The sequence below is a fragment of the Callorhinus ursinus genome, unplaced genomic scaffold (assembly GCF_003265705.2).
Source record: "Callorhinus ursinus isolate GAN/ISIS: 27379988/994484 unplaced genomic scaffold, GSC_fseal_2.0 scaffold90, whole genome shotgun sequence".
Lineage (NCBI taxonomy): Eukaryota > Metazoa > Chordata > Mammalia > Carnivora > Otariidae > Callorhinus > Callorhinus ursinus.
The window spans coordinates 1,578,278-1,699,458 of NW_027397152.1; the positions used below are offsets into that span (position 1 = coordinate 1,578,278).

General features: G+C 47.9%; 9 protein-coding genes, 1 long non-coding RNA gene and 1 pseudogene across 34 annotated transcripts; 4 read left to right on the plus strand and 7 right to left on the minus strand.

The window, feature by feature from the left end:
* The first annotated feature begins 2,351 nt into the window (after positions 1 to 2,351).
* Positions 2,352 to 15,876, plus strand: SEMA6C (semaphorin 6C). 8 transcript variants are annotated; one of them, XM_073888401.1, is made up of 19 exons: positions 2,352 to 2,579; positions 4,630 to 4,679; positions 6,378 to 6,546; positions 7,819 to 7,933; positions 8,232 to 8,295; positions 8,451 to 8,507; positions 8,827 to 8,928; positions 9,159 to 9,249; positions 9,434 to 9,553; positions 9,723 to 9,811; positions 10,168 to 10,385; positions 10,663 to 10,794; positions 11,077 to 11,229; positions 11,468 to 11,641; positions 11,929 to 12,075; positions 12,362 to 12,439; positions 12,572 to 12,627; positions 12,799 to 12,843; positions 13,723 to 15,874. In XM_073888401.1, exons 3-19 carry the CDS (start codon positions 6,432 to 6,434, stop codon positions 14,742 to 14,744), a joined length of 2,778 nt encoding a protein of 925 aa, XP_073744502.1. In that variant the 5' UTR covers positions 2,352 to 2,579; positions 4,630 to 4,679; positions 6,378 to 6,431; the 3' UTR covers positions 14,745 to 15,874. The 8 variants fall into 8 exon arrangements, with proteins under 8 accessions (XP_073744502.1, XP_073744501.1, XP_073744505.1 ...); XM_073888400.1 differs by having other exon boundaries at positions 2,352 to 2,575; XM_073888404.1 differs by having other exon boundaries at positions 2,352 to 2,575; positions 13,804 to 15,874.
* A 5,133-nt stretch (positions 15,877 to 21,009) lies between these two features.
* GABPB2 (GA binding protein transcription factor subunit beta 2) lies at positions 21,010 to 52,142 on the minus strand. 7 transcript variants are annotated; one of them, XR_012376907.1, is made up of 10 exons: positions 51,988 to 52,142; positions 46,855 to 46,962; positions 45,682 to 45,849; positions 44,949 to 45,143; positions 41,185 to 41,323; positions 34,854 to 34,970; positions 32,678 to 32,863; positions 26,429 to 26,556; positions 25,733 to 26,280; positions 21,010 to 23,310 (listed from the first exon to the last, which is right to left on the minus strand). XR_012376907.1 is itself a non-coding variant. In XM_025858319.2 (10 exons), the coding sequence occupies exons 3-10, from the start codon at positions 46,960 to 46,962 to the stop codon at positions 25,981 to 25,983; spliced, it is 1,341 nt and encodes a 446-aa protein (XP_025714104.1). In that variant the 5' UTR covers positions 48,015 to 48,056; positions 51,988 to 52,133; the 3' UTR covers positions 21,010 to 25,980. The 7 variants fall into 7 exon arrangements, 6 of the variants coding, with proteins under 6 accessions (XP_025714104.1, XP_025714103.1, XP_073744598.1 ...); XM_025858319.2 differs by adding an exon at positions 48,015 to 48,056 and having other exon boundaries at positions 21,010 to 26,280; positions 51,988 to 52,133; XM_025858318.2 differs by having other exon boundaries at positions 21,010 to 26,280.
* On the minus strand, positions 22,454 to 22,538 carry LOC112813378 (U2 spliceosomal RNA; annotated as a pseudogene).
* Positions 52,143 to 52,200: 58 nt separating the features above from the next.
* LOC141371731 (uncharacterized) lies at positions 52,201 to 57,028 on the plus strand. Its single transcript, XR_012376908.1, has 3 exons — positions 52,201 to 52,642; positions 55,990 to 56,024; positions 56,721 to 57,028. It is a non-coding gene; the product is annotated as an uncharacterized lncRNA (long non-coding RNA).
* On the minus strand, positions 53,353 to 59,772 carry MLLT11 (MLLT11 transcription factor 7 cofactor). Its single transcript, XM_025858428.2, has 2 exons — positions 59,277 to 59,772; positions 53,353 to 54,660 (listed from the first exon to the last, which is right to left on the minus strand). The coding sequence occupies exon 2, from the start codon at positions 54,652 to 54,654 to the stop codon at positions 54,385 to 54,387; it is 270 nt and encodes an 89-aa protein (XP_025714213.1). The 5' UTR covers positions 54,655 to 54,660; positions 59,277 to 59,772; the 3' UTR covers positions 53,353 to 54,384.
* A 442-nt stretch (positions 59,773 to 60,214) lies between these two features.
* CDC42SE1 (CDC42 small effector 1) lies at positions 60,215 to 68,061 on the plus strand. The gene is made up of 5 exons (XM_025858429.2): positions 60,215 to 60,375; positions 63,502 to 63,816; positions 64,367 to 64,477; positions 65,184 to 65,272; positions 65,768 to 68,061. Exons 2-4 carry the CDS (start codon positions 63,763 to 63,765, stop codon positions 65,256 to 65,258), a joined length of 240 nt encoding a protein of 79 aa, XP_025714214.1. The 5' UTR covers positions 60,215 to 60,375; positions 63,502 to 63,762; the 3' UTR covers positions 65,259 to 65,272; positions 65,768 to 68,061.
* Positions 68,062 to 68,064: 3 nt separating this feature from the next.
* On the minus strand, positions 68,065 to 70,689 carry CUNH1orf56 (chromosome unknown C1orf56 homolog). Its single transcript, XM_025858427.2, has 2 exons — positions 69,433 to 70,689; positions 68,065 to 68,633 (listed from the first exon to the last, which is right to left on the minus strand). The coding sequence occupies exons 1-2, from the start codon at positions 70,471 to 70,473 to the stop codon at positions 68,613 to 68,615; spliced, it is 1,062 nt and encodes a 353-aa protein (XP_025714212.1). The 5' UTR covers positions 70,474 to 70,689; the 3' UTR covers positions 68,065 to 68,612.
* A 117-nt stretch (positions 70,690 to 70,806) lies between these two features.
* Positions 70,807 to 78,645, minus strand: BNIPL (BCL2 interacting protein like). 3 transcript variants are annotated; one of them, XM_025858425.2, is made up of 11 exons: positions 77,777 to 78,645; positions 77,546 to 77,625; positions 77,235 to 77,330; positions 76,749 to 76,813; positions 76,320 to 76,544; positions 73,912 to 74,094; positions 73,624 to 73,726; positions 73,120 to 73,251; positions 72,218 to 72,304; positions 71,944 to 72,042; positions 70,807 to 71,454 (listed from the first exon to the last, which is right to left on the minus strand). In XM_025858425.2, the coding sequence occupies exons 2-11, from the start codon at positions 77,590 to 77,592 to the stop codon at positions 71,418 to 71,420; spliced, it is 1,074 nt and encodes a 357-aa protein (XP_025714210.1). In that variant the 5' UTR covers positions 77,593 to 77,625; positions 77,777 to 78,645; the 3' UTR covers positions 70,807 to 71,417. The 3 variants fall into 3 exon arrangements, with proteins under 3 accessions (XP_025714210.1, XP_025714211.1, XP_073744600.1); XM_025858426.2 differs by lacking the exon at positions 77,546 to 77,625 and having other exon boundaries at positions 78,101 to 78,645; XM_073888499.1 differs by lacking the exons at positions 77,235 to 77,330; positions 77,546 to 77,625 and having other exon boundaries at positions 78,101 to 78,645.
* A 128-nt stretch (positions 78,646 to 78,773) lies between these two features.
* PRUNE1 (prune exopolyphosphatase 1) lies at positions 78,774 to 99,040 on the minus strand. 6 transcript variants are annotated; one of them, XM_073888491.1, is made up of 8 exons: positions 98,936 to 99,040; positions 90,501 to 90,593; positions 89,549 to 89,751; positions 87,994 to 88,178; positions 86,746 to 86,904; positions 85,350 to 85,444; positions 83,070 to 83,228; positions 78,774 to 80,682 (listed from the first exon to the last, which is right to left on the minus strand). In XM_073888491.1, the coding sequence occupies exons 2-8, from the start codon at positions 90,537 to 90,539 to the stop codon at positions 80,254 to 80,256; spliced, it is 1,269 nt and encodes a 422-aa protein (XP_073744592.1). In that variant the 5' UTR covers positions 90,540 to 90,593; positions 98,936 to 99,040; the 3' UTR covers positions 78,774 to 80,253. The 6 variants fall into 6 exon arrangements, with proteins under 6 accessions (XP_073744592.1, XP_073744594.1, XP_025714204.1 ...); XM_073888493.1 differs by lacking the exon at positions 98,936 to 99,040 and adding an exon at positions 98,143 to 98,330; XM_025858419.2 differs by lacking the exon at positions 98,936 to 99,040 and adding an exon at positions 97,509 to 97,720.
* MINDY1 (MINDY lysine 48 deubiquitinase 1) lies at positions 98,961 to 108,540 on the plus strand. 5 transcript variants are annotated; one of them, XR_012376906.1, is made up of 10 exons: positions 98,963 to 99,532; positions 103,090 to 103,908; positions 104,312 to 104,369; positions 104,779 to 104,843; positions 105,264 to 105,422; positions 105,751 to 105,853; positions 106,207 to 106,349; positions 107,117 to 107,267; positions 107,622 to 107,765; positions 107,999 to 108,540. XR_012376906.1 is itself a non-coding variant. In XM_025858383.2 (10 exons), exons 2-10 carry the CDS (start codon positions 103,456 to 103,458, stop codon positions 108,077 to 108,079), a joined length of 1,398 nt encoding a protein of 465 aa, XP_025714168.1. In that variant the 5' UTR covers positions 98,964 to 99,532; positions 103,090 to 103,455; the 3' UTR covers positions 108,080 to 108,540. The 5 variants fall into 5 exon arrangements, 4 of the variants coding, with proteins under 4 accessions (XP_073744590.1, XP_073744591.1, XP_025714168.1 ...); XM_025858383.2 differs by having other exon boundaries at positions 98,964 to 99,532; positions 107,117 to 107,308; XM_025858384.2 differs by having other exon boundaries at positions 98,964 to 99,532; positions 103,341 to 103,908; positions 107,117 to 107,308.
* An 835-nt stretch (positions 108,541 to 109,375) lies between these two features.
* Positions 109,376 to 118,225, minus strand: ANXA9 (annexin A9). Its single transcript, XM_025858388.2, has 14 exons — positions 118,119 to 118,225; positions 117,702 to 117,801; positions 117,108 to 117,193; positions 116,829 to 116,925; positions 115,983 to 116,077; positions 115,666 to 115,779; positions 115,366 to 115,456; positions 113,917 to 113,996; positions 113,706 to 113,765; positions 113,084 to 113,168; positions 112,841 to 112,936; positions 112,698 to 112,756; positions 109,708 to 109,830; positions 109,376 to 109,502 (listed from the first exon to the last, which is right to left on the minus strand). Exons 3-14 carry the CDS (start codon positions 117,180 to 117,182, stop codon positions 109,440 to 109,442), a joined length of 1,038 nt encoding a protein of 345 aa, XP_025714173.1. The 5' UTR covers positions 117,183 to 117,193; positions 117,702 to 117,801; positions 118,119 to 118,225; the 3' UTR covers positions 109,376 to 109,439.
* Positions 118,226 to 121,181: the final 2,956 nt, after the last annotated feature.

The window sequence follows — 121,181 nt, forward strand, 5'->3', positions numbered from 1 at the left end:
ACTTGTGTAGACTGTGTGCCTGGTGACTTGCTGGCTGGCTGGAGTTGTGGCTGTCATGGGCTAGTGGTCTCGGGGCTCTCCTTCCTGGGGCTGCCTTGGTGGGATGGTAGATGGTCATTTTTTTAAAGACTGGGACCACATCCCACAGTGGATTGTACCTGAAGTAAATGCTTATGATACTTATTGGATAGAACTGAGATTTTAGGGGGGCCCTAAAATTTTAAATAAATTGGGGCGCCGGGGTGGCTCAGTTGTTAAAGCATCTGCCTTCGGCTCAGGTCATGATCCCAGGGTCCTGGGATCGAGCCCCACATCAGACTCCCTGCTCAGCGGGGAGCCTGCTTCTCCCTCTCCCACTCCCCCTGCTTGTGTTCCCTCTCTTGCTGTCGCTTTCTCTGTCAAATAAATAAATAAAATCTTTAAAAATTTTTTTTAAATAAATTATACCTCAATCTCCATTCACTAATCTGTTTAATGAGCACATATTTGATTACCTAAGTCCTTTGCTAACAGCTGGGGAGATTTCTTTCAACCTCTGAGTGCCTTTATATTTTGAGGTGCCTTTCTCCCCAAAACCTCTTTACAGCCTTTAAAACACCGAACTGCCTTGGACCCAAGACCCCCTGTAATTAGCCTTGTGTAAGTATTGTTCTGTTGTTTCTGATTAGTCTCATTGGTTCACCTGGCCTTCCGTGTGTGTGTGTGTGTGTGTGTGTGTGTGTGTGTGTGTGTGTGTGTGTGTGTGTGTGTTTATATTTCTTGCTTACTCTTTGTGAGGCTTAGCCCAGTCAGTGATGCTACCCATCCTGATCTCAGTTCAGTAAAGGCTGGCCATAAGTAGCAAACCCCTGCCTCTCCTTTCCTCCAGTCCAGGGACTAGTATGTGGGAGTAGGGGAAAGGAGGTGCCCACTCGGATAAAACTATCCAAGAATGCCAGTGTCTCCCAGGCCACCCACTATTCTGGGAATTTTGAGAACGTCTTTTGTCCTAGCCCCCACGCAGGGAAAAAAATCTCAGCAGGCAATACCAAGGTGGGAGCGAAGCAGTGCTGTCTGAAGTAGTCTCATTCTTCCTTCTTGCTGACCTTCCCAGAATCAAAGGGTCTTTATGGAGGGTGGAGATGGAGAAGGAGCAGTTTTGCTGTCTGAAGGAATGTCCAGGGCCTCTGAAGAAAGAGGGAATGGGGCGCCTGGGTGGCTCAGTCATTAAGTGTCTGCCTTCGGCTCAGGTCATGATCCCAGGGTCCTGGGATCCAGCCCCGCATCGGGCTCCCTGCCCCGCGGGAAGCCTGCTTCTCCCTCCCCGATTCCCCCTGCTTGTGTTCCCTCTCTCGCTGTGTCTCTCTCTGTCAAATAAATAAATAAAATCTTAAAAAAAAAAAAGAAAGAAAGAAAGAAAGAAAGATGGAACAACACTAATCCTGTGTCTTGGGGCCAGTAAGGCTATGTGGGGTTGGGACAGCTGGTCACGTTCCCTCTTTGGAGTCTCCATGTTGCTCCTCTTTCTGTGTGATTCTCTGAGGCAGTTTGTCCCAATCTCCTCGTCTCTCTTCTGGCTTGAGCCCCACTCACCTGTCCTCTTCCATCAACCAACAGCCTGACTGCCAGCCACCCTGGCTTCCTGGCTCCCTAGTTCCTGGCCTAGTGGCCCATGCCCATCCTGCTCTGACAGTAGAGGTGGGAGGGGAGGAGATGATGGGGACAAGAAAAACCTCCTGGTGACATCTTCCTATCCTTTCCCAGGCCTCAAGCCCTCAAGTGCATGCTAGGCCTCCCTTATTGGGGTCATGATGAACATGGGGAGGAGGCACGTGGGAGAAATAAGGAGGTTGAGGTAAAACCAGTAGAGAGGAGGGACAGAGGGTTGGGGCAGAGTAGAGGTTGAGGGGGGAGACTCTGGAAGCGGAAGCAGGATAGCCAAAGCCCCTGGGGAGAACGGAGGAAGGGAGCGTCGCGCGGCTCTGACAGCCCAGCCCAACCGAGGTCCCCGGGTTTCCCGTCTGTCTCTCCTTCCAGCTTCTCTTCCTTCCTCTCGTGTGAGATTTCTCCCCAGGGCCTCTCCATTTTAAAGCGTGTGATCCCCTATGTCCGAGTCTCGGCGACTGTCCGAGGGTCTCTCCATCTCGCGCCTGGCTTTGGTCTCGGGCTCAGCCTCCCGGCCGGGCCCTCTCGGTGGGCGGTGCTCCCGACGCTCCGCCCCCAAGAAGGACTATTGGTGAAGAGGTGCCGAGAAGGCGGTGTCCAGCCAGCTTCCGAGAGCCGGATTGGTCGCGGCGACCCAGAGGCGGGCCGGAGGCGGGGCCAGCCGGGAGGCGGGCGGGGCGGCTGGGGCCCGGCCCAGAGCCCCGGGCGGTCGCATTGTTTTCCTGCGCGGAGCCGCGGCGGGAGTGGGGGCTGCGACTGGGACCCAGGGCTCGCCCGGCCTGACTGCACCTCGGAGGTCAGATCCAAGCTCCATCCCATTCGGACGCTCGTCACGTCTCGCAACAGCCCCAATCACGGACTGCGAACTCGGCGCGGTGCGGGGCCGCTGCCCGCCCGCTGCGATCTCGGTCCCGCCGACCCGGATCTCGGAGCAAGTACCCCGGAGCGGGGATGGGGTTGCAGGGAGGCTAGGAGGAGCGGGAGCGCCGCAGGCGGGGGACAACCTTCCGAAGTGCGAGAGGGACCCGGGGAGGGTGCCAAGCGCGCTGTGTGCCTGCCTAACGGAGAGGGTCAGCGGAGTTGGGGTGCACGGAGGGAGGAGGGGACCGTGGCCGAACCCCGTCAATGCACTGTTGGGCGCAGCGTCCGGGCGCCTCTTCTCACCGGGTTTCTCCGAGTCGCGTCCTCTGGGTTGGGGAGCACGAAAGGCGATTATTTGAGGCGCGCACCGTACAGAGGTTGGAAAACCTGGTCCCCTGACTCCCCAGCAGGGAAACTAAGGCTGTGAGACCCGCGGAGAACTGGACCCTCTCGATGTCCCTGCAGGGATGGGAAGGGGGACGCGTCGTTCCGGACTTTGGTGTGACGGCTGCACCTCTGTACTTGTGCAAACCGGAGTCTGAGCACCTCTCAGGGGGTTGGCTTGGGCAGAGAGTCGGGGAAGCGGGGCCCCAGAGAAACAACAGCCCCGTGCCCTTCTCCTTCCTTCACCCCACTCGCCCCGGGGCTTTGTTAGACCGGGGTCTCCGAAGGGCGAGAGCCTGGCTGGCGACTGCACCTTGAGCCCGCGGACCCCGCTCAGCACCGGCCCCAGGCCTGCCCTCGTCGGTTCCCAGCCTCTGGCCCTGCGTCTCTGGCCTCGGAGACCCGCCTCCGCTCCCCAACCCCCGCTCCCATCCCCACTCTGTCTGCGCCTGCAGGCCCCTCCAGCCCCTCCTCCCGCTAACGTGGCTCTGGGACCCGGTCCCGGCCCAGACTCTGCTACCCGCCCCTCTCGGAGCCCCAGATCCAGTGAAGGGGAGACACGTCGAGCCCCTGGCCCTGGGCCCACCTTATGCCAGGGTCTAGATACCTGGATTATCCTCGTTGGGGGCTGGGTGGGAGGGAGGGTAGGTTAGGAGCCAGGGGCTGAGGGTTGGGGAAATGCCTTGGAGAAGGGAATGCGCCTTCAGCCTGTTCCTCGAGGATTCTCGGCGCGCCCCTCACCCCCTCTACCTCACCCCTGCTCCCCCAGAGGAAGGTGGACTGGGGCAGCCAACCAGCCTGAGAGCTTCCTGCTATTGTCCCCAGCCCAGTCTCCCCTTCTCCATCCCTTCCCCAGCCCCCCCTAGACTCTGGTTATGACTCTGGCTATGACCTGGCCACTCCCCAGAGGTGGCTGCAAGGGCCAGGAGGAGAAGGGCTATTTCCTCTCCCAGCAAAGGGAGGACCTCGGAGGGGGAGATAGGGACGACCAGGCCTCCCCCATTTGCTTCAGATGGGGGGAATTATGCAGCTGGGATTGGTCCCAGCAGAGTAAGCCTTTCCCCAGGCCCTGGGGTGGGATGGGGACTGCTTAGATGCTGCTGCTCCAAAAACAGATACGGGAAGCTCTCTTAAAGATATATCATACTTAAGTCTAGGGGGCCAATGCAAAGGCCAACCAAGTGTTTTCAGAGGCTGGACTAATCCAGTCTAAGTTGGGGGGTGGCCACGGTGCAGAGACATTGGGTCAGAGGGAGGCAGGACCTGCTCTCTCAGGGAAGAAGGAAGGGGCTGGGGGTGCTTGCTATCAGAGCATTTTGCCTAGAAATGAAGAGCATGTAAATGAGATGCAAATTAGCCTCTATTGTCCCCAGCTAGGGTGCTTTTGCTAAGAAGCCTGCTGGATTCTGAGGGTTTTAATGTGGGAGTGGTCATCATGCCCCCACAAACTCTCCCAGTCAACCTTTTCCCCAAGACTGGTCCTGCAGTTCCAGGAGTTTCTGGCTAGGGGCCAGCCCCAGCCCCTGCCCTCACATCTTTAGGCACGAAGCAGCCAGCACCTTTGTAATCAAGCTCAATGTCAACCCCCCCCTGCCACACACACACACACACACCCCTCTTCCAGGGCAGCATGTCCCCTTCCTTAGCCTCAGTAGACTTCTGAATTTTCACATTTACTTTTAAGGGATGTGGTAAGGAGGTGTAACGAAGCCTCTTCCCTCCTGTCCCTTCTTCCATCAGGTCCGAGGTCTCCTATCCCCCTCAAACCCCCACAGGAGTCACCACCCCAGGTAAGGAAAGGGCAGCAGCTCCTGAGGGCAGGAGATGGAAGCTGGCATGGCCTAGAGCAGGAAGAGGGTCTGGCTGTTCTCCCCACTTGCCAGGGACCAAAGTTGTTTCCTGGGTGAAGATACCAGTTGCCCAGGGCAACTTGGAGGGGGAGGATAGGAGACCCGCTGTGTCCCTTTCTCTTCCCTTGGGAGCAACAGCATCCGGAAACGGGGGGGGGGGGGGGGGGGGGGGGGGGGCGGTGTTAGGGAGGCTTGGCCTTTCAGCACCAGGGGGTCGTTAGTTAGCTGACTGCTCTGCCCCTGGGGAGGGGGTCATCATTAGGTGTTCCTACCCCCTCCCCTCCTCCAGCCCTCTTGGGACCCCATCTGACGTCAGCCTCCCCACCAGTGACGCTGGATTGGGGGTGGGGTACACTTGGGTCCTGGCTCCAAGAGTGGAATTGGGGAGATGGAATGGGCTGGGCCTGGAAGCCCAGGGTCACTTCTTTAGGGGACGTGGTGGGAAGAGCACGGAAGGATTGGTGAAGAATAGTTGTCTGTTCACAGAAAAGAAGGATTCTCACCCTTCCTGTCCTGATTTCGGGAGCTCTTCAGCCCCTCACCTCAATTTGAGGGCTAGGAGGGCAGGAAGCTGGTGTCCACCTCCCACTGGGGTTCCGCCCAGGGTCAGCTGGGGGTGGGTGGTGGTGCTGATTGGTGGGAAGGAAGGCTGTCTCATGTCCCTTCCACCATATCCATCTTTTCCTGGACTTTGGGCTACCGTTGCCTGCCTGTCGTTGAATTATTTATATTTCCATTTTGAGGCAGCCCATAGAGGGAAGGCAGGGAAAGAAGGATATACGTGTTCAGCCATTTCTCCTCACCAGTATAGCCAGTTCCATCCCTGGCTCCTCATAGGGGTGGTTCTGCTCTTCCTCATTAAGTACATGCACAGGTTCTTCGGAGCCAGGAAGGGAACAGGGGGCTAGAGAGGCTGGGAGGGGGCACAGTGGTCCGGCAGACAGCTGCAGCCAGAGCTAAATTTAGCCTCTGATCTGGCTTTGATGCAGATTCATTTTTGGCTAAGGCAGCCCCCCCCCCCAACTCCCCTCCCTACCCAGCTTCTCCCTAGCAATGGCAAGGTCCCTTGAAGCATGAACTTAGACCAGGACAATGACCCCTAGGCTTCCTCCCCCGACTCTGGGCTTCCTCACCCCTAGAGAGGGTGATGCTTCCTCGCAGCTGCCTCTGCCCGGGCACAGCGCCTGCACGGCTCCCAGGGTGCCGCGGGGGTCTGTGCGGGAGGGGGAGGCAGACATGGTGCCCTCTTCCTCCTCCCGGTGCCAAGGGGTCACTATTTATAATTTTAAGGCTTCAGTGTCTAATTATAACTGAGAAGGGGTTAGCAAGAGGGGGCCAGGCAGTGTCAGCTACCGAATGTCCCAGGCCCAGTCAGGAGAGAAGAGAAGAGGCCGAGTGAGAAGGCTTGGCAGGGGAGCGGGTGTGCCCTGTCCTTACCTGGGGTCAGCCAGTTTGGGCCAGCTGGAGGGAGAAAGGCCCTGAGCGACAGAGACAGCTGGGGGCACTGAGGCAGTGCCAGAGAAAGCGTTGTTTCCCCCAGCCCACAGGGTCTTCTGGGGATAGATCAGGGGAGCAGACTGCCGGCGCTGAGGGTGCAGGATTGGGTTCCGTCCCCCACTTTTCTCTGTCTCCTTTCAGGGCCGGCATATGGGTGAGGGGGCACCCCCTGGGGCCTGAGCTGCCCCGCACAGAATGCCCCGTGCCTCCCACTTCACGCCCTTGCTGCTCCTGCTGTTGCTGTCACTCCCCCACACACGGGCTGCCTTTCCCCAGGACCCCCTCCCTCTGCTGACCTCTGACCTGCAAGGTGAGTGCCCCCCCCTTGTGTAGGCTCAGCATTCAAGACCCCAGCATAGGAGGGCGGGAGGCGAGGTGCCGGTGGGCCTCCCTGCTGGGCCCGCTTCCTTCACTCTGAGGCAGCCTTGTCGTGCCCTGGTTGGAACACAGACCCGGCCAGACCACACCTTAGCCGGGATGAATCCCTGCCAAGCTGCTCGGGAGCTGCAGGACCTCGGTTGAGTCCTTTGACCTTTCTTTGCCTCAGTCTCCTCATCTGCAAAATGAGGATAACAAATAGTATTCTACCTCATTAGAGTTATGTAGGGATCAAGTGAGGTCACCCACGGGAAGTGCCGAGAACACTGTCTGGCCCACGGTCACTGTTTTCTGTGTGTTTGCTGTTATTATTAGCTACACAACGAAGGATCAGGCCGGTTCGGTAGTGCCCCACACCTCTTACCTCCCTCTCCACCATTTGCACCACAATTAAGCCAAGGCCCCACTGTGAGGGAAACCATAAACCCACTTTTTTTCTGAGAAGAAAAAAACATCTGTTTGCGGGTTCCTGTTATTAAGGTAGGATTTAGAGTATTCTAAAGGATGAAAGAATCACACTTGGGTCACTGAGAGTAAGTGTTGGGGGATAAGAACCGCACTTACGTGTGCCAGACGCCGGCCCAAGCACCGTCCGAATGTTAGAACATCTGTCCCTGAACCCTGAGCTCCCTCGGAGCGCTGGCGATTGTGGCTGCCACGGTCAGGCCAGTGGACGCTGGAGTTGGTCAGAGGAGGCGGGAAGTGGGGAGGGCTGAGGTGGCCTCTGAAGAACCTCGAGGGCTGGGAGCACAGGACAGCGTAGGACATGGGAACTAAAGGGGAGCACCTGCCCCACCGCGCTTCCGAGAAGGGGACTGAGTTCAGCTCTGGAGTCAGACAGACCTGGATCTGAAGCCCGGTGCCGGCCACTTCCAAGCTAAATGAGCTATGCAAATTCTTTAATGGCTTGAAGCCACAGGCTCCCCATCTGTAAAATGGGGCCACTAGTAGTACTTCCCTCATAGGGCTGTATTAAACGAGGCAATGCTTCTCAAGTGCGAACACAGTGGTTGGCAGAAGTTAAGTGCTCTGAGTTAGCAAACATTATTTTACTAGTAGTTGTATTAACAGCTTAACTAATACCTCACAACTCATCTCGCTCATCCACGACGTCCGTGGCGGGGCTTCATCTGGTTGGAAAGGGTATTGAGGGAGTGTGTGGTGTTTGGCTGGCCCTCAGCACCCACCTCTCTGTGTCTTCTAGGTACTTCCCCATTATCCTGGTTCCGGGGCCTGGAGGATGATGCTGTGGTTGCAGAACTTGGGCTGGACTTTCAGAGATTCCTGACCTTGAACCGGACCTTGCTAGTGGCTGCCCGGTAAACTGACCGTGGCACAGTTGTGGGGCTGACATGCATGCTCCTGGGCAGACATGGGACCTGCATGGCCACTGCAGCATCTTGCAGGGGACACATGCAGGTGTACAAGCCATGGGACATGGACATGCTTGGACCCAGAGCACAAATGCCAAGGCATGGAGTAAGGGGGAGGGTAGAGGGCAGGAGGTCTGTACTGCTTGTCTCTGAGCTGCTGAGCCTGAGCAGGGTGGGCGCTAAGGAGCTCAGGTGGGGTGCCTTGGCTTGCTTGGCTCTGATCCCTCCTTACCTGTCCCTTCAGGGATCACGTTTTCTCCTTTGATCTTCAAGCCCAGGAAGAAGGGGAGGGGCTGGTGCCCAACAAGGTGAGGGGCGTGTAGGAGGAGGTGCAGGCACGGAGATGAGGCTGGGAAAGGTCTGGTGGGGGTCAAGTGGGTGGGAAGAGGAATCCAAAAGGAGCCATAATGTGAGGGGGCATCCAGGTTGCCTATGATGTTCCCTCCTCTACTTCTCCCTTCAGTATCTAACATGGCGGAGTCAAGACATGGAGAACTGTGCTGTGCGGGGGAAGCTGACGGTGAGGAGTGGGATGAGAATTTCGAGGGGAGAATTTCCCGCCTCCAGGCTCTGTCCAAGCAGTCCTCCACTGTGCCCACTTTCCCACCCACTTCCATCTCAGGCCAGGAAAGGGGATGAATAATTTTCACTTGCCTTCACGGAAAAGTGAGACTCCCAACAGGCCAAAGAATTTGCCCAAGGTTGCAGGGCAGTGAACAGCTTACTTGGGACTTCACCCCACACTTCTCTGACTGGCTCCAGGGAGGGAGCCTTACTCCCCGTGCCCCGTCCCACTCGTAGGGACTCCTGTCGCTGACCTAGAATTTTGGATTCTCTAGGACGAGTGCCACAACTACATTCGTGTTCTCGTTCCCTGGGACTCCCAGACACTCCTCGCCTGTGGAACGAACTCATTCAGCCCCGTGTGCCGCAGCTACGGGGTACGCAGGCAGAGGCGGGTGGCGGCGGGGTCAGGATGGGAGTGGGAAGAGAACCCAAGATGGGCAACCAGTTTGGTGGGGACGGGCCGGCTGGGGTGGAGGAAGGGGAATGCCGAGTGCAAGGGTCCAGAAGGGGTGGAGGAAGGAGGCAAGGAGACATGAGGGAGTGGGCTATGGAGCCAGACTCCAAGACTCCAAGGACTCCAAGACCCTGCTCCCTCTGCCTCCAGGTAACGTCGCTGCAGCAAGAGGGTGAAGAGCTGAGTGGGCAGGCCCGATGCCCCTTTGATGCCGCCCAGTCCAATGTGGCTGTCTTTGCAGGTGTGTGAGGAGCAGGCCTGTGGCAGAAGGGGGCTCGCACCTTAGCCTTTGGTCTTTGCCCATGCTCCTGAGCAGAGGGTTGAGGTAGGGGGTGGGGCCAGGCTGAGGGAGGCAGGGGCTAGGAGGCCCAAGAAGAGCCAGATCCTTGGGCCCTCCCCTGACCCCACCCTACCCACCCCTCCAGAGGGCAGCCTTTACTCAGCCACAGCCGCGGATTTCCAGGCCAGTGATGCTGTGGTCTACAGAAGCCTTGGGCCTCAGCCCCCACTCCGCTCCGCCAAGTACGACTCCAAGTGGCTCAGAGGTCAGGGCGGGCCTGGGGGAGGGACGCTGCTCTTGGGGAGGAGGTGCAGGGGGAGGACTGTAGCAGGGAGCGGGCAGATGGCGGTGGTACTGTGCATGTATGCAAAGGCAAGAGGCTGGGTGGGGCCGGGAGTTTCTGAGCATACCATTTACTGTCTCTCCCCTTTCAGAGCCACACTTTGTCCACGCCTTGGAGCATGGAGACCATGTCTACTTCTTCTTCCGAGAGGTCTCTGTGGAGGATGCCCGGCTGGGAAGGGTAAGGAGGTGGGCACCAGGGGTGGGTAGCTAGAAGGTTCTGCCTGATCCTGAGGAGCCAGTCAGAGTCAGGGAAGAGCTCCTGGCCCTAATGTCCACCACACAATCCCCCGGACTCTGAACCCCAACTTGGGAGTAGCCCCCAACCCTCTGCCCCCACATCCATCCTGCTGTGTCCCTCATCCTTGACCCAGTATGATCTACCACACTATACCCTTCCTTTGCTGTGGCCCTGGCATTTGGCCGTTAGAGCTCCAGCACTCCAGACCCCCCCCACCTCCCCTCCCTCATCCTCCACTTGCCCTGAGGGCCTCACTGTTCTCCGCACCTCCCCCGCCCCCCCTTCTCCTCCCCCAGGTACAGTTCTCCCGAGTGGCCCGTGTGTGTAAGCGTGACATGGGTGGCTCGCCTCGGGCCTTGGACCGCCACTGGACATCCTTCCTGAAGCTGAGGCTCAACTGCTCTGTCCCTGGGGACTCTACCTTCTATTTTGACGTTTTACAGGCCTTAACTGGGCCTGTGGACTTGTATGGCCGCTCTGCTCTCTTTGGGGTCTTCACCACCCAGACCAATAGGTTAGTACTAGACTAACCAGTGTGGTCCAATCTGTCCCTTATCCCACCAGCGTCCAAGCTCCCCTCTCAAAGCCCCTATAGTGAGGGGAAACTCCCTTCAAAGCCAGTTTGCTGTTCTGCTCTTCTTTTTTCTCCCAGCATGGCCCCCAGGAGCTGCCTCGCCCTCTCAGGCCCCACCCCCTAATATGGTCCTTAAGGGTAGCTGCCATGTCTCACCTGGGAGGAGCTGTGCTATCCCTTCCAACACCTAGCCCACATCTTTCTCTGGCTCCTTCAGCATCCCTGGCTCTGCGGTCTGTGCCTTCTACCTGGATGATATCGAGCGTGGGTTTGAGGGCAAGTTCAAGGAGCAGAGGAGTCTGGATGGGGCCTGGACACCTGTGTCTGAGGACAGGGTTCCATCCCCCAGGTACCCGGGATGGGAGTGGTTTTTGGGGGGGGGCAGAAGCAAGCGGTGTGTTCCCATATGGGATGAAGAAGAGAGGGTCTATGGGATTACGGGGAGGGGGCTCAGTGGGATGGCATGGGACTGGTGAGCTGTAGAGAAGGGGGAAGTGGTAGTGTGAACATCTGTGTGAAGGGAGACGGCAAGGGTTACCAATTGTGTTTGAGAGCAGTTAGTGGGGGGCACGGAGCCTAACTAAGCCCTGGCTCCCTGTCCTAACGCTGTCCCTTCCCACGCACCTACCAGGCCAGGATCCTGTGCAGGAGTAGGTGTGGCTGCCTTGTTCCCCTCTTCTCGAGACCTCCCCGATGACGTCCTGACCTTCATCAAGGCTCACCCACTGCTGGACCCCGCTGTGCCACCTGCCACCCATCAACCTCTGCTTACCCTCACCAGCAGGTATGCTGCTAAAAAGACTACTGCCCAAGCCCCACGCCCCAGCCACTCTCCTTCTCTGACCTCACAAGGTAAATCATATTGGGAGGAAGGACCCATGAACGTGGAGGGAGAGAGGTAAGAAGGAAAGTCTGGGCTGGGGGAAGGACCCAGGAGAGTGGGAGCCAGGACACATGGGCTGTCCTTGAGACACTCCAGCTTCCACCAGTCAGGTGGCCCTGACTGAGGCGTATTCCTCCAGGGCGCTACTGACCCAGTTAGCTGTGGATGGTAGGGCTGGTCCCTACAGTAACACCACAGTCCTGTTCCTGGGCTCCAACGATGGGACCGTGCTGAAGGTGCTGCCCCCAGGGGGGCCATCTGGCAGACGTGAACCCATTCTGTTGGAAGAAATCAATGCCTACAGCCCCTCCAGGTGAGGCCTTGGTCTGGGAGTCACCAAGCCCCCCAACCACCTGCAGAGCAGGAATGGGAAGTGAGGTGGTAGGTGGCGATGTGAGGATGGGGTGGGAACTCCACTGGCTTCTGATGGCCAAAGCTGTAGGATAGAGGGGTTTGGCAAGAAACTAGACTAGTATGCTAGGGCAGCCCTATGAGTGGTAGTTAGTGCCTGTGTGCCTCCCCACCTTCTGTTCTTTAGCTGACCCAGGGAGAAAGGAGCCTCCCCTGCCCCATCCCTGAGTCCTTCTGGCCTCACCCTAGGTGCCGTGGGAAGCGGGCCGCCCAGACAGCACGGCGGGTCATAGGGCTGGAGCTGGACACTGAAGGTCACAGGCTCTTTGTGGCTTTTTCTGGCTGCATCATCTACCTCCCTCTCAGCCGGTGTGCCCGGCACGGGGCCTGTCGGAGGTGAGAGGGGCCGAGGGCAGACCTGCCTGGGCCAGCAGGAGGAGCGCAAGAACACAGGCGTGGGGGGGTGGGCGGGAGCGGCGGCCGGGAAATGCAGGGGCTGGCTGGAAGGGAGGGCTGCCCGGAGCACTCTGCAGGTGGGCAGTGACCAGGGCCTAGAATAGGAATTGGGATAGCACAGGATGGGACTATTGGGCTAGGGGCCTCCTGTGGGCTAGGGTGAGAGTTGGAAGGGCAGGGCCATGGGATGTGATGAGAGAGCCTCACATGACTCCGTTTTCCGCAGGAGCTGTCTGGCTTCTCAGGACCCATACTGTGGATGGCATAGCTCCAGAGGCTGTGTGGATATCAGGAGACCTGGTGGGTAAGTGAGGGGCCCCCAGATCTCCTGAGGAGAAAGCTCTGTCCGCACCGCCAGGAGAGGAAGCTGAGGGCCAGGGTGGGGGCTGGGGGCAAGATGTATGACTGCACTAAGCCACCTCCGCCCCTGTCCTAGGACTGATGTGGATCCAGCTGGGAACCAGGAATCCATGGAGCACAGTGACTGCCAAGGTAAGCGGAGGGGCGGGGGCAGCCGTGGCCACAGCTGCACACACCTCTGACGGCCATCAGCTACCATCCCAGGTGGAGGTGTCCGTACTTCTGTGGCACAGTCGCCCCCTTTGGTTCTTCATGAAGCTCCCCCCTGCCTCCATCGTCACCCTCTGTCTCCCTTCTTCATAGATGGAGCTACGGGGAGTCAGTCTGGCACAGGGGATTCTGCTTATGGTGAGTCTGCCTATCCCAACGCCACCTTCCCTTGCTCGGCCCACGCTCACCCAAGTCTGTGCCCCACGGCAACAGCAGACACTGCACACACCGAGTCTCAGAAGAGGGTTAGCATCCTCCAGATACCCCGCATATAGCTAGTGCTTGGCACACAGTAGGGTGCTTAATAAATAGTTTTTGAAAAAAAAATACATGAAAGAATGTCCTGCATGGTGAGCCTTCCCCCACCCCCCCAGAGGAAAGCAGAGGCTGGAGTTCTGGACCTTTGGGTTCCAAAGTGGGGGTGGGGGTGGGGGTGGGGGTGGGGAGGGCCCACGGAGGGCCCACCCAACCGGTGTCAGAGGTGGAAGACAGGAGCCTCACTGGCTCTGACCTGGTCTCTGTCACCAGTGCTTCTGGGTCCTGGCCCTTCCCCTGAGACCCCCAGCCCCCCCAGTGATGCCCACCCCCGGCCCCAGTCTTCCACTCTTGGAGCTCACACTCAGGGTAAGGGGACTGGCTGGGAGGGATAGGAGTGAAGTGTGGGACTGCTGAGTCTTGAAGAATTCTAAGCCCCTCACTGACGTGTTTGGTGCTCACTAATGCCTGTTTGGAGCCTCCCCTCCCCAGAGCTGGGCATCTCGGACCCGCCGCCTTCTGCACTGGCAGAGTTTGGCACTCGCTCTTGGCATGGCTACAGGGGCCAGAGCTGGGATGGGGACTGTGTGTGAGGTCTAGTGTGCTGTGCTGGGTTGACTGTGTGTGTTGAGGGCAGGGGAGGTCATTCTGAGGACGGTCAGCCTGTGCTGGGGTGAAGCTGAGCAGCAGAGAGGAGAAACTCGAACTTGCCCTCCCATGCCCACCTACCTTGGCTGAGCCTCCCTCCTCCCTCTCGGCCAGCAGGCGTGCGCCAGGACCTCCCCCCAGCCTCAGCCTCCCTCTCCGTCCCCATCCCGCTCCTCCTGGCCTGTGCTGCTGCAGCCTTCGCCCTGGGCGCCTCAGTCTCTGGCCTCCTGGTCTCCTGCGCTTGTCGCCGAGCCCACAGACGTCGGAGCAAGGACGTCGAGACGCCGGGGCTCCCGCGCCCTCTCTCCCTTCGCAGCTTGGCCCGGCTGCACGGTGCGGGCCCAGAGCTGCCGCCGTGCAAGGATGGAGACGGGGCGCAGCCGCCCCAGCTCTACACCACCTTCCTGCCTCCCCCCGAGGGCGTAGCCCCGCCGGAGCTGGCCTGCCTGCCCACGCCGGAGTCCACGCCCGAGCTGCCGGTCAAGCACCTACGCCACGCCGGGGGCCCCTGGGAGTGGAACCAGAACGGGAACAACGCCAAGGAGGGCCCGGGCCGCGCGCGGGGCGGAAATGCAGCGGGCGGCCCCGCGCCGCGCGTGCTGGTGAGGCCGCCGCCGCCGGGCTGTCCGGGGCAGGCCGTGGAAGTCACCACCCTGGAGGAACTGCTGCGCTACCTGCACGGCCCGCAGCCGCCCAGGAAGGGGGCCGAGCCCCCGGCCATGGCGGCGTTTACCTCGCGGGCGCTCCCGCCAGAGCCGGTCTCCAGCCTCCTCCCCCGGGAGTGTGGTCCGCCGCTGAGGCTGGACGTGCCCCCCGAGGGGAAGTGCGCGGCGCCCTCCACCCGGCCCGCGCTCTCCGCCCCTGCTCCCCGGCTAGGGGTCGGGAGCAGCCGGAGGATGCCCTTCCCCACGCACCGTGCACCCCCCGCCCTGCTCACTCGGGTCCCCTCGGGGGGCCCTTCCAGGTACTGCGGGGGTCCCGGGAGACATCTCCTGTACCTGGGCCGGCCGGAGGGGTATCGGGGCCGCGCTCTGAAGAGGGTGGACGTCGAGAAGCCCCAGCTGCCCCCGAAGCCTCCTCTCGTCTCACCTTCCTCCCAGCCGGCTCTCCCCAACGGCAGCCATTTTAACTTTTAAAGGGAGCTGCGCCACGTCCTTCAATGGCGCCCATGAGGCCCGTGCCCTCAAAGGCCAAGAGCATGGACGCATCTCCAAGGATAGATCCCCTCCCTCTCTCCGTGTTCCACACCTCCAGCCTTCCTGGACTCTGAGAGTCTCCCGGGGTCCCAGCCCGCCTCGGGTTTATTTATTGACTGTCTTTTCCCCCTGTCCTCGAGAGAGGAGTGGGAGGTGAGAAGCTCGCCCCCTCAGTGAGCCAGCTTTTCGGGGGGGGGAACTGGCGCACTCCCACTCCCCCCTCCCTCAGCCAAGCTGCCTTAACTCGCCCCTCCGGGCTTCCTCCATAGACTGGGCCGCGGGCGGGCCGCAGGGCGGACGGACAGACCGACGGGGCTGGGGCCGCGCGCGCGTTGTGTACAGAGTCCCCGGGCCTCCCGGGACGTGCCTCCTCCTACTGTGTAGGAGCCTCCGCTTCCCAATACAGCTGTGTCCCCGAGCCGAGCCTGACTTTCCTAGCGGAGGGGGCGGGGCGGGAACCGGTCCGCTCGCTAGGCGCCTCTGCCTCCGAATCTCTGCCTTGGTCTTGGCCTTCCACTCTCTCCCGAGTAATTGGGATGGCTGCGGTCCCACCGGGGTTAATCAGGAAAGGTTTCCTGAAGGAGGCAAGCGAAGAAATGGGTGTGTGGAGATGAACCAGGACCCAGGAGACCCACGGCAGAACTAAGGTGGGGTGGGGAGGGCACCAGAGCTCGTTTCTGGATCGAGGATGTTTTCATAGCCTGTTCCGTGGGGGTGGGGGGAGGTTATTTTTTGAGAAATAAAATGAAGCTGCAGCGCAAGTGATTTAAGTTTCACAACAAGAAATCTTGTCCTAAAGAATTTGGAGAGTGTGGGTCGCACGATGGGTAGGCTGCAAAGAACAGCAAAGGATTCAGCCCTGTTGGTGGTAGGGGCTACCCTTGGCAGTTCCCTGAGGAGCAGTTAGTTCCCTTTCTCAGAGCGGGAGGGGGTGTAGGAGCGCGTGTTTCCTCGCACGCATGCGTAACCTCTTGTCTCGGAGTCTCGGGCGGCGCTCCAGCCCGGCGCTCCGAGGATCAGCTAGCGGGTGCCTGTTCCGTCGTTCCTCTGGCCGGAGCTGGCTGAAGATACCTGTCTGTTATCCCGGGGACCACTGGGAGGGGCGGACAGGACCGTCTGCCCCGCCCACTACCTCGAGTTTAAGGACACTTAAAACCTCGCGCGGGCGGTGGCTGCTTTTGGGATTTACAAGTCCGGGTCTTTACCGGCGCGTGGCCGGAGTATCCGCTCGGTTGGAGCCCTAGGCCGCCGTCCCACTGGCGCCGCCTGGAGGCCGGCCCAAGCCCTGCAGCTAAGGAAGCCTTGGCAGTCCCTTTCCCGGTTCGCCCCCGGCCTGCCTTGAGCAGGAAACCGCTGAGAACAATTTGGTGAAGAACCGAGATTGTGTCTAGCTCCGCCCTTATTACTTGTAATCCTGCCAAGTCAGAACTTTGCCCTAAGTCTCAATTTCCTCATCTGAAAAAGGGTTGTTTGAGAGGCTCAAGTAATTATATGTAAAAATGCTTTTAAAGGAGAAAGCATGGTTACCTTGTGAGATGTCGATTCCTCCAAAACCATGCTTAGGTGTCCTAACTTTGCGATCTACCAAGCAATGTTTCCTTTTGTATCCTTAAAATCTTCATTTATAGATTTTACCCTCAAGGTTTTTTTTAAAGTCGCTCTCTGAACTTTCCTCACACCTTGTTCTGCCAAATTTGTTCCCCAGTCTACCCTCTGCTTGGAGCTTGTTTCCCCAGGTTGGAGAGGTCCTTTAGGTCTTAGTTTCCCCCTCTTCAGATGTCTTACTTAAACCAAGATGCTTTAAAACCATTGCTAGTTTTCTAGATAGTGAATGAGAGCAAGGAAGGAATGGAGCAACTTTCTAATCACCTGACTTCATTATCCTCTTCAAACCAAGATGTTAAAGCCAGGACAAAGAAAAATGTTAGGGCTGCAGCCTTTCTCAGCCTTCTGAGGGATAAGTCTCACAAATACTTCCGTTCTTGCTGTGAAGGTGGTCACGACAAAGGGGTAAATGATGTTTAGGTTTAAATACAGACTCAAAAGAAGTTAATGTTGTGACTCTGTGCAGACAACAGCAATTTACAGGTTAAAGTCCTGGTTTCATTTTAATCAAGAAGGGTGTTCATTTACAAAGTATGGCGACTTCTCTAGCCAAGGGAGCCTAAGCTGGACTCTCAGAACCTTCTCAGGTCTAGTGAAAGCAGCTACGTTGCAGTGAGAGCAACAGTCCTTGGACTCTGGCACTTAATAGTTCTGTGCGTGACTAACCTCTCTGTGCCTCGATTTCTTTTGTAAAGCATGTGAAGGAGATATATGCCAATAGGAGGTTATAAAGCACCATATAAATATAAAGGTTTAAATTAAGTGCTTTGGGGGAAAAGGTTATTTGCCCAAAATAAAGTAGACTACTACGAAGTATGCAATTAAATGATAACTCATGAAATACTTTATCCTGATAGAGAGTAGTGAATAATAAACTAAGGGAATGAATTCAAAGAAATTACTGTCCCTGACAACAGAGGGATAAACATGACCCCTTAATTTAAGGATACTTAAATACTTAAGGATACTGTTGATACTTTTTTAGAATTAGGATATTAGTTCAAACTTTGTCTTTAGAAAAACCAGCATGTGCCAACAAAAGGATAAAGTCCTCACCCTGAGGGATTTCTAAGCTGATTTCTCAGAGGCATCCTGGGAGGTTATGGAGAAACCACCGCCCCAGTAGGCAGAGTCCATCACCTTGTGTAAGACTTTGGGGATCTGAAACACAGAAGGTTCCACAGTCACAAAGCTTGAAAAGCTGTTCAGCGTCTTGGGTTCTTTAGGAGCTAAGTCACAGGAGCCTGAGCTATTATTGTCTCTCAGATTTACGTCTCCTTGATGCCATCACCCCACACTTGGGAACCATACAGGTATGAGTCACTTTCTGCTACTTAATCCAGTAGTTGACCTTCAGATATGTTGACTTCTAAGAATTTAAGGTTACATATATGAGTAACGTTGAAGTACATGGATAAAATATGAAGCCTATGAATCCAAAAGATTGCCTATGCCTACCTTTACCACATGTATTAGGGGCCCAATAGGAAATAGACAACATGCTCAAAATAATGAAGGGCTGACTTTAAAAAAAGTCTGGGCAAAGGATAGGTCAGTAACTGGAGGCGAGTAAGAGCCTTAAGCCTGAAAAGACAAAGGGAGATAATGGGTTATTTGGAACTGGAAGGCGAGGCTGCATTGAGAGGAGCAGTGACCTTTAATCAAAGGATACAGCTAGGCCCTGGGGACTCCAGGGAATGGAACCTGGGAAATCCATATACTGATTTCAGTTTTTTCGGATCTCCCTCCAGTCTCCTGCCAGAGCCCCCTATTGGCTGAAGCAAAGTGGAAGCCAAAGTGCAGGGAGCCCATTGACGAAATTCATGCAGGTTAGCTCCCAGGATAGAGAAAAAGATTTAGAGGGAGGAGAATATCTGGAAGGGAAGACAAACTATCCAGCATACCTAGAGCTGAAGACTGCATCCATTCTCTGCGAGAGGTTATCTTTGACTCTTCTTCCTCAATATTGCTGGCCAGTAACTTTGTGGAGATGCCTGCTGAGTTAGTTTTGGAGCAAAACTGAGGAGTTTGCAAAAAAGCTGCTTGAAGTTATGTTGCCCCAGTTTCTTAACTACCTGCCCAAAGTCAAGTAAGATCATATTCTGATTAAAAGACAAACTACAGCAGAAAGAACACCAAAAACTGTGTAGAAACTGTAGTTTTAGAAAGAACAAATTTTTTTTTTTTTTAAGCTGAGGGACTCTGGGCAGTCACAACCTGTTGTGTGTGTGTGTGTGTGTGTGTATGTGTGTGAGTGAGTGTGTGTTTAATCTATAGTCTGAAGATAATACGGACCTTGCAAGATAGGTATGGTTGTGTGTATGTAAAATGCTGAGCTCAATGCCAGACATATAACAAAACTTTAATGCATAGAAGGGCACCTGGCTGGCTCAGTCAGTAGAGCATGTGACTCTTGATCTTGGGTCATGAGTTCAAATCCCACATTAGGTGAAGAGCTTACTTAAAAAAAAAAACAAGGGACGCCTGGGTGGCTCAGTTGGTTGAACATCTGCCTTCGGCTCAGGTCATGATCTCAGGGTCCTGGGATCGAGCCCCACGTCAGGCTCTCCGCTCAGCAGGGAGTCTGCTTCTCCCTCTACCCCTCCCCCCTGCTCGTGCTCTCTCAAAAAATATTAAAAAAAAAAAAACCTTTAGGCATAGAAGCTACTGTTATTATTTATAATATTGGCTCCTCAAATATCACTTTCCTTTACAGTAAGAACTTCCTTAAACTTTAGGACTGGTTATGGAAGCAGAGTGCAGCCTCACACCTTGCTCAGGGGTCCTTTACCGTCTTTTTCTTTTCTTTTTTTAAAAGATTTTATTTATTTGTTTGACAGAGAAAGACACAGCGAGAGAGGGAACACAAACAGGGGGAGTGGGAGAGGGAGAAGCAGGCTTCCCGCTGAGCAGGGAGCCCAATGCAGGGCTTGATCCCAGGACCCTGGGATCATGACCTGAGCTGAAGGCAGACGCTTTATTGACTGAGCCACCCAGGCGCCCCTACAGTCTTTCTCTTAAGAAAACATTTTTTTTAAAAACATTTTATTTGAGAGAGAGTGAAAGTGAGCGAGATCACAGAGGGAGACGGAGAAGCAGACTCACTGCTGAGCAGAGAGCCCAACATGGGGCTCAATCCCAGGACCCTGGGATCATGACCTGAGCCGAAGGCAGACACTTACCCAATTAAGCCACCCAGGTGCCCCCGAAAAACATTTTTATAACACATACATTTAAATTGTCTACTGGGCATTACTATTAATTTCCCAGTTACCCAGTTCCATTTTTTTTTAAGGTATCCCCTATAGTCTTAACAAACTTACTCTATTACCTATCAGATACCTTGCACAAACCCTACATAGGTGTGTGGTTATCACTAAGTTGCTCCCACTTCAACCTTCTCTTGTATTTTCTACCTACTTATCTCCTTGAAGTAAAGGGCTCATTTTCACAGAGGAAATCTTAGGAAAGTTGCCCTCATTCATGTTTCTTTCCCATCCTTTAAGAATATTACCCTTCAGAGAACTCTGGGTTCCTATCTCCCCAATTCCCTTCCAACTTTCCCACATTCCTGATGATTTCTCTTACTAGGATTTTAATTCAGTAAGACTTTTAGTTTTGTTTCTCAAGCCTCCTCAAGCCCCTGCTCTTATTTCTGTTTTCTTTGCCTGCTCTTTTCCTCTCAGCAGAACAGAGACTGTATACGCACTTATGAGGTACTCTGCCAGATGTACCTTATTAATATGTATAATGGATTTTTTGACTATATGTATTTACCAAAAAGCAATTATCTATATGTAGCCTAGTACATGGTAAATGTTCAATTTCCTAAATACTGACTTGGAGAGTCTAGTTGTTGAACACAGATTCTTATATGTCTTTGACTTTGGTATTCCCCTCCTTTACTGAAGAAAGGCATCCTTATTGCCAATGGAGCAGCTTTTGAGAACACTATACCCTCGATGAGGACCCCATCTAGTCAGCCAGATGAGGTTCTTCAGCCCTGGATATCAGTGGGGTTTGTGCTACAACCACACTGCTACCCGCATTTACTTAATAAATATATGCTGAATTGGACGGCGCTAGCAGCAAGCACCTTATTAACTAAGAATAGCTGAGGAGCCAGCAGAGCAAATCTACTTCCGAGCCTCCCTGACCCGATGGCCCACCCCCTCCCTGCCAAACCTATCTTAGCATCGGTTTTACTCCCACACAAGGCACAGAGTCATTTCCTTCAGCTGCTGGGCTCTTCTCCTGGTTGTCTGCTTTTGGGAAGGGAGTGGGGTCTGGCAGAAGGGAGGCAGATGTAGATCTAACAAACCGGTCTAAAGCTCTCTCCATTCTCACTTCAGCCCTTCCGGCCACTCGCTCCGCCTACTTCAGGTGACCAGGAGGGGCTCGGGCCAGAAAAACGCAGAGGGCGTGAAAAGGTTAGAAGAGACCACAGTGGGGAAGAAGACCCTCACACAACACACCTTCCCCTGCTCCACCCTCATCAGCTCAGCGAGACAGAGAAAACCTCCTATGAGATTTATCTGTGATCAGGGACTAGGTACAATTTTTGCCCAGGAGATGGAAAAAACTTTCAATGACACTCTGAAATGGTAAGACTTTGACATTTTATTAAGAAACATCTTTATTTTAAATGATAGTACAAAAATTATATATATAATATAGATCTGTATAAGTGTATATACACACAAATGATCACCCCCCCACACACACCCTTCCTCATCAAAATCAAACCCTATTAAAATCCTAAATAAAAAAAGAGAAGTATATTTAAGTTTTCCTAAAACACACTGTACATAAAGCTGTCAGAAAACCTGAAAAACTGAGGACATTTTGAGAAGAATCTAGGCACCCCATCCACCCTCTTTCTCTCCTCCTCCAACATAAATGGCCCTTGTCAGGAGGACAGGCCACAGGACAAAGCCAGAGAAGGGAGCTGCAGTCATAATTGTTGGTCAAGCATGATGCCTGAAACCAACCAGGAAGCACAGGATATAGGGTATGACCTAGATTAATTCTCAGAAACAAACCACTTCAGAATAAACAGAAAATGCATGTAATAGGGAAGGAGGGGAGTGGAAAGAGGAAAGACAAGGCCCATAGATTAGAAATGACCTACTAATGAAGTTCTAGTGCCTGGGAAAGACTCAATGAGATAAGAACAATGGGGTCACAGAAGCAGAAGTAGTTTAGAGGGGAAAGTGGGGGGGGAGAGAGATAGGGAATCACAATTTCCTGCCATTAACCAGCCAAATTGCTACTGTAGAGTCTAGGAATGTCACCCCACCCACTAATCCTAGAGAGGCTCCAAGAAAAAAAAAGGCAGCAACAGAGGCTCAAAGACACTTAAGTCAAATTCATTCTTTTTATTCCTGCTCTCTCATTAAATATATTGGCATAGGAAACAGAGTAACCACTCCGAAAATATTCATCACATAAAATGGAGATAGAGAGCCCGGAACAGCATATAGGTGGTGCTGACATATATTCCATTCTAAAGCTCCTTTTCTGGCCATACGGAGATGTCTGCACAAGGAGGCCATTCTCCAGTAAATTTGGATAAAAACCGATTTCTACTCAATATCCAACTTTTGGGAGGAGTTCACTATATGCCTGAAATCTTCTAGCTCTGGAGGTCCATAATGATGTTTGTTAGCAGAGAGCCACACAAGCTTCCTCAAAAAGATGAGATTTCTAACCTGGGAAAGCAGATATACAGAATGCCTGCTCCTTGTGCCCTGACCCCTTTATCTAAGGTTTCTTTCCTGTTCCGAGGTCTAAGAGAAAACCGCTGCCATAGGAGTGCAAAGGAGGCTTGCTCTGAGAAAGGCTGCTCCGGCTTTACCCCTGACACTGCTCTGAACCGTTTAGCTCCCATAGTGTCATCACACCATATGCTAAACAAATCTCTGTAAAGCCACATACTGGTTCTCCCTGGGGTTTACACCAGTTAGAGCACACCTCTCAGAGAAGGGCCAAAGTAAAGCTTTTTCTTCCTCAGCCCCTTTAGTGAAGCCACAGAAGCCCTCTTTAATGTGTTTAATGAAATGAAAATATTTCCAGGTTATGCCAGGTACTTTACTACACTTGATCTTAGCCAAAAGGCTGAGAAGCGATACCAGGTACTTTAGAGCTGAACCTTAAATAAACAAAAAGTGGGAAAATCCATATGTATTTATAAATGTACACACCAATATGCAACCAGCAAATGGGTATTAGAAGTGCCCTGGTCACGCAATACCTAACTTTGACTATAGAGCCTTCTGGTAAATTCATTTCTTTTACATCAATATAAAGAAAGAAAGTACTTTTGTATGCCATAGATTTCTAACATTACTGAGCAGACACAAAAATTTTAATAATGCAATGGTAAGGCTGAAGAAGGGGGAAAGCCAAAGCCAAAAATAACTACACATGGATCTGACAGAGAAAAAGAACATCTTTTAAGGCACTGAGTTCAAAACAGAAAACCTAAAGTCAAGTTCTCGCATATCTCCACTAAGAAACCTCAACTCTGCCACTACAATTAAAAGATCCCATAGAGGTAGTGATAGGAAGGGAACTGTACATTTTATATTTATAAGTAATTTCCCTGAAGCTAAGAACAAGAACAGAAATATTAGGACTTCTTTCTTTCTCTTTTTTTCGGGGAAGGCTTAAGACCAAAATGCAAATGTAGAACCTAAAATTCATAAATTAATACTGATGTTGTTAAAGCAGCTTTATTTTAAAGTAGGCAATCATCCTAGGTTCCAGGTTTCTCCTGCTTAAGTACCAATTCTGAACCACCTGTTATTTGATTCTCTGTAATCCAATCTCACCAATAAACCAGTTGGGATCCATCAACCCAGAAGATCTAGCGACATTTTCCCAACTTCCATTGCTGATCCTGAAAGATGCAAAATCATAAAATGGTATTGCCATTAATGCATTTAATACTTAACTTCTGACTAGTTCAAGGGATCCTGACCTGCCATTTTCTCCATGGCAATAGAACAGGGGATCAGGGGCACCTGGGTGGCTCAGTTGTTAGGCGTCTGCCTTCAGCTCGGGTCATGATCCCAGGGTCCTGGAATCGAGCCCCACATCGAGCTCCCTGCTCCGCGGGAAGCCTGCTTCTCCCTCTCCCACTCCCCCTGCTTGTGTTCCCTCTCTCGCTGTCTCTCTCTGTCAAAAAATAAAAAAATTAAAAAATTAAAAAAAATTAAAAAACAACTGGGGATCAAATCCTATTTCTCTTCTCTGGGATGCTAAAAGGTATTTCAAGTAAATAACAACAAATACCTTTTTGCTACTCTTCCCTTTCCAGACATTTCTCTTTTCTCTTTCCCTAACCCAACTCCCTATCTCAGAGACCCCATCATCAAAAATGATTGGACTGTATTAGAGATTTTTCTAGGTGAGAATGACAGCCTCCTACAGAAAGAGAATAAGAATTTCTGAACAGTTCCCCAAAACAGTAGGGAGTGCCGTATGCTCAGCAGGGAGTGCTGGATGGCAACTCCTGCCCCTAGTCAGAAGCTACCCCAGAGGGAGAGGGGGCTGGGCCTGGATATCCTCTGCAGAGTTAACCTCCACCCCCTTAACAGGCAAGGGGGGGGGAAGGAATTAAAGTCAATAGATACACAAAGAACATAAACCAAACATATCTAAAATGACACTTGGTCCCTCTATCTCTATAGTTAAACTAAGGCTCTGAAATGGCACACAATAGCAGCTTATTGTTAGCACCTGGTTCACAAAGGGACTCAGAAAAAAGAAAAACATTGCAAGCTGAAAAAGGACAATTTGACAGCAGATGGCACAATTTCACACTAGCCCTCACCTAGGCTTCTCGTCATCCCCCAAAACCAAAAGTAATCTCTCAAGTCTATGGAGAAAACCTAGTTAAGGTGGCCAGTAGCCAAGATTAATTTCAAACTGGTATTTTTGCTTATAAGCCTCTAATAACCAATTCTGTTTGTCAAATTTGGTTTGGCGAGTTGTTTTAGGTCTATTTTGAGTCCCACGTGATTCTGCACCTCTGGAAAACAGCAAATTACTTCACTAATCAAGGTAAATAGAACCATGTTAATTGTCAAGTTTTATTCCAAATTAAAAATGTATGTTTTCCCCATGATCGCTAATTAAGAAAACCATATTCTAAACAGTCATTCAAATGTTTACTTGGCACATCCTCTGGTTTCTTCTTCTAATTTACAATAAAGCAAGCAAGCAGGTCTAGAAAGATGGGGGCCCAATTTCAAAGACAGTAACTTCTGTAATGTAACCTCTCCACAACCTCTCTCTCTCCATCCATATCCCCTTTATTTTGAAAAAACTCCAAACTGGTGCACAAAGAAAACCCAGCAACAAAACACTTTCCAGAAGTGTCTAGGCAAAGGGAGCAGGCATCGTGCTAGAGAAGGAAGTCGGGCAGATGAAGTCACTGAGCCAGAATTTTTGGTTCCTTACTTTATGGCACTTCTAGTTTTTCACTCCCTTTGCCAACACACACTGAGCACCTAAAAGGCACAAAAGCTCTGCACAAAACCCAACCTTAAGGAAACAACCATTTGCTCATCCCAAGTCAAACGGAAACAAAACTCCACCAACACCCGCAGCACTCACCCCTCCCCCGACTTTTTTTGCAATGAAGAGGATACCATGTAAGCTCCACAGAAAGGCACACTTCGAAAACTCAACAAAATTTTATAAAATTAAAAAGTTGTTATTAAAGCTTGATATTATAGAAATAAATGTTTGGAAGCAAGTTGTAGCAACAGACTATCCTCCTGATTTCAATTTTATAAAATCCAGCCAGAGCAAAGTTTGTATCTCAAGACCAGATTGTTTCATAACCTCACAAGCCTCTTTCTGGCCACTTTCCAGCATTGTGGAAGCACAGCCTGGAGGATTTTGGATTTACATACACTTCTCCCACATAAACAAGTTTTCTTTCCTTTCCAGTTTTTAAATATTCCACTTCAGTTTCTTAAACTGGCATCTGAATTATGGACACATAATGGATGCAGAGTTAGGCAACTACCAATTTCTTTTCAGTGAAATTAATTCAGGATAGAGGGGAATGCCTGCTCCTTTGGAAGTGGAATATATTTCTTTCTCTTCCCAAAAGCTTGCTTCTAGTCCACCTCCCAGTTAGTTTTCTTCTCTACCAGGTACACGTCATAAATCTAAGGCAAATTTTAAGGTCACTTGATGGTACACTCATTAAAGGCTCTGTGTGTCTCTACTAGGAATGTTATCTTAAAATCTTCTGATACAAAGCCAGTTGTTTAAGAAACAACCCACAATATCCAGCATTCTTTTACCTCTAAGCTTAAAGCAATGCTGTGAGCTGAGAAATCTGGCCCTTGTTCCTTTGGTCCCGCAAAAGTCTTCCCTAAATTTGGCTTTGCATTTTCCAGGGGCAGAGCAAGCCTTCCTGAGCCCAAGCACTGTACCCTGCTATAGTTTTCTTCTTAAGGACAGTCTTAATTTTTATACAATGTCTGTCCTCTGTATTTTCTTTTAAAAAGAGGAAAAAGATGGACAGAGTACAAGTTGTGGCCCTTGCACATTAAGATGAAACAGTTTCCAAGGAAACTCCAGGATGAGGCTCCACGGTCCCTCCTGCCCCAGTCACTTCCGTGTCTCTCTCTTCCATCTCCCCCTCTGTAACTACTACAGCATCTATCTCCGCCACCTCTTCAACCATGGTGAAGTCAACTCCATTGGGCTGTTGTCGGGCCATGGCCTCTAGCTTGAGGCGGTACTCTTCTGCCTCCTGTTCTTTCTTTAGGAGCTGGTGTCGGTATTCCTGAGCTCTTCGATTGGCCTCCTGGAGCTGCTGCTGGAGCAGCTCTCTTTCAGTGCCCTCCTGTAAAGGTAAACCATGTCACCACCAGGTAAGAATTCCTGATCCCAGATTATCCAGAGAGCAGACAAAAACATAAAGAAGGGTTCAGGCCTTAAAAGTTTTGGCTTTTGATTCCTTCTCTTCTCTCTACTGCTGCTAAAAACATTACCTTGCTCTCCTCCACACTGTTTGTCATCTCTTCTATTCGTGGTTTTTTAGTCAGAGGCAACTTCTCTGCTTCTTCCTCTTCTTCAATTACAGTTTCCTCTGCAACCTGACCAGCAGGTACAGTTAGAACTACAAGCCAAAGGACACCAATTGGAGGTGATGAATACATAGTAAAACAAAGAGGTTTTGTCTGCGTTATTCTTTTTTCAGATTTTATTTTTATGTAAACTCTACACCCAATGTGGAGCTCGAACTTACAACTCCCCCATCAAGAATCGCAAGCTCTTGGGGCGCCTGGGTGGCTCAGTTGGTTAAGCGACTGCCTTCGGCTCAGGTCATGATCCTGGAGTCCTGGGATCGAGTCCCGCATCGGGCTCCCTGCTCAGTGGGGAGTCTGCTTCTCCCTCTGATCCTCCCCCCTCTCATGCTCTCTCTCATTCTCTCTCTCAAATAAATAAATAAAATCTTTATTAAAAAAAAAAAAAAAAGAATCGCAAGCTCTACCGACTGAGCCAGCCAGGCACCCCTGCTTGCTTTAAATTACAAAATAAATTGAAATACATTAGCTGAAATCTTATTATTCATAATCTCTTTGGATTTTATTTATTTATTTTTATTTTTAAGATTTTATTTATTTGACAGAGAGGCACAGGGAGAGAGGGAACACAAGCAGGGGGAGTGGGAGAGGGAGAAGCAGGCCTCCCGCTGAGCAGGGAGCCCAATGCGGGGCTCAATCCCAGGACCCTGGGATCGTGACCTGAGCCGTAGGCAGACACTTATCGACTAAGCCACCCAGGCGCCCCTCTCTTTGGATTTTAGAATCAACAGGTAAAGCATGGCCCTACAGAGAGAAACAGAAAAGATTAGAGTATCAGATTTGGAAGCCATGCATTTAACACGCAGGTCTGAGGCTCTTGTATACAAATGTCTAACTCAGGGGGCACCTGGGTGGCTTAGTTGGTTAAGTGTCTGCCTTCAGCTCAGGTCATAATCCCAGGGTCCTAGGATTGAGCCCCATATTGGGCTCCCTGCTCAGTGGGGAGTCTGCTTCTCCCTCTCTCTCTGCCACTCCCCCGGCTTGTGCTCTCTCGCTCTCTCAAATAAATAAAATCTTTAAAAAAAAAAGATGTCTAACTAACTCTAGGGGCACCTGGGTAGCTCAGTTGGTTAAGCGTCCAACTCTTGATTTCAGCTCAGGCATGATCCCAGGGTTGGTGAGATCCAGCCCTGCACTGGGCTCCACACTAAGTGTGGAGGTTGCTTACGTTTCTCTCTCTCCCTCTGCCCACCCCCACCCCTGCTTGCACACACGCTCGCTTTCTCTTTCTCTAAAATAAAGAAATCTAACTCTAGGTTAAAAGCTATGGCCAATTAGCTTACAATTCCTTGAGGGTAACTTGTCTAATGAAGGCCTAATGTCTTTACATAAGATTATTTTTTTAGTATATGTGCTGCCGAAGTGAGCACTTTACATAAGATTTTTGAGAAACTTCACATGAAAGCAGCTTCCCATTCACTATATCCAATTTAATTATTTCTCTTTTGTAGACAAATGAGAAAAGGGTCAACAAATACATCAATGCACTGCACATCTATCAGAATGGCTAAAATTAAAAAAAAATAGTGATAACACCAGATGCGGACATGGATGTGGCAAAACTGGATTATTCATAAATTGCTAGTGGGAATGTAAAATGGTACAGTAACTCTAGGAAATAGTTTGGCAGGTGCTCTGCCAAACTATTTACAAAATTAGACATGTTTACAAAACTAAACATGTACTTAGCATGCAACCCAGCAATTGCACCTTGGGGCATTTATCCCAGAGAACTGAAAATTTATGTTCCCATAAAACATGTACACTATTGGTCATAACAGCTTTATTCATAGATAGCCAAAAATGAGAAACAACTTAAATGTCCTTCAATGAATGGTTAAACAAACTGTGGTAATCCATACCATGGATACTATTCAGCAATAAAAAGGAATGAACTTATTGATAAAAACAAAAACTCAGATAGATTTTAAGGGAATTATGCAAAAGAAGAAAAGCCAATCTCAAAAGGTTCCATATTACATGATTCCATTTATATAATATTCTTGAAATGACAAAAGTATAGAGGTAGAAAACAAATGAGTTAGTGGTTGCCAGCAGTCAGGAATGGGGTGGGAAGGGAGGTAGCTGTGGATATAAAAGTAGCATAAGGAATCCTTGTGACAGAACTGTTCTCTTTTTTTAGAGAGTGAGTGAGAGAGAGCATGAGCACGTGAGAGCAGGGGGTAGGCGGGGAGGCAAGTGCACCAGAGAGGGAGAGAATCTCAAGCAGACTCCACACTCTATGGAGCCCACATGGGGCTTGATTTCACCATCCTAAGATCATAACTTGAGCTGAATCCGAGAGTTGGATACTTAACCAATTGAGCCACCCAGGTGCCCTGGAACTGTTCTTTGTCTTGACTGAGGTGGTGCTCACACAAATCTACATTGTATTACACTGCATAGAACTAAGTGCACACACAAACACATAAATGAATGCATATAAAACTGGAAAAATCTCAGTAAGGTTGGTGAATTGCATCAATGTCGATTTCCTGTCTGTGATATTGTATTACTGCAAAATGTTACCTAGGGGGGAAACTGGGTGATAGGTACACTGGATCTCTCTGTATTATTTCTCACAGCTGTGCACACTGGGGCACCTGGGTGGCTCAGTCAGTTAAGTGTCTGACTCTTGATCTCAGCTCAGGTCTTGATCTCAGGTCGTGAGTTCAAGTCCCGCACTGGGCTCCACACTGGACATGGAGCCTACTTAAAAAAACAAACTATACACATAGCTATAATGGTCACAAAATAAAAAAGTTTAAAATTCTATTTAGGTTTTAGGGTACATTATGATTTTTGTTTAAAACAGAAAATTTACATAGTTATTTGGTTTGGTTGATTTAAAAATTAGCTTGTATTCCTTGGGTATTCATCAATTGATGGCAATAAGAAACAGCTTAGATACCTGCTAAATGGAAAAGGCACTTTAGTCGGGATTTTAAAACTTCCTGCAGATAATTCACAAAATCTCAGCTTTCCTTCTTTGTGCCTGGTTAAATACACTTCTAAAAAGTAGTGTAAAACCTCAAATATTTTTCCTCTCAAAACAACTCCATTCTCATTTAACTCCATTATTAAGAGTTTCTCACCTACCCAATGAAGCCCCAAAACTTTAAACCATATTCACAAAAACATCAATAGTATATTTCCAAATAAAACTAGTAAGATTTTATGATACCAAAACTTGGATTATATAGGGTTTTTTTTAAAGATTTTATTTATTTATTTCACAGAGAGTGAGAGCACAAGAGCATGAGCAGGGAGAGGGAGAGGGAAGAAGCAGGCTCCCCACTGAGTAGGGAGCTCAATATGGGGCTCAATCCCAATCATGACCTGAGCCGAAGGCAGACGCTTAACCGACTGAGCCACCGAGGTGCCCCAATTATACAGGTTTAATGCGTACTTTTTCTTTCTATGCTACAAAGATCCACCAATTTAAATAGTTTGAAAATTATAAAATCCCCATCATTATTTAGGCCAAGTCAAAATTTCGGTGACTCAATTGCAATAAACCAACCCTCCTCTTTCAAACTCCAATTTTTTTTTCTTTTTAGACAGAGAGAAAGAGAGTGCAAGCAAAGTAGGAGGGGGCCAGAGGGAGCAGGAGAGAGACACTTAAGCAGGCTCCATGCCCAGCATGGAGCTCAAGGAGGGGCTCAATCTCACCAACCTAAGATCATGACCTGAGCCAAAATCAAGAGTCACTTAACCAAATGAGCCACCCAGGGGCCCCCAAACTCCAGTATTTTTAAGGAATGAGGTGGTAATGATTAGTTTCTCTTAAAAAAAAAATTACTGATATATTTCTTGAATAAGTAATACATTCATGTGGTTCAAAAATTAGAAGTTATGGGGCACCTGAGTGGCTCAGTCAGTTGAGCATCTGCCTTCGGCTCAGATCATGATCTTATGGTCCCAGAATAAAGCCCGGAGTCAGGCTCCCTGCTCAGAGGGGGGTCTGCTTCTCCCTTTCCCTCTGCCTCTTCCCTCTGTCTCTCTCTCTCTCTCAAATAAATAGATAAAATCTTTAAAAATATAAGGTTTAAAATTTAAAAAATATAAAAGTTATAAAAGCATATGTAGTGAAAAGTCTCCCATCCATCCCCAGCTACTCAGGTGCCTTCTCAAGAGGCAACCAATGTTGTTTGTTTGTTTTTTTAAAAAGATTTTATCTATTTATTTTATGGAGACAGAGAAAGAGGGGAAGAGAGAGACAGCACAAGCAGAGGGAGCGGGAGAGGGAGAAGCAGGCCTCCCGCTGAGCAGGGAGCCTGATGTGGGACTTGATCCCAGGACCCTGGGATCATGACCTGAGCCGAAGGCAGACACTTTAGCTAGCTGACTGAGCCACCCAGGCACCACCCCCCCTTTTTTAAAAAGATTTTATTTATTTATTTGACAGAGAGAGAGCACAAGCAAGGAGGCAACCAATGTTATCAATGTTATTCTTGAATGTTCCTTCAGAGATGGTTTTAAGTCTATGACTATATTAGCAAATATACATATATTTCCCCTTTTTTTAAAAAATACAAATGTAGGGGCACCTGGGTGGGTCAGTCGTTAAGCGTCTACCTTCGGCTCAGGTCATGATCCCAGGATCCTGGGATCGAGCCCCGCATCGGGCTCCCTGCTCCGCGGGTAGCCTGCTTCTCCCTCTCCTGCTCCCTCTGCTTGTGTTCCCTCTCTCCCTGTGTCTCTCTCTGTCAAATAAATAAATAAAATCTTAAAAAAAAAAAACAAATGTGGCATATTCTACACACTGTTCTGCATCTTACTCTTGTCACTTAACAATATGGTTTGGGGATGAGACCATGCTAGTATATAAGGCATTTCGTCATTGTTTTCAATAGCTGTGTAGTATTCCAATGTATGGGTGTACCATTTCTTTAACCAAGTTCCCTACTGACATATACTTAGGTTCTTTTTATTTTTCACTTATTGGAGTATAGTTGATCCACAATGTTACATTAGTTTCAGGTGTACAACACAGTGACTCAACTTCTCTATGCATTATGTTATGTTCACCACAAGTATAGCTAACATCTACTTAGGTTCTTTTTAATCTTGGATGATTACAAATAATGCTGTAACAAATAACTTAGTATATATTTCATTTCCGTGTGTGTGAATATAAATTCTTACAAAAGAACTTTTTAGCCAAAAGGTATGTGTATCTTTAATACTGATAAATATTGGGAGTGCCTGGGTGACTCAGTTGGTTAAGTGTCTGCCTTTGGCTCAGGTCATGATCTCAGGGTCCTGGGAATGAGCCCCATGTCGGGCTCCCTACTCAGTGGGGAGTCTGCTTCTTCCTCTGCTCCTCCTCCCTGAGAGCATGCACTCTCTCTCTCTCTCATAAATAAAATCTTAAAAAAAAATACTGATAGATATTGCAATCAGTTCTTTAGAGGATACATGAATTTACACTCTCAGCAGTGATTTTTTTTTTTTTAGATTTTATTTTTAAATATTCTCTACGCCCAACGTGGGCCTGCAACTTACAACTCAGAGATCAAGAATCACAAGCTCTACTGACTGAGCCAGTCAGTGATTTATGAGTGCCTATTTCCCCACACCTTTAACAACACAGTGTTATAATGGTATCTCAGTGCAGAAATGACTTGCATTTCTCTTGCTATGTATGAAGTAGGTTGAACATATTTCCATATTTTTAAGATCCACCAGTATTTTCTGTAAACTACCAGTTCTTACAATTTCCTCTTTTTTCTACCAGACTTTTGGCTTTTACTCACAAATTTAAATATATTAGGGAAATTAGGCCTTGCCAGCCTAGTATCCGTTTCTTTTTTTCTTGGAGCCATTTTGGTATCTGTCATTCTTTTAGTCCCACTAGTTACTTCAATGCCTCATTTTTAGAGGAATATGGAGTGTCTAACATATCTTTTCTTTTCTTTTTTCAAGATTTTATTTATTTATTTGAGAGAGAGAGAATGAGAGAGAGCATGAGAGGGGAGAGGGTCAGAGGGAGAAGCAGACTCCCCACTGAGCAGGGAGCCCGATGTAGGACTCGATCCTCGGACTCCAGGATCATCACCTGAGCTGAAGGCAGTCACTTAACCAACTGAGCCACCCAGGCACACTCTAACATATCTTTTCATAAACACTTCTCTGAATGGGATAACTCACCTTGCTGTCCATCTTGCATAGTTACGATAAATGGCTGGCCAATGCTTCCAGTAGGGATTGCAGTTTGGATATTACCCAGAGGGACTCCATCAGTCACTATGGTGATGACCCTCTGGCCTCCGCTCCCCACCACTTGCTGGATTGATGAGTCAACAGAATTTCCCTCTATAATTTCCTCTGAATTAGCTAGAGATGACAAAAATGAATTTGAAATTTCAGCGTTTTAAAAAATAGGAGTATAACAATTTCAGCCTCCTTGAAACTGGAAAACTTGAAAAAAGAAGTTAGATTTAAGTTTCTAAAGCAAACTCTAGTGAACAATGCTAAGTCGGAAGAGAAAAGAAAATAGTGAATGCAATAGAACAGTATTTTCTAAAATGTCTTCACTGAGATGTTAACTCCCTTCACTAAGGATGGGTTCTATGCACAAATACACTTTCAAAATGCCAGTTTATATATGCTTAAATTGTTTGTTTGTTTGGTAAAAAGTATGAGAAACCCCAACAGGCTAATGAGCACTGTGATTCTCCAACAGGGCATAAGATACACTGAGCTTCCCCAGCCTATTTGATCTTGGAATTCTTTTTTCAAGAAGCATCTTAAAAGACTAAATAAATCTATGGAGCTTAGAAAAATAATTGCAGAGTAGATCTGTTTCTATAAGAAAATGGAGGTATTTAATAGTGAGTTAACAAAATAAAATGTCAAGTAGACAAAGCACTGATGAAGTCAAATGGCACAATGGCAGACACAAATGGCAGGTGGCTTCTGACAAACAATAAAATTAACAGCAACTAACACTGACTATTTACAGTGTAACCCGATACCTTTCTAAGAGCTTTATATATATTATGTTGAATCAAAATTTTTAGTTTGGTAATCAAAAAAGGGGGAGGCACCTGGCTGGCTCAGTCAGAAGAGCATGTGACTCTTCATCTTGGGGTCGTGATTCAAGCCCCACATTGGGTGTAGAGATTACTTAAATAAATAAAACTTAAAAAAAAAAGATTTTCAGTTTGGTTAGTCAATATCCCCAATAATTATTAGGAAAAAAGTTCCTATTATTCCGCTACAGAATTTCTCTATCTAAAGAGTCACAGGTAGAACTCTGTACTAAGTGGGATATGGACTATCCACATAAGACACATTCAGGTGGTTTAATGGAAATAGAACATTCACATCTCTTAAAAACAAAGAAGAGTTAAATGTTATAGCTGAAAAGACCTCAAAAGATAATCTGATCCAACCATCCAACCTCAGCCAGAGGTGAAGAGACTGAGACCTGGAGAAGTTAAGTAATTTATCCAAAATCAAAAAGCAAATCAAAATAACAAGCACAAGTTTAATACATTGCTTTTCCCTCTGTCATGCTGCTCACTCATACATGTTTGAGTAGAGATCTTTATGATTACTGCCAGTCGGAAAAACAGAATCGGAGGAATGTTCTCACCACCCAAATGTCAATGACAGAAAGAAATCAGAACAATCTGCTTTCATTTATAATGGAGCAGACTGTCAGAAGGCTCCAGAAAGATTCCTAGATGACAATTTAGCCCTACCTATGACTGTCTGCCCCTACTTATATGAAGCCCTGAGCCTTCTCCCCACAGGCTACCAGCTCTGGCTAAGTGACTTGAACCTTTTTTGTTCTGTATATCAGAAGGCCACTATATAGCATATATCTGCCCAACTCCATTGGAAATGCCAAAATATCATCTCCAGTGAAAATAAAAGCAAGCCACCCTGAAGTATACAGAATATGACAATGAGAGACATAGCAGTCCTATGTATTTTGATGCTTTAAATACAACGTATCTAAGCTGCTATTTTGAATCAGTCTATGATAGCATCAGTCAAAACACAACATAGAGTATTTCCCAAATAATCTGCTAGTAGAAGACTAAACATTTCAATCTGAAGCAACTGGAGTCAGGGCAAACAAACTTGAAACCACAAAAATACGAAGAAATAACTAAGCCATTCTCTAATATTATTCAGCCATCTGATTCTATTGCTTAGTGATTTTTCTTTCTGATGCTCAATGACTCTACATTCCTCTTTCCTAGATGTCTCTAATTAACCATAATTTTTAAATATTTCATGCAAATTAAATCTGCTGGAAATGTAAAAACAAAAGAAGAAATGGCGATTCACCCAGCAGACATCCCTTACCTACCTGCGGCTCTGTGGGAGTTGGACAAGGGGGCTGATGCCTCAGCAAGAGCTGCAAGGGTGGCCAGCACTGAGGTGGTGGAATTTGACAAGTGTGGTGCTGAGGAGGCATGGGGGTCACCTATTTTGGTAAAAAAGGTAAATGAGGTCTGACAGACAGAATAAATGGAGATTAACTAAAAATGGCTTTTATTAAATCAAAACCTCAGCTTTTCATTCTAATGTCCTTCCCCTTCCTCTCCAATACAAACTGGTATAAACCAATGATCATGGTGTTAACACTCTTGGTTTAGAAAGGTTTTCCTTTAAAGTGGATTAAGGTAGGGGCACCTGGGTGGCTCAGATGGTTAAGCGTCTGCCTTCAGCTCAGGTCATGGTCCCGGAGTCCTGGGATTGAGCCCTGCATCGGGCTCCCTGCTCTGTGGGAAGCCTGCTTCTCCCTCTCCCACTCCCCCTGCTTGTGTTCCCTCTCTCGCTGTGTATCTCTCTGTCGAATAAATAAATAAATGAAATCTTTAAAAAAAATAAAAAAATAAAGTGGATTAAGGTAATATACTTAGTATAGAGCCACTATATTCCCATTTGCTCACTTTTTCAGCACTGACAGTGCTGAGCATTAGGAGCCAACAGACCAAGAGTGCCGCCTACTCCCTAGGCTGGCTGTACAGAGTTCTCCCTGGCAGCAGGCAGTAAGCACACAAAGCATGCTTTACCCTAAACTAGGTGGTGCTGAGGGAAGAGACCCCGCAGGCTTTACTTAACCATACTGCATCTACCCATCAGCTAGACAGGTGGGAAGACTCAGAATGACCTCTAATGCAAGGACAGTTAAAAGCCGGACATTTAGTTTATTGAACATCAAAGAGTAGTACAATTGATTCATGCTAAAAATAATTACCTACTTTAGTTTTGTCATGATGTGCTTTTTTATAACCTTTTCTTCTTGTATCTGTGTGTTATTCTTACAGCTAAGTTCCAGGAGGAAAGTACATTAGATCTGGCAACAGGCATGCCTAACTTTATGAACCAAAAGCATTACTTGACAGTTTTGCATAAATTTAACTTTTATAAAATGAATTGCATTTCCCTATATGTCTTTCATTATAATTTTGAAGATACTTCTGTGCCAGTTGTGAATTTATTGCCTCTCAGCTCCAAATCTACCCTTCTCTGCCTTGCCTTGTCATACTGAAGCTGGACCCTATCAATATTTCTTGACAGCGTGAAATTAAGTTTTGTCATACAAAAGTAATGGCTGCTCCCTATACTGGTTATTCCTGTATTCTTTAGGGCTCTCTTCACCTCTTAGTTAATCTACTATTACAAATAATTTTTTATAAATTGTACATGTATGTTTAGGTATCTTAGAAATTATATATATTATATATTATAATAAAATTATACAAATCACCATGTAGCTTTGTCTCCTGACTGGACTCTGAGTGATACACTTATCTTCTTTTTAAATGTATTCTTAATTTTTTTTTTAAGGTTCTATTTTTTTAAGTAAGCTCTACACCTAATGTGGGGCTTGAACTCACAACCCGAATATCGAGAGTTGCATGCTTCACTGACTGAGTCAGCCAGGTGCCCCTCTTAATTTTTTTTAAAGATTTACTTATTTATTTGAGAGAGAGAGAACATGTGTGCATGTGAGGGGTGAGGGATGGAGGGAGAAGGAGAGAGAATCTCAAGCAGATTCCACACTGAGCACGAGCCTGATGTGGGGCTTGATCCCACAATCCATGAGATCATGACCGGAGCCAAAACCAGGAGCCGGATGCTTAACCAACTGAGCCGCCCAGGTGCCCCTTAATTTTTTTTAAGATTTTATTTTTAAGGTTTTTATATTTAAGGTATATTTTTAAGATTATATTTTAATCTCTACACCCTATGTGAGGCTCGAACTTACAACCCCAAGATCAAGAGTTGCATGCTTTACTGACTAAGCCAGCTAGGTGCCCCAATGTACTCTCAATTTTTGTTTTCCCACTAACTATGCTTAAAGATTCTTTCCAGCCTTTTGTCTGTCAAAAAGCCAATTATCTGTAAAATACTTAAAAATACTTAAGGAAATTCCTTTTTAACACTCCTTATAATAAATCCATCCAAAGAGCAAAGAATCCTTTTCTGATATGATTAATGTAAGTAATTTAACCGGTTTATAAATTTAAATTTCAAAAAGTAGATCACTTGTATAGTACTCCTAATAGCTACAAACTATCTTCTTTTAAGTTTATTATTATTTTTTTAATAATCTCTACGCCTGGGTGGCTCAGTCGGTTAAGCGTCTGCCTTCAGCTCAGGTCATGATTCCAGGGTCCTGGGATCGAGTCCCGCATCGGGCTCCCTGCTCTGTGGGGAGCCTGCTTCTCCCTCTCCTTTGTGCTCTCTCTCTCACTATCTCTCTCTCTCTCTCAAATAAATAAAATCGAAAAAAAAAATTAAAAAAAATAATAATCTCTACACCCAATGTGGGGCATGAACTCACAACCCTGAGATAAGAGTTGTATGCTCTACAGTCTGAGCCAGCCAGGCGCCCCAACTACAAATGATCTTAATCTAGCTTCTGGATGATAGTGGCATTGGGGGATTACAGTGGCGATAGTGATGATAACTCTGTTTTATTCTAATTTTCTCATAAAATACTCAGGGAACCAATCAGTCTGAGTGGAACACAGTGCCTGACCTCCAGAAAGGAATCTATGTCTATCCAATGACTTCATGCAAAGCAAGATCCAGCTATAGCCTATTCCCTAATGTTTCTACTAAATTCATGCTTTTCCCATCACTTAGCTTATCATACCAAACACTGACATAAGAACTCACAAATGAAACAAAAAAGGAACAAGCAATTTTTATATATATTTTTATATATATCCCTCAAGGAGGTTGGAATATATATGACAATAACTCACTAGCAATCAAAAAACAAGATTGTTATTATTTTACCACAGTTAAAACACACACACACAAATATACACAACAGGGCTGTTATAATTAAAGTTCAAGTAGGCCAAACATCAGGTAGGTCACTCAGTTAAAGTAGAATAGCTGGGTAAAACTGCTTCTTAAGAAAACATTGTAGGGCGCCTGGGTGGCTCAGTTGGTTAAGCAACTGCCTTCGGCTCAGGTCATGATCCTGGAGTCCCGGGATCGAGTCCCGCATCGGGCTCCCTGCTCAGTGGGGAGTCTGCTTCTCCCTCTGACCCTCTTCCCTCTCGTGCTCTCTATCTCTCATTCTCTCTCTCTCTCTAATAAATAAATAAATTCTAAAAAAAAAAAAAGAAAGAAAACATTGTATACTTTTTAGCACATAATGATACCAAGCTAAGGGTGTTCTTCCTTTGATTTAGACATAATGACTCACCCAGCTTCCCCTTAACAGCAAAATGAAAAAAGAACATTTGTGAAAAACTGGGTCTAATATTCTGACATACACAGCTGAAACTAAAAAGAGATGATACAAATTACCTCTTTAGACTTAGCCCAGTGAATTTTAGGAAAATTAGGTACTTCATTGTTAAACAATATTAATTGCTTCCTTCTCCTCAATATAAGACCCAACACCAAATAAAGTAAAATGCACATGGATGCTGTTGTTTTAAAATGGCATTATCAGGGATGACTCTTGCTACCTATTCAGAATGTGGCTTAGAGAAACTCTTCATACCAGGATTTAGGGGAGTGTGCTATGGTAGGCTAGGCAATCTCAGTGAGTTGGTGAAAAACTAAGTAACTTGCCCAGGTCACACAGGCAGTAAATGTCAGAGTCCAGATTAGAACTCAATTCATTAGATTCCACAAAGCCTGTACTCTTTATGAACCAATACAAAGCTATTTATATTTGACTTTGGAACGCATCTTATGATCCTACAGAAATAGGAAATTCATCTCCATAACTCTTTTTTGCCCTGAGTAATGTTTAATTTAGTCTGCCTTTCTGAACCACTGCAGTTTGATGGTAGCACTGATGATCAGTGATATCTTTAGTCACAAATGGAAAATTGAAAGCAAACTTTATAATATGAATTTTGTTATAAAAAATATCCATCAAAATGATAATCCTAGGATACTTTCAGTTAATTCTTAAAAATATTACTGGATGGGGGTGTCTCGGTGGCTCAGCTGCTTTGGCGTCTGCCTTTGGCTCAGGTCATGATCCCAGGGGCCTGGGATCCAGCCCCGCGTTGGGCTCCCTGCTCGGCGGGGAGCCTGCTTCTCCCTCTCCCTCTGCCATTCCCCCTCCTTGTGGTCTCTGGCTCTCTCTCTCTGTCAAATAAATAAGTAAAATCTTAAAAAAAAATTTTTTTTAATTACTGGATGATGGGGAGAAAAGGGGGGTGGCTTAGTCAGTTAAGCATCCGACTCTTGATTTCGGCTCAGGTCATGATCTCAGTCAGGGTGGTGAGATCAAGCCCCACGTCCGGCTCTGCACTTGTCATGGAGCCTGCTTGGGATTTTCTCTCTCCCTCTCCCTCTGCCCCTCCTCTCCCGAGCTTGCACACACACCTGCACACATTCTCTCTCAAAAACATAAAAAATAAAAAAATAAAAAAACTGGTTAATGGGAAAAAAGCAGCCACCCACCCACCGTTCAGGAAAAGAAAATCCTTTAACCCAGCTGAATAATACAACCTGAATTTGTCTTAAAACTTTTCTCCTTTCTTTTATCTGCATTGGTTATCTCCCCTGAAGGGAGAGGTAGGTAGAACAGTTTCATGGGTAAGATGACACTGGAGAGATCAGCCCTATTATGTGGTGGTTTAGCAATCTTAATTTGGAGTTGGCAACATCCCGAAGACAGAAACAATAGGTTTGCCAAAAGCAACAGGACAAACATGATATATGCCCATGGGAACCAAGGCTAAGAAGCTGTATCCTAAATATCTTCAACTTTGCTTATCATCTCAGATCAGGGTCTGAAGAATTTGAATAGTTAGATTACCAACTCTAGCTCCTTTTACATGTTTGTGAACATATAACTTTACTGGCTTCTAAAGACTTTTGGATTATAAAGGTACTTGTTCTAATCACTGTGGCCTGAACCACAACAAATCCAAAAGTCTGTGAATGTTCTGATTACGAGTATATGTATATTTAACCTAAACTTTTTGAATTATCAAGCTGAAAGCAAATCACAGTGATTTTTAAATGATAGTTGATGGCCTATAAAATGAAGGTCATTACTGCCCCCTTGAGGGCATAACAGAATAAATTTTCATTGAGGACTTATATTTTCATTTAACACTAGCTATTACTGAAGTCCAAAGTAGGTATTATTATATCCCAATTTTGTAAAAAAGTAAAGAAGGCTTAGAGAAGTAAGAGGTTTCCCAAGGTCAAGCATGTGGTCAATTAATAAACCAGTATTTGAATGCAGTACTGAATGTAAAATTTTATGTACACTGTTATCTGTTCTATTTTGCCACATTGCCCCTCAATAATAACACTTCACTCAAGATCTTTCTTTGATATTATACAAACTTAACTAGGAATACGGTGTCTTTTTTTTTTTTTTTAAGATTTTATTTATTTACTTGACAGAGAGAGACACAGCGAGAGAGGGAACACAAGCAGGGCGAGTGGGAGGAGAAGCCGGCTTCCCGCGGAGCAGGGAGCCCGACATGGGGCTCAATCCCAGGACCCTGGGATCATGACCTGAGCCGAAGGCAGACGCTTAACGACTGAGCCACCCAGGCGCCCCACAGTGTCTTATTTTTAAGTGAAAGTTAGAAAAAGAAACTGAGTCAGTTGGAAAATTTATTTAAACGAGGACACAAATTCCCTCATTGTAAAACAAATACTTGTAAAGAAATGTTGAAAATAGCTCAGTTTGCTCCTTTTGTTAAAAACATACAGATCTCAAAATGTGCTTTTCTCTATTTTGTTGTTACTTACGTTCCCAAGAACAAATCAAAGCTCTTACACTTTATTCAAATAATCACATGTACCTCTTTTATATCAGCACTCCAACACCCATTTACATTTATTCTGGTTTATTTGTCACTGTTTTAGACTATGAATATTTAACTATTTTCCTTAGTGGTACCATATTGAAGCACCCTTATGTTTTCATTTTGCGGTCACATACAGATTAATCTGGAAAATATTTTACTTTTAATACAGTAAGCACTCAGGTGTAATCCCTGTGTATGATCTCCCCTTCCCCCAGGAAGAATAAATGCATTGGCTTTAAAATCTATTATAAATCTTCTATTTGGAGAATATTTTAATAAATGAGTGGGTATCAGGGTATGAATGCATCTCACAGGAAAAACTGGGGTCCTGTTCATTTTAAGTCTAAAATAAATGCCACGTTATCAGATTACTACCTGAGGTTGTTTTGGTGTTGGCTGAAGAAACAAGGCTAGCGAGGTTGACTACTTCTCCAGATGTGAAGATGAATGGGGCAGCCACAGTCACAGGGCTGGCTCTCTCGGGATTAGCATTCACCTGATTCTGCATTGCTTCCTACAAAACAAGGCAGGATGTTTCAAAGTCAGAACTTGTTAGCCCTAGTTATACAGTTATTGAACGGCCACCCCCACCCCAATGCTCTGTGGAGCAGAACAAGTTGTGGCTCAGAGTTCTCATTAAGACTACTGCTTTTCTTTTTTGTTTTGTTTGTTTGTTTGTTTTCCAGACCAGGGCAACAAAGATGTTAGGTTGCTTTCCCAAGTTTCTTTCTTTTCTTTTTTTTAAGATTTTATTTATTTATTCGACAGAGAGAGACACAGCGAGAGAGGGAACACAAGCAGGGGGAGTGGGAGAGGGAGAAGCAGGCTTCCCGCTGAGCAGGGAGCCTGATGCAGGGCTCGATCCCAGGACCCTGGGATCATGACCTGAGCAGAAGGCAGAAGCTTAACGACTGAGCCACCAGGCGCCTCTCCCAAGTTTATTTCTAATTTAAAGAAAAAGTATTATCATTTGCAAAAAAAAGTGTATTATTTGCGAAAACGTCTAGACAATCCACTTAACCTGTCTGGAACTTGTTTTTTCTTATTTGGAAAATGAGGGGGCAGCCTAAGAAGTAATTTCCAGCATGAACTTTCTATGATCAATTATATACAGGTCAATGTGCTAGCAGGAGATCCCTGCAGCAAATCTACAGAGAACAATATTCTCCAGAGTTTTGTCCAACTACTTGTTCCATTTTGCCACTGAAGAAATTCCTAAGAGAATATATAACAAATAAATGAGTGCCAGATTATTTATTTATTTTTTACGACAGAGAGAGACACAGCAAGAGAGGGAACACAAGCAGGGGGAGTGGGAGAGGGAGAAGCAGGCTTCCCAAGAAGCACGGAGCCCAGTGCGGGGCTCGATCCCAGGATCCTGGGATCATGACCTGAGCCGAAGGCAGACGCTTAATGACTGAGCCACCCAGGTGCCCCTCAGAAGCAGTTTTCTACAAACATGATATCTACTTAAGAAGTCCAATTACAAAAGAGCTCTAAATAAGGAGTTGAAGGCTAAAGAAGACAACCAGACTATATAGAACCATCAGTCAGAAAAAAGGAATAAACAAACCCCTGAAAATGCAGCAGAAACGGCTACCTATTTTTTACATATAATTATCCGTTTGACTAAGAGCTTCAATTGAAACAGATTATTCATTTTCTGGTTACTGTTAAATTCTTCTTGAATCAGCCCCCTTCTATCCTCCACTATTATTTCCTTAATTCAAGCCTTCACTGGCTCTTGCCTGACCTAGTCAGTCACCATATGGTGATTTAGCATTAAGTGTCTTTTCTCTCCAGTCTGCATACCACAGTCCAATCAATCATCTTAAAACAAAGTGGGGGGGGCACACCTGGCTGGCTCAGTCGGTAGAGCATTGGACTCAATCTCAAGGTCATGAGTTCAAGCCCCATGTTGGGCATGAAGTCTACTTAAAAAAAAGAATCATCTCAATCTTGTGTTTAGAGGTTTTATTGGATCCCCGTTGCCCACCAAACAGTCCAAACTCCTTTGCGTTGCCATGTAACACCCCTACATTCAAAACCCAGCCTAATCATTAAGGCTTAGCTCCTGCTACTCCCAAACTCCACTTCCCTTGATCAGTCTCTAGTCACAGAACTTACTCTTTCCTGAATATTCCATATCCTTTCACACCTCTATGTCACTGATTTGCTCTTTTTCTAGCCTAGAGTATCATTTTCTTACTTCTCTGCTTACTTCTCCTTCAAAACTCAGTTCAGATTCTACATATACTTTTTTTTTTTCTTAAGTAATCTCTAGGGGCGCCTGGGTGGTTCAGTAGGTTGGGCATCTGCCTTAGGCTCAGGTCATGATCCCAGGGGCCTGGGATCAAGCCCCGCATTGCCCTGCTGAGCAGGGAGCCTGCTTCTCCCTCTCCCTCTGCCTGCCCTTCCCCCTGCTTGTGCTCACTCTCTCTCTGTCAAATAAATAAAAACTTTAAAAAATAAATAAATAAAATAAAATAATCTCTACACCCAATGTGGGGCTCGAGCTCATGATCAAGAGTTGCATGCTCCTCACTGGCACTCCTCTACATACACTTTAATCTTCTCCTTAAGCATCATTTATTCTGCGATCCTGTAACACTTGATAAGTATCAAATTTATCAACGTAGTATTGTAATGTTTCATTTCTTTTTTTAATTTATTTTTTTAAAGATTTTATTTATTTATTTGAGAGAGCGAGAATGAGAGAGAGAGAACACATGAGAGGGGGAAGGGTCAGAGGGAGAAGCAGACTCCCTGCTGAGCAGGGAGCCCGATGTGGGACTCGATCCGGGGACTCCAGGATCATGACCTGAGCCGAAGGCAGTCGCTTAACCGACTGAGCCACCCAGGCCCCCCATTTCTTGTCTTTACCTTCATCATACCGTAAACACTCTAAGGGCAGGGCCATGTCCTATTAATCTTTGTATCCCTCATCCTGTTATTCCCTGATGCACAAGTGCTGGCTTAGGAAATTAATGGGTGAGGGCGCCTGGGTGGCTCAGTCGGTTAAGCGACTGCCTTCGGCTCAGGTCATGATCCTGGAGTCCCGGGATCGAGTCCCACATTGGGCTCCCTGCTCGGCAGGGAGTCTGCTTCTCCCTCTGACCCTCTTCCCTCTTGTGCTATCTCTCATTCCCTCTCTCTCAAATAAATAAATAAAATCTTTAAAAAAAAAAGAAATTAATGGGTGAAATTGTCACAGCTACTTTTTAACTCTGAGATGGCTTCCTTATGACTCAATATGCGTCAGAGCTATGTACTGCCTCATATCAGTTGATGTACATTCAGAAAACATAAAGGGACTTTTAAAAAAAAAAGTTGACTAATTTAAGCAATCTCTAAGCCCAATGTGGGGCTTGAACCCACGACCCCAAGATCAAAAAGCCGCATGCTCTACCAACGGAGCCAGTCAGGCACCCCAGTGAGGCTTTTAACATTGTCCCAAGTCAAGCTCAATTAGAAAGGGAAATTTTCAGGGCACCTGGGTGGCTCAGTCAATTGAGTGTCAGACTTAGACTTCAGCTCAGGTCATGATCTTGGGGTCGTGGGATCGTGAGATCAAGCCCTACTTGCTGTCCCTCTCTTTCCCCCTCCAGCCCTCCACACCGTGCTCTCTCTCTCAAATAAATAAGTAAATAAAATCTTAAAAACAGAAATAAAAAAAAAGAAAGAGGGAAATTTTCACAGAGGAAAAAAACATTCTAAAGCCAAACAAATCTTGTTTTTGTACTGGCCACAACACTGTTCTCCAATCACCATGAATAATTCAGGGCTTTATAGAATGCTATTCTTTTTTTAAGATTTTATTTATTTATTTGACAGAGAGAGAGACAGCACAAGCAGGCGGAGCAGCAGCAGGACAGGGAGAAAGCAGGCTCCCCGCAGAGCAGGAAGCCCAACGAGGGGCTTGATCCCAGGATCCTGGGATCATGACCTGAGCCGAAAGCAGACACCCAACCATCTGAGCCACTCGGTGCCCCTACAAAGCTATATATGTATTTTTAAAGATACCAATGACACCGAATCATAAGACTGAGACATATTAGAAGTAATACCTTGATAAACAGAAAAAATTCAATTCTTAACTTCAACTAAAATATATTCTGGGGGTATAAAAAGAACCAGACCTGAAGGATGACCAGAATTTCAGCATTCTTTTTCTCCAGGGCTATGTCAAAGGCAGATTTATCAAACTTGCTGAAAGCATGGACATCAGCTCCGTATTTGATAAGTAGCTCTACAACATCTCGATGGTGGTGTTCTGTAGCCCAATGTAAAGCTGTCATCTTCAGCATATCCTTGGCATTCACATCTGCACCATTCTGTCACAGAACAGTAATTTTTTTCAAAGAGACACTGGTAATGGTAGCACAGGTGCACGATCCCATCAGCCAAATAAAGAGAATTTCCATGGAGATTACACATATTCAAATTTAGATCACAAAGAAATATCAAAGGGAAAAACATTCTTCAAATTTTCCTGAATGATGACAGTCATATTGTCTTCAATGAGTGGGTCTTCTAAGGACAAGTGGGAAATTATAACAGATGGGAAAGGATGGGGAAAAGAACAGATTTTTGTTGCATTTATTAACAGAGAGCTGAATGCCTACAAAAATAGGCATAAGTACAGAAAACACCTGCAGAAAGGGAATGAAGAAAAATCAATAAAGTCTGCTTAGCCTGTAAAAGATTAGAAAACAAAATCCTCATCACCATGATGTCTCTTGAAAGAGACACAAATCTATGCTATGAACTGTCCTAAACTTAATCTTTCCCAGCCTAGTTTCCTACTACTCGTTTAAGTAAGAAAACAGGGAGGTGGGTGTCTTTTTCACAGTACAGATCTGCCACTATTACCCTAACAAGCAGTTCCACGATGTGCGCATGTCCATCAGCTGCAGCCATGTGCAAAGGGGTCCTGTCCACTTTGGTCCGGGCATCCCTGCTAACGCCTGCTCGAAGGAGCACTTCTGCTGTGGAATAATGACCATACTGGGCTGCAAGGTGGAGGGGTGATGTTCCAAGCTGTGGGAAAATAATACTCATTGAATATCAACTGTGTGCAGAGTCCTAAATCATAAGTGGAGAGACACAAATGAACAAGAGGTACAGTCTACGGTTCTTGTCTGAGTGAGAATCTGGTTGTGCAACAGAAGTAAAGAATTAAGAAATTAATATTCTAACAGGCAAGTAAATATACCACCAATTAAATAAGTGCTAAGTATAATGGATTTAAGTCAGATGGATTTATCCGGAAAGATTCTCTAAAGGACATGATGTTAAGCAAAGCTTAGAAGAAGGTAAAAAACAAAACAAAACAAAAAACAGATGAACAAGAACATTCTGCATTGGAAAGGGATAGTGGGTTCAAAATAATTCTTAGGAAAAGGGCAGAAATTAGAAAGATACTGAGATTTGGTGTGCAAATTTAACTGGCTGGAATAGAAGTCTGTTGCCACAGTAATGCAAAGCAAAAAGACTGATGAGATGAAAAGGCAATAAAGTTTTAGCAATGGCGTGTCAATAGCAATAAGCAGCCTGGATCATCTCAAAGTAAATCCTGAAAGAGTGATCTATCTTTGGCCACTTTGGCCAAAGAACTATTCCTTTCTTTGTGTTAGGTCCTTTACTTTAAGCCTATGCTGTTTATTCTTTGCATTTCATATATGTTCAGCCTCTTTGCCTGACAATTTAACTCACATTGCTCTTTTCAGGTCTATTAATAGAAATGCTAATCTCATAGGTTTCCTTTTCTTCCTTTTTGTGAAGTGCTAAGTACCTGCTGGCCTCTAAAGTTATGAATTAATCACCACAGGATAGAGGACATTGGCTCATTGAATTGTTAAAATTAGGCAATGCTGGGGCGCCTGGTTGGCTCAGTCAGTAGAGCATGTGACTCTTGATCTCAGGGGTTGTGAGTTTGAGCCCCCACATTGGGTAGAGAGATTACTTAAAAATAAAATCTTTGGAAAAAAAAAAAAAGGCAGAAATTGGTAAAAGCCCACGTTGGGAATAACTGAAAGAGCTTACCCAGTCTGTGGTGAAGGGGGCGCCATTTGCCATCAATGTTCTCACTTCATCATCTTGGCCTTTTCTTGCTGCTTCTAGCAACCTCTTCCCCAAGTCCACCAAAGACATCTTTAGGCATAGGAACAAATATTTTCAGGAAGTTATAACTCAAACACAAGGAAAGCTGCCTATAAAATGTTTTTAGAAGACCTCTTGTACTTAAATATATGTAAGATACTTCTCAAGCTGACTATCCAGTAGGGCACTTCCTTTCTACCTCATCTAACACAATCAGATATTTGGGAAAATTTCAGGCCCTAAACAATAGTACCTTAATGTTCAATTTTCAGAAAAATACTTTGGAAATCTGTGCAACACATTACCACCTCTCTAACTTAAGGAATCAGTAAAACAGCATTTCATCCCTTTGAAATAACTATGGGTAGAAATGTTACGCCACACGAAAGAATGATGAACAAACACCAAGGTTATTCAGACTCAGGTATATGGCAGACACTTTTTCAAAAATGAACAAAGCGAGCCTGTCACTTCAAAGAAAACAACTGACAGTGTTTACTGACAATTATTAATTATAATTTGAGCTTTCGAGCAAAATTAGAATTTTGGGAAACTTAAATCCACCACTATGGGTTGATAGCTTACTACAGACTTTTCTGATGAAATTAGTGTTAATACTAATGAATGTGATTTTTTAACATTGTATAATAAAATGCATCAACATTTGGGTGGCCTGCATAATTTGCTTAACCAGTATTTTTCAAATGACCAATGCATGTTATAAAATCATGTATAGGTAAAAGCAATCAAAGTGAAAGACAGATCAATGAATTTTAAGGTAACAGAGTATAATAATTTCATTGATACGGTTTCAGATTCCTCACTGCAACTAACTTTTAAGAAATTGCCACTTTGTCCAGTGTTTGTGTAGTAGCATCAAAGAACACCCACGGGGCACCCGGGTGGCTCAGTCCTTAAGTGTCTGCCTTCCGCTCAGGTCATGATCCCAGGGTCCTGGGATCGAGTCGCACATCGGGCTCCCTGCTCTACGGGAAGCCTGTTCTCCCTCTCCCACTCCCCCTGCTTGTGTTCCCTCTCTTGCTGTCTCTCTGTCAAATAAATAAATAAAATTTAAAAAAAAGAAAAAGAATACCCACAATTACCTGAAAAAGCTATTAAGGCACCCCTTTCTCCAAAAGTACATACTGCAACAGATTAAATGCAATAGTAAATATGAGAATGCAGCTGTTTTCTATTAAGCCAGAAGTTAGAGATTTGCAAAAATAAAAAAACAATGCCATTCCTCTCATTATTTAACTTGGAAGATATATTTTTCATAAGAATGTGTTATTGAGGGATGCCTTGGTGGCTTAGTCGGTTAAATATCTGCCTTTGGCTCAGGTCATGATCCCAGGGTCCTGTGATCGAGCCCCGTGTCAGGCTCTCTGCTCAGCGGGAAGCCTGCTTCTCCCTCTGCCTGCCGCTCCACCTGCTTGTGCTTCTCTCTCTCCCTCTGTCAAATAAATAAATAAAATCTTTTTAAAAATATTTTTTAAATTAATTAAATTAAAAATGTGTTATTTTATGTTCACATGTACAGGATTTACAGTTGTATTTTAATTAATGAGCATTTAAAAATTAATTTCTGAAACAGTAAATCCCAATAGATATAACACACTGGAGTCCTCAATAATTTTTAAGAATATAAATGAGTCCTGGAACCAGAAAATCTGAGAATCATTGGCTTAGGTAAATCATTCAGCCACTATGTGATTTAATTTTCCAATCTATATCACAGAGCATTGTCCTCAAACATGGGTGTTCAGTAGACCACCAGGGAGTTTGTTCAAAATGACTATACTCCAGGCTCCAGTCCAGACCTTTGAATAAATATGTTCAAGAGGAGAGGATGAACTTTAATAGTATGAACCTCTATAATGTCAGTTTTCACAACTCAAGAAAATGCTAGAGAAAAAAAATGATAGCAAAGCCTTATTACAGAACACTGACACTTTGCATTTCTCCATAATTATCTTCCTTTTAGAATATCAAATTTAATTTTCAATTTAATTTTCTTATTGCTAGCAGTTAAAAACAAGAGCAAATTTTTAGGTGGTTCATTAGTCATAAATGACTCCCTCGCATTTTCTCAAATTACACTATATATAAAAGGTGTATCACCAAGTCTTAAACACTTACATAATAACTGATCACAAAGGGAAAGAATTCCCTACACAGGATGTTCAGAAATGCTGGCAAAAAGCAGAAGTATCCTAATAGTGAAATTTCAGCTACTCTCTACCATAAAAAAACATTCAGTTGAAGGTTGAGGTATCTGCTGCATAAGGAGAAATCTGGTTTGCTTCACATTCTGGGGAAGCTGATACATCTAGAAAACAGATCCTTTAAATAAGTTAATTTTATCCCACTGCAACTGTTGTCTTCAGCACCTGAACTCTTGCCAAGTATTTCTGAGGTCAATTTTTTTCACCATAGTCTGCCTTCAAACATACATTAATTGTATCACTTTTCTTTTGTTTTTAAAAATTTATTTATTTTAGAGACAGCACAAGTGCATGAGCAGGGGAGGGACAGGGTAGAGAGAGGGAGAGAATCTTAATCAGGCTTTGTGTTCAGTGCAGACACTGAGGCTGGCTCAATCTCACAACCCTGAGATCATGACTTAAGCCAAAATCAAGAGCTGGATGCTTAACCAACTGAGCCACCCAGGAACCCTGCTTTTCTTTTTCTTTTTTTAAAGATTTTATTTATTTATTTGAGAGAGAGAGAGAGAGAGAGCCAGTGTGGGGTGGGGCAGAGGAAGAGGGATGAGTAGACTCTGCGCTGAGTGCAGAGCCTGACACTGGGTTTGATCCCACGACCCCAAGATCATGACCTGAGACGAAAATCAAGGGTCTGACGCTCAACCCACTGAGCCACCCAGGCGCCCCCACTTTTCTTTAATCAGATTTTTGAGCCCATGTATCAGTACCATTAAATGGCAACTGACCCAGATTTGTCATCCCATCTTTAAAAAGGCCATGAAAAGTCTTTTTTTTTTTTTTAAAGATCCTATTCATTTATTTGACAGAGAGACACAGTGAGAGAGAGAGAGAGAGAGAGAGAACACAAGCAGGGGGAGTGGGAGAGGGAGAAGCAGGTTTCCCGCGGAGCAGGGAGCCCAATGCGGGACTCGATCCCAGGACCCTAGGATCATGACCTGAGCCCAAGGCAGACGCCCGACGACTGAGCCACCCAGGCGCCCCGGAAAGTCTTATTTCTTACTATACAAAGATACAGTTAAACTTTAGGATTAGAATGTAGGTAGGGTGTTATATTTATCACCTGATATAAAAAGGTCTCCTAGAAATGTGTTCAAGGTTCTTTTCTCCCCATCCTCCACTCTTCTGAGTTAACCCGAAGGATCTCTCCAAAGTAGAAGTAAAACGTATTTTTAAAATAACAGCATTTGGGGGAATTATGTGCCATTCTCCCATACCCTACTTAAACGCTGACAATACCCACCGGATGAGATGTAGCCAAGAGTCAAGATGACAGTCTAGGCACTTTCAAGCTCCCTGATTATTAAAAACACGGGGAAAACATTCTCCCTTACTGGATGTACCTCTACTTTCTCTCTATATGAAGTGAAAAAACAAAATCTGATCTAACTTGTCTCTTAGGATTTTGGAGATGGATAAAATAACAAAGCACCCACTCCCCAAACAAACATACAAGAACTCTGAATAAGTGTTTTAATAATTGATGAAGTGCTTGAGCTCTTGACAACAAAGTACTCTATTATCACAGAGTAATTACATTTGTTGATATAAGAATTTGGGTGGGGCAGTTCTGTTTCACTGTTTCTTTTTTTTTCTTTTTTAAAGATTTTATTTAATTAACAGAGAGAGAGAGAGAGAGAGACAACGTGGGAGGGAACACAAGCAGGGGGAGTGGGAAAGGGAGAAGCAGGCCTCCAGCCGAGCAGGGAGCCTGATGCGGGGCTCGATCCCAGGATCCTGGGATCATGACCTGAGCCGAAGGCAGTCGCCCAACCAACTGAGCCACCCAGGCGCCCCTGTTTCACTGTTTCAAAGAGTGTATAATCATAGATGCTTAAGGACATCTCTATGGGGGCGCCTGGGTGGCTCAGATTGTTAAGCGTCTGCCTTCGGCTCAGGTCATGATCCCAGGGTCCTTGGATCGAGTCCCGCATCGGGCTCCCTGCTCCTTGGGAGCCTGCTTCTCCCTCTGCCTCTCTCTCTCTCTCTCTCATGAATAAATAAAATCTTATAAAAAAATAAAAAAGAACATCTCTATGGGACTGGGTGGGTCAAATGGCACGATGAAAATATGGTCCCAGATGGCCAAAAATGTTAACTTGTTGGAGGTAAACCACAGAATGTCCTTTTCTACAGATGTTTAAGAGAGAAAGAAGTACTTCTGGGAAGAGAGAGAAGAACGGGATAATCTCTGCTGGCTCAAGGAAATCTGTGAGAACAGGTGAAAGCTAACGAGAAGGAGAAATGGAATTGAAGAGTCCATGTCTGACAACCTTTTTTTTTTCTTTTTCTATTGCACACGTCTCCACCGGGCGGCCAGCTGTACAAACAACTGTGCAACAACTGGGGGCGGAGCCCTTACTGCTCTTGCTCCGATTACTGAGCTCACTCAAAATCTTTAGGCTATTATTGAGGTCAGAGAATTGAGAGTCCCCGTTTCCTCCTACATCACAAATCCTCCAGTTCCACACAGCAACGTTGTCTTTCTGGAAAAAGAGTCAATGGGGACAATGGGACAAGGCGCCAAGGCCTCAGCCCAGGGGGGCAGCCCCCGGCCGGGCTCCGGGCTGCCCCCTGGCGGTCACCTCCGTGGCCCTCGCTTCCCTGGGTCCAGCTCCCCAGCCCCAGGTCTTACACCCACCCCCTTCTTCACCTCCCAGTCCCCTCCCCTTCCTCCCGGCAGCATCCCCTTCCTCTTCATCCCCCTCCCCGAGCTGCCCCGGCCGGTGGAGGGGCGCCGCTCCGTCTGCACCCAAAAGTCCGGGGCTGGGCTGGGATGCGGTACAACTTCTCACGGCAATCTCCCTTCCAGCCCCGACGCCCCCCAGAGTCCACACATCTTCTTCCCCCTCACCTCCTCGTCCGGGACGCTGCCGGCCGCGCTTTCACTGAGCCCGCCAGTTTGGTTCCGTTTCTTTCTCTAGTTAAGACTCCCTGTCACTGACGGTTACTTTTTGGCTTTTTCATATATGCATATTTTGGGGGCCTTTAACCCCCCCTCGTGGAGAAATGGAGGCAACAAAATGGCGGACCCGGAAGTGAAGACTCAGCTAGTACACTTTTTGGCGGAGGGATCTATAAGGAGAAAATGATCAGAAAACCCACATTTACATTCGAACAAAGAGCGATGCACCTCCGAAGCTCATTTTCTTTCCATCGAAGGCTTTTCGTGGTGGAAAAGTGTGTATTCGAGATAAACCAGACGGGACTATTTTACGAGGCGGAGGGTTGTTGATTACGCGTCTTACGTGTCGCATAGTTCCGGTGGGGGACGGACCCGATGCTTGCTTTCGGCGCCAAGAGCTTAGGGGACGTGTCGAGGAGAAACTGGGAGTCGGCGTGGGTCTTACGCCGTTTTGGTAGCATGTCTGGGGGCCGGCTTTAAGGTTGACGGGAAAACCTTGTTTCCCTGTCTGTACCTCGGGTGAAACTGTTGGGACGTCCCCGGCTTTGAGCTCGAATTAAACTCTGGTGCCCTGACGGTTGTATTTCCAATTTACAGCACGAATGTAAGGACCCCGGAACCGTGGACCAGATAATGGATTCATTTCTTTTTAGAGCTTGAAAGGGGATATAGCATGAGTTTGCAAATCCACTTACACATTTTACATACCAATTGATTGCCATGTTCATTCACCCATGGCCACTAACTAAGGGCAGCGAGAAATCGGGGAAGAAGCCCTTCAAAAATAAGTGAACATTGGAAAGGACACGTCATGGCTCCACTCTTAAGATTTTGGCTTTTGTCGTTTATGGTGGGCCTTTCAAAGCCTAAGTTTTTCGCGTCTACCTTTTCTGAACTTGCTATTGTCATCTTTAAAGTATTTACGGCATACTGCCCATGTTCGATCCATTTTGATATTTACGGCTTCCCTTTTTGAGACTCAAAATCTTGTTTCATTCCCGTTTACATCCTCTATTTGTAAGTTGAAAGAGTTGGGTTTTGTTTTTTAATGAGACGAGCTGTAAATAAGCAGATAAACATATTTGGGTGAATTAGTTTCTTTTCTTAGGCACCTAGACTAAGATAATGAAGAGCATATTTGGTAACACAGGTGCCTTCTGAGGCATCTAGAATTATTACCTCGGTATGTTGGTAGTCAATGGGCAAGTAGAAAAGTGGTTGGTTGCAACTTTATTCCTAGTGTAAGGGGAAAGCAAGGCTAATTTCGGAGATCTATACACTTCTCTTAGAAGAGAGAAAACTAGAATCCAGTCGTGGGATTGAATGTCTTTATTAAAGAAATGAGTAAGTGGCAGCACAAATCAGCAGCAATAATTTTGGAAGGAATGGGGGGACAAGGTGTAGGGTTATAATGTGATTATTTCATGGTCTCAAGGTAGCTGAAGAACTGTGCCTGAGGCCCACTGATGAGTATTATACATTGCAGATGAAGGGCAAGACTAAAACACTAAAGGCCAAACTCTATGCCTTTTAGAAACAGAGTCAAAACCTTACAAATTATCATAGTATTCAGTAAGATCGCATCTTAAGAATTGAAATTGGAGTCATTTTCCTCAAGAGTTTTTAGTTAGGAGCGGGGTTATAAAGTGAGTAGGCTTGAAGGAGGAACACCCTTTTGAGAATGTAGTTATTTCTGAAATGATTCAATGCTTTTTCTTATTTTAATTTTCCATGATGTATTATTTCCTCTTGTTTTATACTTTTAACTACCCCCAATTTCTCTGAGAAAAAGTGTATTACAAGGAGCAGGATCAAGTAGCAAGAGACTTATCACCTTAGCCTTTTAGAAATTCTGTCTTGTAGCAGATAATCTCAAATTAAAACTTCTAAGGTTTTCATCAACTCTGGAAGGAAGATTTGTGTTTACTGATTCAGAGCAGGAAATTAGGTTTGATCAATCTCTAAGGCTGATTAAAATGAAGTAAAAAATCGGTCCTCCATTTTGTACCACTGTACTACTCTCTGGTGCCCCCACCAGGCCTGTTATCTGGAATTAGTATCTGGGGAGGGGAAAGAAGGAATCCCTGTGATCCAATACTCCACTGCTTGAACCCTTTTCTTTGAGGCTTAAGGGCTTTTAAGAGAAACTGATAAGATAGAGAGATAGATAAATAAGTAGATAGATAAATAAATAAATAAATACAACACAACTCTGGCAGATTCATCAGCACCACCTCAACACAATAGAGGGGAGAGAGCAAGATTAATAGGAGAAAAGGGTGGAAAGGAAGGGGCTTGAGAGGGAAGATGGTAAGGGCAAGGTGGTGGGAGAGAGAAGTCTTGGGCTTAAAGCAAGTCCAATTCAAAGGAGTGGATACTAGCAATGGGAGCTCTCCAGAAGTTGAAGGTGCTGTATTCAAGGAGGGCATCGCCTTCGGAGTTTTTCTCCTGTTCTCCAGTTGCTTGCCCGGTCATTTTGCCAGCGCTGCTGTCTTTGATCTTGTAGATGGATGTATCTGACAGACCCAGGCCTTCCAGCTCCGACAGATCCAGTTCTGGAATGGGCATCCTCCAGAAAAGAAAGGAGCTGTACTGGCTACTCACGGGGTCCCTCATAACTTCCTAGAAAGAAACCACTTGTCAGTCTTCATGCTACAGCAACCTCTTCATAAAAAAAAAAAAAAAAGGCGCCTGGGTGGCTCAGTCGTTAAGCATCTGCCTTCGGCTCAGGTCATGATCCCAGAGTCCTGGGATCGAGTCCCGCATGGGGCTCCCTGCTCCGCGGGAAGCCTGCTTCTCCCTCTCCCACTCCCCCTGCTTGTGTTCCTGCTCTCACTGTCTCTCTCTGTCAAATAAATAAATAAAATCTTTAAAAAAAAAAAAACTCTACATCCCCATTGGCCTCTGTACATGATCCAAGTTCCCTAGAACAAGCTTTGGAGCCTCTATGATGGTTTTCTACTATTTCCTAACTTCTCCCCATCTTGAAATGACTTAATTCACTGCCTACTCCTTCACGTCAATCTTGGGTCTGGTTTTCAAGGCTTTCTAGAATTTGGCCCCAACCTTCCTAGCAGTAGCACATTCTCTGCTAGTTATGCTCATTCCTCTCTTGCTTACCTTTCTCTACTTTCTGCTTTTTTCATCTACTCTCCATCTTTTTTTTTTTTTTTTTTTTTTTTTACTAGATCACCAGTTTATTATAAAAGACTGTAACTCAGGAACAGCAGATGGAAGAGATGCACAAGGCCAGGGGCATAGGGAAAGGGTGTGGAGCTTCCGTGCCCTTTCCAGGTATGCTGCTCTCCCCACATCCCACGTGTTTTCACCAATCTGAGACCTCCTCTCTACTCTCCATCTTAAAATAACTAAGTTTCAAGACTACTGGAGGAGTCCCTAGAAGAATTCAAGTCCTTAGAGGAATCTTTCCCCTGAATCCTTCTTATGTTAGAAAATCCTCAACTTCTTGACTTTGGCTTAATAGGTACCTCTATAAAGGGCTTCCATGACATTTCTGCTTTCTGTTTTCCTCCCTGTCTTCTAAACCCTACTATAAACTCACCTTTCCAAGAGGACTTCCTTAAAATTACTCAGCTCCCTCTACCCTGTATCTTCCAGCATCTCTGCCAACACCCTGTAGAGTTTTACCTATTATCAGTTTGGGGCTACAGATCACTGTTATGTGTCTTGTATAGGGACAGTCTCTCTCCTGCAAGAAACAGAGTTTCTCTAAAGGTAAAAACCAGTCTACTTTATACCTTCATAGATGCTGGGTTTTGCACACAGAAGACATTCGAAGCTGTTGATTAATTTTCTCTCACTATTGCCCATAAATAAGCCTTAACAGCCTGTATTTCTCTCTAGCCTACCTCTCCTTCAAAACAAAACCCAGGTGCTAAGAGAATTTTCCTGTGCTCTAACAAGACCTTTTTTCTTTGATTCCAATGCTAGATTATACCTGAGAGCAAATGGATTGGAAATTCCAGGTAAGGAGAGTAAGAGCTTAGACTGGAAGGAGAAAGTCCCTTGTCAGGATTAGATACTTTTCCATGCTTTAAGGAGTGCTCCTATCACCTTTTCTGCTCATCCCACCCACACCCCGATATATGAGTATTATACCTCCTGCACCCTGCTGGTTACTAGCCAAGGGAAGGGGCAAAAGCATTAGTTGAAATGTTCCCAAAGAAGGAGAAAGAACATTCCATTGCCTCCAAAAATAAAACCCCCATTTTAAAAGGCCTTCCTCCCAGCACACTCCATTGGCTCCTACCAGGCCTTGAGGCTCCTAAATAGTGGCCTTAAATAGGTTCCTAACTGCCTCCATAAAATGTGTTAGGCGAACATGATAATCACTACACTACAGAAATTCTATAACCCCAGATAATGTGAACCATCTCAACTAAGGCCAAAAAACAAAGTCTTAATCTAGAGCACAGTTATGTGTGAGTGTAGGGGCTTAGAAAAAGTGGGCAGCTTAGGATGTTTTTAACGTTAAAAGCCAATTGTCAGTTGCTCTTTCTCTTCTGAGGTTCAGACTCCAAAATAAACCCTGGGAACTGAGCATTACTCAGCAGAGAAGCTGCTTAGAAGGAGGGTTATGTGGGGACTGGAACAGGGTGGGGGAGCATGTTAGAAAGGTGAGGTCATCATCCTATGATATTCAGTTCTGATCATCTCCACAGTAATCTGCAGAGACGTGTACAGAAAGAGGGGTACAAAAAAAATGGTTGTACCTCCCAGCCTACCAACTCCGGCTTCAGTCCGGGACTGCAGAGATCCCAAGATGCAAACCTCAGGAATCATCAGTGTTACTGACTACTGACTAACCACAGGGATTGTTTTGTCCTGTTTTTTCTGATTTCGTTTCTTTCCTTTCTCCCCACCACACCTCCCTCCCCTCCAAGATTACCAGTTATTTGCCTACCTTGCTGGCTTCTTTTATATCCCCTCCCTTACCAGTCCCCTCCAGAGCAAGCTTAGTATAATGCTGGGCACATAATATGTACTTTTAAAAAATAGAATCATAGGGGGGAAAAAACCCATAGGATTTTAAAACTAGGAAACATGTTTGGGTGCCTGGCTGGCTCAGCTGGTGAACTGTGCAACTCTTGATCTTGGGATTGTGAGTTTGAGCTTCATGTTGGATGTAGAGATTACTTTAAAAATGAATAAATATATTCTGTGCTATAACATAGTGTATATTTAGATAGAAGGAAAGGAAGGAAGGAAGAAAGGAAGAAAAAGAAAGAAAAAGAAAAAGAAAAAAGAAAGAAAAGAAAAAGGAAGGAAGGAAGGAATAAAGAAAGAAAGAAAGGAAGGAAGAAAAAAGAAAGAAAGAAAGAAAGAAAGAAAGAAAGAAAGAAAGAAAGAAAGAAAGAAAGAAAGAAAGAAAGAAAGAAAGAAAGAAGGAAAGAAAAAAGAAAACATGTTGGAAATTATCTAGTGACTTCTGAAGCCTTCTAGCCAGTTGGATCCAGGTCTCATTCTCAATCTGGTCCTTTTTTGATGTGCTGCACATAGATAGTTGTCCACAGTTTTATATAATCCTATACCAATATTCTCAAAACTTGCTCCTGAAGAACAGATATTCGATGGATTAGGGGTTGATTGTTCCTGTGATTCTGATTTGAATGATGAAAATGCAAAAGGTAGTAGAGAGCAAGCTAGAGTCTGAGGGAAAAAGCTCTTTGACAAACTGGGTCCTTTTCTTAAAACCAGAGTATATATAAAAATTGTCCAACAGTCCCTGAGTGTCTGGCAGAGTGTGTCTTGCAATTAAAAATGCTAAAGGAAATTTTGTGAAATATTAACTCACAAGGCCTAAAATTTCTGGCTATGCCATTGACTCAGAGACATGTACATAAAGTACCAAATGCATTCTAGAAAGACACTCACACAAGCATGTATGGCATTTAAAATCAAGTCAAGAACACTGACTACACAGAAAATTGAAACTAAAATACCACCTACATTACATTACATTCATTAGTAATGAAATTTTGGTATTTAATATAGTACGGATTTAATTCCCAAATCTCCAAATTTTGCAAGAGGTCCCTTTTCCAGCAAGCTTTCTCTTCCCCTCCCCAAATGTTCTCCACCCAACCTCATCTTTCTTTACATTCCTTAAAGGGCTTGGACCACAATATGTGCTCAATAAATACTTCTAACGGTCCTTCATTTTAAATTATCCAGATATTTTAGGCAAAGGTAATTTCTAAATATCACCATCTATTCTTAGAGATACATGATTAGCAAATACATGGTATAAAAGGACACACTCCCTCTGAGCCACACAGACACACCCAAATACCCTTTGTCTAGACCCTCTGTGGGAATCCAAGGCCTGCCCAACAGGGCCTTGCTGTGTCATGCAGCCGCCTTGGGGGTGGGGGTGGGGGTGGGGAGGAGGACAAGGGATGGTGGTTGGAGGGGATGGAAGCTCTCTGGCATCGCAATATGTTTGCCTCATTCTGGTCTTGGATTTTCCTGTTAGCCATGTCTTCCTCCCATCTATTCCCACTGAGCTGCAAATAAGCATTCATTTTCCAGAATCTGCCACCATATGTAGCTTTTGTGGGCTGTACTGATTTCAATATGGGATCAGGCAATTCTCCAACATAGAGGCCTCCCACCTTCCTACTTCAAGCTGCCTCTTTCTTTGGAGCAAAGGCTGGAGATAGGGAGTGGGAGACTGTTAAAAAGAGAGGTCAGGATTACTTTCAATATTATCTCATCCCTTCCCCCAAATTCCCTCCTATGGAGACAAATCAGTTTGGGGCGAAGGTAAACACATCAGTGGAACACTACAGAAAAAAAGAAGTAAATATAGGGAAGTACAGGCTGGAGCAATACAGGAAGACTAGAGAGTCATCAAAAAACAGGTAAAACAAATTATAGCTTGAAAAAGAAGATAACAGATAATGACTGAAGATAATAAAATACATAACACAAATTATAGGAAAAGAGATACTTGAAATGAGATAAATGCTGAGAAATGATAGCTCCATGTAAATTGTTAGAAATTAATGTCTGTGGATTAGAAGGCAAGGATGGAGATCTTAGCAAAGAGATACGACAAGGGGACCAAAAAACTACTCATTGTTCATAGCGCCCCCTTCTCTCCTCTTGAGCCGTCCCCCAAACCTTATCCTTAATTTAGGGTCTTCAACCTAACCAGAAGCAGCTGCCCTTCTATCTTTGCAGCCCCTTGCCGCCCTTCCCTCAATTCAGTTTACCTGTTATCAGTGAATTACTGGTGTGTTCCAAAGATGGAAGGAGTGGGCTCCGGCGTCTGCTCTGGGCTGGAGAAAAAGCTGTTGGGGCTTTGACGGCTTTGTCTTCTCACTCCCTCTCCTTCTGTGGCTGAGTCTATCTGCTCAGTCTCCCCCTGCAATGCAGCCCCTCCTAAGAAGGGCGGAAGGACTCCCCGCCCCCTCCTTGCCTGACTCGGCTAATTCAAATGATAGGTTCCAGAACACTTTAGGGAGGGAGACAGGATTAAAGCATCTCCGTAGGCTTATTGGTCGGCACAATTATTCCCGAGCTCTTACAGCACCCCCATGCTGACTGGGGTGCAATGAATGAGCAGTTAATTGTCCCCTAATTTTAGGCTTATGGATTAAAAAGCTTAGCTCTAGATAACAATAGAGGAGTGTCCCTTTATTCCCCAATTTATGGATTTCAAGTCACGAAGTATTTTATTTTTGAGAATCAGAAAAATCCTCCACCCCTCCCTGCAATCCCTACTCTTGCGACTCGCCTCCGCACCCTCGCAATGAGTAAATACACCTAGCCCCATTCCACTTTGGGTAGAGCACAAGAGGACTGGGGGTGTGTGTATGCGTATGGGGCGGGGGGGTGGGTGACTGAGAATCTCTAAACTTGGCTGGGTCCGGGGGATTTGGGGGCTCCGATTAGTTTTGCCCCGCAATGCGTGGCGCACAAAGGGGACGTGCGACTGCGGGCAGCGCAGCTCGGGGGCCCGGCTCAGGAGAGCCCCTCGTGGGCTCCACGATCCCGGCTCGCGCAGCACGGGCGGCGGCGGTCGGGGGCTGCCAGGCCCCCTCCCACGGCCCCGCGTGGTGCAGTGCCTCATCAGTCCAGGGGGGAGCAGTGCGCCCAGCTCCGGGCCGGACGGGTTTCGTAATCGCGTCGCCGCCGTTTCCGCCCTGAGCCGGCCCCACCTCTGCCGGCCAGCCCTCGGCTCCCCCGCCGCGCCGCGCCGCGGAGCCAGCCCGGGAAGCCCACACTGGCGGGCCCGGAGCGGGAGCCCCCTCCCCCGCACCCGCACCCGCACCCGCTGCAGCCGTACGCCTCGATGCCGGAGCACGCCAGGTGAGACCGCCGCGTGGGTCCCCGGCCCGCGCGCCCCGCCTGCCCTGCCGGGCGGAGACGCACCGGATGCTGGGGGGAGGAGGGAGGCCAGGGCTGCCGAGATGCTGGGTCGGTGGGAGAACGGGTGCGCTCCCTGAGTAAATGTCTCCATCCACTCCGCCGCTCGTGTGGCGCGCAGGCCGAAGCCGCTGTAGAGTAGAGGGCAGGAAGGGCCTGGGGGGCCGGGGCGGGGGGAGGCGAGAGGGGGAGAAACTCTCCCGGAGACTCACTAACCGCGGTGGTGGCGTGTGCGGGACTGAGTGTAGCACAGCGGGGCCCTGGAAGGGCTAAGTCTGAGCCCGAAGCAGCCACGGAAGACAGTGAATCCGAAAGATTCCCAGCGAGATCCCAGTCCTACTTCGGCGTTGGGAGGATTAGAGGATATCTGGGTAGAGTTGGGGAGCGGGCAGAAATGGAGTCTCTGGGACTCTGAATCTACTGGGGAGGGAGCTTAGGTCCTAGCCGTGTTTCCTCGTAAGCCCCCACAAGACCTTTCCTGGGGGAAGGACACAGTTGGTGCTGGGTCAGGTGCCTGTCACTTGACTGGAAAGTGCGTGTTCCCCTACTTCTCTGCTGCCCCTCAGCAGCCCTCCGTGTCTGGAGGTCTCCACAAGGAACCAGCTGCAGCCCCGGGCTTGGAGCCAGAATTGCCCACTCCATTCTCTCAGTTCTCTTTCTCTTTCTCCAGCTGCTGCTTGTGAAGGCTTGTCGGGCAGCGGGTTGGAGGCCTTGGGGCTGAAGGCAGCGGGACCGGGAAAACCGGTTTCAGGCTAGGACGGGACCCGGGAACTACCTCTGTACATCCTTCCTCTCTGGAACCTTTCTGCCATCCCTCCTCCAGCTCACTCCCCAATAGTTTGGAAGCTCCTAAGCCCCAGTGTGACCTTGGTGTCTCCTAGCTCCACGTTTCACCCTTCCTATTTGGGACTCTGGCCCAGTTCTCGGTGCTACTTGTCTGTCAGAATATGGCCTTACGCAGTCGAATGCTGATTCCTCCTGCCGTTTTCCCAGCCCCTTCCCCTCCGCTGGGGGGTGGGGGTGGGGGCGTGGGGGCAGGGCACACTAAAATAGTGGACAGTGAATTTGGGTGCCTCTTCCTCCTGGGCTAAGCAGCCCAGGACTTCATTTTTCCTCAACCCACTCTTCTCTAGATATTTTAAAGAAGGAGAGTGGCAGCCGGTTGCCCTTACTTCCTTTTCTGGCCCTGCCGCCCCCCCCCCCCCCCCCCCCCGCCCACTGCCACATTCACTCTGCCCAGTCTTCTCCACACTCTGACCCCACTGCCAAGTTTCAGAGACCCTTATGTTCTATGTCCTAGGGAATGGAATTTCCTGGGCACTTATCATCATTGGCCCTTTCGTGCCAAGTCCCACATACGCTTTCCCTCCACCCAGCTCTGGCCAGGTCCCTGGAAAGGGAACAGAAACGTCCTTGTTCCCTCCACTGCCCCTTTCCCTCCCTCTCTTCTCCCCTCTTCTCTCCTCTCCCCTCCCACCCTCCACTTCTGTCCACTCAGCTTTGTTCAGAAGGGGTGTTGGGGGAGAGTCCATGCTCTGTACAGTCTGTCTGGTGGTGTTGGGGGTTTCCTCTGATTCTTCATTGTTTTCTTCATTCCCCCGCCTGCAACCCTTACCAGTCGCCACCACCACCATTGCGACAAACCCTGTGACTGACTGACTTCCCCACTGACCACAGCTCCCTTCTCTGGACAGCTGTGTTCTGACTTCCGCCCCGTCCCATTACTCCTCCCCTCCGGTGGTGGGAGGGGAAGTAAGCGAAAGCCCAGGCTCCTGGGTCCTTCTCTCCCCTTCAAGCTGTATCTCAGTGTGCCTGTGACCTCATCCCAGAGCTATTAAAAAAAAAAAAATCCTCTCAGTTCTTAGATCAGTTTAGAGTGCCAGAGCATCGGGGCTCCAGGCTCGGAAGGGAGAGAGATTCCAGTTCATGCTAGAGTGTAATATCCATGAAGCGGCCCTGTTTGGAGTCTTTGAGGTTGCCTGTATCATAGGACTGGGGACGTGCAGTGAGCACAGAGGAAACCCGGATGGGCCCTACCCTGGCTGGGAGAGAGGAAAAGGGGAGGAAGTTCTTCCTTGGACACTAACGCTGTTGCAGAGTTCCTCATGTCTGGTTGGCTGAATGGAAGTGGTGAGGAGGGAGGAGAGAACAGGTCCCAGCACGATGGGAGGAGGCAGGTGGGGAGGCCTGGGCCCTACGGGGTGTGAGGCAGAGCAGAGTGGCACGATGGGACATGTGAAGAGGGTGGGGAGGCCGGAGAAAGATTCCTCGGGGAACAGATGGCACCTGGTACACGTACGTACAACCTGTGCAGATGATCTGTACCAGATGTGCACGCACAGATGCGGCCATGCCATGGGAGTGCACACACCGGAGTGCACACGCGGGACACAGATAAACAGACTGGAGACAGCCTTCAGGAAGGATCTCAAGGCTTCTGAGAGAGGTTAGATCTCAGCTGAGGGAAATGAGGAGGGCATTAAGGGAATAGAGAGGGAAGAAATTCCTCACTGTAGGAGAAGTCTTACTTGAAGTCCAACCTGCTGCAGTTAGTCACCTGCAACCTGGGCAAGTCAAGGTCTCTGTCTTAAAGAAAATCTAGATGTTCGGGGTAAGGTAAGGAAAAAGGGAGGGACAAGGGTGGAGGCCCTGTTTGTGAGAAAGAAAAACCACCATTTCCTCTTCAAAGTCACTTAACTGCCCCTCCCTTTCTGCCCTAAACCCAGGGAGAAGGGAGGTGGGGCTTGTAGCGCCCCCGGACTGTGCTCATTTTTGCCACCATCCTTCGGCCCCTCCCATCCTCACCCTAAATGCTTCTGTCCCCTTCCTCTCCCTTGGTTCCAGCAGCTACTGCTCCTCTACCCCTTGGTGCCCTTCTGGATCTTTTCCCTTCTCTGGGAGTCAAACTGAGGTCCTTATGTTTGGAGGGGTTAGGATTCGGTGCAGGATTCGGGACTTTAAGGGGAACGAGAAGATCTGGGCTCATCAGGAGGCTTCTCAAGGAGCGGGCGGTGGTAGAGGTGGGATTTCGCACTAACTTTCTTCTCTCTTTACTTTCTGCTCAACCAGAGTTCTGCGTCTGAGGAAGACATAACCTTGTGCCTGCCTGCTCACCCTGCACTGGCCCTGCTAGCCCCTCAGGGTCCGAGACGCTGACCCTCCCTGCCCAGCCAGGGGTACCTTGGACTCTGCTGTCCCCAGACCCGTGCAGCTGAGCAGACCCAGGTGGCTGTTACACCGGAGGGGACTGAGGAGTGGGCAGTCAAGGCACCAGAGCAAGAGCCCTCTGGGGCCTCAGGCAGAGGAGTGAAACTGGAACCATCAGGGAACATGAGTGAATTTTGGCACAAACTGGGTTGCTGCGTGGTAGAGAAGCCCCAGCCGGTGAGTCCCCAGCCCCAACCCCACCCTGGCACTCACACAATCAGTTCCCGGGGCCTGTGAGGCAGACACACCACCCACGATCTGGTGCCTAGAAAGCAAGCAGCTTGCTTCCCTCTCCGTCAGGGTAGTCTCTCTGGCCAGGCAGGTGTATGCGTGGAATCCAGGGGGACTGGGTGACAGAGGAAGTGAATCGTCCTAGCTAGCACTTCCTGTTTCTGTTCTGTTTCTGTTCATTCTGAGCTGGGCAGGGGTTGTAGGTGGAGCTTAATGCCTGTTACTTTTCCCCATTGTTTCCTCATCAGCCAGAGGTGACTTGGATATGTCCTTTCTTTGTCTAGTGTTCACTCTGCAGGGCCCTGCCCTCACCACCCTCCCTGTGTCCTTTCTGTGTTTATGTTGTTCCAGACTTGCCTTTCAGACCCTAGTGATTTCCCTGTTGCAATGCCACATACCTTTGCCCATTGGGCCCTTAGCTCTTCCCCTAGTGGTTTTCAAGACTCTATTCCCTTCTTCCACTTTCAGACCTAACTCCCCTGTCTTCTCTAAGCAGAAGAAGAAGAGGAGACGGATTGACCGGACCATGATTGGGGAACCAATGAATTTTGTCCACCTGACTCACATTGGCTCTGGGGAGATGGGGGCCGGAGATGGACTTGCCATGGTAACAAGAGAATGGGGAGAGATTGATATGGGATTGTGGCCTAGAACCTTTCCCCTTTTTTGAAGTGTAAGCTGGGGACATGGTAAATAGTTGGTGGGGAAGTAATCCTGGAACTAAGATCCTAGTCCTGGTCACCAGCTGCATAAACCTGAGACCTGGCATTTCAGGTCTCTGGCCTAGGCTCCCTCATTTTTACAATTAGCATGTTGTTCTTCATCAGGATGGGGGATATATATGACTCAAGACTTATTTGGAGGGCTTTCTCCAACAACCAAAACCCTGTTAATTAACTGCTATTCCAGTGCCATAGTAAGTCGTATCGTGGCTGGGTGTGTTGAGGCAGGAAAAAGGCTGAGCACCCCTGTCCTAAATAATGTCAAATACTCTTTTCTGCTCTCAAAATAAGGGATGGGCCTGGAGATAGTGAAGGAGGCTTTTCACCAATTGTGAAACTCAGATAAGTATGAGAGTCCTTTGTGAGTGGTCTTATTAGTCAGAGAGCCATTTTATCTCACCCTCAGGAGAGTCAGTATGAAGGGAGACATTGAGACTTCCCTTGGAAGAATGGCTCTTGGTTTTCACCTTTTCAGACTGACTTTATTGCCAGGGAGATGGGGTCAGCCTCTTCCATGGAGGGCACAGGGGCGATCACTTACTGTGCAATATCCAGACTTAGGACGAGGGTCTCACATGTGCTTTTTCACAGACAGGTGCAGTTCAGGAGCAGATGAGATCCAAGGGAAACCGAGACAGGCCATGGAGCAATTCTAGGGGATTGTAGCTCCAACAGAAATGGTGAGTGATTAGAGAAACCCATTCAGTACCTCCAGCCCCCGTCAACACCTCCTGATGCCCTGCCTCAGAACCCCTATCCTCTGCAAGAATGGGAGGTGAGAGGAGGAGGAAGGAATTGGAGGAGTTGGAGGAGTCAAGAATGTCAGCTGTCGGGGCACCTGGGGGGCTCAGATGGTTGAGCCTCTGCCTTCGGCTCAGGTCCTGGGATCGAGCCCCACGTCAGGCTCCCTGCTCAGCAGGGAGTCTGCTTCTCCCTCTCCCTCTGCCTCTCCCCACTGCTCCTGCTCTCTCTCTACCTCTCTGTCTCAAATGAATAAAAAAAAAAAAAAAAAGAATTTCGGATGCAGAAGGGCGGAGAGAGAGGGAGGTGCAGACAGAAATCAAGAAAAGAGCGCCCTGGAAATAGTTAAGAGTCTGCGCTAAGCGGTGCCTTCTCCCTGATGCCTCAGTCTCCCTTGAGGCTTATCTTCCTTCTTCAATTTCTTTTTTAATCAGGTTCTGCTGTCTGAAGCCTCTGTTCCGTGTCCGGCCCAGAAGAGAGGCTGCCCCCTCCTTGAACCAGTGACCCCAGGGCCCCTCTTTTCCCTCTCTGCCTATTAGTGCCTCAGAAGGCTTGGGGGCTGGACTCCCTCTCTTTCCTCTGGCTCCCGCCCCTCCTGGAGATGGGCTCAAGGCAGCAGGACTGACCGAGTGACTGCTGGTTGGCCAGAGGAGCTCAGCTGAAGCCCTGGACACTCGGATCCGAGAGAGGAGTCTTCTGGGAACCTGGAAGGCGTTCCCTTCTCCTGAATGACGGTCTAGGTGCCATCTGTTTTTAAATTCTTAACCTGGAACTCCTTAAATGGGGTAGGTGGGTGAGATTACCAAAGCTGAAGCCGGCTTTGCTGAGAAGCTCCTTACCTCCCTGCCCTTCTCCTTTTTCCTCCTGGACTGAACTGAAACAGAGGTCAAGCAGGGGGTGGGAGGGTGACCACTGCCTAGTCTCCTCTTTCTCTTTAGATCTCAGACCTTAAGCTCACGGTCCCTCGATATCTCTCTGCCACTACCAGCTCTTTGTCTAGTAGGCCTCTAACCCTGTTTCTGCAGCACTGTGAGTTCTCCAACATCTTTTTCTTTTTTAATTAAAAATTTAACTTAAGATGAGTTCTCTTAATTACCCCCCTCCTTCTACTACCTCTCCCTTTAGTCCCATCCCCAGTAGGAACCTTATTGTTTCCCACTGAATGAGAGCTAAGGTAAGAAGTGGGTCTTGACCTGATGGTATCCCATTTAAGTCTTGGGGACCTGGCCTGCCCTCTGCCAATCTGCCTGCTGGCCCAGGTGAGGAGGAAGAGGGATCTGGAGAGAAATTCAGAATGCTGCAAAACTAGGAGGTGTGTCTCAGAGTGGACTTCCTAACCATTGAGATTGAGAGGGTAGGTTGAAAATCATCTGTGAGTTTAGGGATCTTAAGATTCTCACCGCATGGGAGCAGGGACACCTCTAGAGCAAGGATTCTCAACGTAGGCACTTCTGACATTTGGGTTGGATAATTCTTTGTAATAGGGGACTGTCCTGTGCATTTTAGGATGTTCAGTGGTGTATCTGGCCCACCCTAGTTAGGACAACCAGAAATGCCCCCAGATATTGCCAGGTGTCTCCTAGGAGGCAGAATCACCCCCAGATGAGAGTCACTGCTCTAGACTCAAGGTATTTTTCTTTAAAGTATTTTCCCCACCCTACGCCCTTCCCATTATTCATCCTAAGCCTGAGCCATAGATGAACCAGGCCCTCTTGCAAAGTAGGCTCTGTAGGGCTGCACATAATGTCTGAAACAGTCCTTTATTCAGTGTGTTGCTTGTGCTTGCATGGGTTCATGTCTCTGATGGATGCGTACTGTGCTTCTCCATTCTTGTTTGGAGGAGGGGTTCCTGCAGTGTGGAGGCAGGAACAGAGTATGGCGAGATTGGGGAAGGGAGAGAGTAAAAGCAGTAGGGCCACAGACACCCAGGTTTATCCTCTGCAGACTTTAAGCTCTACTTCTGTGCCCCAGTCCTAGAACCAGACACAAATAAGACTCAGGGAGTTTTGTCTGAAGACCAGGTCCCACTCCCCACCTGGCTGAAGAGTCTGCGTTAGGTGGGAAAATAATGCAGGAGCATTAGGGTCTTTAGGCAGTTTTTCTTCTCAGGTGTTTTTTCTTCTGGCCCCTTCCTTGCAGGGAGGTTAGGAAGGCAGAACATGACCAGTGAGCTCCTCCTGCTCTGAGACAGGATGGGGGTCTCTCATTAGCTCAGCAACAAGAAGCATCTTGTTTGACGGTGAGGGGGTCAGGAAGGCGGGAACTAGGATCCACTCTGCTGAGTCCACCATCCATCCGGTTTGCCCACCTATAGTGACAGGCTCTAATTTTGTTCCAATTTCAGTGTATTTCCTGCCACTTTTCAGGGTCTAAGATTGGTCATACATTCCCAATTTACTCTGTTCCAGTCTAGCTAGTTGTTCTGAAAGTAGCTCATCTTGTCCTAAAGTAGCTTACTAGCCTGAGGGTTATAGTCAATCTGCGGGGTTCGCAGGATGGGGGACGCGTGGACTCTGGTCACCCCTATCTTCCGCCTTGTCCTAATGCCTCTTTTTGGACACAGTCGTCTTTGGTATTCTCTTGCCTTTAGCCACCTTTTCTAACGTGTATGCTCCCATCACTTGAACAATACTTAAAAGTGATGGGAATGGGTTTGAGAGTCATAATTTATATTAAAATGTGTTGGACTTTTAAATACGTTTTTCAAATAAAAAATGTTTAAGCAAAATAGTCACAGAGTAATCACTACAGGCATGTTTTGGGTCAAAGGATAAATATGGCTGATGAAGGTAACTGCTAAAAAGTGGCTGACATGGGATTTTGTGCCAACATCACCCTTTGCAAGGAAGAGAAGGCCAAGTATTGTGAAGGCAAGAAGACCACCATCATCTTTCAAGGGCTCAACTCCCTGTTCTTCCGGTTCCCTCCTCTTGGCATTCTTCTGAGATTTTTCAAATCTTTAAAGAAATCAATTGTTTAAAAACAATTTTGCAAATGAAGAAGAGGAGCAACATCAACATTTTATCCTGGGGGGGGTATAAAATATGCTGGGGGCAAGGGAAGGGATCAGGCCCGATGCTGCTGGTTACACAGTTCAGTTTTAAGGTTCGAGAGATTTCTGGCCTCCACCCTCAGATACCTGTGTAAAAAGACACAAGACCAAACAATTTTTTTCTTCTAGTTTTGTTTTTCTGTACTAAAAATATCCAATGGGTACTGGGATCGAAAGGGATGGAAAGTTTGAGATGCTGACACCTTCTGTTGCAGATGAAGTGGCCATTACCTGCGGTTTCTCTCTATCTGGGTAAGGAAACAAAATAGAGAAAAAGGGGAAATGTTATAACTACATCTATATTCTTTTCCCTTCCTTGCTTCATCTCCCTCCCCAGAAGCCCTCATTCCCTCAACACCACTGCCCCGTTTATGCTGCTTTTTTATACTGAATTAACGGTATTGGATACCCAAGGAGAAAGACAAAAACTGGCAAAATGACAGACCACATATGCTATTTTATTGTCCTTCCCTTCTCCCCAAAGTTCCCAAAATCCTGTCAATTGAGAATATTTTATTATTCTCAATCAGAGCCTTTGGTAGTTCATTTGGTAAAGCAGAGGACTATCCTTCCTGAAGAATTCTTAAATTGCTGGAAATAATCCCTGGGGTTCTTTGGGATAGTGGTGGTTAGGGGCATCAGCACTAGGGTCAACCAATCCTGTTGTGACTGTCATTTACTAGCTTGTAAACCCCCGTTCCTTCACCTGTGAAGTGGGGATAATTATACCTCACAGCATTGTTGTGAGGATTGATCCGGGTCAAGTGCACACCTCAAATATTGGCTGTTGTTTCTATTAAATTGCATTAATAAACTGAGAACTATTGATATCTTCCATATCTATTATCTTCATCAAGCATTATTGATACATCTCTAACCTTCACATTTTGGGCAATAATCCTCCCATGACCAATGATACATGTTGCCCATTAACCAACCAGCAGTGGCTCAAGAAATAGGTGGACTTGGTGGCTAACGATGTGAGTAACCAGTATATTATGCATCAGTGACCAAATGAGGCAAGTGACACCTCATGCAAACACTTACTGGTTGCATCTCTGTGAACACTGCAGACAGACTGTTCCAAATATCCTCCAGCCCGATCCTGACCCGTCTCCAAAAAGCAAGGGCTGGACTGGGGCTGGGGCTGGTGCCAAAGAAGAAGGGGGTGGGTCTGATTCTAGAGCTGAGGGGGGGTATGGGAGTGGTGGTGGTGGTGGTGGTGGTAGTGGTGGTGGTGGTGGCGGCGGTACTGGTGGTGGCGGTCTGAGTGGTACAGCTGGTGTCAGAGCAGAGACTGGAGTCGAGAGGGCACTCCTCCCGAAGCCGGTTGCAGGGACATTTCTTGTAGGTACAAGGCCGGTGCTCTGTGCGGAGCTGGTTCAGCGCCCCAACATGAAGGCGCCCAGAAAGGCCCTGCAGCTTCCCGGCCCGGGTCCGACTCATGGTGCCTGAGCTGCAGTGGCAGTGCCACGGGCCCCAGGGCATCAGCACCAGCCGCAGATCCTCCGGAGGTGGTAGGGTCCTGTACGAGGGCTGTTCCCACCGGTTTGGGGTGGACCCTGCTGTTGACCACCGGCTCAAGGTATTGTCAGGGTGCATTATGTCCCCAGTAGGCTGCCAGATTTTGGTCGGCAGGTCTGAAGACATACTGATCTCAGGCTCCTGGGTATTTGCTTTAAACCTTGAGCTGGGCACCCCCGCTGTATTGTAATTCCTGCTGAGAGACGCTGCAGTGATGTTATTCTTTCTGGCGTTAATCACAACCCCCTCTTCCAAAGACTCATCATCCTCGGGCGACGACACAATCGACTTCCTGACGCCTGTGGCCACTGTGGAGGCCAAGAGCTCCGCAGCAGCCGGGCCGGCCAGGTGGTCGACACTGGCCCCGACGTCATCCTCAACCTCCATTGTTACCTTCATCCTCCTGGGACCACCGGTCCGGAGGGTGGTCCGGCGGGACATGGGGACCCCGAAGCGGAAACTGGCCCGCTGCGTCTCAGTGGAAGTCAGGCCTTGGGCCCCCGCCGCCCGGGGCCCCAGACTCAGCAGCAGGGCCCAGAGCAGCGCGCCGGCGGCGGGGACCATGGGGCCGGCCGATGTGCGGCTGAGAGGGAGGCCAGCGAGGGAGGCCGGGACTCCTACCTTCTCTCCCTCCCTTCCGCTCTCAACCCGGCGGGTCGTTTGAACCGCGGCCCGCGGAGGGCGGGGGGAGGGGGACTCCTACGCGCGCGCCACGCCCCTCCCCCAGGACCTTGCAGAGCAGCCCGGGGGTGGAGCGGGGGAGTGCGGGGGCGGGGGGAGGGGGTGCTGAGCTATTTTAGCTTAGGAACCACTGCGGCCAGAACTCCGTGCCATAACCGACGGACGCATTGTGATGTAAGGGGCCCGGGCAAGTAGGGCACTTCCTCGGAGCAGGGCTTAAATCTCGCATCGCAGTTTATTAACCGCTACAGATCTGAATTGATTCAAGAGGACAAAAGTACAAGTTTTGAAAGCACTCCTTCCCAGACTCAGAGGCAGCAGCTGTGACAAAGAAGGAAACCGCGGTTCTTCAAGATTTAGGGAGCTGACTCCTGGTTCCCAGCAGGCTGTGTGGTCAGTTAAGCCCTGCTCTCCCCTCCACCTCTCACCGAGCTTCACAGACTGCTAGAATGCCCCAGGTGGAAAGGGTCTTAGCACCTTCATTTACAGGGGAGGAAAAGGACACTCAGAATGATGCAGTTCTTTGCCCAAGGTTCTGCAGCTGAAGCAGAACCAAAACCCACAGCCTTCCCCTTTCCCGTACAGGATGCCACTACATGCACCCCTCTAGCTGAAATGATGATCACCAGGCAGATCAGGTTCGGGACCTTGGAGCCCTGCTTTGAAAGCAGGGTCATGAGAGGAATGACACCCCAGTGAAATGTGAAGGTCCAGTGGTACTGGGGTTGAGGATGAGATGGTTTAGGGAACAGGCCAGATGTTTCAGGGTTAGGGCATAGGCAGATTAATCTTTGCTTGGTTCTAAGGCCCTTGGTTCCCATCTTCCTCTAGGTCCCTCCTGAGCCATGGAGATCCCGGTCCAGCCTAGGAGAGAAAAACAAAAAAATGGTTCAGGAGCAGGACTTGGTTTTACTCATTGGTCTGGGAGAGAAGCCAAAGAACTGGAAGAGTCTGAAGATTGGGTGCTTGAGCTGGTGGTCATCAGGCTCCTTTGTTCCCTAGTACCTCCCCACTGGGTATTTTCTCTTCACTGCCCTTCTTGACTTCTTAACTTCTATGGCTGATCTCAATCTCCTCTAAGTTCTGTGCTGTGAAATATTCCTTTATTCTCTGATGCCTCAGCACTTACATGTATAGTTTTTTTTTTTTTTTTTTTTCATTTGTTCTTGTTGGATGCAGGCCTTAATTTCTTCTCTGGGTGGGTACAGTTTTCCCAGATATACCGAAGCATCTGGAAGCAGGGCCTCTCTCTATCTTTTAGTTCCTCTGCATCTCCCCCAAGGCATTAAGAAAGCAAGAACTGGCTTTATACATCCCACCCCAAACTTTTCTCCTTAAGCTCGGGGGACTCACTGTCTGACAGCTTCAGGGATGTGAACCTGATCCAAGGAGATGAGTTGGGCCAGCTCTCCCAGGCTGTTCAGAAAACGGATCTTTCGTGTGAACTTGGAACTGAAAAGAGAGGATAAACCAAGTTACTGGGAGGAGGGTTCTTGGAGACCCTTACAAAGGGAAATGTGGCAAGCAGAGCACGGTTAAGGCTAGAAAGAGCCAGGGTGGGGCAAAATCTTCTTAATCTTGATTTTGAACATGGGGGAAGGGAGGTCCTTGTCCTCAGAGCTGGTACCTGATGAAGGGCCGAAGCAGTGCCAGGAATGCCTTCACATACCAGGTGGCGTGGACAACCACCAGGGCGCGCAGGTTTTTCCGGAGCCTGCAGAATAGGAAGGAGATCATTCTATTCTTCTTCCACCTTCATGCCAGACGATCAGGTGGAGCTATGTTCTGTGCTTTAACTTCCTTCACATCTGCAGTTTCTAGATTTCTCTGGCAGTTGGGTCTAGTTCCCACTCCTTGGCCTATAATCTGAGCTCCACCCATCGTGTTTAGCCCTTCGTGCTCCTCATTTTTAGGCAACTCCCTTGCCGGAATCCCTCTGCCCCATCTCCCTCCTGTGCCCTACCCTCACATAAATCTCGGCTACTCCCCTTTTCCCATGCCCCCCACAACCGGGACAAAAACAAAAAAGAATGAGCTAGAAAAGTGAGCAAAGGGAAGGTGGGGGAAAGAAAAAGGGAAAAGGAACATCATGGGGAACAAAGCCATATGGGTCAGGGATGAAGGCGGAGAGAAGCAGACAATGGCGGCCTGGGCAGTAAACTAGATGGCGAGACGGGGAGAAAAGGAAGGGGTACCTCTGTGTGCCCGGCAACACGCCACACCGATTTACTAGATTTTCACCATGGCCACTGGCAAAGGTATCATCATTGCCATCTTGCAGAGAAGGAAACTGAGTCCCAGGGAGGTTAAGTGACTTGCCCAAGGTAAATGATAGAGCAGGTAAATGACAGAGGCAAGATTTGAAACCAGATTTCCCTGACTCGGAGAGTTCAGAAGACAGGAGAGGCCTGGTAAGGGTGGTAGAGGGACAAGGAAAAGAGGAAGGGACTAAAATGGAAGAGGAAGGAATGGAAACAGGGAAAGAGAAAGCGCAGCAGGAGTTGCAGCCGTGCTGTCCTCGTGGCTCACCGCCGGTCCAGAGTGTGGTAACACTGGCGCATCCAGCCCAGAGGTGGGACCTGGGCCCTACTCGTGCCTCCACTCAAGTGAACCAGCAGGTAATTTTCAGCGACCAGCAGCTCCAGAGTTCCCACCATATACCTGGGGGGAGACACAACTGTCAAGGGAGGTACATGCTTGGGGTCGTGGGGAGCGAGAGGGACATTATTGTAGACTCTGCAGTCAGCTGCTGATCGTGCAGGGGGTTCTTTTTTTTTTTGTTCTTTTTTTTAAGATTTTATTTGCCGGGGGTGGGGGAGCACAAGCAGGGGCACAGCAGAGGGAGAGGGAGAAGGAGGATCTCCACCGAGCAGGGAGCCTGACGACGTGGGGCTAGATCCCAGGACCCCGGGATCACGACCTGAGCCACAGGCAGACGCTCAACCAACGGAGGCACCCAGGTGCCCCAGGGGGTTCTTTTTTACTTTTCCCTCCCTAACATCCCCCTGGAGCCCTTCAGGGCTTCCGCTGCACCTGAACAAGTGCTCCATGACATAGGTATAGTTGGGGATGCTGCTGCTGGGTAGGTAACAGGAAGCGAAGACAATAACAGCATTGAGGCCATCACCATGGTAACCTGGAGAGGACAAAGGGAAAATTCAGTCAACAACTATGTATGACAGTACATCTGTTGAGGCTGAGGGACTCTGAGGGTCTCTGGAAGTTACAGAAAGGATTTTGAAGCCAGAAACTGAGTTTCCAACTTCGGCATTTGATTCAAGAAGTCACAGTTCTTCCCCCTCCACGTATGCGAGCCATTACCTCCATGAGAGAGGGCTTTCTTGTAGAGCTCAATGACAGTCATGTCCACTCGCTGCTCCTGCTGTCCTGTCCGGAACACCCTCCAGTGACGGCCATCTTCTCCAACCACATCCCACACACAACCCCGGCCCAGCCTTTCTGCCGCCTCACTGGCCCCCAGACCCTCTGCCCGGGGCAGGTCATCTGAAAGAGAGGGATGGGGAAGGCTTGATAAGGCACGGTACACGCCTTCAGTATCTTCTACCTTCCCCAGGTTCCTAGAGTTGATTGCTCTAACCGCTCATTCCTCAGTTTTTTTTTCTAGGACTCTAGCCCTAATTTGTCCAATTAATCCAGTGCCTTGCTCGTTTCTCTTTCCTATGACTCATGATCCTCACTTTTTCACTAGACCCTGGCCTTGAGGTAACCCTGCACTATGGTAGGTGCATGGCTCTTGCCAGTATTATTTTTTTTTTCTAGATTCTTTCTTTCCATGCCTTTCCCTGGGTGAGCTCATCTGTTCCCATGTCTTCAATAACCACCAGTAAGGTGATGATTCCAAATTTGCCCCTCTAACCCGTGTCCCTAAATGCTTAGAGTGGACATCTTTAGTTTGTGTCTTTCTGTCATCTCCAAGCCACCAGACCCAAGTGTAATTTGAACTCATTCTCTTCCTCCTCTCTCCCATATTTCCTTTCTGGATGAATGACTCCATCCATCTAGCTGGCTGAGAAAGAAAACTGGTATCAAAGATTTTCTTCTCTGTCAGCCCTCAAGCCAACTGGACCCCAAATCTTCTTCCATATGTCTCCATTGTATTCTCTTATCATTCTTTCCACTACTACTGTCCTGATTCAGGTTCTTAGCATTTCTCACCTGGTGCTAGCCACCTAACTGGTTTACCTGTCTCTAGTCTGTTTACTCCATTCCACCCTATACCCCACAGCTAGAGCAAGCTTTGTTTTCTACCCTAGCTTTCCTACTCAAATGGCAATATACTATACCCACTAATTCTGCATGCCTTCCATAGCAATGGAAACAGCTGCCTCATCTTAAAAAATGGTTGTCTAGGGGCGCCTGGCTGGCTCTGTTGGTGGAGTGTGCGGCACTGACCCTTGATAGTGGGGTTGTGAGTTTGAGCCCAATGCTGGGTGTAGAGATTACTTAAAAAATAAAAAACTTAAAAAAAAAGCTTGCCTGGTATTTAGTATTCCATTGCATGGATGCACCATATTATAATCAATACTCTACTGGGCGCCTGGGTGGCTCAGATGGTTAAGCATCTGCCTTCGGCTCAGGTCATGATCCCAGGGTCCTGGGATCGAGTCCCGCATCGGGCTCCCTGCTCCTTGGGAGCCTGCTTCTCCCTCTGCTTCTCTCTCTCTCTCTCTCTCCCTCTCTCTCTCCCTGTCTCTTATGAATAAATAAATAAAATCTTTAAAAAAAAAAAAGAACCAATACTCTACTGACGGACCTTTAGGTTGTTTCCAACCTCTTTAGATCCATTAAATCTAATCATGTTACTCCCTTGATTAAAACCATTCAGTGATTTCTCATTGCCTACAGGATAAAATCTAAACTCCTCAGTGTGGAAGCAAGGACCTCCATGATTTGACTCCGGCCAACCTAACACAGCACTCTGATTCAGAAGTTTAGGTGACAACTTGGACATGTGATTGGTGTCTGAAGTCGAGGGCAATCTTGTGGGTGAGCCCTTAACCTGTGGGGTCTGTCCTAACTCCTGTCAAGCATCACAGGTGAACTCTAGGATGCCCTGTTGATGTCTGGAAAAGTGGAGAAGTGGTTGGTGTGGGTAAAATCCATACATTTGGTGTTGGAAGTGTCATGAGTAGAGAAGAAACAAAGTTTTCCTTAGTATCAAAATAGTCATGCTTAATACTTTGAATTCCCCGACATGCCCTGTTCCTACCAAGTTGTTTCATCTACCTAGAATGCCTCAGCTACCTGATAAAGACCAGCTCAGAATCGCCTCTTCTGTGAAGTCTTTGCTAATGCCTCTCAGGCAGAACTGACCTTGTCCATATCCCTGCTGACCGTCTCCTATACATATGTAGACCATAATCTTCAACTACACTTATTTGTATATGTGTTAATTTCTTATTAAACAGAGAACTCCCTGAGGGTAGGATGGATCTTACTTACCCTTAGAACTTGGTTCTCGCCCAGTAATAGCATGTAAGAGTCACTCAATAAAAGCTTCCTAAACAAAGGACCCTCCCCACCTCTCTACTGACTGCTCTCACATTGGATCTACAGACTCTACCTTTCCGTTCTGAGGAAATTAATTTTGCTGACCTTACCACTCGGTCCCCACCTTATTGTTTCTAACTTTTGTCCCATTAAATCCACCCTGAGCTTCAACTCTAGCTTCCACTTGTACTGGCTCAGGCCTCAGGTCTCTTTCCCACCTTCCCATTCAAATTCATGTCCACTGTCCAGGGGCTCCGAGTCTGACGGGGTCTCCACTTCATCTACGTCCAGGTCAGAACTGCCATCAGGAGAGGAAGGTTCAGAGCACGTGGGAGAAGTTCCGTCGCCTCCAGTCCCCTTAGTCAGATTCAGTCGCAGCTCTGGCGCAGAAAGACGCTTACGCATGGGACGAGGGCCACACAAGGCTAAAGTGCTGGGAGTACCTGGGTTCGGGAGAGAGGAGAAAAGAATAGAAAAGTATATGTGTGTTGGCAGGGGAGGCTGGAATTCCTGCATATGGTAGTGATATATGGGGTGAATTCTAAAGAACTTACACAGGGGATATTTGAGGAAAGAGCAGGGGAACCACAAACGGATGAGGGCGGCACAGCCCTTCACTGGCCTAGAATCAAGAACTTGAGGCCTACCTGTCTGTGAGTCTCTCTCAGGATCGTCAGGATCTTCAGAAGGGTCCGCTTCTTCAGGAAGAAACCTAGAGGGGAAAGATTACAAGGGGGGCAGAAATGCAGGTTAAACGAATCAAGCCAGGTATCAGTTTATCAATCCTCTCACCAAGGCACAATTCTTTTTTTTTTTAAGATTTATTTATTTGAGAGAGAGAGTGTACACGAGCCAGGGCTGAGGGACTTGGGGGGGAGGGGGCACAGAGGGAGAGGGAGAGGGGAAGCAGACTCCCTGCTGAGTGCGGAGCCCAAGGCAGAGCTTGATTCCATGACTCTGAGATCGTGGAATCAACTGAAACCAGAGTCAGACGCTTAACTGACTGAGCCACCCAGCAACCACCCCGCCATGATTTTATCTTATCTCCTCTGCCTTCTTTGAACCCCTCCTTCCTTCAAGTCCTAAATCGTCCTTCTGGCCCGCCATTCATGAGCATCCCTCACAGTCCTCACCTGGGGAATTCTTCGTCCTGCCACTCCTCCTTCAGCTCCAGTCCCCCAAGTCTCAGGGATGAGGCTGGCCCCACTGCTTCAGCATTCTCCCTGGCCCTAAGAGTCCCCGGGGGGGGAGGGGGTGATCATGAGACCAACTAGGCAGTGTCTTAAGGGAACTGGGCTGTATGTAGGAGACACTGGAAAAGACGTCAGAGCTTGTCTCCTGGACAGATACTTCTACCACACCCACCACTTCCTGGAGACAGATGAACCCTCCTGTGGGGCTTAGGAGCAGAGGGAAGATGGAATGTCCAGCTCATCATATCTACCTCTGTGGTGTTGCTCCGCTTACACAGTGGGTAGGGATATTCCACATTACACCTGGCTGGAACCTGACAGACCCGCCCAGCTGTCACCAGGCAGTTAGGGAGGGAAGATGGCACCTCGTCAGGCCTGCCTTTCCTCCACCACACTGGGGAGTGGTCAGGGAAAACCATGGCAGAGGTGGAAGGGTGGGGGAAGAAGGTAAGGAGGGAGACAGACTGCTGGGAAAGGAGTACCTGAACCTAAATTTCTTTCTAGGTCAGCTTTCCAGAGGGCCATTCTGGGGAGTGGGTGTTAGAAAACAGACAACAGGCACAGTTTTATCAGACACAAAATAGAGAAGCTTCCTTTAAAAACAAAATGATAGGGAATTATCCCGAAACCCCCAGTTCCCCATTTCCTACCTAGAGCCACCCTACCCCTTCCCTGCAAATTCATTCTCTTGCAGTCACGTCTCTTCCAGGAAGCCAAGATTTGCCCTGGTCAGAGCTGAATGGTGGGAAAGTCCCTCAAGACTATTCGTTGCTTGTTTCCAATCAAGTGAGCCAGATCTTACTTACCCAAGATCTAACGTTTTTTCTCCCACTTCTTGCGTGGTTCCCATCTTCACAGGTCTTCCTGTCTCCCTTAAACACTTGCAGCTGTCTGGGAGCTGGCTGTCCCAGCTCCCCAGCACTTCTGTGGTCTTTTTCTCTGTCTCACTGTTGTTGCTCTTGTCTCCAAAGGGGAGGGAGGTGTGGAAGGGAGGTAACCTTACCTTCAAACAGGTTTTGCCACCTCCCTTCCTTTCCCTTCCCAAGCAGCAGGTTTGCCCAAAAGAAAAACCCTGCCTATGTGGGGGCGGGTTTTAGGGACGAGAGGACATTTTCTAAAGTGGCTAGTCTTGGGGGAGTCGAGGAAGGCAATTTGTTTTCCCTTCCAGACTCCTTATAACTTCTGGAAGCTGCTCTTTAAAAAAAAAAAAAAAGAAAAAGAAAGGGAAAAAAATGGTAAAAAACATTTTGGTTTTAAGACTATGCTTTTTGAGCATAAGCAAGATTGGGAACGCCGTTATTAGGAGGGTTCTGGAAGAAGAAACAGATGATCCGCCGAGGATAAGGAGAGATGGAAGACTGTTGCTCTTCATTCCCCAAAAAAAGTTAATGGAGACATTCCATACAGCAGGAAGAAGGGAGATGAATCTTGAGGAGGCTAAAACCATTATCAGAGGTAAAAAGAGACAATAAGGCCCCAAACAGGAAAAAAAAGGTATTTAATACTTTAACAAAATGCAAAATAAAGTACCCAAGTTACAAAACATAAATTCCTTTGGTTCAATAATCACACTATTTTTACCTTCCAATGGCTACAGACATCATCCCCTCAAAGTGAAGTCATACCATCCCCCTCATACTGAAGACATCATGCCAAAACTGTTTCACGCACCCCACCATTCAGTGGAACCGTGGGCAACTTACATGAAGCTGGGCTGTGGGGCAGGAAAAAGGGGAACAGGTTGGTCTGAAGGGAAGAGGGAGACTCTACACATGCAGAACAAGTCGATGGGGGAGTTCTCTGCTGGGTCACTATGGTATGAATCATACCACTGTACACGCTACGTGAGGCTGAGTCCCTTGGTACAATCACATATAAATACAGACAGTTCAGCCACCCTGAGCATTCCCAGGGAGAAGAGAAACAAACAAACCAATACAGAGAAGCAGGGAGAGAAGCAATGGCACCAAGAGGCAGATCACAATACCAGAGAACATCCAGTCCAGATCCTTAGTTTTACAGACGGGGCGAATGAGGCCTAGAGAAATGAAGTGTCTTACCAAGAGACCCACAGTTCACGGCAGATGGTATTAGAATTCCATACTTTCTTTCAACGTGAGCAGGAAGAGAACAGGATGGAAGAGAAATTGCCAGGCCGCTAAGGCAGGGTCCAGAGCCGGGCTCTCACTGCAGTTCTTCTGTCTTTTGGGAAGAGTACCTATGTGGTCTTAAGGCTTTCCTGGGTATCACCCAAACTCTCAAGCACCAGGGGTCTTCTGTGTCTTTCTGGGGTCCCTGTGGCTCTGGGACCGAGGGATCCAAAGAAACTGAGAGCCAGGCCGGCTGACCAGGACGGAAGATAATGGTCTCTTAGCTGCTCCCCACCGATCTTAAAAGAGTCATAATGAGCTCAGAATACAAAGGTAGCTACCTCAGCCTCGGCTACCGTCACCTAACTGGGGACAGAAAGAGGAATCGTGGAGCTGGATTCTGCGAGTTTGCAAAGCACACTCTATTTTCTATCAAGCTGGAAGTAGGTATTCAATAGATAGCTGAATGAAGAAGGGGATAAATGAATACACAGAGACAAGGCTGTTTGGTTCCACGAGAGATACTGGTTCTGTTACAGAGCCTTACTGAGGGTACACCTTCTTGTGCAGCTTTGCTGGAACTGTGCAGGTATCACACTGTACCCCTGGCCGGGGACATACAGGAGAGTCAGCGCAGATTTGAAGATTTAAATTAGATAATACGATCTGTCTGATGGGCAGAGATCTGCGGAAAAGGCAGGAAGCCAACCCCAGAGCAGCTCTTTTCTTTCACTTCTTTCTTCTCCCCGGTTCATGAACACAGTACACCAGATCCCGGAGCCATGAAGACGGAACCGCCGACACACCGCAAAACATGCATTTGAAGTGGTTCAAGCAACCTCTCTCACCATCCTGTCCTCTCCCAGCAGTCACTTCTTAGACAGGGAGGCCGCGGTCGACTGTGACTGCGAGATCTGACTGCACTTCTCAAAGATGACCTCGGCTGAGAGTTTAGGCAGCCCCTGATCCAGAGGGCACTCGTCCACCAAGCTGTTCATGGGCGTGGGGGGCAGTGGGGGCTCCTCCTCATCTTGACTCAGTCCAGGAACCAGGGAGTTACCTGCCCTGTCCAATTCCTTGTCTGCCAGCTCCCTGCACACAGCCTCTGTCTCAGGCTGCCCTGAAGGGATCTTCATGGAGTCAAAATACGCTGACAGGGCCTCCTGGAGCAGAGGCAGAAGCTTCTTCCGAGAGACCTGGGTGTTGCCCTGAAGATAGGCTTGGAGGTGAGGGTGGGTGCTTGGGGCAGGGGTTAGCTTCAGGGATGGAGAGTGGGAGTGTTCCAGCACTCCACAGATCTAAAGAGCAGACGAGATGGGGAGATGGCACATGAGGTGGGGAAGCAAACAGCTGAGGTTTCTAAGATAGAGACTTCTCTTACAGAGAAACTTTTTTTTTAAATTAAATCATCCAGAGTTCAATATTATTGCTTCAGAAAAAGGCACATTAGGTAATACACAGAGTATTTGGAAACAGAAGAAACATTTGAGATCATATATTTCGTTTTATTGATAAGTAAACCCAAGCCTGAAGAGCTTAAGTATCTTGAGCAAAATCCCACAGATGATGGGAGAGGCTGAACCACAACCCAGGACCCCCAGCTCCTGACCTAGTGTTGTTTCAAGTGCTTAAAAACTTGATCTCCATCCTTAGCTACAATGGGACAAGCATCTAGATTGAGGTCAGGGGCAAGACAGAGGCATAAAGAATGAGCAGATCAAAGTGGGGGTGGAAGGTGTGCCAGGCACAGTGCCGAGTCTGACCATTTACAAATATCATCTCATTGAATCGTCACCACTACCTTGTAAGATGGGTACTGGTATTACCCTCATTTACAGGTAGGGAGACAGAGACTCAGACGGATTAAGTAATTGCCTGAGGTGACAGTTTGAACGAGGCAAAGCTGATACTTGAACCCAGGTCCACCACCAAAGCCAGTGTTCTAAATCACTCTTTTATGTAATTTCTACCATAGGAGGGAGAGGAGAAGGGAGGGCACACTGCGAGAAGAGGGGTGCAGTGGGGAGCCTTCAGGTGTCTGCACACCCTCAGAGGACAGCACAGAAGGGGTGTGGTGGGGAGAAGGCAGGGACATTTCAGAAGGTGGGAGAGGCACTTCCTTTGGCCAAAGCACCCTTGCCTTCATGACATGATTAGTAAGAGCCACTGTTTGCTGCCTGCTTACTCTGTGCCCAGCAATGTGCTTTACATACGATCTTGTGTTTAATGACCACATCAGACTAATCAATGAGTGATATTATGCCATGTACACACTCAGAAGTCAATTGACTTGCCTGAGCTCAAGGAGCAGTAAGTGGCAAATCTGGGAGAGAAAACATGTCATTCTGCCTTTTAAAACTGTAGTTCTTGGGGCACGTGGGTGACTCAGCTGGTTAAGCATCTGCCTTCAGCTCAGGTCATGATCCCGGGACCCTGGGATCGAGCCCAGAATTGGGCTCCCTTTCAGCAGGGAGTCTGCGTCTCCCTCTCCATCTGCCTGCCACTCCCCCTGGTTGTGCACTCTCTGTGTCAAATAAATAAAAGTGTAGTTCCTTCCACAGTGCCAAACTACCTTCCACTAAATGAAATTACATTTGCTTCCAGAAAAGGAAAAGGTGACATAACCTTTGGAAGCAAAAGATTATCTGACTGTATGCAGAACAGTCTTCGGTAGTCCTCACACTGCCTAAGAAATCCCAAACATTCCTGGACTGTCTTAAGCCCACTTTTAAATTCTTCCCTGGGCTAATCAGTAACCAACAAAGGAAAAGAAAGGGGAAGAAGCGGGAAAAGTGGCCAAACAGATCAGGAAAGAAAACAAACCTGCTCTTGGATTTCTTCTCTACAGAGTTAGCAGTAGATAGAGTAATTCATCCCTGCATGGTTAAGTAGTAGAAAAGGCACCTCTGGTGTTTCCCATTTTCAAGGCAATAGGGTAAAAAGGAAGGAACTGGTTTTCGGGGATGAGGAATTAATGATTAGACCAAGAATCGAGTTTTAATGCCAGATTTATAACACTGCTTTTTAATCTGATTTCAAGTTCCTTCTAAACAGGAACTGTGTCTCTAACTGTCTTTGGAATCTTTCTTTCTCAACAGTATGATTAAGGATATTCACAAATAGAGAGAATGGGGAAAAGCGAGGAGGGAAGATTCGGGAAATACAAGAACCAAGGGGCGCCTGGGTGGCCCAGATGGTTGAGTGTCTGCCTTTGGCTCGGGTCCTGATCTCCAGGTCCTGGGATTGAGTCCCAGCAGGGAGTCTGCTTCTCTCTCTTCTTCTGCCTCTCCCTCTGCTTGTGGTCTCTCTGTCTCTCCCTCAAATGAATAAATAAAATCTTTAAAAAAAAAATACAAGAACCAAGGACAGGTCTTTTTTTTTTTTTTTTTTAAAGATTTATTTATTTGAGAAAGAGAGGGCGCGTGCACACATGCGCTCAAGTGTGTGCCCACAAAAAGGGGCTGGGCAGAGGGGGAGAATCTCGAGCAGACCCTCCGCTGAGCCCGATGTGGGGCTCCATCCCACAACCCATGAGATCATGACCTGAGCGGAAATCAAGAGTCAGACAATATACTCAAGAGACTGAGCCACCTGGCGCTCCCCAAGGACAGGTCTGCACAGCACAGGGTGGTGCGTACAAGCAGAGCTCCGTAGGGACTTCAGGCTGCAGAAGGGACAGACTCACCATCATTCGGAGTGCTGCATGGGGACAGAAAATAGCCAGCTGCCGCACTGGCTCATTGTGAGTGTTGAAAAAGATAGTCATGGTGACCAGGACATCACAGTTGTGAGCCTGGCAGAAAGCATGGAGATCTGCAATGAGGTCAGACCTCTGCAGAAAGGCCTGAAAGAGAAGAAACAGGGCAGTGATAAGGGCTTCAGCCGGACCCTCTTTGTCACCAGCAACAAAACATGCTCACGAAGGGTTTCTTTCCATGTTAACCTGGGGCTTATACTCCATAAGAACAGTATCTCATATTGACTCTGTGTAATCTATGTGCTGGGAAGCAGCAGGTAGAACGGGGAGAATATAGGTTTTAGGTTCAGAGAGAATTGGTTTGAAAATCAGCTCTATGACCTATTAGCTATATGATCACGGAGTTGTATAGTAAGCTCCTCGGACTTGAGTTTCTTCATTTGTAAAATGAGTCTAGAACCTTTGTCAAAAGTGATTTTTTTTTTTAAAGATTTTATTTATGTATTTGACAGAGAGACAGAGACACGCAGTGAGAAAGGGAACACAAGCAGGGGGAGTAGGAGAGGGAGGAGCAGGCTTCCTGTGGAGCAAGGAGCCCAATCATCCCAGGACCCTGGGATCACGACCTGAGCCGAAGGCAGACGCTCAACAACTGAGCCACCCAGGTGCCCCAAAAGTGATTGTTTTAAAACTTAAAGCATGATCATGTAAGGAACATGCTTGGCACGTACAAGGCTCTCCTGTTCTTGCCATCAAACAAGCAAGGCCTTTGCCTTGGAGCTATTTTTATTCTAAAACAGAACAATGGGGCATACCAATAACAACAGACACGGGATGCCTGCACCCTTGGCTCTTTGTTCTTTGCCAAACTCGAATCTTCTCCACAGTCTCAGGTAGTATTTTTTCTACTGGATGATACCGCCAGCTATTTCAGATCAGGGCTTTGCTCTATCCTTGGCATTTCTAATGTGTCGATTTGTACTGTGTCAATGTATGCTACTTGGCAAGGTTTCTCTGTTCTTATGTTTGTTTCTCAAACGAGGCAGCAAGGGGAAAGACCGGGCTCTTTTGTTTTCTTGAAATTACTTAGTATTTAGTAGAAAGCTGTACAGACTATGAGGGAATGTGTTCAGGTCAGGTTGTCAAATGATGTAAATCAATATGACATGGAACCAGGTAGTAAAATACCATTATCAAACTTCTATTCAGTCACCCAGTCAACAAAATTTACCGAGTACCCACTATTGCCAGATATTGCCAAAGGTGCTACAGATAAAGCAGAAACAAAAGAAACAGGGTCCTACCTCTGGTGGAGCTGATAAACTACCAGAGGAATATAGACAATAAACAAGGAAACCATGAAATTGATTACTTCAGTTCATTAAATGCTATGAACAAAATTCAAAAATTGTTAAGATTTTTGAGCACAGAGAATATTATGTCAGTTACAGTGATCAGGAAAAACCTCTTAAAAGAGGAGACATCTGAATTAAGACCTGAGTGATAAGAGCCAGCTCTGCAAAGGCAAAAGCCAGTGCAAAGGCCCTGAGGTGTGAATGAGCTTAATGGTTCCAATGAACAGAAAGAAAATTAGTGGGCCTATAGCACTGTGAGTGCAGGAGTGGGGCTTGGAAGGAGATGAGGTCAGAGAGAGAGAGGTGAGGGCCAGATCAAGGAGGGCCCTGTAAACCACAGCAGGGCCTTTAAATTCTATTAGGAATGCAAAGAGGGACACCTGGGTGGCTCAGTCAGTTAAGCACCTGCCTTCACTCAGGTCATGATCCCAGGGTCCTGGGATGGAGCCCTGTGTTGGGCTCCCTGCTCAGCGGAGAGCCCGCTTCTCTCTCTCTCTCTGCCTGCCACTCCCCCTGATTGTGTGCTCTATCTCTGTCAAATAAACAAACAAACACATAAATAAAAATCTTAAGAAAAAAAGGAATGCAATGAAAAGGCAGCAGAGGGAGAAGGCTGATGTGATTGACTTCATCTTTTTTGTTTTGTGTTTGTTTTTTTCGGACCTACATCTTAGATCACTCTGGCCGTTGTGGGGAGAGTGCTTTGTAGGGTGCAAAAGCAGAAGTAGGGAAACCAGTATGCAGCCTATCACAGTGGTGCAGTGAGAGGTCATGGACTGTGGGAGTGCCAGCAGACATGACCGAAGGTACCCAGGTACAAGACATATTACGGAGGGGAGCCAGGAGTGAGGAGCAAGGTTACGCACATAACTGAGGGCTTTCTCCCCCACCCACACCTACACCTTGCTCTTACCTCCAAATCCATATATATTGCACTAATGGCCACCTTGGTGCCTTGTCTGGAGATGGTCTTCTGGTCCTTTCTCAGCATCTGCTCAGTGGTCAGTCCTAGACAATGGATTTGAGACCAGGGGTCAAACAGGAGAGCCCAGGGTCCCCAGACCAGGAAGGTGAGGACACCAGGACGGGTCAAGGATGACGAAAAACACAGCCTCTCTCTGAGGGGCAATGAACAGGGGAGATAACCAAGAATGTAATTACATAAGAAAACATTATTTTATTTTATTTTTTTTTAATTTTATTTATTTATTTGAGAGACAGAGAGAATGAGAGAGAAAGCACATGAGATGGGGGGAGGGTCAGAAGGAGAAGCAGACTCCCTGGTGAGCAGGGAGCCCGATGCGGGACTCGATCCCAGGACTCCAGGATCATGACCTGAGCCGAAGGCAGCCGCTTAACCAACTGAGCCACCCAGGCGCCCAAGAAAACATTATTTTAAATAACTGAGTCCCAATAGTTGCTGTTTCCCCTTTCTGCATAGTTTTAACTTTCTACAAGTACATGTGGTACTTTTCTTTCCTTTTTTTTATGTCAACAGGTGGTATCTGGGTAAAAAATTATGGAAGTTTTTTTTGTTCTCCTCCTTTGTCCTCATATTCACCCTCAATGTTTCTTCTGCTTCCCTAAACAATCATCTAGATCTCACTCAGATAACAGTATTCCTTCAGCAGACTTTACTTATATACCTATATTCTCTGATTAGACCAGAAACCTGACACTCGTATATTCCTCCTCTTCCTACCCAATAGCCAGGATAGAGGATTCATAAATTCACGATCAGACTCACATACTACCTTGGTTCCCTCTGCTATAAAGCTTAAATCATCATGCATGCTCTGAAACTGTTTCAGTGGTGTTCAAGAATACAATGAACAATCAGGGCACCCAGGTGGCTCAGTTGGTTAAGCAGCAGACTCTTGATTCTAGCTTAGGTCTTGATCTCAGGGTCATGAGATCGAGCCCACATTGGGCTCCATGCTGAGCGTGGAGCCTGCTTAGGATTTTTTGCTCTCCCTCTGTGCCCCCGCCCCCAAGTCCACGCACTCTCTTCTCTCTCTCTAAAAAAAAAAAAAAGATGGGGTGCCTGGGTGGCTCAGTCAAGTGTCTGCCTTCGGCTCAGGTCATGATCCCGGGGTCCTGGGATTAAGGCCCACATCGGGCTCCCTGCTCGGCGGGAAGCCTGCTTCTCCCTCCCCCACTCCCCCTGCTTGTGTTCCCTCTCTGGCTGTGTCTCTCTCTGTCAAATAAATAAATAAAATCTTAAAAAAAAAAAAAAGAATACAATGAACAAGTCTCGCCCATCTGCTTTCTCGCATGGAAGGGAGAGAAGTCAGTTTACTGTTTCATACCTGATATATCAAACTTTGCCTTTTGTAGAGAGTCAAAGATGTCATTCCTTCTGGGTAGATCAGGGAAGAGGGCCTCCAGTTTCTCCACATATTTGCTGTCTTTTGCAGTGGCCTTTCCAACTTTCAGGTCCATGTTGACACAATCCAGGATGATTGTTCCTGTGGAGACGAGACAAAACTCAAATCCTATGGCCTTCCATTCACAACCACTAGAACACACATAACCCTCAAACTAGATGGACCTAATACAGAGAAGACCGTGTGGCAAACTCACTGAAAACAAAACAAGAAACTGGGACTATGTCTTGAGTAAGACTTCCCAAATCCAAATTAAAATGTAGGCAGGAAAATGGGGAAAAGGCAGAAAGGGTGCCTGAGCACCCCAATCATCAGAGATCTTGAAACCAAGTCAGAGAGAGACGACCTCCCTTCTGTAGGCCAAATTCCATTAAAGAAACTTAGAAGTCATAAGAGATAGTCTAATCCAATTCTCTCTCTCTCTCTCTCTCTTTTTTTTTTTTACAAATGGAGAAAATGAGAACAAGAAAGGTTAAGAAACTTGCTCAAGGTCACATAACAACCTCCTGGACAGGAATGGTATTAGAATCCGTTCCCTGCTTCTGTGGCTGGTTCTCTTTCCATCATACAATGCTGCAGTAGGCAGCCTCTAGGTCTATTGTCCCGTGCTTCCTTTCTGCTTTCACCACAGCCTTTTTTTTTTTTTTTTTTAAGATTTTATTTATTTATTTGACAGAGACAGCACAAGTAGGCAGAGCGGCAGACAGAGGGAGAAGCAGGCTCTCACTGCGCAGGGAGCCCGGGATGCGGGACTTGATCCCAGGACCCTGGGATCATGACCCGAGGCGAAGGCAGACGCTTAACTGACTGAGCCGCCCAGGCGTCCCTCACCACAGCCTTTTAATGTCTAATTGTCCCCTGAAAGGACCCAGCCTTTGAAATGGACAGGATCGCTTGGAGGAGGATGATCAAGCTGGAAGTCTAGACTTTTCCACTCTCGGGAAAACTGGGTGGCTCAGTCGTTAAACGTCTGCCTTCAGCTCAGGTCATGATCCCGGGGTCCTGGGATCGAGTCCTACATCGCTTCTCCCTCCCCCACTCCCCCTGCTTGTGCTCTCTCTGACAAATAAATAAATAAAATCTTAAAAAAAAAATTAAAAAAAAGAATGAGGACCTAGACTTAAAAAGAAATAGACTTTTCCCCTCTCCTGACCCGAAAGCCACCCTCACCGTGCAGAAGGGCTGCAGTTTGCCTGTCCAAGATCTCTGGTGCCCCCTGCAGGATTCTCTCGGTCACCAGGGTAGCGCAGGACCCCACCAGCTCCACCGACACGTGGCAGGGAGGGCAGTGCCTCTGCTCGATGGGCCGATGGTCTAGCACCTCGGCTACCGCCTCCTCCAGGGCTGCGTCACCTCTGTGTGGGGAAGCGGGGTGCAGGGAGAAGAGAAGGAAAGATGCGTAGGGGCACTCCGGCTGGTTCTAACCAAATCTCCACCTCACCCGTGAAGGAAAATGCACATCTTCGGCAAACATTCAGAACTTTGGTCACTTCTACCTCTGCCTCGCTGTTCTCAATTCTTTTCTTACGTGTTGTAACTGAAGTCATCTTTAAATAGTGTATAAGTGAATTTGGTGAAGTATCAGCTACAAGTACCTACAAGTATTTGATGTCCTTCAAAGTTGCCTTTTGGATTGACACCCTTGGCATCCAACATCTAAATCTCTCCTGTCATCTCAATCCACTTAATACCCAAATTCCACACAGTTCATCAGATTCTATGGCTTCTATCTTTTCTACCCAACCCCAACCACCACCACCATGGCTCTGCTACTGCCTTATTCTTGGCCCTCAGTACCCCTCACCTGGATTATTCCAACAGTCTCCTAAGCAAAGACCAACTCCTGATCTTGGGCCCCCCTGTGCTGTCCTCCACAAAGCTGCTGAATGATCATTTGAAAAATGCAGATTTGATTTTGTTAGGATCTGGAATAAACGTAACTCCCCATAGTTCCCCATTACCCTAACAAGTCTCGTCTCCTTGGCAGGCCTGCGATCTGGCCCCCACCGACCCCCCTCGTCTCACCTCTCCCTCTGTCCTACTTCCCTGTCTCATTTTATGCTCCAGCCATATGCAAAACAAATTCCAGTTCTGCCAACTTACCATGCTACTTCATGCCTGTCTGCCTTTGCTTATATTAATTCCTTTCTCTGCCTGGATGCTTCTCCTAACTACCTTGCCTCCCCACTCCAGGAGCAAACACTCAAGAGTGGGATCAAGGGTCAACTCTCTTAGGAAACCTTTCCTCACGCCCTCTGCTCCCCTTGAGTATATTTAACTACCCTGTCCTTCGTGCACCTCTTGGCCTCCAGAGTGTCGGTTATCACACACCTCCAACGCCCATCACGATGCAACTAATGAGATATACTGCCTTACGTAGGAAATAATTTTGCTTTTTAAAAATTAAAAATAGAGTTGTAGCCATTACTCAAAAACTTCTATTACAACAAATCTGCCACAAAATAGTGATACCAAAGGCAGCTTTAAATGATTTCTGAGTTCTCCTCTAGTTTCACCTCTCCATGTTTCCCTTTCTTTTTGTTACTTGCATAACTGGAGAACTGACAACATTTTCTGTTGATTTTCTATATCTGACTTGACCCAGCAGTTACAATTAGCCTGTGAGATCCCAAGAGCAGAAATTCTTTCTTCCTCTCTTTATTTCTTAATCATCAGAACTCAACATGGCACCTGATAAGTATCGGCTTAACTTCCTTCTACTTACTTGGGTAAGACATGATGGTCAACAAGGATAAGGGTGAGTTGGCCAGCCTGGTGCAAGGCATGGAGGTCAATCTCATCCCGGAAAATCAAGAGGGACTCTGGAATGTTAATCTTCTGAAGGAAGAAGACATTGTCACCTCGTAGAGGTAGCTCAGAACGATTTATATTTAAGACTGGCACAAAGACTTCCTCAGCCTCTGTCGTCTGGATAAGGAAAGTGAAAAGAACACATGGCAATGTTTTGGAATAAACAGGAAAAATAACAAAATTATTGGGACTAAAGGAGATGTGATCTTGGGTAAGTCACTGACTTTCTCAAAGCCACGATTACCCAGTTGATAAACAAATAGAAGGACCAGGGCACCTAGGTGGCTCACAGTCGTTAAGGTCTGCCTTTGGCTCAGGTCATGATCCCAGGTCCTGGGATCGAGCCCCGCATTGGGCTCCCTGCTCAGCGGGAAGCCTGCTTCTCCCTCTCCCACTCCCCCTGCTTGTGTTCCCTCTCTCGTTGTGTCTCTGTCAAATAAATAAATAAATAAATAAAATCTTAAAAAAAAAAAAAAAGGACAACTCTTGCCCTCTTTCCTTCTTAGCATAACATGAAGGTCAACAAGATAACTCATGGAAAAGACCTAGTTCTAGATGCTTCGGAGAAGGGATTATCAGTCCTCAAAAACTGACCTGGGCATGAGATCACTGGTACCCAGAAGAACTCAATAATCAACCGTTCGAATATTGCTTTATGATTTACAATTTCTTCAAAATACATCTACTCATTTGATCCTCCCAGCAACATTGCAAAATAGTATCATTTCAGATTCTACAGATGGTGACCTGAGACTCAGCAAAGTCAAGGAATTTAACTGACCCAAGACTAAATAGTGTTAAGTAGCAGAGCTGGGACTTGCATCCAGATCTTTTCATTCTAAGGGACTCTGTTGCTAAGTACTCACCTTTGCCAGGTAAAAAGCCAGGGCAAGAGCCGACACCATGGAGTCCAAGTCACAGGCTTCATTTCCCAGCACAATGTGTAGCGGCCGGGACTCCTGGTGAGGAAGGAGAATGGGACACTAGCAGAAGCATCTCTATTTCCATTTACCTTATATGTGAGCAGGGCTTCACACACCTCTTCTCACTGATCTTCACAGAGGAGGTAGGTCAGATAATCTTTTTTTTTTTTTTTTTTAGATTTTATTTATTTATTTGACAGAGAGAGAGAGAGAGACAGCAAGAAAGGGAACACAAGCAGGGGGACTGGGAGAGGGAGAAGCAGGCCTCCCGCGGAGCAGGGAGCCCGATGCGGGGCTCGATCCCAGGACCCTAGGATCATGACCTGAGCCGAAGGCAGACGCTGAACGACTGAGCCACCCAGGTGCCCTGGTAGGTCAGATAATCTTACAGGTCCTCATTTCATGGATGAAGAAATGGCTGAGAGGCCACCCGTGTTTAGCTAAATTTAAGCATTCCACACATATCCAGTAAGTAGAAAAGTGCCCTTTCTTCTACTACACCATCTCCTTGATTATCAACTTAAAAAAGAATAGCAGTAAATAAATCTCTAACTTCTTTTGCTTCCTTGGGCACTTGAGAAATCAAAGGTAGAGCAGTTGAGGTAGCTGATGTATTCAAGCCATATCAACCCCAGTTTGTTTTTCTGTTCTCTGACCCCTGCCATTTTCAAAATAGGGAAAAGCATCCTTATACTTCTAAATCATAAGAGGTGAAGAGCTCTTGAAAATAAAGGTACAAATAAAATCTAGTAGAGTTATCCAGCCCATGAAAACTCCCCCAACCCTGAGAAGCCTCAATGATAAGCAGATATAACCAACACTCTCATTACCCAGGACACAGACACTTTCCCCAGCAGGTTCAGATTAAAACAAGAACAGCTGGGTGCCTGAGTGGCTCAGGCATTAAGCATCTGCCTTTGGCTCAGGTCATGATCCCAGCGTCCTGGATCGAGCCCCGCATCAGGCTCCCGGCTCTGCGGGAGGCCTGCTTCTCCCTCTCCTACTCCCCCTGCTTGTGTTCCCTCTCTCACTGTGTCTTTCTCTGTCAAATAAATAAAATCTTTAAAAAAAAAGAAAAAAAAACAAGAATAGCTGCTGCTGCAACTTTTATTTTTATAATTTATTTTTATAATTTATTATTTACTATTATTTTTAAATAATCTTTACACCAAATGTGGGGCTTGAACTCATGAGCCTGAGATCATGAATTGCATGCTCCACCGACTGAGCCAGCCAGGAGCCCTGGAACTTTTATTTTTAAAGCTTGAAAAGTCCAGCTATTAATAAGAACCAAGGAGGGAGGAATATCTGCTATTACTAACCTTGTTCTCTTGCATTTCCCTAGCTATCAGAATCTTAAATAAAATACATTAAAACTATAGTGCAATAGCAGAGACAAAGCAGGGTTTTGCTTTGTTTGGAAACATTTATTTTATTGAGTGTGCCATGCATTGCTCTAATATTTTTACATGCATGAACTAACCATTTAATCTTCAAAACAACCCCAAAGAGGTGGGTACTTTAAGAATTATTATTTCAGGGACACCTAGGTGGCTCAGTTGGTTATCTCTGTTTTGAAGATGAGGAAACTGAGCACAGAAAGGTTGAAGTAGGGACACCCAGGTGGCTCAGTTGGTTAAATATCTGCCTTCGGCTCAGGTCATGATCCTGGGGTCCTGGGATCGAGCCCTGCATCGGGATCCTTGCTCGGCGGGGAGCCTGTTTCTCCCTCTGCCTGTTGCTCCCCCTGCTCGTGCTCTCTCTCTCTCTGACAAATAAATAAACAAAAATCTTAAAAAAAAAAAAGGAATTATTATTTCATTCCAGGAATGAGCATTCCCATAAAGTCCATGGCTCAGCTTAGGGCACAAGAATTCTCTCTTACCAGTTTATTTTTGAACTTCTATTTCAGCCTGCTTCTGACAGAGGAAGGGATAAGAGATAAAATGAGACATACCTTATAGCAGTTTCCTAATTTCAGTGCTATTGGCATTTTGGACTGGATCATTCTTTGTTGTGGGTGGGGGCTGTCCTGTGCGAGGGAATATGTTTGGCAGCATCCCCCGGATTCTACCCACTAGATGCCAGTAGCACCCTCAGGCATGACATCAAAAATATCTCCAGATTTGCCAAATATTCCTGGGGCGGGGGTGGGGGGGTGGGCAAAAATCACCACCAGCTGAGAACTACTGGGTTACAGACAGGTGAAAATCCAAACAATCTGACATCTTCAATCAGGAAAGATTTGCTAGATGCAAGAGTTTCAAAAAGTAGGAAAGGGGTTCAGGGGAGCAAAACACAGCAATCAACAGTTATCAAGTAATGTAACTCTAGGAGGAAAGGGAATCTAGGTGAACCTAGAATCATCTTGCCTCTTTGGCTGTTACCCACTCCCCTCCCTTCCCCAGGAAGCTACAGCCAGAAAGGTACAATTTTATAAGACTTCTAGTGGTATAAATTGCCCTAAATAGATTTTTTTTAAGTTTTATTTAAGTAATCTCTACACCCAACATAGGGCTCCAACTCACACCCCAGAGATCAAGAGTCAGATGCTCTTCCAACTGAGCCTGTCACGTGCCCCAGGTTTCTATTTTTAAACCACCTTTTCCCGCATCTCCTACTCCCAACCCCCCAGAGAAGTACAAAAGGCAGAAGTTACCTGTTGAGGTTTTGCAGAGAGGACTTCTGGGGAAAGTTTGCCCTTAGGTTCTTCCCTGCACCGTTTCTCTAAGCCTACCTCACGAGGGTGGCAGCCCAGACCCGCTCATACTGAACGGTAGGGGAGAGTGGAGATTCTTTCCAATATTAAACTCTTTTCCTACATTATAGAAGAATTCAGTCCTACAGTAACTCCTCTAACTTGCAATTCCTCCTCCGGGTACCAGAGAAAGTCCTCCTGTTTCCTGGATACCAAGAACTGCCCAGATGGCTGTGGACCGAAGTGACAACAAAGCACTTGACATAAGTGGCTGCAGAGATAATGAGCTCACTGAAGCAGTAAGGCAGGCACCATGTTCCCTAGAAAGGGAACTGTGTCATAAACACGCGTGGCCATATGGTTCTGACTCTGGAGAAAAAAGGGATGCAGAACGGAGAAAAGGCAGAGCAGGCTGGACAGACCTAGTGCCTAACCCCCGAAGAAAACTTCCCAAAACTCACATTAGTGCTGCTTCTGCTTCAGCTGAATCAGGACCGGTCAGATCCCCAGCACGGAGAAGACTAAGCAGAAAAGCAGAAAGTAGGGACCACATACAACTAAGTCTGTGACTCTGAGGAGAAATGAAATCCACAGGAAGGTGAATAACTAATCCCTTGCTCAGGCAAGCCAAGAGAGCAGCCACAAGGAATGAATACAAAAGCAATCCTCTGGGACCTTTGCCATACCTTGGAAAGGACGGAGCAGGGGCTGTGGTGGCCTTCCTTTCCCTGTCAGGGCCCACCACCACCCCAGCCTGTCCAGTCTATGCACCACCCACAAAACGTGCTGTGCATATTCCCAGCTGTCCTTCGCACTCTGTTCTTCTTTGTCAGAAAGCAGCAGAACTGCCATTTGAAGAGACCATAGACTACGCTAAATCCCTGCTCTGTTGCTGCTTCTTTTCCTTCTTCTTCTTTTTTTTCTTTTTTTAAAGATTTTATTTATTTGATAGAGAGAGAGAGCGCACACAAGCAGGGGAGTGGCAGGCAGAGGGAGAAGCAGGCTCCCCGCTGAGCAGGGAGCCCGATGTGGGACTTGATCCCAGGACCCCGGGAATCATGACCTGAGCAGACGCCCAACGGTCGGAGCCACCCAGGCGCACCCCCCACCCCCGGCTCTGCTTCTTACTTGTTGTGGGACTTGGGCCTCTCTAAGCTTTATTTTTGGTTTTAAAAATGATAATACTGTAACCAGTTTCATGAAGTTGTTAGGATTAAATGAGATAGCCTGTAAGTGCCTACTCTGTGGTTGGAAAGATGAGCTGCCTTCCATCTTCTTTCTCTACCCGTCCCTCCTGGTCCATTCACGCCACCTAAAGCCCCTGTCTGTGTCGCCTTCCCTTTCCACCCAGACCACAGCAACCCTCCTCCTCCAGACCTCCAGCTGCCAGCACTCATATGGAACTCCTACCTTAAGGAACTCGCTATCTTTTCGTGGGCATGTATCTTAATCTTGAACATAGTTTATGACTTCGGCGACTAAACACTCTGTTGTTCAAACAGGGACACTTTGAGAATGAAAAGGGATGCAATAAATGGTTATGTGCAAATAAACTAAAACTGTCCTGGGCTGCCCTACTTAAAAGGCACCCTTCTCTTCATTTAGGAAAAACATGTGTAACTCTTAACCCCCATCCCACCGCATCCTCCACCAGCCGAGAGCACAAGCCAAATAATCTCGCTTTTCTGACCATCAGAGGAAGAGGTGAGGGCAGATGCTGCTATACTTGGAGCATGAGGAAACCTGAGCCGTCAATGGAAGAAATACAATTTGAGAGCCCCAAGTAAATATAAACTTTTCTTCCTAACAAAGAAACCAATAAAAAAAAAAAACCACCCAAACCCACTAGTCACAATGACTAGATCAGATCCTGATGCTCTTTGTGACCCCAATGCGGGGAGTGAGGATTGGCTCTAGGGCTGGCAAAAGCAACCACCAGCCTTCTGAAGCTGAATATGGTCTGGTGCCTCCTCTACAAAATAGCTAATGAGGGAGGAAAAAAAGGAGACAGGGAGCCAGAGATAGAGAAGCCCTCCCAGCACAGAAAACGGTACCGATACTGACAAAAGGACTATGGTGTAGTCAGCCACTCCCGATTCCTGCCTTCCGCAATGAGTAGTACAGACAACGCGGATTATCTGAAGGCTGCTGGATGAGTACCTACACTTGAATGTGGCTCCACCCTGAAGCAAAGGTTCTTCCCCACTAGTAGTGAAAGATGAGTCACCATGAATAAATAGGACATTTAGTTAGACAGGATTTCTTTTAAATGGAACATCCTACTATCGTTGTGGCAGAGGCTGCAGAAAACGTCTCTGTTATCAGATGCCAGAGAAAAAAATCTGGTATCAACAGGAGAGTTGGCTGGTTATAAGCTGTCTCTATCCTGTGTAAAAGTCAAGCATCCACATTTCCCGAAAAGTTAACATAGCTTAACGGAAACACTCAAACTTAACAGAATCTCTATCTAAATCATGTCTTTCTTTGCACAAGAAACAACAGTGCGGCCTCTGGGGAACGGGATGAGGAGAAGAAGAAAAGATCTTGTTCTTTTTCATTTCATATCTTCTTTGTATTTAGGTTTTTTCACTGTGTGCATTTACCACTTCTATAATTAAAAGCTATCTAAGTTGTTGGCCACCACCTGTATGTCCAGCCACCAATGTTCCTCCACTAACATTCCTAGAGTCCGGTTTCTCATTTCTCCCAGCCCTGGCTAGGCTGTGTGATAAGAAGAACTCTAAGACACAACCTCACCTTCACAAGTTCAGAAAAAGAAAGATCTAGATCTTCTTGCTCCTTAGGAGATGAATGCAGGCAAAAAAAAGGTCAGGATACCAGCAATACTGGAAAAACCCAGTATTTTTCAGCTTCATACTGCTGTAGGAGATATGCTGTTAACCTGGGGGGACTCTAAAGCATAGATGCTGAAAGATAGATGCATGCAATGAAAGGCTATTTGGTGAGGTTTCGGGTCCAAGGGCTCTTTACCAAATGGTGGAAAGGAGACTCGTCATTTGGGTTATTATGGGGGAAAAATTCCACTGCTTAGCACTCAGAACAGTGCCACGAAGATTCTACATTGGTCCTCCAGTGAGCTCCCAGTGGTGGAAATCAGAGGTAACCAAACGAAATGGTTCCAAATTGCCCTATGCATTAAATCAACTTTCCCCAAATTTGTATTTCAGAAGGAAAAATTTGGTGCAATTGCTAATATTAAAATTGTCCTTCACCTCTATGCTTCAGCAGCCGAGTCCACAGAAGTAAAAAGGTGACTTTTAGGATTTGTTAAAGACCAGAATTTATCCGCCAGGGGAATTTGCAGAGTTTAAGACACTTAGAAAGGAAGCATAGTCAACCATCTGTCTACGTCTCCACATGGGCAGTGTAACTTGAAGTGGGGGGGCCTGGTGACCTCCTAGAGCCTCTCTGCTAACTGGGAATAGCAGCCAAATGCTGCCTGACCAGTCCGCATGGCGGGGAAATTCCAACTAGCTCAGAGTACCAAAAATAAGCCACAATAAGTACCAAAAATAAGTCAAGCTTATAGTTTTGATTCCAAACACACTTTGGGCTTATCCCTTCCAGGCGGGGGATTCTTACGTAATTTATGTGCGTTAAGGCCACAGAAGAAAACTGGAGGCAAAGGAATGCAAGTTTTGGGTCAAGAACACATATGCCTGCAGTATTGAGCATGTTTAGCTTAAAAACAGATTTAAAGTAAAACATGATTCTCTAATCTAGAATGAGTTCGACCCGCCAGACAGAAACAGCTCTTCTAAGGCAATACGGCCGTGGGCACAGGTTCTCCCGTACCTCCGGGGCTCACCTGGAGGCCAATGGGCCAAGGAGGCCGGGTGAGCTGTGAACTGACACAGGGGCGGGGAGAAAAGGATAAATACACCTCGCGCGGCACCACAGGCGGCGGCACAGCCCCTCCACCTTTTGACGGAACTGACACAGGAGACAGCGAGCAGAGGCTCAGATGCAGGTCCCAGATCCACGATTCCTCCTCGCAGCTCTTGGGGAGACCCCAAAGGCAGAAGCCAAAACCCGGGAGACTGAGCAGCATTCCCCAGAGCTAGGTTCTCGTTCCTCATTCCCCCCGACCCCAAGCTTGATCTGATCCCAAGCCCCCTCCCCACAATTCCATGTTCCCTCCCCACACCGGTCGGGGCTCCCCAGATCTCACATCTTCGTTCTTTCTGGACCTCATGCTTCATTCCTTACGATCACAGACCGGGATTCGTTACCTGCAGAGCGGCTCGACAACCCTGCAGGTAGTCCTCCATGGTGAAGTCCCAGGTGTGCCACCGCTCCTATCCGTGGAGAGGGTACCAGGAGAATGCGCCCCGCCCGGGACTCAGGGGCCAGGGGCGAAAGTCAGGAGGCGGGACTCGAACCCGCCACACAGCGATTCGGCCCCAACCCCCGGAGGAAGTGCGTAATCCGGCGCTCCGGGAGTCCGCCGTCGCCCCGCCCCCAGCGGCGGAGGCGGAGCTCCGCGCCCAGAGACTCACGGGACCCCCTTCCTAGAGGCGCGAAGCGGGGCGTGGCGCAGGGCGTCCTGGGAAACGTAGTCTAGGAGCTCCGAAATGGCCCCAAGACTGGAGGGAAAGAGAATTTTCCGAGATTACTCATTTAACAGAGAAATGTATATGTGTCACAGTAACCTATGTTTGTGGCATCTAAACTTTGCCTTTCGAGTCAGGCTAAGTATAGCATCTTTCCATATATTACACCGAGCATCTGGGATTGACATCTTAAATTACAAAAGCAAAAACAGTCTTCCTTTCTCGGAATCTCCCCTTTACCAAAGGGACCTGCCGCCAATTTTCTGCTGTCCATGTTATAAAAACATTAAAATAATCTTTGACTCCTTAATACCTACGGTCTCTTGCCAATTCCTGCTGCTACTTCCTTTACAACTCAGTAGTAGCCTGTTTATCTACAGCCTCGGCAAATGACTCTTCCTTTTTCAGGACTGTTGTAACCTGGGTGTTTTGCTCCCTGCCTCCCTAATTGTTCAAACTGCCCTTTCAGCCTTCAGAATTGCTTGAAGTTTCATCCTGCCGCAGCCCTGTAAGTCAAGTTAGGAGGGCCCTTCAGAATGTAGAGCTGGGTTCCACCCAACCTCCCTTAACTGCCACCTTCCAGGCCCACGGTAATGCAGAGTACTGCAAATAAGTGTACTCTCATCAACAAGCGCCCCCTCCTTTATTGATCCATCCTTTTATTTCTTACTGCCAGCTTTTCCTGCTCCCCCTCCTTCCTGGCCCCCCCAAGAATTGAAAGGAGGTGACCCATGAGAAGCTGAGGCCTGTGCTGGGAACAAGGACCGGAGCACAGGGGTATTGGATCTCCTGCTTGCTCAGCTAGTTCTCTCCCTGCCGCCTCTCTTCCCAGAGCCTAGGGAATCTTCCACACCTTCTGCCCAACCAGTTCCATTTCTAGACCCACACACACACAAAAAGATACAGTAAGGGCTTGGAAAATAGCAGGATTTTTTTAACTTTAAATGAGTAAATATGCAAATATCATGCTCTTTGGCCCTGCTTCTGTGGATCCAGAGGAAAGGCCTGCCAAACCCACTGAGAAAGCCCAAATCCAACCAGCCGCTGCTGTCCAGCCTTGCTCCTCCCCACGATCAGCAAGGGCACTTGCTCTTCCCTATTCTCACCAGAGAGGCACAAGCGCTCCGTCCCTTCCAGCAGCAGGCGGAGGGAAGAGAAAGGGTCTGTTGTTTTTCTCTCCTTGTTTCTCTCTCTCTCTCACTGCTGATCACCAAGCTGCTGACCAGGTCAGAAAGCCCTGATGGAAATTCTCCAGTGCTGGGCAAGCCCCTCCTCCTCCAGGGAGCTTGTCCTTGACTAATTTTTCTTTGTCCCGATGGGAAAAAAGAGAGAGAAAGAAAAAAGAAAAACCACAAACTTCCTTTGAAAACCAGCTTGTAGTCAGGGCCTGGAGCGCACGCCCTAGACTCGGCAACTCAGGAATCCTGAAGAAGCTCTGAGCGGCCTGGGAGCACCTGGGCTGCACTTCTGCATGCCCCCCACCCTCCTCTGGTGACCCCAGTCGTGGGCGTGAGTCCGGAAGTGGCCACCACCAAGCCGGGACAGGCGCCCATAAACCTGTGTAGACCTGGATCAGCTCTGGCCTTGACAGCTGGAAGGCAGCTGGGACTGTGGCAGCGCCCCTCGTTATAGCCACCTTCCTCATCGAATTGCCACTGCTGGACCCTCCTCCTCTATCCTGGAACAGCACCCACTTCTTTAAGGTAAAAACTTTGTTTTAACCGTTTCCTTTACCCCCACCCCTGCCCCCCGCCCAGTTCTCATTTTCCTCTGCAGCTCCGGGGAGGTGACATGAAATGTCCCTCCACTTTTGGTCTCTACAAGTCTGGATTTTGAATGGAGCTAAGGCAGGAGGGATATGTAAACGGGATGAGCTTGGTCTCTGCATTTCCTTCGTGTAAGGAAAACTTCACCCTTTCACTTGCAAGCAAATAGGGCATGGTAGAGGTGGTTGACTTATTTGGGGGCAAAATTTTCTTTTTTTTTTTTTAAAGATTATATTTATTTATTTGACAGAGAGAGGGAACACAAACAGGGGGAGTGGGAGAGGGAGAAGCAGACTTCCCGAGGAGCAGGGAGCCCGATGCGGGGCTCGATTCCAGGATCCCGGGATCATGACCTGAGCTGAAGGCAGACACTCAACCGACTGAGCCACCCAGGCGCCCCTTTGGGGGCAAAATTTTAAACCAGTAGTTGCATGAAGACTTGGGTCAGACTGAGAAGGAGATGGCAGTGGGAAAGTTCCTGGGGGTGTGCGTGTGTTACTGAAGCTCCCGCCCATTTTATATGCTTCTTCCAACTTCTGGCTATTTACTGCCACCATGAGGGAGGGGCCAGGGCTATTTTACCTCCCTCACCCACCACCAGAGGATAATTCCAGCAGGAGGGAATGCGTGGGACTTGAGAAAAGAAGAGGAAAAGAATGAAATCCTGATTTGTTTGAGTGCCCGCCCCCTCATCCTTTCCTGCTCAGACATGCTGGTGCCCACCCCGCCAGGAGTGCACCTTGTAGAGTGGCTATCTTCATTCCATCTCTTAAGACTCAGCCCAGTTTCTCCGAGACCCAGCTCCCTCCGGTTTCCAGAAACCCTCCGGGTCCTTTTGGCTCATCCCCCTGGCCAGCTAGCCACCCAACCCCCACTGAATTATTGATCATTTCTAGCATTGGACACAAAAGATAAGAAATGAATGATGCTTTTCTCCAGGCTCTTTTAACTTTCTAAGGCTCTGGTTTCTGCTTCCAAGGCTCAGCCTAACTGTCATTTGGGAGGGGAGGGGAAAAGGAGACGAGAGACCAAAAAAAAAAAAAAAAAAAAAAAAAAAAAGTAAGGTGCTCAGGCAATTTTTGCTAGTCTGATTCTAAATTAACAACATGTAAATGAGACGCAGCTAGCATAAGTTATATTTGTTTTGTTTTTTTTTAAAGATTTTATTTATTTATTTGAGAGAGAGAGAAACAGCATGAGAGGGGAGAGGGTCAGAGGGAGAAGCAGGCTCCCCACTGAGCAGGGAGCCCGATGTGGGACTCGATCCCAGGACCCTGGGATCATGACCTGAGCCGAAGGCAGTCACTTAACCAACTGAGCCACCCAGGCGCCCTAGCATAAGTTATATTTGAAGCAGAAGGAGGATCAATTGGGGTGACCAGGCTTCTTTTGGTAACTTTTCTGTCTTTCAACTTCATCTCCCAGGCCTTAACCTAGCCCTGAATTCCTGCCGCTTTACAAGAAGGAAGCATGGTGTCAGGTTAGGAGGGAGCCGGAGAAAAGACAAGATTTCTGACAAGTCTCATTTCTCCCCTTTTCTTACCCTGAGTAAGGGGGAGAGGAGAGCTAAGAGGTTGAAGGGAGATGTTTTCCAGGGGACAGGGTTTATGGCTTTTTATTGTTTGGTATCCACAGCCTTAATGAAATGTCTGTGCTGGACTCGATGCTTAGTGCCGATAGAGAGAGAGCAGGTTAAACAGGTCCAGGGTTTACATCTAAGATGACCCAGGTGGGAACAGACAGAAGAACATATGCAGAGGTAGGTGGATGAATGCAGAGGGAGTATTTCCTTTTCTTTTTTCTTAAGTTTTTATTTTAATTCCACTTAGTTAACATAGAGGGTTATATTAGTTTCGGGTGTACAGTATAGCGATTCAACACTTCCATACATCATCTGATGCTCATCACGAGGGAGTATTTCTTTTCTTTTCTTTTTCAAGATTTTATTTATTTGAGAGAGCGAGCGAGAACTCTAGTGGAGGGCAGGGGTGGAGGGAGAGTGAGAGAGAGAACCCCCAAGCAGACTCCCCACTGAGCATGGAGCCCAACAGACACAGACACACACGGGGCTCGATCCACAACCCTGAGGTCATGACCTGAGCCGACATCAAGAGTCCACCATCAAGAGTAGGCGGCCCAACCAACTGAGCCAGCCAGAAGCCCCCTGAGCGAGGATTTATGTAAATCAATAATCAGCATTGTCACATTCCATATAAAGAGTGGGCAAGAGAGTATCTCTGGGTTTAGGTGATTTGGGGAGCAGAGAGGAACTGAAGAGAAGTTGGTACCTCAACTCCAGCTGTCAAGAATTTACTGACAGAATTTGTCAGGGAAGTGGTTTTTGTGCTGAAGTTACTTACCAGAACCAGTCTCTGATCAAGTCCCCACGGCCTACATTTTCCCCTCTCAGGCGTACAGGAAGCCCCTCCCAAAACCTTTTTGCTGTGGTTTGGGATCGTGTAAAGTTCAGTAGAGTCCTTTGAGGAGAAAGACTTCTTTCTCTCCACTGTTTCGTCTTTTGGGGCATGATACACCTGTATCTCCAGTCTTCACCCCAAGCACTCTGTGGCTGTTAATCTTTTCGCGCTTGGGGTGGAGCAGAGAAAAGGGAACCCTAAGGATACCTGTTTGGGGGCGCCTGGGTGGCTCAGTTGGTTAAGCGACTGCCTTCGGCTCAGGTCATGATCTCAGGGTCCTGGGATGGAGCCCCGCATCGGGCTCCCTGCTCGGCAGGAAGCCTGCTTCTCCCCCTCCCACTCCCCCTGCTTGTGTTCCCTCTCTCGCTCTCTCTCTCTCTGTCAAATAAATAAAGTCTTAAAAAAAAAAATTAAAAGGATTCCTGTTTGTGCTCTGGATGATCCGTGAACAGCTTGGGGGGGGGTGGTTTGGTGTAGGGCAGAGGAATGACCACGATCCTGGCTATGGTGGGGGTTACCAACCTGACGCCTGTTACAGGGTGAGCTAAAGATCACTGTATTAATAACCATTTGCACAGCAGACGCTTCAACAACACAGGCATTAAGGACACTGACCATTCATACAGTTGAAAATCCATGTATAACTTTTGACTCCCCCAAAACTGAACTAATCGCCTACTGTTGACTGGACCCTTACCAAAAACATAGACAGTCAATTGACACATATTTTGTATGTTATATGTATTATATACTGTATTCTTATAGTATATAAGCTAGAGAAAAGAAAATGTTATTAAGAAAACCACAAGGAATACACCTAAAAGTAATGTAAATTGTGTGTCAACTATACTTCAACAACAACAAAAAAGAAAATCATAAGGAAAATGCATTTACAGTACTGTTCATGTATTTACTGAAAAAAATCTGCGTATAGTGGACCTGCGCAGTTCAAATTCCTGTTGTTCAAGGGTTCATGGTACGGTTTTAACGCTTCTTTCTCTTTTTCCTTTCTGTCTTTCTCCTTTTACTTTCCCTTTCTCTCCATCTTTTCTCCATTCCTTGTCCTTGTTGTTTTAGGGACGCTAACTCCATCCCCTGACTTCAATCCCACCAGAATCCTTCCTCCCAGCCTGAAAGCCCTGTACCCTCATTGGTCCCATGTGGTCACAGCAAGTGAGAGGTGAAAAGAGCTCAGGCTGGGGCCCTTCTGTTTACCCAACTGAGAAGGACATGCACTCCCTCTAGCCGGCAGTGACTGCGTAGACACTATCTAGCCTTCCATACTGTAGTCCTTTAACAAGGCTTTTCTGGGTCCATTTGCTTTCCAGCCCAATGACTTCCTTCTTATTGGATTGGTCTTTTTTTTACATACCAAGCCTAGATTAGGCAACTCCCTGAGGGCAGGAAAGTCCTTTGGTGCCCCTCAGTTGACCTCTTCTGACCATGGAACACCATCAAGCTGAGCATCCAGCCTCTGCTGAGGCCAGGGTTGCAGAAGCAGTCAGCCCTGAAAACCATGAGGTCCTGCCACAACCGGAGGAGCACCCCCAGTTAAAGGATGCTGGAGATGCTGATGGGACAGCTGGAGAACAGGCGCCGGTAGAACAAGCTTCACGGCTGGCCCAAGGCCAGGATAACCTTGAGTCCCCTCCACCTGATGCGAGTTCCAGCCAACTGGGGCCAGCCCACGGGACACAGCCCGAGGTAGAGACAGTGGGGGCCTGCTCCAGGCCCCAAGATCTCCCGCTGCCCCCCAGGGCCCGACAGCCTGAGCTAGATTTCTACTGTGTAAAGTGGATCCCCTGGAAGGGAGAACGGACACCCGTCGTCACCCAGAGCGCTAACGGCCCTTGCCCTCTCCTCGCCATCATGAACATCCTCTTTCTTCAGTGGAAGGTAAGAGAGAGTTTGAACGGGGGCTCAGAAATTGCTGGGGAGAGTCCTCCTCCCTGACCCACCTCCTTGATCATCCTGGTGCTCTCGGACCAGGCAAAAGTTCCCAGATTATCGTCTCTATGTCTCCTGCTTGAACAAATGAGATAAGATATTCATAAAAACGAGACAAAACAGAACAACTCTCTGTCCTACTCTTGTATCTTCTACTGTCTAGCAAATGGGAGTGCCCTGCAACACGTCACATTCCTTCCCTCGCTGCGGTTGCAAGCCTTTCCCACCACGTCCTCCCCTTCTCCCCTGCGCCGCGCCCCCCGCCCCCGTCCTTCTGTGTATTTCTCCTTCGGTGCTCTGTGGAGGAAAACGCACACATGCCTAACGCTTTGGTCACCCCTTCTGCCTCCAGGTGCAGCTGCCCCCTCAGAAGGAAGTGATCACATCAGATGAGCTCATGGCCCACCTTGGTGAGTGACTGGGCCTTGGAGAGGAATTACACAGAAGGTTCAAGGGCTTACACTTTCCACTCAGCCAGAAATCCAGAATATTGCGGGACTTCCCATTTGGGGCTCTGATGTGGCAAGGAGGGTGAAGGTCTACAGGGCTTCTCTGCAAGACTGGGGAATGAAAAGCAAAAATCAAGGTATCAGGAGTCCAGGATTATAACCCTACTTCTGCCCCGAGCTTTCAGTGTGCCCTTGGGTGGGCCCTTCACCTTTGTGGGTCTCTTTCTTCCTCTGAGAAGTGAAAGGTCTGGATTAGATTCTAAGGCTCTTTCCAGCTCTGAAAGTCTGTGGTCTGTGACCATTCTCCAGGAGAAGAGGAAGCAGCTTTTGGGACAACTGGGGAAAACTGATGAGGGATCCTGTCTTGCAGGAGACTGCCTCCTGTCCATCAAGCCCCAGGAGAAGTCAGAGGGACTTCAGCTTAATTTTCAGCAGGTAAGGCAAAGGTCTGGGGGCATGGGAGATGGCAGGTTTGTAAGGGGAGACCCAGGCTATGAAGAGAAGCCTTTCTTCTGCTTCTCAGGAAGGCCCCTTGAACTGTGATTTCTTTCTGCAGGAGGAGGAGGGTATGGTATAGCTCTGTCCTAGAAGAGATGTTCTTTTATATAAGATAAAGAAGGGTTGGGGCAAGGGAGGAATGGAATGGCCTGTAAGAGAACCAGGGAAGAAAAGCAACAGGATTAATTTTTTTTATTTCTGGAGCTAGGAGTCAGGGGAGGGGAGGCTAGAGTAACCATCGTTTTCCTCTTCCCCGTCCCAGCTTTACTGGGATATAGCTGACGTATAAGATTGTGTAAGTTGACGATGTATAACGCGTTGATGTGATATAGGCATCATTTTCTCTTCCAACCCCAGAATGTGGACGATGCAATGACAGTGGTGCCTAAACTGGCCACGGGTCTGGATGTCAACGTGCGATTCACGGGGGTCTCTGATTTTGAGTATACTCCTGAGTGCAGTATCTTTGACCTCCTAGGCATACCTCTGTACCATGGCTGGCTGGTTGATCCGCAGGTGAGGGTGGGATGGCCCAAATGAGACTCTCATCCAGCTCAGACTGACAGACAAGCAAGGTGTTGTGGGGTGGGTGTTAGGGACTTAGGAATTCGATTGGCCTGGGAAGGGAATAGGCATTAGAGGCTGGACCCAGTGCAGAATTCCTTGAATTTTAACCTTTTTGAGGGGCAGATATGGGCAAAACCAAATGCAAATAGGTCAGTTCTTCAGAAATGCAGTTTCAGGAACCTTTGGTTATAGGGTTGCAATCCTGTGGGCATGCTTCATTTCCTTCCTAAAAAGTTCTTCATTGTTTTGGCACCACCCCACCCCACTGCCCATGCAGAGTCCCGAGGCCGTGAGCGCAGTTGGGAAACTGAGTTACAACCAGCTGGTGGAGAAGATCATCACCTGCAAGCACTCTAGTGACACCAACCTTGTGACAGAAGGTGGTAGAGCCCTGCTTTCTCTTCTGGGGGTCTTATGTGGAGGGAATGATGGCTACCTCAGTGTATTGTTTACCGTCTATCTCCCCCCACCACATCCCCCTAGAATGGAAACCCCATGAGAGAGAGTTGGGGGAATTGGCTGTTGCGTTCAGGACCTAGGGCGGTGCCTGGCGCAAGGCGGCTGCTCAGTAACTATTTGTTGGATGAATGAATACAGCCAGGCTTCAAGGGATCTCAGAAGGTGGGACCATCCTTAGGGCTTCTGACAGGGACTCTCTGGGTGATCCTTCTTCCCACTGTGGACTTTGGATTGAAGCCAAGCCCCTTGTGCGCCATTTTCTGCCTTCCGACAGGCCTGATCGCAGAGCAGTTCCTGGAGAGCACTGCAGCCCAGCTGACTTACCACGGGCTGTGTGAGCTAACAGCAGCTGCCAAGGAGGGTGAACTTAGCGTCTTTTTCCGAAACAACCACTTTAGCACCATGACTAAGCACAAGGTGATGAGGCTTTGAAGATGGGGGTGGGGCGGGTGGGGTGCTGTCACTTCCTCGCGGTTTTTTCTTCCGGGTCAGTGTGTCCGACAGGATAGGGTAGATTAAGTTCAGGTACCAGATGACTTCGAGAATCCCTGTGCTTTACCACAGCCAAGGTTTATTTCTCCTGCTGGATGGCCACTGTGGATTGGCTGCCATTCTGTCCCACACTGTCTTGGCTCTGGGACCCAGGCTGACAACACGGCCTTCATCTGGAATGTGGGAGGGAAAAGAGAGAGAGGGACGCCATGCACCCACTTTTAATGCTTCTGCCTAGAGATGACACGTGTCATTTCTGCCACCTTCTCACTGGCCAGAGCAAGCCGTACGGAATCAGCCTGCCCTAAGTGAGACAGGAGAGTAAAGTCCTCTCCCAGGAAGGGAATGGAATTAAATGGAAGAAGGAAAGGTCTTTGGCTCTCCAAGGATTTATCCTCAGAGCCATCAGGCCAGCCCCGAGGCCCACGGGAAGTAGGGTAGGGAACAGCGTCTTGTGTGGGACCCCAGCCCCGAGGACTCACGCTTGACCACAGTGACTGCCCTACTCACACCCAGCCGACCGTAGCGCAGAAGCCCGGCCTTCTCCCCATGGCCACACATCTGCGGGCTGCGAGTGCTCACGCTGACTTGCCCTCGCTAGCACACCAGGCCGTTCAGACGGTCTCTGCATCTCAGCCGAAGCGCCTCTGGGTCCGCCATCCCGCCGACGAACTTCGTCCTCTTCTCTGCAGGGTCACTTGTACCTACTGGTCACCGACCAGGGCTTTCTGCAGGAGGAGCAGGTGGTGTGGGAGAGCCTGCACAACGTCGATGGAGACAGCTGCTTCTGCGACTCGGACTTCCACCTGAGTCATTCCCTCGGCAAGGGGCCTGGAGCAGGAGGTGCGAGGGGCTCCCCTGAAAAGCGGCGGCAGGTAGACCAGGTGTGTGGGCTCTTTGGGAAGGGTGCGGAGAGCCCATGTGCTAACGAGCTCTTTGCCGTAGGCGAGTGACATGCATTTCCTCATGTAGACATCATGACCCACGACGCCCCCTTACTGCCACCTCCGGGCCACCTCCAAGCCTGGAGTGTGTTCTCAGTCACCACCAAGTGTACTTGGCTGTGTGTTTTGCTCTGGAGGAGGAGCTGGTGAATTTGAAGGAGAAGAAAAAACGGGTTTGGAAACCTAGAGCCAGCCTGAATGTGCCCCAGGCCCCGGCGACCTCACTGCTCCTGATCTCTCGGCCCCTCTCTAGGACTACCTGATCGCCTTGTCCCTGCAGCACCAGCCGCAGGACACGTCGGGTCTTAGCGACTTGGAGCTGGCCCGGCAGCTTCAGCAGGAGGAGTACCGGCAGCACCAAGCAGCCCCCACCGCTCCAGTGCGGGCCTCGCCCCAGGTGAGCGGCTCACCGCCCTGCCCGCCCTGCCCGCCCTGCCCACAGGCCCTGAGCTCCGCCCTGCTCCTCCTCGTGATTCCTGCCCTCGTCTCTTCAAGGTGCTCCTTTCCCCTCGGTCCCATCTTCTCTCCCCTTCCCGCCGCCCCTCCTGCTCCTGCCCCCACGTCCTTCTAGAACCTCTGTCCTTGTGCTCTTCCGGGCTGACGAGTGACCCACTGTTAAATCCCATACAGGGGAGAGGAGCGACGTCTGGACGCCCAGTCGGGGAGCGTCGGCAGAGGCCGAAACAAGAGTCAGACTGTGTCCTCCTGTAGCTTTGCCCAGTGCTGGGGCTGCGCTCCCTCTTTCGGAGGTGATGGCTATTCTGCTTACTCCCCCAGCTCAACCCCTGAGATATGCAGGGTAACTTATTTATGGACCGTGGGGGATCAGAGCAGGCAGTAAATGCCAAGGTCAGATTCGGTAACATCCTGCCCTCGTGTGCTGCCACCTTCTCTGCCTCCGGTCGTCCAGGGCAACATTGGGGTTGGTGGGGTGAGGATTTCTGGTTCCCAGCGCCCCTGCCTCAGAACAGTCACACTCATATACGGACTCAAGCTCCAGGGTGAGGTCCCTGTCTAGAATGCCTCTCCCCTACTTCCACCCCCAACTGGCTGGGCCCATCCTGGCCATCCTGCTGACCTGTCTCCAGTCGTTTCAGGGTTTGGTTTGGGTTTCTATCTCCATTATTTGTAATGGCTTTCCTAGGGGTTTGGAAATAAAACTCCTTTCCTGAGATCTGTTGTTTGCCTTGCTCTGCAGCACTTGGGGTTCAGTATTTGCCGCAATTAGGGAACGCAAAGAGGTGGGGGAGGTTATAGAGGCCCAGAGGGTGGCTTTGCTTGTCATTTCTAATAGGGCCAGCAGGGGGGACCAAAGCCTGCTTATTTTCTTTTCTGTCTTTATTAGTTTCTATAGGTCTTGGATGGGAATGGTAATCCAATTTGGGAAGTGGGTTTTCAAGTCCCTGCTTTGGACAGATGCGATTTGGGGGTTTTGCTCCTTGCTAACCTAAGACTTCCCAGGCAGGGGAGGGCAGCTTGATCAGATGGTCCTTTGCTGCCTCTATTTCTGACCTCATTCCGGCTCCTGTTCCTCAGTTACTTTGCCTGAAATTTCCTGGGGAAGAGAGAATAATTAGGGGAGGGGGCGGGGAGCCTCGAGGGGGGTGTTTGTTGCAGCCCTAGAGCCTCAAACAGGATCCCTGTTGAATATCCAAGTGCATATCAAAGGCACCTCCAACTTCAAGGTCTCCTCCAGCCCATGTCCTGCTCCACCCAAACTTCAATCAGGGAACACAAACAACAGTGAAGTTTGCCAAAAGAATTCAAGAATCAGTGAGATGTTTTGGCCAGGGTATGGGAAGGATGAGTAGGGCAGAAACCATCAAAGAGCTGTCTATACCCAAGACAGAGATAGGGGACCCAGGTGAGGCATCACTTTGAGGTGAGGAAATCAAGGGATTCAAAAGAGACTTCAAATTCTAGCCTCAACAAGAAGCTGGAGCATGGGTGCTCAGTGAGGGGTTATCCTATTTGGAGGTCCAGCTGATTTCCTGCAGGATCAGCCAAACATGGGGATCGTAGATCCTTGGATATCATGGTGTGGTAGGGAGGGCAGGAGGGCAGGGAGGCCTCAAATGTCCTCGGCCCTGCACAGGGCTAGTAGAGCTGACCGGCAGTCCCCTTTCACTGCCTCCTGCAGACAAAGAGAGTCAAGTGTTAGACCCCACTACCACCATGGCCCAGGCATTCTGTTTCCTCCCTTGTGCTGGTCCAGAACTGTCTGATGTCAAGAGTTGTGTACAAAATTGACCAAAGACTCATGAGTTCTCCAGGGAGGGCAGAGTGGAGGTAAGGGGTGAAGCTCTGGGGCTCCAGGTTAAAAACTAGCCAAGTCTCACCTGGAGAGAAGAGTAGAGGGACTTGCCAAATTTCTTTTTGAACTCAGCTCGGATGCTTAGAAGGTCAGTCTCACTTCGAGAGATAAGGATGCGCATCAGGACTTGGTAATTGGGCTTGATGTCCTGTTTTAGGGAGAAACAGAAGGGGGAGAGGGTGGTAGTAAGATTCTCACAGAGTAGAGACTGGACAGCATGGTAAATTACTCTAGAAAGGGGAAGCGAGGTGTGAGTCCAGGGAAAAGAGAAGTGTACGTTATCTGAGGAAAATGTATCCCTGTCCACCCTCATGGAAGGTGATACAGCAGGAAAGATCAGTCTTTGTGGGAGCAGCTGGATAATTCTCGTTCTTGCCAAATGTCTGTCTAGGCCATGCCACTAGCTTAGAGCCTCATTCCTCAAGATCTCAGTGGTGGGCAGCTCCAAAGGCAGTTCCTCCAAAAAGGATAGGAAAGACTTGCTACCTACAAAGACTTCCAGCATGAAAGCCAAGAAGTTCTCAACTTCCAAGTTAGTGAATGTCCAAGAAAGATGTACCCAGCCTATCCCCAAATTGAGTTGATGGGGTTCTGAGAGGGAGCAGGGTCAGGTGGCTTTTGGTTCTGAGCCTGACCTACCAGGGCCACCTCACATCCCCATCTGTATACATCAGTTTCTCCTGGTTGGGTCCCTGGGTCCAGCATCACTGTCTTCCTCCTAAGCCTGTACCAAGCCTCCTGCCTTTTGGTTAAGGAGGGTAATGGAGGATTCGGTTTAGAAATAATAGAGGTACAGGGGCGCCTGGGTGGCTCAGTTGGTTAAGCGACTGCCTTCGGCTCAGGTCATGATCCCGGAGTCTCAGGATCGAGTCCCGCATCGGGCTCCCTGCTCGGCAGGGAGTCTGCTTCTCCCTCTGACCCTCTTCCCTCTCGTGCTCTCTATCTCTCATTCTCTCTCTCTCAAATAAATAAAATCTTTTAAAAAAAAGAAAAAATAATAGAGGTACAATACGTGAATTATAATTGGTTATATCAAATCATGAATTTTAACTGATTATAATAAATGTGTTAGTTATCACGAGAGATTTCTAAATAAAAACGTTGGTTGCAAAAATCCTATTTATGTCATGGGCTGTATACCGGCGTGGTCCCAATTTCCTAATAGCTTCTTTCCCGGCGTTTCCTATTAACTTGACTCACGAGACCCTTCCCAGAGCTGCCTGATACCCACACTTAACGGTGTCTACACAGATCATAAGTTCCCGTGAGGGAGAAAAAAAGAAAATGAGGACTTAACAACAGGATGCCATATTTCATTTGGACTCATTACCTCATGGTCAGTGCTGATAGCTGCTTTATCTTAAATTTTATGTATCATCAATTTTGTATTGTGATAAAGATTGTTGATCGCTCCCCAGTATCCATTCTTCCCCTTCTTCCGACTCTTATTACTCCAAAGTTGTAGAATCGGGGCAAGGTACTCATTAATTGAATATTCTGGAACATTGATGCACAAGCACCCTGTCTAGCAAACCGACATTAAACATAATTCTTGCCTTGTTACTTGAGAATGTACTTGGCATCTCATACTTCCCCAGGACCTTTTAATGAACATTCATTGTGTGGTTCAGATTGGTCCCAATTTTCCTGAATTAGCCTTCACTGAAGGTCATTTTTCTGAATAAATATTTGTCACAATCTATGTTTTCACATATTTCTCATAAGAGAATTAAGAAGCATATGATTTTTTCCTTTTTTAAAAAACTTTTCAGAAAAATAGGCCTATATTATTTTGTGACTCCTACTTCTAAGGATAAACCTGGCATTTACATCTAAGAGCATGGGTCCCACAATCCAAATACATTATAATCATTTACTGCTGGGATACAAGTTTGTCTATGACCGGAATTTAGACAGATAACCAGAACTCTTTGAATCAGTCTTAGTGTTGGCTCAGTGTAATAGTGCAGATTTTTCCTGGGTAAGTAAAATATTAATCTACTGTCAAAATGGAAATCTCCATTGATGATAAAATAAGTGCATATATGTGCTGTCTTGTGAATAGCTGTCAACAAGGCATGATGATTTCTCATTCAGTATACAAGAAGCTATGCCGTCTACCAAAATGACAACTCCTTTCATCTTCTCAAAAATTGGGGTGAGTTTTTTATTTATAGGTTTTGGGGGACCCTTGCACTAATAGGAGACCTAGCTCAATGAGTAGAACGACTGGATTCTGTTTATGAAATTACTCAAACCAACATCACCAATTGAAGTGTGGACAATAGGGAACAAGGTCCGACCAGCGTGGAGAAAGGTGGTCCTCGGGGCTAGAACTCTAATGGTGTAGTTTATAGTATAGACCAACGCCTATTTGAGTTGACGCATGGCAGTTAAATGTCTTATAAGACCATTATGTGTGTGTGGTTTTTAATTATTTTTAAATTCCAACATAAATAACATACAATGTTATATATTGTCCATTATGTGTTTTACAGGAAGCCTGTATGATTTATTAGCTGTATGTGACCTTGGGCAAAGAACTTAACTTCTCTGTACCTCAGTGTTTTCATCTATAAAGCAGATGGAGGGTGGCCATGGAGATTAACTGAAATGTGTGTAACAAGCCCAGCATAGGCCCTGGGACACATTGAGAGCACCCAAGAAATGTTGGTTCTTGTCATCACCATCATTATTCTGGTGACAACTGAAATTGGACATGATGCTCTCTTACAGAGCAAATTCATATCTATATTTGGCCACCTAGACATCAATTAGGCCAAAATTTTGGCTTCAGTGCCCTTTTGAGTCAACTCATTTAGCTTTAACCGGAGCTAGTGCCTCTATTAGTCACAAGACAGTTTGCAAACCTAGGAAAAGAGAGCTACTATATGTTTATAAAGTAAATATGAGGTTGTTACATTAGCAACAGTGTGAAACTTCCTCTCTCTTGCCCAGAAGATGTCCCCCCTCAGTTTTTGTTCCAAAGGGAGGGAAAAGAAGCGTCCCTCTCACCTGGAGGGCTTGATGAAGTTTATCAGCAAAGTAGAGCGGTGTGCTCCTGATCACCGAGGCTGCAGGCAGAGAGGGAGAGATGGAGAGAGCCAGCTCCCACGCTAGGCGAGAGCCCTACCCCGCATGTGCTGAGCAGGCCCTACCTAGGCTGAGCAGAGCTGCCTGGGCATCTCCGTGGAAAAGGTGATGGACAGTCTTCTCCAGCTCGTGCCCAGTATACCGCTGGTACAGATCGAACACTGTGGGGGGGGGGTGTGTGGGAGGTAGTTAGAAAGATAAATGGGAGCAGGGGTTAATTATCACAGAGAAGGATGAGCCCTCCCCAACCTCCTCAGCCAAAACTCATCATTAGCGTAAGCGGGGAAGACAAGAAGTCTTGCGTGTACCTCGGACGAGGTGTTCAGGATTTCGCTGGGTGAAGATTAGGACCCACGTGCCCTCTGTGCTGGGCCCTTCAGTTTGTTTTAATGCCTGGGAGGGAGGAGTAAACGGGGATAATTGGTTCGGGGTAGGGGAGCCACGGTTGTGATGTTCCCAGAATCTGTCATCATGATGATGGAAATGGGATTTGGAGTGGAAAAGCTTAATTGAACCTGTGAAGTGGTTGCCTTTATTTATGGTTAAAACAAACAAACAAAAAGGGAATAGGGCTAAGAGAGGGACTCTGTCCTCACAGCTCGATTCCCCAATTTGGGGAAATCCTGGCACTCAAGGAATTAATCTCCAAGGGAAGGTCTGAGGAGGGTTACCCCACCCAAATGCCCGTGAGAGGAGAATGTGTCGGTTGATGAGCTCACTTCCTGTGAGTTCAGGAACCAGAGGTTAAACGAGTGAAAAGGCTTCAGATGGTCACTACCTGAAACTTCATGTCCTCACCTGTCACTGAGGACTCCCCCAAGGCAAGGAGAGATTTGCAGGACAAGTGGGGACACTTGTCATTGGCTCTAGGAGTGGGTGGAGGAGGGTGTCTTATGTGCGTGGCTGGGCAAGCTCCTCACCCCTGCTCACCTGGACATCCTGTTCCACCAGGTTATAGTCAATGATTCCAGAGTAGCTTTCACGGGCCCCCTAGAAGAAACTCTCTCAGGACTCTTTGAGGGGTAGCTTTTTACCTCCAGGACAACCAACCCAAACCAACCAAACCCCTCTCCCCAAAGTCTTCTCTTGTTAATTATACCAAAGCAATGCTCCCCCTCTCCTGCAGGCCAGTCCTCCTCACCATGGCCAGGGCCAGGAGCAGTTCCTGCAAGATGCCGCTGGTCTCACATTTGATGTCCTCCTCAGCCTCCACCTGGAAATCTGGGGTGGGGTCAGGAGCTCTCTGAAGCCTCCCGATTTTTCCCAGTGTAGATATTCCCTGTCAAATGCCCAACCCACTGTGCCCTGCCTATACTGTCATCTCCTGCTGGGGGTAGCCTGATGGCTGCTGGTTCCCAGGATGTAAAGCAGAAGCAACATTATGGCCACCCTGAAAACATCCTTAAGCTGCGAGTAACCTGCGCTGTAGGGTCATGCACCACAGGGAACCAACCTGCTAGGGAAAGGAGGCATCTGTTATTTGAACGCTGGCCAGGCAGTCAAGGGGGATAGGGAAACCTACATCATGAGGCCAGATGGCTAGGGCCTGGCCCCCTCCTTGGAGGCAAGGAGAAGTGATGTGGAAGGATGTGAAGAAGTAAGAGAAAAAGAAAGAAAAGAAGGGTGCCTGGGTGGCTCAGATGGTTAAGCGTCTGCCTTCATCTCAGGTCATGATCCCAGGGTCCTGGGATCGAGTCCCGCATCGGGCTCCCTGCTCCTTGGGAACCTGCTTTTCCCTCTGCTTCTCTCTCTCTCTCTCCCTCTCTCTCTCCCTCTGTCTCTCATGAATAAATAAATAGAATCTTTAAAAAAAATAAAAGAAAGAAAGAAAAGTAAAACAGAAGCAAGAAGTGAGAGGTAGAGGGCACCTGGGTGGCTCAGTCTGCCTTCAGCTCGGGTCACGGTCCCAGGGTCCTGGGATCGAGCCCCGCGTCAGGCTCCCTGCTCAGTGGGGGGCCTGCTTCTCCCTCTCCCTCTCCCCCTGCTTGCGCTCTTTCACTCTCAAATAAATAAAATCTTAAGAAAAAAAAGAAAAAGAAGTGAGAGGTAGGAGAGGGATTAAGAAAAGCCAAGAATGGACATCAAAGGAAAATTAGGGAAAGCAAAAGAGGGGGGAGGTGCTCAGATGAGGATGAGAGAAGGCCAGTTAGCAATTAGTGGGTGAGGCATGTGGCAGTCAAGCAGGGGCCTGAGGGGTAGTACCCATGACTTAGAGAGCAGGTCCCCCACCATTCCCTCCCCCCGCCGGCTGCAACAAGGTTCCATTCAGCCTGGGATGTGGTGTGAGGGCAGAATCAGGAAGGGGCTGGGAAGATGACATGGGTACCCTTGGGATCATCACAGTGCCCGACGTTGTCATTACCTCGGAATCTGCCCTGGAGCCCCAGACTAAGATCATCGCTTCTCTTTCTTTAATGATCACATTGGACTCTCTCCCTGGGGGAGGCAGAACTGGCAAGGGTGGGTGGAGGGGGAGACCCCAAGGGAACAGAGCTGGGGCAGACAGGTTCCCAAAGGGCTTGCCTGTAGGGAGAGCCAGAGAGTGGGCGCTGTCCTGCCATCACTTCCCCCCCTCCTTACGTGCTCTTACTATGTTTGTAGACCATCAGGCACTCCTGCAGCTGGGCTGGGCTTCGGGTGGCAAGAATTTCCACGGCCACATCCTCAGCAGAACCTGAGTTCTACAAGAAATTGGGAGGCCACTCTGACACTGGGCCCTGTCATTAGGATGGCACAGAACAGAGGCCGACCATTGTCCTTTAAAGGTCAATATGGGCTGTTTAAAGGGGGCCCCTGCCAAGTCGACTTCTCTGGAGTGGGCAAAGGCAAGTCAGTCAAACCTCTCCTCCCCTCACTTCCTAGACACCCAGCGAGCCTCCTCTGCTGGTACCTTCAAGGCTGTCCTCAATTCCTGGGCATCGAACTGGGCTGCAGGCTGCAGCAAAGCCATCACAATCCTCTCGAGGTTGCCAGAGAGTGCTGCCTGCAGGGACTTCAGCAGGTCCTACAATAAACGGTCCCCATGGCAGAGGAGCGGGCACCATGGGGAGGGCCCCGGATGTGTGGGGAGCTTTGGGAACATCTGGCTGGTTTTTTCCTAAGGCCAGAAGCACCAGCCATCCCCCCTCAGCTGCTATTGTTGTACTCCAAGTCTTCCAGGGGGCTGCTCACCCCAGTCCGCTGCTCCTGGGAAGTCAGTGGCCTCACCTGTTGGGTGCGCTCCTGGAAGGCTCGAGAGATGAGCTGCCTTTGCTCTCTGCTCCTGTTGGTCAGTACGTCCACAATGGAGCCACGGTCCACACCTGAACCAAGATGAGGGCTGGGCCATCAGCTGGGCGGAACCCAACAGAATCTTTACAGGGCGGGGATCCCCTTCTTCCTTGGGCTTGAAGCCTCCAAAGGGTGTTGCAGCCCCCCTTTGGGCTGCAACACCCCCACTTCCATTCGGCCTCAGGAGAAGATGCAGGGCCGCCTGGGTGGCTCAGTCGGTTAAGCATCCAACTCTTGATTTCAGCTCAGGCCATGATCTCAGGGTGGTGGGTTCTGTGCTCAGCAGGGGTCTGCTGAAGAGTCTCTCCCTCTCTCTCTGCTCCTCCCCCCAGTGCTCCTGAGCACTTTCTCTCTCTCTCTCTCTCAAAAAAAAAAAAAAAAAAAGAATTAAAAAAAGAAGATGCAAATAAGATGCCAAAATGGCATGTGAACCTGACCCAAAATTAGGTGAAGGTGGCCTGGTGTGGTGGAGGAGAAATGGTTTGGTGATTGTCGACTTAGATTAGAGTCCCAGCCCTGCCATTATGAGCTGTGTGACCTTGGGCCAGCCTCTTTGTCTCACCAAGCCTGTTTCCTCATCTGTAAAATGGAAATAAGACTTACCTCACAAGGGTGTCCCGAGAATGGGAATGACATACCTACCATGGTACTTGACATACAAGAATTAAGGCATTCCACAAACATTTATTGAACAACGTCACTTCCTCCTTCCTGGCTCCTTCTTGGTCTGCAGACTGGTTTCTAAAAGGTGGATTCCCCAGGTGCAGAAGGAAAAGGGCTCACCTTGGCCTGCAATGGCCCTCAGCAGCCTTTGCACATCCTTGTCCACGCTGAAGCTCAAGAAGGTCCTGAGGGTGCCCAGGGTTCCCCAAGCTGCAGTCTATAAGAGCATGAGGGGTGGGGGGTTGGGGGGAGCATCACAGGTCCACACACGCCTGCCCCAGTGCCTCAGCATGGCCCTTGGCATGGTCTCAGGGCCTGCTCTCCCTTTTCCCATCCTCCATTCCCTCGCTGCCCTGGAGTTGATATAGTAACAACGATTCCAACGATCACAGCCCCTACCTTGCTGGCAAGGCCCAGGTGGCTGAGGATCTCCTGGGTCAGGGATGACCTTGTCTTCCAGCTGGTCACAGACATGGTATGACTGGCTGTCCCAGGGAGGGAAACAGGAGACAACTGAGGAGAATTTCCTGGCCCTTTGGGCCTCTTTATGACTCCTAGACCCCGAGGCCCACCTCCCATGCCGTTCCTTCCCCATGTTGCAGAAAAAAAAGAACATCAACCTGCTTGTCAGGTTTGGGAGCCCAAATGGAGGGGTAAGGGGAAGTCCCCCTCTTCCCCACCTCTCACCCCTCCTTCAGGAAGCAAGGATTGATGAGGAATGCTGCTAGAATGAGCACCAGACAAACCCTCCCTGACTCCAGGGTGGGTCCCAAGGCTCCCAAACTTTGGTCCCAGGTGGATGACCCCCTTCTGAGATCCAAGTCCCTTCCTTCTGATGGCCTGGCTAGGTGTTCCTGGGGCGGTGCAGGGGAGGTGAGGCGATGTGGCAGGATTAAGTATGTGGGGTGGGAGATAACAACCTCTAAAACACCTCCCCACCTTCAGCCCCAGCCCAGGAGTAAGCCCCTGCCCCCTGCCCACCCGGCTGCCTACCTGCTGCCCGCCTTTCCCCCTTGGAGTCTCTGGCAGTGATCTTCAGCTCAGCAGGTGCGACCTCGGGGCTGATGTATGTGTTCCTTCAGGTACATGGGTGCTTAGACAAGGGAGCAAGCACTCACATTAGAAAAAGAAAACTCCAGGGGTGCCTGGGTGGCTCAGTCGTTGAGCATCTGCCTTCGGCTCAGGTTATGGTCCCGGGGTCCTGGGATCGAGCCCCTGCTCGGCGGGAGGCCTGTTTCTCCCTCTCCCACTCCCCCTGCTTGTGTTCCCTCTCTCACTGTGTCTCTCTCTGTCAAATAAATAAATAAAATCTTAAAAGAAAGAAAAAGAAAACTCCTTTCTCCCTCTCCCAAGGGATCCACAAGCTCTCCCTCCTCCCTTCCCCCCTGAGGGCCCAGGTCCAGTGCTTACCCAGAGGTGCTGGGGGCCAGCGGCAGTCACAGCCTGGCAACTGCCTGTGTGGGCACCAGCTTCTGTGTGGTCGGCCAGAGAAGAGGCGGCGTGTGCCTCCCAGGCCGGGCAGCCAGTCAGATGACCTCTCTAGCAGCCCAGCCCAGCAGTTGCCTGGGCTCCGGCCCCTCCCAAATGTGGGAGAGGACCCAGCAGTACCTGGTCCCACAGGCAAACCCCTCCCTAGCAAGCATCTTTCCTCCCAGGAGCCGGGCCTCAGCCCACAGAGAGAATTCTGCTCAGCCTCTCAGCAGCTCAGCTGGACACAAGAGGCTCGGTGTGTTGCTTTCCCTGTGGGGCTGGCGGGGGGGGGGGGGGGGGGGGGGGGCGACCACAGAAGCCCAGGCTTTAAGTCCAGCTTCTGACCTGGCTCCGCCTCTGGCCCCAGCTCCCTGGGGGGACAGGTCAGACAGGCTCCAGGCTGATTTAGAGGCTGATAGAGAAAAACCTGTTGGGGCACATACCAGCAGGGCACCCCAGTCCGCACCCCAGAGGGGGTCCTAACCCCCAAACTCCCTGACTACTACTACCTTATCAGAGCCTGTCAGCCGGGGTGGGAAGGGTAGGGCAAGAAAGAGCAGGTATTTGAGGGTGGGCGCTGATCAGCAGAGTCAAGAGAGAAAAATGCAAAGGGTGTTCCCTGTGGACAGAAGCATGATGCTCCCAAAAGGCAACAGGGAGATGGGAGAGGCTCCCTGGGTTCCTGTGTCTTAGATTCCTTCTGGTGCCTTTTGGCTGCCAGGACGGTTTTAGCGGTACTGATGCAACCGCTGCAGCTGGGCTTGGGGCTGCCAGTGCACAGAGCAGCAGGTGAGCGAGCAGGTAGCCGCTTGAGCCTCACAGCCAGCTCCCTGGGACCTAGGAGCTGTGTCCTTCCAGCTTCCCTCCAGAGGTCCTGTGGGGGCTGGACACGGAAGCTAGAGAGCTGTTTCCACTCCTCTGCCCCTCTCCCCGCCAAGGAAGGCCCTCGCCGGTTCTCTTACGTCCCTGAGGAGGGACCTGCCCCTCTTCCACAGAGCAGACCAGGCCCCAAGTATGCACGAAGGGGGATTTCCTTGGTGGCGATCACTGCTTCTCACTTTGTCTCCTGTTAAACTGGGAAACATCCACCAATTTTTGCCATGAGAACATGGGTTCAAGCCCCAACTCTGCCACTCGTTCTGTTCTGTAACCTCAGCAAGTCATTTCAGGTCTCTGTGTCTGTTTCTTTACCTGAGAAAAAATGGGACTATTGGGAGAGACTGAAGTGTGTGGAGGGGGCATTCTGGGCACCTGAGAGTAGTCTTCCTGGGAGGACTGAATTAGGTTATATATGTGATGGCATTTGGCAGAGAAAAATGCCTTGTAAAATAAGGCTGCCAGATTTAATAAAAAAAATGCAGGACACCCAGTTAAATTAGAATTTCAGGTAAATGACAAATAATTTGTTGGTATTAAGTCTGACCCAACTATTTCATGGGATATACTTAGGATAACAATCATTTATTGTTTATCTGAAATTGTGATTGAACTGAGCATCCTGTAATTTACCTGGCAACTGGGACGATGGGACTTAGTTCCAGCATGGTGATTAAAAGCAAAAGTTCTGGAGCCAGACTTCTTGGACTCAGAATTCCAGTCTGCTATGTGACTTTAGCAATTACCTCAAACTTTCTTTCTTCTCCTTTTTTTAAGGTTTTATTTGTCAGAGAGAGAGAGAACAAGCAGGGGGAGGGGCAGGCAAAGGGAGAAGCACGTTCCCCACTGAGCAGGGATTCCGATGTGGGACTCAGGTCATGGACCCTGGGATCATGACCTGAGCCGAAGGCAGATGCTTAACCAACTGAGCTGCCCATGCGCCCCTACCTCAACCTTTCTGAGCTCAGTTTCCTCATCTTCGAAACAGAGATAATAATAGTGTTTATATGATAAGCTATTGTGAGAAATAAATTAATACACGTAGAGCACCTTATTTTTTTTAAGATTTTATTTATTTGACAGAGAGAGAGCGCGCACAAGCAGGGGGACGGCGGGTAGAGGAAGAGGGAGAAGCAGGCTCCCCCCTGAGCAGGGAGCCCGATGTGGGGCTCAAGTCCAGGACCCTGAGATCATGACCCGAGCCAAAAGCAGATGCTTAACCAACTGAGCCACCCAGGCGCCCCTTCAGAAGAGTGCTCGCACAGACTAGTAGGTACACATGTCAAAATGTTAACTAATATGTAACAATAAATATTGATATAATGTTATAAGGAACTGTTATTGTTAACTTGTCTCCCTATGGAGTCCCGTCTTGGCTCTCTTCTGCAACCTCTATCTTGCCGATCTTCAATCTGGCCACAGGAGGGCATTAGAAGCCACCGAGAGCCGAATGCCCCCTAGTGGCCACTTGAGGCCTCCGAGGCGCTGGCTCCACCCACAGATAACCCAGGGGCTCCTTTTGCGCCCTTGTTGGGAAGTGCAGTCTCTGGAGGACATCAGGTTCCTAGGTGGACTTGGCAGGCAGGCATGGTCAGCAGAAGAGCCTCAAGGAGACACCTACTCAAGGGACTTCCCCCCACCAATGGGACCTCAAGACACTTGCAGGAGACGTCCTAGGCTGGGTTACCCCAATACAGTGTCTTCGCAAGTCCCATGCCTTTGGCCTTCCACATCCTTCAGAGTCCATTCTGGGCACACATTCCAAGTAGGTTTAGAGGGAAATGAAGGGAGAGGGAGAGGGCTCTTATTTCCCCAGTCCGAACTTCTGCGAGGGATTCCTGGCAGACCAGCAAGGCTGAATCCTGCGTTTGAAGGATGTACGCAGAAGGGCAAACACACAGCAGAAGATCAGTCCTTGTGGTCCAGGAGCGTGAGGAGGAGTACGGGAGATGCTCTACTGAAACTTGGTGGAAACTCACTCCTTTTGTCCTGGCGTTTTGTTTTGTTCAACTCCAGGGCCATATTGAGGTTGTTTTCAAATTTACTAATCACCTTTCACCCCCGTGCTCTAAATTTTATTTTATTTTATTTTATTTTATTTTATTTTTATTTTTTTTTTAAATTTTG

Excerpts from the sequence above, each read along its gene's own strand:
- SEMA6C (XM_073888401.1), top strand. The coding sequence starts at position 6,432 with ATGCCCCGTGCCTCCCACTTCACGCCCTTGCTGCTCCTGCTGTTGCTG. Across the intron at positions 9,812-10,167 it reads AGGATGCCCGGCTGGGAAGG|GTACAGTTCTCCCGAGTGGC; the intron begins GTAAGGAGGTGG and ends CTCCTCCCCCAG. Across the intron at positions 10,795-11,076 it reads GACAGGGTTCCATCCCCCAG|GCCAGGATCCTGTGCAGGAG; the intron begins GTACCCGGGATG and ends CGCACCTACCAG.
- GABPB2 (XM_025858318.2), bottom strand. The coding sequence starts at position 46,962 with ATGTCTTTGGTGGACTTGGGGAAGAGGTTGCTAGAAGCAGCAAGAAAA. Across the intron at positions 45,144-45,681 it reads TCGTGGAACTGCTTGTTAGG|AATGGTGCAGATGTGAATGC; the intron begins GTAATAGTGGCA and ends GTTCTGTGACAG. Across the intron at positions 26,281-26,428 it reads ACAGTGTGGAGGAGAGCAAG|GAGGGCACTGAAAGAGAGCT; the intron begins GTAATGTTTTTA and ends TTACCTTTACAG.
- MLLT11 (XM_025858428.2), bottom strand. The coding sequence starts at position 54,654 with ATGAGGGACCCCGTGAGTAGCCAGTACAGCTCCTTTCTTTTCTGGAGG.
- CDC42SE1 (XM_025858429.2), top strand. The coding sequence starts at position 63,763 with ATGAGTGAATTTTGGCACAAACTGGGTTGCTGCGTGGTAGAGAAGCCC. Across the intron at positions 63,817-64,366 it reads TGGTAGAGAAGCCCCAGCCG|AAGAAGAAGAGGAGACGGAT; the intron begins GTGAGTCCCCAG and ends TTCTCTAAGCAG. Across the intron at positions 64,478-65,183 it reads CCGGAGATGGACTTGCCATG|ACAGGTGCAGTTCAGGAGCA; the intron begins GTAACAAGAGAA and ends GCTTTTTCACAG.
- CUNH1orf56 (XM_025858427.2), bottom strand. The coding sequence starts at position 70,473 with ATGGTCCCCGCCGCCGGCGCGCTGCTCTGGGCCCTGCTGCTGAGTCTG. Across the intron at positions 68,634-69,432 it reads TGTTCACAGAGATGCAACCA|ATAGAGAGAAACCGCAGGTA; the intron begins GTAAGTGTTTGC and ends TTCCTTACCCAG.
- BNIPL (XM_025858425.2), bottom strand. The coding sequence starts at position 77,592 with ATGTGGAATATCCCTACCCACTGTGTAAGCGGAGCAACACCACAGAG. Across the intron at positions 76,814-77,234 it reads CAGGACGAAGAATTCCCCAG|GTTTCTTCCTGAAGAAGCGG; the intron begins GTGAGGACTGTG and ends TTTCCCCTCTAG. Across the intron at positions 72,305-73,119 it reads TACCACACTCTGGACCGGCG|GCTCCGGAAAAACCTGCGCG; the intron begins GTGAGCCACGAG and ends CCTATTCTGCAG.
- PRUNE1 (XM_025858419.2), bottom strand. The coding sequence starts at position 97,547 with ATGGAGGACTACCTGCAGGGTTGTCGAGCCGCTCTGCAG. Across the intron at positions 88,179-89,548 it reads GACCATCATGTCTTACCCAA|AGGTGACGCAGCCCTGGAGG; the intron begins GTAAGTAGAAGG and ends TTCCCCACACAG. Across the intron at positions 80,683-83,069 it reads ATGCAGCACTCCGAATGATG|ATCTGTGGAGTGCTGGAACA; the intron begins GTGAGTCTGTCC and ends TCTGCTCTTTAG.
- MINDY1 (XM_025858383.2), top strand. The coding sequence starts at position 103,456 with ATGGAACACCATCAAGCTGAGCATCCAGCCTCTGCTGAGGCCAGGGTT. Across the intron at positions 104,844-105,263 it reads TTCAGCTTAATTTTCAGCAG|AATGTGGACGATGCAATGAC; the intron begins GTAAGGCAAAGG and ends TTCCAACCCCAG. Across the intron at positions 106,350-107,116 it reads GCACCATGACTAAGCACAAG|GGTCACTTGTACCTACTGGT; the intron begins GTGATGAGGCTT and ends TCTTCTCTGCAG.
- ANXA9 (XM_025858388.2), bottom strand. The coding sequence starts at position 117,182 with ATGTCTGTGACCAGCTGGAAGACAAGGTCATCCCTGACCCAGGAGATC. Across the intron at positions 113,169-113,705 it reads TGGTGGAACAGGATGTCCAG|GCATTAAAACAAACTGAAGG; the intron begins GTGAGCAGGGGT and ends CCTCCCTCCCAG. Across the intron at positions 112,757-112,840 it reads GGCAGCTCTGCTCAGCCTAG|CCTCGGTGATCAGGAGCACA; the intron begins GTAGGGCCTGCT and ends CTCTGCCTGCAG.